The sequence below is a fragment of the Haliotis rubra genome, unplaced genomic scaffold (assembly GCF_003918875.1).
Source record: "Haliotis rubra isolate DU_JTF1 unplaced genomic scaffold, ASM391887v1 Scf83, whole genome shotgun sequence".
NCBI lineage: Eukaryota > Metazoa > Mollusca > Gastropoda > Lepetellida > Haliotidae > Haliotis > Haliotis rubra.
Genome location: NW_025767557.1, coordinates 708,219 through 852,397, shown reverse-complemented (window position 1 = coordinate 852,397; position 144,179 = coordinate 708,219). Strand labels below are relative to the sequence as shown.

The 144,179-nt window shown below is 39.6% G+C and overlaps 5 protein-coding genes and 1 long non-coding RNA gene across 7 annotated transcripts in view; 1 reads left to right on the top strand and 5 right to left on the bottom strand.

The window, feature by feature from the left end:
• Positions 1-6,742, bottom strand: part of LOC124262262 (myomodulin neuropeptides 2-like) — a 13,981-nt gene extending 7,239 nt beyond the window's left edge. Inside the window, exon 1 of the mRNA XM_046696751.1 lies at positions 6,471-6,742. Coding sequence (XP_046552707.1) covers positions 6,471-6,525 — 55 coding nt within the window. The 5' untranslated portion in view covers positions 6,526-6,742. The remainder of the gene's footprint in view (positions 1-6,470) is intronic.
• A 53,617-nt stretch (positions 6,743-60,359) lies between these two features.
• Positions 60,360-77,522, bottom strand: LOC124262298 (perakine reductase-like). Of its 2 annotated transcripts, none has more exons than XM_046696784.1 (8): positions 77,372-77,522; positions 75,496-75,643; positions 72,145-72,245; positions 71,641-71,727; positions 69,711-69,858; positions 68,284-68,457; positions 66,921-67,019; positions 60,360-60,719 (listed from the first exon to the last, which is right to left on the bottom strand). In XM_046696784.1, exons 2-8 carry the CDS (start codon positions 75,605-75,607, stop codon positions 60,421-60,423), a joined length of 1,020 nt encoding a protein of 339 aa, XP_046552740.1. In that variant the 5' UTR covers positions 75,608-75,643; positions 77,372-77,522; the 3' UTR covers positions 60,360-60,420. The 2 variants fall into 2 exon arrangements, with proteins under 2 accessions (XP_046552740.1, XP_046552741.1); XM_046696785.1 differs by lacking the exon at positions 77,372-77,522 and adding an exon at positions 76,049-76,116.
• A 214-nt stretch (positions 77,523-77,736) lies between these two features.
• On the top strand, positions 77,737-90,982 carry LOC124262269 (apoptosis inhibitor 5-like). The gene is made up of 13 exons (XM_046696754.1): positions 77,737-77,897; positions 79,577-79,738; positions 80,843-81,008; positions 82,805-82,965; positions 84,115-84,255; positions 84,566-84,631; positions 85,227-85,421; positions 85,941-86,119; positions 86,584-86,677; positions 87,881-88,000; positions 89,213-89,256; positions 90,103-90,233; positions 90,604-90,982. Exons 1-13 carry the CDS (start codon positions 77,829-77,831, stop codon positions 90,696-90,698), a joined length of 1,623 nt encoding a protein of 540 aa, XP_046552710.1. The 5' UTR covers positions 77,737-77,828; the 3' UTR covers positions 90,699-90,982.
• Positions 90,983-91,963: 981 nt separating this feature from the next.
• On the bottom strand, positions 91,964-92,151 carry LOC124262270. The gene is made up of 2 exons (XR_006894538.1): positions 92,108-92,151; positions 91,964-92,034 (listed from the first exon to the last, which is right to left on the bottom strand). It is a non-coding gene; the product is annotated as an uncharacterized LOC124262270 (long non-coding RNA).
• Positions 92,152-98,338: 6,187 nt separating this feature from the next.
• Positions 98,339-131,573, bottom strand: LOC124262271. The gene is given in 28 exon segments (XM_046696756.1): positions 98,339-98,657; positions 99,133-99,219; positions 101,305-101,498; positions 102,699-102,776; positions 103,902-103,982; positions 104,096-104,271; positions 104,797-104,955; positions 107,194-107,347; positions 109,011-109,131; positions 109,415-109,514; positions 109,991-110,101; positions 111,376-111,546; positions 111,549-111,620; positions 113,945-114,021; positions 114,318-114,444; positions 115,541-115,645; positions 116,414-116,493; positions 117,142-117,268; positions 117,956-118,045; positions 121,158-121,239; positions 123,264-123,358; positions 123,702-123,734; positions 124,754-124,888; positions 125,896-126,000; positions 127,987-128,097; positions 129,835-129,958; positions 130,697-130,933; positions 131,464-131,573. Coding segments are annotated over 27 exon segments (3,189 nt in total). The 5' UTR covers positions 130,870-130,933; positions 131,464-131,573; the 3' UTR covers positions 98,339-98,436.
• Positions 131,574-143,128: 11,555 nt separating this feature from the next.
• Positions 143,129-144,179, bottom strand: part of LOC124262272 (titin-like) — a 6,959-nt gene continuing 5,908 nt past the window's right edge. The window contains exon 2 of the mRNA XM_046696757.1: positions 143,129-144,179. This exon is cut by the window's right edge and continues 1,671 nt beyond it. Coding sequence (XP_046552713.1) covers positions 143,144-144,179 — 1,036 coding nt within the window. The 3' untranslated portion in view covers positions 143,129-143,143.

Sequence of the window (144,179 nt, the reverse complement as noted above, 5' to 3'; positions counted from 1 at the left end):
TATTAAATATTGTGTCACAAGTACTGGGAGTGGGATAAACATTGGCAAATGCTTGACGAAAGATGTAATTAGTTAACAGGTAACAATCACATAAAGAACATCGACATTGTATTGACTTTCTGTCTGTATCAATAAATGCCAATAAAAATGTCGAGAGTGAAAATCTAAGGTCAAATAGGTGCAAAACTATTAGTTTGCAAAACAAGAAAAGACGAATTATACATTGGTATCTGATATCAGTTAAAACATTCATGGTTATTGATGACTATTAGATGTCATAAATTAGTATCCCTTTAAAACATGGGGGTCGTTGTGTAGCCCAGTGGTTAAAGCGTTCGCTCGTCACACCGAAGACCCGGGTTCGATTCCACATATCAGTACAATGTGCGAAGCCCATTTCTGGTGTCATCCGCCGTGATATTGCTGGAATATTGCTACAAGCGGCGTAAAACCTCACTCGCTCACTCACTCGCCCTTTGAATGTGACGAAATGACAGATAGCTATAGGAACGCCAAAGGCTCAGCTTTGGTGATGCATCTTGCAGTGTAGGGGCATTAGGTGCTTCCTATATCTTGGTGTACAGCTCCACTGAGCATTTTCCTATCTCATGCAGTGCAGCACCGTTGAGCGTTTCCCCATATCACGCAGTAAAGCACAATTGAGCGTTTCCCCATACCACGCAGTAAAGTACCCATATCACGCAGTAAAGTACCACTGAGTGTTTCCCCATATCACGCAGTAAATCACCATTGAGTGTTTCCCCATATCACGCAGTAAAGCACCATTGAGCGTTTCCCCATACCACGCAGTAAAGTACCCATATCACGCAGTAAAGTACCCATATCACGCAGTAAAATCACCATTGAGTGTTTCCCCATATCACGCAGTAAAGCACCATTGAGTGTTTCCCCATATCACGCAGTAAAGCACCATTGAGTGTTTCCCCATATCACGCAGTAAAGTACCCATATCACGCAGTAAAGCACCATTTCCAGCAGTAAAGTACCCATATCACGCAGTAAAGCACCATTGAGTGTTTCCCCATATCACGCAGTAAAGCACCATTGAGTGTTTCCCCATATCACGCAGTAAAGTACCCATATCACGCAGTAAAGCACCATTGAGTGTTTCACGCAGTAAAGTACCCATATCACGCAGTAAAGCACCATTGAGTGTTTCCCCATATCACGCAGTAAAGTACCCATATCACGCAGTAAAGCACCATTGAGTGTTTCCCCATATCACGCAGAAAAGTACCATTGTGCGCTTCCCCATATACAGTACAGCACCATTGCAACACTGTTGAGTATTTCTTCATGTCAAGCAGTGCAGCACCATTGAATGTGTCTCCATATCGTGCAGTGCAGCACTGTTGAGTGTTTCCCCATCTCATACAGTAAAGCACCATTTCATTTATGTCAACAGAAAAACATGGACACAATAAGAAACCCTCACCTAAGAATAGGAAACGTTAATCAATACTTTAAAGATAGAGAAAAAATGTGTGAGGAAACTGGCTGAAAATAACTCCCGGTGAGCGACCTCATTTGCATATTTATCAGATCATGGTACCAATTTATCGGATTGGTTTATGAGCCTATAACACCAGCGATTATATGATAAAAGTGTTATTTGGAGTCTCAACGATATGATGCCTGATACTGCTGCCACACAGAATGGAAGGACACCCACACCAAACCTGCATAACAAAATCGTAATCACAGAATACAGACACTGTAGAATGCTACAAGCGATCCATCAAAGAATATGAAATAGCTATCTTGATTAGAAAGGTATTTACTTTTGGGCCCCATAAGGTCCAAAGTAACAAACGAGTGGTTGATAACACAAGTCACCAAGCCTTAGATTTTGCTGAGCCGGAAGTGCTATAGGCCTATTCCATTTCTCTAGGAATGTATATATTGGAAGGTTTGATGCAGAATAACGTCCTTTCAACTTCAAAAGTCGATAAGTTACGGAGGCCTTTGAGATTTGGAAAGAATCTTATCCGACATGTTCTGCTGGCTGACTGTTAGCCTTTCTTCCATCTTGCAAGGTTTTGACTTTTGTCGTGATCAAATACAGCAGAGTGACTGAAATGGGTGAATAAGTCAGATTTTTCCATCTTCAAGAGAAAATTCAACTGTGGGCAAATCACTGACCCGCGTTACATCATATATTTGTACTGGGTTCTCCCACATCTCGAAAGAAAATTAGCTGAGACTGTAGACTTGCCCGTGTTCAAATATTTAAAACAAATTCTTTCAGAAACGTTCAAAAGTTCCAAGACGCCTTTTGTAGCCTTGAGTAAAACTGTTTCTGTAGTTGTCGTCACATGCAAGTAATGACTAAAGTATGGTTAACTTTCATATGCACTATTCTTATTACGTTTATTATAAATCAGTTTGGTTTTACTTATTTCCCATGTTATAAAGACCGATGGGACTAACCAGTCACGATCCTTGTCATATGTACAGCAAATGGAACTCGAACATCTCTAAAATTAAACCTTTCTAGGTGTGACTTCGTTAGTGGCATTTAGAAGCTGGTAGGGTGGGACCGCCTCCGTGGTGTAGTGGTAAGAGCGTCCGCCCGGAGAGCGGAAGGTCGCGGGTTCGATCCCCGACTGCGTCATACCAAAAGACGTTAAAATATGGTACTTGTTGGTCCCTGCCTGGCGCTCGGCATTAATGGGTACAACAAGGACTGGTCGGCTCAGAGTCAGTATACTGTGTCTGAGTGGGGTATTCATGCTTCACTGCGGCGTGGTATCTCAGTGGGCTAGCACTATAAAACCAGCTTCAGTCTGGGCTAGTACAAGCAGCCGCACATACACATACACACACATGCACGTCGTCATATGAGCGAAACATTCTCAAGCACGACGTTAAACCCAATTTCACCTCACCTCACCTGGTAGGGCGAATAGGAACACTTTTTATGGATTAACAACTTCTATATTGCAATAGACGAGACGTTTTGGTTGGCATTTACAATAAAGAAGTTTTCAATCCAAAAAACTTGTTCCTCTTTCTGCCACGTGTGGTTTAAAGTAATACTGACTGTGCGTGTCACAAAACAAACACGATAAAGATTCACATGGTTCAATATTAAACTTATGGGAAGTTCATATTTGTGCACATGCGCATTTCATCGACTGTTTATTGCGATGTGACATGTGTTTTGCATAGTCAAAGACTAAACATTTAACACCATCTTCTGCTTTCAAAGTGATATCCGGTTTAGACGTGCATGGATTTAAAGTAATCACTGACATATATGCGTGTTGCGTCATAGTCACTGTTAAATGAAACAAACATTGTTGACGATAAAAGATTCACATGGTTACAGCAATGTATTAAACCTTATCAGGGATAAGTTTCATGCGAGGTTTGACTTTGAAAAATATCTAAAGTTAGAGTTATTATATGTACACATATTTACTGTCCTGGCGCTCAGCTCTTTTTGATAAACAAAATCTTTTGAAAAAAAAGAAAGAATGTTCCATAGTACACGGTTGCAGATGGTCATTTTAGACACGTTATCGTTGAAAACGAACGAATGTCTGTTTGTTTTCTGCACGACTATAATGATAAGGATCATCTTATTATAGTCTTCATCGAACCAGTCTATCTTTACAGACAGTTACCAAGCCACATGTATCTTTTAAAAGATTATTGCAGAAAAGTGAAGGTCAAAGAAACATAATCAAATTTATTAACAGCTATTTAATGTTTTAAATGATACAAACTTGGCTTCCTCGCGTTGACCACTGTCACGTATTTTCCCGTCTCCCATGTAATAATCGTTCTATTTGTGCCATATCGGAGAGGAAATGAATAGAAATATTCTGAAATGAGCACTAATGAACTAAGCACTTTTATATCATTTCTGAAAAGTCATTTCTGCAACAAACTCTACGTGTACGAATCAGTGCCCTCGACTTTCTCAAGCGCTTTTGAGCAGCAATTTATGAACCAGTAGTATATTCGTGTATAGTTTGATTGGTTGATTGATATGGTAGACGTCATAATGCGGAACATTCTATATGGACGCATATTTTCATACAAAACATGAATGAGGAGTATTTGGGTAGTCTTTGCTATTTGTTTTTACTATATGTTTATACTAAGGATAACAATCTTAAATATATAAACGAAAACATGATAAATAGATAGAACGGGTCAATTTTCTGAAAACGCAATGCAAAGAGGTAAAATTTCATATATGTTCCACAGGTAAATTTAGTTTTCTATTCAAACCTTTCTACGAAAATTACAAATAGCTATACATGAATTTTATATTTTGTTTGTTTGGGTTACAACATTTTAGGTCTTAAGTTTCAAAAGGTTCTTGAAAGACATCTCACCATATCTTTCCGTGTATTGTCAGGTGAACAATTTACTTGCCTTGACAAGTGTTTATGATGTGCTAATTGTAGGGCAGGATACCTCGCCCTACATGTTGTCACTAGTGTTCAATATTGATTCATAAACACATGCTTAAGAAAGAGTTGGTTTCGCATCACGGACTCTACTTTTAGCAGACATGTCTATATTTTTGGAAATACCATTTTTCGAAAATATCTCAATTCAGAATCTATTCTCGCGTTCAAGCGTCTATATGGCGAAGTAATTCACTTATCCTAAATACCAATGATCTATCTACGAAAAAACAGTAACAACGGAGGTTTAAGATTCATTACGTAGGACAGATGATCTAATATATACAGTTAGCTGTCAGAACATCCTCCCGCCGTGATGCCACGGACCAGATATTGATCTATATGTAATCAAATATACAATTTATACGAATAAACCAATCTTACCATCCTTGATGCGTGTTTAACGATTTTTCTCAAACTCAAATCTGATAACGGTTCTGCTCCACGTATATTAAACAGCAACAACGTCACTGCTTCATTCGATGACGCGATATTTGTTCCGACGTTCGTATTCATTCATCTGGTTCATTTTAGTCTGTAATTCAGAATGACATGTCGACCAGTCTGGCGTCACATGCTGTATGTTTAGACATACCAGTGTTACGGAACTGCAGACAAGGACAGACTTATTAAATTTTAAGGAAACCTTTCAAACTTGTGGAAACGTAATTATTTCCGATGATGATACGGGACTCTGACATCTATTATACTGTATATTACATCTTGGAAATGAAATTGAATATATGTATTTATTCATTTATTTCACGGCGGATCAAGATAAGAATAAAATCAATTTCTCAAAACAGTGATTTTTAAGGCTACGTCGGTGACCTATCGATATTTGGGGTTATATCAATTATTTAAAATAGAAAACAACTTAAATAATAATATTGATTGTTTTAAATCCATGAAATATATACAATAGTTAAAACACATCGTTTAATGAGGCAGTACTTTTAAATGGGATACATCAATGAAACTGAATGATTACATTATCATTCCACTGCCATCAGTATATTATTTCTTCAACCTCTTGATTGTTTTACAGACGAAGAATATTTTTATGAATACCTATATGACTGTATGTAGTCCAATTAAAAGTTGAAAGAAGTCAGTGTCAATAAACGTTTATTAAGTACCAATTAGTACCAATTATTTGTAAAAGTAACTGTTGAAAATTCTGTGTTCTCACTCATTTTTATCAGTCCATTGTTGTAGGTTTTACAGCGATTCTGCTTTAATCCAGCGGAATCTATTTCGAGGAATAATCGAGACTGGTTATCTTTTTCATATTTTGTATTTCCAGAACATCTTTAAATCAATCAGATCAGCTGCTAAACACTTTTAAAATATTGGTTTTGTAACTTGAACAAGTCTGCTTCGGGTTGGTACATCTCCATGTTGACTGACTCTCAGAATGTACATCTTGTCACTTGGTATACACGTGGTCGTCGGGTAATGAACGTGGATAATAAGCAACAATTTGGAGATAAACAAAGAGGTATGTTCCTTCAATACCGTAAATATTACAAATACTACTATCAAGAGGAATATGTTTTGTAGTAATGAATCTGCAAACCCGTCTATCTAAACAACTACTATAGGTGGGAATAGTTGGGTCTTTATTTTTTATAAACCCTCAAAACAACTATATTAATTGATATTTCGCTGAAACTAGTGTCTTCATATTTGTCTATAAAGCAATAGTATAGTATGGAAATGTGACATTAAGGCATCAATATGTAATGTGAGCTCCGAGGATACTTTTTAAGCTTAGGGCATCCTAGATCCCAGAACAGGCCATGTGTTTAAGATTATATGAACGAACATACAGCTTACCATTTACGTGCAGAAATACGCTTAGTATTGCGACAAAATAATAAAACATAAGGAATATTTAATAAATATGGGCACATGACGGTGACTGAAGAAATATTCATTCGAGAATGCAACGAGAATGCAACAGATTCCCCATGTCACCAACAAAAAAGAAGACAGCTGAGGCTATAAACCATAATCGCTTACCTGTATATATGATAACTAATAGTCCAAGCCAACACAGATGGTAGAGTTGCATCATGGTGAGGTTCACACAGCCCTGCTTCCCTTCCTCGCTACAACCGCGCTCAAAATGGACGAACCTTGAACACGAGCACTTTTAAATGTTCATCCAACTATTGCCCAAACCGCCGCCGAAACTTAGCCCCGCTATGGTGTTTTGAATATTAATACGCCTGCGTAGATTCCTCGCACCCGGGAGACGGCGCTTGTTTTCTGCCCACGCGATGAAACATTGGCGAAAACAGCAGTGCTTCTGCGGTGGCTATTATTTATCAGTCGTTAAGCGAATAGTCTTTCTGGCCCGGCCCAGAGCACCGCTCTCAACGGGTGGAGATCTTGCCTCCCGCGGGCGGGGGATTAAGCGCACCAATCAATGATTAACCATTCACTTGGTGCACATGGAGAAGGTTTGATGTTGGACGGGCTATCAGTCTTTCAGTTTTTTTACTTTAGGGTATGTCCCGATAGAAGTACCTGGATGAATGGTTTAACTCTTGACGTAACGCATGTATTTCTTTGATCATGTCGATTAGCCTAAGTGATTTGTTTAAGTTCTAGAAAGCACGCTCGTCATGTTTCCATGGCCAGTGATGCTGTCCAACACAGATTCATACATGGGGCTACGTGGATGCTATTTTTGCATGGGATAAATGGTACTCTTTGCATCAATTGACAAAACTGAGAGGGGTAATATCATGTCATCTTTTACAGATATGATCGGTTATTGATTCTTCATCATTGATCGCAATTATTTGGTCAGATCGATATTCTAAAATCGTTTTCAAGTCACCGCAGGTGCAGGTATATACGTGGACAGAAACGATAAATATTTTGAAACCACAAACGTCTACATCCCACTCCGACTGCTGATAAATCTTTTTCTATTTTGGATGTTTTTTCCTCTCTGGTGAGGGTGGGTTCCATTAAGCCTTCCGGTTCAACAGACGGTTTGTTGTAGGCGTGGAAGAAGACTTTTATTGGCAAGAATTATTTTATCTCACAGACAAAACTTCATCGTTAGGGGCGGGTTTGGTCAGTTGGTGTTATGCGTGGGGTGGAGTGTAAATGGATATGGACGTGCTTGGAATCGGGTATGCATTTCTTGCATTACAAAGTTCATGGCATTTATTAAACACACTTTGCATAGTTTCCTGATTCTGCAGTACTGAACTATCTCCGTCTCTTCTGACAGAATGTTCACCACTACCCAAGGGTGCTTCGTGGACAACAGATTTATGGTTCAACATCGGCCAATCCCGTTCACCAATGTGTCTGTATTTTGAGTACTTCGTACCAGAAAATGACATATTTATAAAGGTCTTGTGAATGGTTGCGGGGAGAAAGCGCGTATGTCATAGAGCAGTTATATAGTGTGCTGACCGTAGATGGGAGTATCATTGTTACAGTTGCATGTTTTATGATGACGCCTCGGTGTAGTCCTTGCAGGTGATTCTGAACGGGAAATCCAATGCTTACTCTAAAACTGTAGTTTAAGAAGTAAAAGGTATAAGTCATTATGCAAATCTGTAGAAAGATAATATAAGCCATAATATAATACACTCGAAATCGCCTATTCCGAATGTAGATTCTACTTCAGAAAGAAATAGATTCTCATGATTGTAGTGCTGTTTACAGAAACAGTCAAGTGCAATAATGTGTTTCGGTTACTAAACCTGGAAGTGAAGATGGCCCGAAAATTTGAAAGTCGGGCAAGTCAGAAACAACAAAGCGACGTCAAGAACTCATTTTAAGTGCAAAGTCCTTGTGGACAGTATGACCAGGCTCCCGTTGCATATAGCCATCTCGGCGCCTGGAACGTGGTAACTCCCATGCCTAAGTTTTAACGCACGCTTTAGAGCAATGTGGGGCCAAGATCGCTCTGTGGAAAAGGGCCCTTGATCATAAGCCGGAAGAACGAGTTAGGTTAAGGGCCATCTTTGCCAAATGGAAATAGAAAAGTGTGGAAATATGGAATATTGGTATGAAAAATTCCAGATATGTTTTAGATGCGAGTTAGATAGCAGTTGAATGTGTGTCAAAAATGACAAGTTGTGGGATTATTACACCATCAAGTTTGTAAGTATGACTGTACCAGTTGAAACTATTTCGTACTTCGTGTAGAACTCTATATATGAGCAAATCTGTGGCCGAAAAGTGCTTTTTGCAATACGTTGGTGCTGTTTTATCTATTGGTCTCAAGAAATCGTCTTCGGTAAAGACTTGCTTGTGTTCCTTTATTAGATAAAGGCTCATGAAAATTTCATAAATCAAGACTTTTCACACATTGTAGCATTAAGCGTTATGTCCCAAATTTGCAACGGTTGAAATAAACAAAGTTAAATTCTTATTTTTATGAACGCATATGGTAGTGTTGAAACCTGGGGGTTGGTGTGCCCCTACCAGCGTGTCAGCCTCCGCGCATAGATTGTTTTACGACGAAGGGCATTGCACCAAACTGATGGCTTCTGCGACAGGTAATCTGGTGGACGATAACAAAACCAACGTCCCAGTCTGTCTGGTTACGACAATACACAACCAACCATGTAGCAAAGCCTCGCCTGCCGATCTCCATTATAATACTACTCAAAACAAGTCAAGGAACACCCGGTGGTCGTGGTGATATATAATCGGTAATCGCTGGTGGGTATTGGAACACACAACCTTCCACATGTGACCCATGATGAACCTGGTTAGAATTGGTCTTCAACAACCCATGCTCGTCGTAAGAGGCAACTAACAGGATCTTATTCGACAAACAGTGAAAACCAAGGGAGGGTTATAATGGGCACAAACAATGAGTAAGGGGAGGGATACCACTAAATTTTCTGTCCATAGATCAACTGGAGCACCCGTGCGTCCTTGTGTTTTAGATATTTTGTAAAAAAGCAAAACCTTCAGATCTGTGTAGATGTATCTCGAAAACGGAGATGTATCTCGAAAACGGACTTATTCTTTAGGTTAATGTTATAAGGATTTGCAATAATATTATATTGTAGCTGATATATTCCGTCATTCACCTGACGAAGGGGCAGGAAGTAGCCCAGAAACGTTGTGTTGTAAATATTAAAGAACTTGTAAATCCATACCATACGTTGTTGTGTTACCTCCCAACTTCTGAATGTCCATCAAGCATCTGCAGCTGATAAGGTACCCGTGAAGGTCCGGGTTAGAATGAACCTTCAGTAACCCATACTTGTCGTAAGAGGCGACTAACGGGATCGGGTGGTCAGGCTCTCTGGCTTGGTTGACACATGTCATCTGTTCCCAATTGCGCAGATCGATGCTCATGCTGTTGATCACTGGGTTGTCTGGTCCAGACTCGATTATTTACAGACCGTCGCCATATAGCTGGAATATTGCTGGGTGCGGCGTAAAACTAAACTCACTCACTCACTCACTCACTCACTTAGCTGAAATGGTACCATCAAAGAAACAGTGTTCTGTGTGCTTTTCTATCGTTGACATCAGAAGGTGGAAAGGAAATGAAGCTGAGGAGTTTCTGAAAGCCGGCATGTGAATGTTCAAGAACGGACAGTTCCTTCAGTTAGTTTGGTGAGGATTCACTAGACGCCATTTCTGGTCCTCAGACATTTCACACACAGAGGAATCGTTAGGGAGTAAATATTTGATTTTAATGAAATTAAACGTTTTTCGGAAATGATACCTCCGTGGACAAAAGAAGTCCCAATAGTCACATGCCCTTGTCGCACTGTTTCTTCGAGACGTAAAAACAAGACGTCTGTCAGAGAAAAAGGACCAGACAAACGTCAACTTGGGACTGTGGAGCAGAATGTGAGGTGTGAGAAAGTGGACAGTGTTTTCGTCATGAGTCAAAAGGACGATAAAAAGATTTAGTAAGTTGGACCTGAATCAGTTGTGTCACCCTGAGGCAGTGGAAACTTGCGAGTGTGTTAGTTTGTGTAGTGCGACTTTCTTTGCAATATTGCAGCAATACCACGGCGGAGGCACCCGAAATGTATTTCACACCAATGTTCGGAATCGAACCCAGGGCTTCTGTGTGGCGAGAGAACGATTTAACCACTAGACTAAACCATTAACCTGTTAGGTTGGGAGAAATCATGATGCGACGCAGACGTTAAATGAAGTATAGGCAAACCGACACTGAGATTCGAACTCACGATCCAGCAGTTTCTTGACTGGAATCTCTGTCATGACAATTAAATCAGTAGTTAGTTGTCGGGCAAAATGTTATCACTTGTGAAATGAAAAAAAAAACACAGCCCAAAACAAACAAGCAAAACATTGACGTCAAATAGAGAAGCTAGAAGATGAAATGAGAATTAGTCAATGACGACAGTGAGATGTCAGATAGTGAGATGAGAGTGAGACGCAAGAGATATCAATAATGACAATTCAGGTAGTTAGGAAGTGAGAAGCATGACAGGGTAAAATCAGATAGTGAAGTGTCAGCAAGTGTGATATCAGTAAGTGAGGTGTTAGCGAGTGTGACATCAGTAAGTGAGGTGTTAGCAAGTGTGATATCAGTTAATGAGGTGTTAGCGAGTGTGATATCAGTTAGTTGTCAGCGAGTGTGATATCAGTTAGTGAGTTGTTAGCGAGTGTGATATCAGTTAGTTGTCAGCGAGTGTGATATCAGTTAGTGAGGTGTTAGCAAGTGTGATATCAGTTAGTGAGGTGTTAGCAAGTGTGATATCTGTTAGTGAGGTACTAGCAAATGTGATATCTGTTAGTGAGGTGTTAGCGAGTGTGATATCTGTTAGTGAGGTGTTAGCGAGTGTGATATCAGTTAGTGAGGTGTTGGCGAGTCTGATATCAGTTAGTGGGGTGTTAGCGAGTGTGATATCAGTTAGTTGTCAGCGAGTGTGATATCAGTTAGTTGTCAGCGAGAGTGATATCAGTTAGTGAGGTGTTAACGAGTGTGATATCAGTTAGTGAGGTGTTAGCGAGTGTGATATCTGTTAGTGAGGTGTTAGCGAGTGTGATATCAGTTAGTGAGGTGTTAGCGAGTGTGATATCAGTTAGTGAGGTGTTAGCGAGTGTGATATCAGTTAGTGAGGTGTTAGCGAGAGTGATATCAGTTAGTTGTCAGCGAGTGTGATATCAGTTAGTGAGGCGTTGGCATGTGCAATATCTGTTATCTGTGACGTGTTACCAAGTGAGATATCAGTCACCGATGTGTCACCAAGTGTGATATCACATAGCGATGCGTTGGCATGTGCGATATCTGTTATCTGTGACGTGTTAGCAAGTGAGATATCAGTTAGTGATGTGTCGCCAAGTGTGATATCACACAGTGATGCGTTGGCATTTGCGATATCTGTTAGTGAGGTGTTAGCGAGAGTGATATCAGTTAGTGATATGTCACCAAGTGTGATATCACACAGCGATGTGTTGGCATGTGCGATATCTGTTATCTGTGACGTGTTAGTAAGTGAGATATCAGTTAGTTTCCATCGAGTTATATGTCACTGAGGTGTTTGCAATATCAGGTGGTGAAGTGTCACGAAGTTAGAAGTCAGAACGTGACATATCAGGTGGTAACATGTTAGAGTATAAAATGAAAGACAGACAGAGAGAGATAAGAGATAAAGATATGTGAATGAACGATGTAGAGCTGCATTTCATCAACGGACTTCTCGAACATCAACATTCAGGAAGTCAGTCCATTAAAGAATCATCTCCAAACGTCTATTTCGATTGAGAGGAGAGTATTATCTCCAAGACTCACTCGCCAACACGTAGACTATCAGAATACACCCTCAGCCTAAGTCGACCCTACCCAATTTGTGAGACTTTATTTAGCCTCGGTAGCGAGCCACTGGTCTGCCGGGGCTATTTCCTATAAGCAATATGCTCCAACTTAATGCATCAGTTACGGTTTCATGCCGACACAGACATTTCTTCCACTGCCACACGAGTCGCGATCAATCATAACAGTGGACCCACTTAGTGGTTAAGTGAATCAAGATTTCTTATCTTTCCTCTGAAGAACTTTATATATAGACTGAAGATTGGAGTAAATAAATATGCTTTCAGGGCCTCTGTTTCCGTGATGCCGACACAGCACTTTCAGTTATATGATTATGTTTATAACGGTTAGTGAGTGAATTCTGTTTCTGGTTGTTTGGACCTCTATGTTTGTATTGGGAGAGTAGACTGAAGTGGCGCCGGCCTTGTATGATTACCTCTGGTGAAACCAACGAGTGAGTGAGTGAATTTAGTTTTACGCTGCTTTTAGCAATATTCCAGCAATATCACGGCGGTTGACACCAGAAATGGGCTTCACTCATTGTACCCATGTGGATAATTGAACCCGGGTGTTCGGCGTGAAGAGCGAACGCTTTAACCACTAGGCTACCCCACCGCCCAGAAACTAAGAAACACCAGAATGGTGCTGCCAAAGCTGAAACCATAACCAGTGAGAACCGGGGTTCGGTGATGCACAGGCAAATTGTAGCGCAAATAGCGTTTTAAGCGCCACTCGTGGCATGTCAAATCGTTCTTCGCCTCCATTACCCCTGCCAGCTTCCGGTTCAACGGAGTGAAGGAACAGGGGAATTTAAATATGCTTTCATTTACCCGTTACGCCAGAAGTGTTCTGTAGAATAAATGTTACGAAAATTCTAATAATAACGACGGCAGATGAGAAAAATAATCCCCAACAGTTTAACGGTCAAATGATACAATATGATATTTGTGTTTAATTTCTTCTTATTCTAGTTCCTTCACTCCGTTCAACCGGAAGCTGGCAGGGGTAATAGAGGCGAAGAACGGTTTGACATGCCGTAATTTGCGCTTAAAATGTTGAATTAAATATATTGTACGTGAGACATTATTAAATATGAGGTTGGAAATCTGAGAGCACAACTCTATGAGGGCATGGGTTTCTACCTTTGATGATGGCGATATTATATTTTGATATTAAAAATATTTTTCGAACCGAAGCGAGGGAAGCACGTTGCCAACATTTGTTCCCTTTGCTCGCATATGGGAAGACTGGTAATTTACTCTTTGTTGCGCAACCCTATTTGCGCTACAATTTGCTTGTGGATGATGCCAGGTTTCTGACAGGCCTCAGAGAAGAAGCTGAATAATCACGAGCAATTGCACTGGGTTGGTCATGTTTGCAGCCATAGTGGACAACGAATACACACAATCGGGTCTCATTCATGAACTTTATTACTAAATGGTCGCCCAAAGCTATTGCGGTCACTCTATCAACATTATAGTGTTGGTGAGGTCTTGTGATCATTTGATTACCTGCAATGGCAGAAAGCAGTTATATCTATGGACCAGCGTTTTTGTCAAATGTTTCAGGGCTTGTATGTGTATTGTAAAACTAGACACGTCATTTTCAGCAGAAGAACACACATGCTTTTTCCGTTGTCATTTTAAAAAAAACACCAGACCGCCCCCTTTAGCCAGTATATTTCTGAGAGCATCGTTACACAACAAACAAACAAATGAAGTTCTTGAAGGACATTTAGAAATGATGTCTTCAAACAAACAAACACATTTAGTTACCTCTTATGACAAGAATATTCTCATCCGTCCTGAGATCCACATACGAAAATCTACTACTTAATTGGCAGCATTCTATATATTTAAACATGATGCTTTAGGGATGCTCTTTGATTAAGTCGAGCGAGTATTTTTCATGTCTCTGGCGTGCAGATTCCGCTCCTGGGGTGTCTGTGGTCTCGCATTTTCTTTCACTGTGCATACTTCATCTTATCGCTTTCCTTATCATAATGACATTTCCAAGAAATCCATGATCCAAACAATTCTCCCCGAATAGTGTTGGTAAACGAAATCGACTTTCCATGAAGACGTGATCAATGTCTACCATTATGTTGACTCAAACAGATGCTGTGTTTAGACGTAAACAAAGTCAGGATATAAGGAGAGTATAGGTGGCCGTGTTGTGTGTGGTCAGTGTGTGTATGGAATGCTGGATGGTGTTGTGATTATCTCCCCTGATCGAGTGATCAGATTCCCGATACGGTTCCTGGTTTGCCGGCATCATGAACCTCTTTGCAGGTTTCAACATGCATCTGAGACATCGCTTTGAGATTTAACAACCACAATCTGACACACCATGTTACATATACTGAGACCCGTACCGATCCGGGTCCAAGGCTTGTCGTAAGAGGCGACTAACAGGATCGAGTGGTCAGGCTCGCTGACTTGGTTGACACATGTCATCGTATCCCAGTTATTAGATCGTTGATAAGTGGATTGTCTGTTCCAGACTCGATTATTTACAGACCGCTGCCATATGGCTGGAATATTGCTGAGCGCGGCGTTAAACAAAAACCAAACCAGGGCCCTTATTCTCGAAACGTTCGTAGCTCTACGAACTTCTTAAGCCAATTCTTAACACATTGGCTACGATCAAAGTTAAGAATTCTTAGGACTACGAAGGTTTCGAGAATAAGGGCCCAGCAAGCTACATGTCATCAATCTGCCATTTTCCAATCTACCATTCATCTATCCATGTACTATTGACCCATCTACCATCCAGCCAAATATCACCAATGGCTGTGGTTGATGGATGGAACATGTATGACAGATGGTTATGTATAGACATAAACATATAATGTGAGTTATATTAAAGCTTTGAAGTTGTGTCGAACGTTTATAGTCTGTTTGCAGTGAAAACTTTCCGATGAATGTCACTTTAAACAAAGAAGTAAATCAAATACAGTGAAATTAAGATGGCGAATCCTCATAATTTTACCTTGCCAATTGAACATTGAAATCTCAGAATATTATTCAACTTAGGATAAAAGTTGTTTAACAAACGATCATAGATTCAAATCGGTATTATTGGTTTGTATTACAAGGGGGTAAGCGCAGTAGTTAAACAAATGCACGTGCGGTACGCGATGAGCGTTAACTTTGACCAACCCTACTTGTTCTCGGTGTTTCATTTAATGTTCTTGTAATACAAACAAATAAAGCGATTTGAAACTATGATCGTTTGTTAAACAACTTTTATCCTAAGTTGAATAAAATTCCGATATTTAAATGTTCAATTGGCAAGGTAAAATTATGAGGATTCGCAATCTTAATTTCACTTTATTCGATATACTTTTTGTTTAAAGTGAAATTCATCGGTACGTTTTCACTGTAAACAGACTATAATTGGTCTGATAATGAAGCTGAGGCGGTGTTTTTCGGTTAGTCCCACATAATACTACTGCAGTACTCATGACAAAATTAATATGGATCCTTACATTGACAGACGTCTGGAACAACACGTCTTCGTAACTTTGTCACCGGCATACCTAGCAGGTAAAAATCAAAGAAAACCATCTTGCTGTGCCAACAAGGTGCCTGGGACCTGAGTCAACATAATACTTCAAAGCAATAACTGTACTTGTAGTGATGCGATTATAAGAAATATTCCGTTGCAACAGAAAATAGTTTCCGTGTGAAGTAACCAAAGCTTTGCTTACAACAAGGAATTAGCTAAATAAACCATCAGGTCTGACCACAGACAGCTAGTTAACTCAGACTGGAGGAAGGAGAACGTTGTTTTAGAAGGGAGATAACAAACAGATGGATTTCACTTTGAGGTAAATTTAGCCACATAATTAAATTATGCAGATTGATTACACAAAGTTGGTAGAATATAAGGCCAGATTGCGTGTACTGCTTTCCTTTCGTAAATATTCATTAAGCAATTATCAATCGTTTCGGAGATAATAGCTTGTTGCCTGGGATACTGTTTCGCCATTTCTTCAATGGTTACTGAGATCGTTGCATCAGAAATATTACTTACGCACCCATTAGGATACGAATAACGGATAAAGCTCATCTGTGTTGTCGGTTGTGTTGTAATTGATGAACTATTGTTATGGATCGTAATGGTGATAAAATCATCGGGATTGTTTATCATAAGCTTATATCGGGCACAAATATTGTGCTATATTTAAATACATAGTTTGGACGTTATATCTTGTTCTGGATAAATTAGGAATTATTCACAAGCAGTTTAGAGCGGGAGATTTGATCATTCCTTAGGGTTCACATAGGCGGATCCAGAGAAGGGGGTTGGGGTGCAGGGGTGCGCATCCCCTCTTTTGTCCTGAAAGTTTATTAAATGACCATTGAAAACGGGTGAAAATGAAGTGTGCACCGACACAACCCCCACCCCACCCCCTTTCTCAAGAGTGTGCACCCCCTTTCTCAAAAGCTGTATTCGCCCCTGGTTCGAACATACCTGAAAAAGTGTGTGCGTGTGTTAATGCGTACGTGTATGTGTGCGAGATGTGCGTGTGTGTGCGTGCTTTAGTGCGTGCGTGCTTGCTGGCGTGCGTGTAAGGATCGTGTAGCTGTGGAGAGTCTTGATGCGTGACCATTATGTTAAATTATATTGTCTTATAACATACGTCGCCACAGTGAATCATCATGACGAGATATATCTACGATATGAACCAAAGCGGGGCCCCATACCGTACTAGGCAGACCATTACTTAATTTGAACTTAAACAGCGACAAACCCTTCTATTCAAAACATCTTCCTGCATTGAATAGTGAATAGATTTTCCTTAATAACGCTTTTAGCAGTACTGAAGCAATAGCAAGTCTTGCAGAAATGGGCCATTGTGCCAGTGTTAGGAATCAAACAAATCCATGAACTAAAATATCCTACAGCTTGCTTCACCTGCATACGTAGATATACACTACCCATCAAAGGTTTAGACTCGCTTAAAACACTCACTATATGTTATGGATACACATGTGGTCACATCGAAGATGAATTTCTCCACTAACTAGGGGGAACCAACTGCAAACCTTATGCAGATGAATTGCACGAGGATCTTGCATCAACTTGCTGAAAAGTATGTGCAAATATCGTGCATGTGAACAGCTGCGTTTTGGTGTAAAGTTTTGTTAAGAATTCGCCAATTTTCACTGAGTTTCATCATTTATTGAATTCATGACAATAAACTTTTCAACGTTACGAATTTGTTTTACAATACATCAGTTCATGTGTAAACAGTACCCTTAAACTGTATAGAATATTTTGCAAAATCTAGTTTAAATCAGTTGACTGAAGTAAGTGGCTACATTTACACTAGTGAGTCTAAACTTTTGATGGGGAGTATACATACATCTGAGTATGGACATTGCGCGCGCCATCCAAGGGTCAATGTATGCGGTCATTCACTGAACCAAAAAAAACCTAACACTTGGAGAAGTTAATTATATTGAAAATGGGTAGTACAAGGTAGTTATTACGGACGAATACCATAATGGCCAGGTTTAACCTGACGTTTCAATTGCCTTGATCGATGCTCATGATGTTGATCACTGGAATGTCTGGTTCAACTACGTACATATCATCCATCTGTCATTCTCCAATCTAGCTTTCAGATATCCACTAGTATGCGGCGTTAAACAACAAACAAACATAAAGTAACACGTGTGAAGTTTCTATTTTTGTTGAGTATATATCACGGCTTGTCATTATGGTATTGGAGGAAAGTCCGACGTGACGTTTGTCATGTGTGTTGACTAAGCTGAGAGTCACGAACACTGATATTGCGTCGATAAACCACAGATATAGAACAGACCAAAATATTCATAAAGCCGTCATCTTTGTCATTAGGCAGTATCTACTTTCATGTATGTGATAATGTTCAAATTTGGTTCCACAGATATCCAACGATGTAAAGTGTAAATGGCGTCAGTGGGCTCAGAACTGAGGTTAAAATCATCTCTTACATTTGTACATCATGTTCATATGAAAGAATTATTTTTGACCTACAACGACATGTTCAAGTATTGGTGCCAAATAAGGTTTTCCTGATTTCATATGAATCTTTGTCAGCACCATGAACATTCTCCTGGGTTTCATCGCATTACTTCGGACGTTTCTCCCACAAGAAGCAGACACACCCTAATGTAGCCTAAATACTGGCGTTAAACAAAACTCACTCAACAAAGTTGGAAATGCATCAAAAGGAGAACGTAGGTGCAACAGAATACCTAGTTATAACTATCCCCAGGTGTAAAGGGGAAAATAGCTGTAACAATTATATGAATGAATCACTGAAAATCAGTGATGACACCAGGTGTTCACGAACATTGTAAGCATATGCTGCTCTACAAAGCTACACTATCACGAGCAACAGAAGGGTAATGGTCTGTCTGTAACGCTTAGGGTTCACATTATGGAAACAATTCCTCATGAAGTTAAATGCAATGATCCAAACAAGAAAAACTGACAATAAGCTGCATGTGTTACAATACCTGTAACTGTATTCAATATAATTTACTTCAGGTCAGCAGGTTGAAAATATCGAAAGGGTTCGCAAAGAATGTATGGGAACCGAGAAGAGGAGTCTCCCTTCCACATCCACACAGATTGCCCCCAATAACACATACAAGAACAATGTATCATAAAACATTCCAGTATGTCTATCATCACTGCCTGATTGTCTGGTTGACCCCTTAAAAAGGAATTGCAGCTTGACCTATAGCTTATCACGAGTCCCCGATGGAAAGGATCCCAAATGTGTCCCATAATCCATCGCCCATAACCTTTTTCCCTTCATCCTTTTGGTAAGGATTCTGAATGTGACCCATAACCAATGACATATCACCCTGATGGTAAGGATTCAGAATCTGACCCAAATCCATCACCCATCATCCTTCATCCTCATGGTAAAAATTCAAAATGTGACCCATATCCCATCACCAATCATACTTCATCATCATTGTGAGGATTCAAAATGTGACACGCATCCCCTCACCTAAATCCTTCATCCTCTTAGTAAGGATTCAAAATGTAACCCATATCTCATCACCTACATCCTTCATCCTCGTGGTATGGATTCAAAATGTAACCCATATCTCATCACCAATCATACTTCATCATCATTGTGAGGATTCAAAATGTGACACGTATCCCATCACCTAAATCCTTCATCCTGGCGGTAAGGATTCGAAATGTGACCCATATCCCATCACCTACATCCTTCATCCTCGTGGTAAGGATTCAAAATGTGACCCATATCTCATCACCTACATCCTTTATCCTCGTGGTAAGGATTCAAAATGTGACCAATAGCCCATCACCAACATCCTTCATCCTCGTGGTAAGGATTCAAAATGTGACCAATAGCCCATCACCTAGATCCTTCATCCTCATGGTAAGGATTCAAAATGTGACCAATAGCCCATCACCAATCATCCTTCATCCTCGTGGTAAGGATTCAAAATGTGACCAATAGCCCATCACCAATCATCCTTCATCCTCGTGGTAAGGATTCAAAATGTGACCAATAGCCCATCACCAATAATCCTTCATCCTTGTGGTAAGGTTTCAAAATGTGACCAATAGCCCATCACCCACATCCTTCATATTCGTGGTGGGTGGTGGGGTAGTCTAGTGGTTAAAGCGTTGGCTCGTCACGCCGAAGACCCGGGTTCGAATCCCCACAGGGGTACAATGTATGAAGCCCATTTCTGGTGTCCCCCGCCGTGATGTTACTGGAATATTGCTAAAAGAGGCGTAAAACCAAATTCAGTCAGTCAGTCAGTCATATTCGTGGTAAGGATTCAAAATGTGACCAATAGCCCATCACCCACATCCTTCATCCTCGTGGTAAGGATTCAAAATGTGACCAATAGCCCATCACCCACATCCTTCATCCTCGTGGTAAGGATTTAAAATGTGACCAATAGCCCATCACCTAGGACTAATCATTCTTATGGTAAGCATTCAAATTGTGACGCATAACAGCGATCGCTTATCACCCTTCATCCTTATGGTAAGGATAAAAAATGTAACCAATCTCCCATCAACGATCACCCATCACCCTTCATTCTTATAGTAAAGATTCAAAATGTCCATGAAAAACACACAATTTGATAAGACAAATAAGGCAAATGTGAAAATATAAAACAAATCTAATATCATTAGATGCCAATATACGTTTAAGTCAAATCGAGGTGTGTTATTAGATGTTAATTACAACACGTGACCGTTACAGTAAAACAACATGTTAACCAATAATTAACCCAATCTATCTGTAACTGCGTGTCTAACAGATGGCATGGAGAACACAGAAAATACAACCTTCACCATTCATCGACTTTTTGTGATTTTTGGACAATTTCGCAAACACTGATTATCCCTGATTGATACAGAAATTAAATGTCAAACGCATCGAAGTTAATCGGGGCAGAACTAGCATGATTACAAGGGGTGACTGGTCCTATTTCCTCCTGTAAAGAATTAGGGAAATCGATAAAAATGGGGTGGCTATCCCAGACAAAGAAATCGATGTGTTATTGGCTTAAAGCATGTACTGCTTATAAATGGCCGTTGAGAGTGCTGAATGATCGGGTTTACTGGCTATTAACACACATACATTTTTCTGGTTTGATGCCCGTCCTTTGCAGGGGAGCATTTCAAAGCGCAAATGTCTGTAATGTATTGCTTGATTACATTAATAGATGGTTCATGTTGGGTGTTACACTTGACAAATATTTTTGTCACCTCCGGGCAAATGGTTGACATAATGGACTGAGTGTCATGATAGTGACCGCCGAACAAATATCTCTCGAGTGCAAAGTGTGACCTCATGTCAGATATTGTCACGCTGTTGGTGCGTCATTTATGTAAGATATATTGTCGTCGTTAGTGTTTAATATCACCAAGCATCAGGTGTAACGATGTCGGTTAAGGATTTCTGGTCCGATATCGCCGTATCGCTGGTGCAAATTGGTATTGTATATAAGGCCTATTTACGTCGTTGGTTCAAGGCATGTCATCAGATATCGGCATGTCGCTTAAAGAGCGATCTTTGGTACGATATCGCCATGTCGTTAGTGTAAAGTAAACCCGTGGAGATCTCGGGTTAGAATTGGTCTTCAGCATGACAGCAACCCATGGTTGTCGTAAGAGGTGACTTACGGGATTGGGTGTTCAGACTCGCTGACTTGGTTGACACTGTCATCGTATCCCAATGGCGTATATCGACGTTCATGCTGTTGATCATTGGATGTTCTGGTCCAGACTCGATTATTTACAGACCGCCACCAGATAGCTGGAATATTGCTTAGTTATATCGACGTCATTTGTGAAAGATATGATTCGATCATCATCAGACGTAACTATGCAATCGTTTAGGACATATCCCCCAGGTCTTTAGTGCAAGGGTCAATTAATACAGGATCATCATCATCATCATCATCATCATCATCATCATCATCATCATCATCATCACCACCACCACCACCACCACCACCACCACCACCACCACCACCACCATCATCATCATCATCATCATCATCATCATCATCATCATCATATCCACCTTCATTTACTTATTAATAATCTTTTTCTGTTTCTGATCTGCTTGTCTGGGAACTCATGAAGGTAAAATGTGTCTGTTACCAACCGTAGTGCTATATTTAGGGGAGGACAATCCTTCACTTGAAGACGTGGAATAGAGGAATTTCTTCATCTGTTCAACCCACGACCATAACGTCTGTGGACGTGTTCCCCCTCAAATCTAACGTTATTGTCAATAAACCCTTATCAAATACCTCCTTCATCCCCCGTATAGCGCCGACGTCACCTGATTTCGTTGTCATATTCCAATAAAAGGCTCGCCAGCAAACATATGAGGAGGTCCTATTTTCCAAGTGATTAGTCACTTGTCGTACCCAGGCATCACAACCCACTAAAGGTCAACCCATCGAAATCCAGTACAAACAATTGATTATGGTTCGAGTAAATAGCCATGCACTGTTGGATGCCTTCCTTTCAACCCAATCAGTCAATCGTTACTGGATATCGGATGTTAGGGGTGGTTAATGCGCCAAGTCTATTAAAAGCTGTGTAGCTACATTATTAAATAAAGCATGAGAAATGCCATTCTGGGTGTATTGTCTATTAATACACTACGTATAGAACCCTCGATAGGTCGACGCTGTTATATTTGTGGTCCAGGGCTTGTAGTATTACAAGACTGTTAGCATAGCTCTCCAGAATGGTATTTACAAGTATGGGATTATTATATCGACACACTCACTTTGATCCATCATATGGAAATCTCTGTCTGTAATCTTGTTCATACTTCAAGTTAATTATTTAATATTTTTAGAGTGACTGAGGATCGATAGGGGTGGGTTTGGAATATAGTTTCTTCGAGTACCCTTTTACATACAATATGGTTCTTTTGTCTGACCTAAGACAAATCATTTTAATAAAATATTTCAAAGGCTTCTTTGCTTCATTTATTTACATATTAATTTTGATTTTTTTCATTATTGTTTTTATGATTTTTCCTATCTTATCTTGTGGCTATTTGTTTTCAGGAATGCTTGCTGCAACGAATTAAATACAAAATTCTCTTCGGCTTCAATTCGTCGGGACTGTCGGAAATGCATGTACATAGATGGTATTTAATGAAGGCAGCAGGTTTGCAGTTTATCTCAGTGAATAAGATTGTACAAATGTCGTAAATATCCGTAGTTCGAGAAAAGCGTTGTGACTATGTTTTCGATACCCTAAGATTAAATCGTCTTTAACGATGTATTGAATTGAAGGAATGGACTACGTCAGGATACCCAATCAGAAATAGTATACGGGTCCAAGCCGACCAGTCATTGTTCCATCCCCATCGTGCCGAGCACCAGGCAAGGTAACAACAAATACCATTTATATTTAAACATCTCTTTGTAGGTAAGGCGCCTGGGATCGCATCTGCGACCTTACGCTCTCAGGCAAACGCTCTATCCATTAAACCAAGAGGACTTTGAATTAATTCATCTATAGTTACCTTCAAAAGGATTACAAGACAGTATCAACCTTGGTTTGAACTATGTGAGACCAAAGGTCACAGAGTGGGATGATAATGAGTTTATAGTGTTGACGGATTTAGACTGAACCCAGTTTCTAGATAGGTTAGGTGTAACTTGGACGAAATTGAAGACCTGGCCACATCGATTAGTAAAACATATGTGAAACATCAACAGACTAATATCTATTCCAAGACAGTACCTTCATGAAATATGCATGAACCTCAGCTAAACACAAATTGTCAATTGCAGAGCATAATCTCGATTAGAATTGGCATAAAAATGTTAAACGCATTCATTTACCTTTCTTAACTGGTATTCATCATGAAAGAAAACCTAGTTCTATGGATAGTCATTAACACCGTTATCAAGCAAACTTGAATGATAACGGTGTTAGTACCTACACCGAAACGTCGCACTCATTGCAATAAAGAAGTTGACTATCCATAGAACTTGGTTTTCCTTCATCTATACAACTTCTAAAATATCTCTCAAAGATGGTATTTCATCATGTCCTGAAAATCCTGGATGATCTTCTATATTTCTTCCATGACAAGAATATTATAGTACGTGTAATATGTATAGTTGCAATATCGCAATATCTAATTTAGGATAGTGGAAATACAGATTCATTACCAGTGTTTTCTTATATGGGAAATATCAACCGAGTCTCAAGTCTCCTTCATATGGACAAAATATACCCATGCTTGTAAATTCTCTCTCTCTCGCACACACATGCACGCGTGGCCGAAAGTAAAGGTATTATATAATCATAAAACAAGGATTTGTAATCATCTGAGACAATGTCGCTGAGAAGGCTGAGACTTTCGATACATTTTGAGTGTGGGACTGATCATTGGATTAAGTCATTCTGGGAGAGAATGATGTCAGCACTGGTGCAACGAAATTCCAGAAAGAGAGAGGTTCAGTTCTTACAGTTGTTCATCAATATGGAGTCTCACACGAGCCACATTATCACGCATCACGGACACATAATGCATAGGGGGTGGTGTGGTGGTGTGTGTGTGTGTGTGTGCGTGCGTGCGTGCGTGCGTGCGTGCGTGCGTGCGTGAGTACGCCCCCCCCCCCTTTTTGGTCCTGAAAGTTTATTAACTTACTATTGAAACTCTCGTAAAAACGGGTGAAAACTCCCCTTTCTCAAAAAGCTGTATCCGCCCCTGCAATGAGTGAGTGAGTGAGTATGGTTTTGCGCCGCTTTTAGCCATATTCCAGCATTATCACGGCGGGGGACACCAGAAATGGGCTTCACACATTGTACCCATATGGGGAATCGAACCCGGGCCTTCAGCGTGACGAGCGAACGCTTTAACCACTAGGCTACCCCATCGCCCCGCCCCTGTAATGCATGATTTTACAAGTGAGTGAGTGGATGAGTTGCTTTTAACAATATTCCAGCAATATCACAACGGGGGGACACCAGAAATAGGCTTCACGCATTGTACCTGGAGATGTGGAGAGTCGAACCCGGGTCTTCAGCGTGACGAGCAAACGCTTTAACCATTAGGCTACCCATCGCCACAATGCCTTTACCAGCAAATCACTGTGCAAAGGTTGTTTATTCTTAAAAGTTACTTGTCTGTAGGTTCACACCACAATGGCCATGAAAGGTTTAAGTAAGAGGTCCCATGGTCATGTACAAATTAGCTTACACGTTTATAAAGGTCATTTAAGATCACATTGTGATTATGTTAAATGTGTATATAATCATTGTGAGACCGACCGTCCTATACCAATTGAGCACACATCCTTAAGGACTTATTGTTGACATTTCAAGTCATTGTAATGAATGTAACAAAATGCCATCATGGCTACAAATATCATCGAAACAACTACCGTTAACCAGCATAAGTCGGCCTAAGCTGTGCACTGCCATGCCGTCTTGCCACCACAGAAATCATTACATCGACGGATCGTAGAAACGTTCTGTTCTCCGAAGTTCCCAAGTTCACGAAGACAAGAGGTCAGATATGCCAATTACGTCCCGCCTACACCTAGTGGGGAAAGGCAAGCGATCTGATGAGTGGCAATAACGGGTGATGACCTCATCCATCTTGGCAGAAGGAGTGGAGTAGCACTTTGCTGCATAGTATGAACACCGTCTTCGCTCAAACCTTGTAAGATTAATAAGGAAGGGTCTTCGTTGAAGGACATGTTGGGCACGTATCACACGTGGAAGTTATTCATCTTTATTCCCATTTCAACTATAAAACACGTTTTGATTTAGAAGATCGCACCATGCTGCCGCTTGTTCGCAACTCAAACCCATAACCCCATTCAACGCTCCTTGTAAACCACGTTAAGGTTCAGGCAGTCAATTACAGACTGTAACTTATATTTCGGGGAGGCTTTTGCTTCATAGGATCGGTGTATATTATCTATTATTATGAATTGACATTTTCACACGTGGTTCATCCACTGTTTACTTTTGGGAAATGGATGGCCTGTAAGTAAATGGACCCTTGAAGACGAAGAACGTGTCTTCACTAGCCCATGCTTGTCGTAAGAGTTGACTAACGAGAATCGAGCCGGTTTTCGGCGTGACGAGCGAACGCTTTAACTATTAGGCTAACCCACTGCCCCTACTTTTATGAATAGAGTTGAACAATAGACTAGCATCGTGCCTTGTGATAACACGTGACAGGTAGCATCTCAAAACGTGGTCCGTAGTGTCGTTGGTGACTGATTCAGCCTCACTCATGCTATCACAATCACGTCACATTAGCCATCCTCTGCCTTCTTCAGGGATTTGTCTAGCAAAGGAGGCATGGACCAACTCCTTTATGTCAGTTAATGCTGCATTATTGCAGCCTCGCAGTTGCACTATATGACCTTGAACAGCTTCCTGATTGTCAATTTTGCATTGATTGCTTTTCGTGGCGTCCTAACATCCCCATGAGTAGTGCCTCGGTGCCAGAAAATATTGCATCTGTTCCTAAATCTGGCCAAGTGATCAATATTTCAACTTTAACAGGACAGTAAGTCAATAACGGACACAAGACACGGACAAATTCTGGTTGATATGGGCGAAGTCCAATCTCGACGTCGCCTTGTACAATGACATATAATGGCCTACGTCACTAAGAACGACTACCCGATCCACTTTAACAACACGTGTGGAATACCGGTGCCCAATTCAACACCGGCACGATAGGGGACTGTTTTATTTGGACTTGAGTTTTGTTGCGCAGACCATGCGATTGTGTGAGTGAGTGAGTTAGTGTGGTTTTACGCCTCTTTTAGCAATATTCCAGCAATATCACGACGGGGGACACCAGAATTGGCTCCACACATTGTGCTCATGGTGGGAACTCGAGCGAACGCTTTAACCACTAGGCTAATTGGCTCCACACATTGTGCTCATGGTGGGAACTCGAGCGAACGCTTTAACCACTAGGCTACCCCGAACACACACACCCCACCCCACCATGCGATTGTGTCCATCTGATAGATGTTTTAACACTTACGACAATTTTACGACGGGTGAAAGGCTGTTATCGACACACGAGGATTGTATGACGAGTGTGTCGTTATTTCCAATACTGTTGAGAATCAAATGACAGATTTCAATTACAGGACAAGTGCGTCGTTATTTCCAACATTATTGATAATTGTATGATAGTATTTGACGGGTTAAACGCTACATTCAACATTTATGACAACTGTTTGACAGCTCTAACACTAATGGCAATTCCTTGACGGGTATAATATGACAACTGTATTGTAAGTGGTTGTAACTAGATTTTCAACATTTTTTTATAGCCATAAAACAGGTGTAATGCTTTTCCAAACACGTATGACAATTATGTGCCGGTTGTAACGCTGTATTTAGCACTTACTGCAACTGGAGGATAGTTGACGGCTCTTATCCTGTTTTCAATATTTATGACAACTGTATGACGGCTCTTATCCTGTTTTCAACATTTATGGCAACTGTATGACGGCTCTTATTCTGTTTTCAACATTTCTGACAACTGTATGACGGCTCTTATCCTGTTTTCAACATTTATGACAACTGTATGACGGCTCTTATCCTGTTTTCAACATTTATTCCTGTTTTCAACATTTATGACAACTGCATAACGGCTCTTATCCTGTTTTCAACATTTATGACAACTGCATGACGGCTCGTATCCTAATTTCAACATTCATGACAACTGTATGACGGCTCTTACCCTGTTTTCAACCACTTACAATACAACTGCATTGCAGCTCTTAACCTGTTTTCAACATGTATGATAACTTCTTGACGGCTCTTATACCGTTTTAAAAAGTTATAACAAGTACATGACGGTTCTTATCCTGTTTTCAAAATTTTGACAATTGCATGACGATTCTTATTCTGTTTTCAACCATTTCTGACAACTGTATGACGGCTCTTATCCTGTTTTCAACATGTATGATTTATGACAACTGTATGACGGCTCTTATCCTGTTTTCAACATTTATGACAACTGCATAACGGCTCTTATCCTGTTTTCAACATTTATGACAACTGCATGACGGCTCGTATCCTAATTTCAACATTCATGACAACTGTATGACGGCTCTTACCCTGTTTTCAACCACTTACAATACAACTGCATTGCAGCTCTTAACCTGTTTTCAACATGTATGATAACTTCTTGACGGCTCTTATACCGTTTTAAAAAGTTATAACAAGTACATGACGGTTCTTATCCTGTTTTCAAAATTTTGACAATTGCATGACGATTCTTATTCTGTTTTCAACCAGATTAACACCACGGCTAATGAGGTGATTGAGTATAGTTTTACGCCGCGTTTAGCAATATACCAGCAATATCACGGCTGGGGGCACCAGAAATGAGCTTCACGCATTGAGGAATCGAACCCGGGTCTTCAGCGTGAAGAGCGAACGCTTTAACCACTAGACTACCCCACCGCCCCCCACGGCTAATGAACGCAAGCTTGCGGACTGTGGAACCTTCGACCCTCGCCTCCCCCGCGACTACAGATTCACGGCAAGCAGTCTGACAGAAGGTTTCAATACCCCAAATTACCACGATCGAAGATCACGTCGGAAATCAAACGATCAGTGGATGGCTCGTCAAAATGTCCGACACGCGTTGTACGCCTATAATCTGCCGGTATTAACAGTAAGTGTGCTACATAAATAGCTGTTATATTCCCGTCTCCTAGTGATAGCATCAAAGGATGACACATGTGCTGACTCCCTCGACTCCCCCTCCACTCCCCCTCCCTCCCCATCTCAAAGCATCCCCATCCTCCCCACTACAAGCCGCTGACGTTGCTCATGTCAAGATGGGAGATAGCGGCTGACGGTTAACGGTAAACGTCAAGAGGCCATGTCTGACGCGTCCCGGGTATTAAAGGTGCAACGTCATTGTATTTTGGTATCCATGGCCGTGCTTGCATGCTGCGTCGGTGGATAGGGGGTGAAAGTTGTTTGAACCGACTGTTCTGATCATGCGATATCGCTAAGTGATATACATGAGCTAAGCTTGAGATAAAAAGATTAGGTACATGTTGCCCCCAAAGCGGATCATGTAATTTCAACATTTGTGCAATATCACAATGATTTTACACGTGAATAGACATAGGTAAGAGGAATTAAGGAATCTGTCTAAGAATAGATAGCTTAATGTACTTTTTTAAAATTTAGTCAAACTTCTAACCTAATTTGAGTTGGCGGTAGATCAGAGAATGTATTTATTTATTTTTATTCATGTTCCTACTTTGTTAAAACATGGAGATTCGTTTAACGTTTACCAAACGTATTTTCCGCGGGGATCATAACCAGATGAATCATAGATTTGAACCCCAAACCAGCAGATCCTGCCACGGCCAAGGGCTACAAGCCTGTGCAAGCATATGCTTGTGTTATTTTATGTATTTGATAACAGCTGAAATTCAATTTCTATGAAGCTCATAACACGAATTGACTAGCGTTATTAATCTCGACATAGATGTTGTGTGTGCAGCTACCACAGGCTCGAAACGAAAGATGTCGCACCTTGCACATCCTTTGTGTTGTGCCATATAAATGTTGTTGGCAATGCAACATGTGCTACATTGAAGCTTGCAGAACATTTGTGTTGTGCCTTCCAAATCATGCTCACGATCTTTTATGCTCTCATTGAAGATTGCAGTGTGTTGGATTTGTGCCACACTGCGCTGTGTTGAAACTTTGATACCGTTTGTGCTGTGTCCACTGTATTATGTGTTAACAATCTATCAATATTGAACCTGTATTGTGTCTGTGTTGTGTCATCTAAATCATGCTGACAATCCATTGAAATTTGCACAACGTCTGTGCTGTACCATCTAGTATGCGTTGGTTGTATTGATGCGCTGCATTGAAATTTGCACAACGTCTGTGCTGTTACATCTAGTATGCGTTGGTTGTATTGATGCGCTGCATTGAAACTTGCACAACGCTTGTGCTGTACTTTCTAGTATATGTGTTGGTTGTATTGATGCGCTGCATTGAAACTTGCACAACGTTTGTGCTGTACCATCTAGTATATGTGTTGGTTTTATTGATGGGCTGCATTGAAACTTGCACAACGTTTGTGTTGCGTTGTAGAAATCCACACCAGTCAATGTATGACTTGGATTTTCCAGGCCAAATAACATTTGCGTTGTTCCCTTAGTGTATGAATCTTGTACAACGTTTGTGTTGTTTCATTAGTGTATGAATCTTGCACGTCGTTTGTGTTGTTCCATCTAGTGTATGAAACTTGTACAACGTTTGTGTTGTTCCATCTAGAGTATGAAACTTGTACAACGTTTGTGCTGTTCTATCTAGTATATGAAACTTGCATAACGTTTGTGTTGTTCCATCTAGTGTATGAATCTTGCACAACGTTTGTGTTGTTCTATCTAGTATATGAATCTTGCTCGTCGTTGTGTTGTTCTATCTACTATATGAATCTTGCACAACGTTTGTGTTGTTCTATCTAGCATATGAATCTTGCACGTCGTTTGTGTTGTTCTATCTAGTATATGAATCTTGCACGTTGTTTGTGCTGTACTATCTAGTATATGAAACTTGCACAACGTTTGTGTTGTTTTATCTAGTATATGAGTCTTGCACGTCGTTTGTGTTGTTCTATCTAGTATATGAATCTTGCACAACGTTTGTGTTGTTCAATCTAGTATATGAATCTTGCACGTCGTTTGAGTTGTTCCATCGAGTTTATGAAACTATCACAAAGTTTGTGTTGTTCCATCTAGAGTATGAAACTTGTACAACGTTTGTGTTGTTCCATCTAGTATATGAATCTTGCACAACGTTTGTGTTGTTCTATCCAGTATATGAATCTTGCACGTCGTTTGTGTTGTTCTATCTAGTATATGAATCTTGTACAACGTTTGTGTTGTTCTATCTAATATATGAATCTTGTACAACGTTTGTGTTGTTCTATCTAGTATATGAATCTTGCACGTCGTTTGTGTTGTTCCATCCAGTGTATGAAACTTGTACAACGTTTGTGTTGTTCCATCGAGTGTATGAAACTATCAAAAAGTTTGTGTTGTTCCATCTAGAGTATGAAACTTGTACAACGTTTGTGATGATCTATCTAGTATATGAATCTTGCTCGTCGTTTGTGTTGTTCTATCTAGTATATGAATCTTGTACAACGTTTGTGTTGTTCTATCTAGTATATGAATCTTGCACAACGTTTGTGTTGTTCTATCTAGTATATGAATCTTGCACAACGTTTGTGTTGTTCTATCTAGTATATGAATCTTGCACGTTGTTCGTGTTGTTTTATCTAGTATATGAATCTTGCACGTTGTTTGTGTTGTTCAATCTAGTATATGAATCTTGCACGTCGTTTGTGTTGTTCTATCTAGTATGTGAATCTTGCACGTCGTTTGAGTTGTTCCATCTAGTGTATGAAACTATCACAAAGTTTGTGTTGTTCCATCTAGAGTATGAAACTTGTACAACATTTGTGTTCTTCCACCTAGTATATGAATCTTGCACAACATTTGTGTTGTTCTATCTAGTATATGAATCTTGCACGTCGTTTGTGTTGTTCAATCTAGTATATGAATCTTGTACAACGTTTGTGTTGTTCTATCTAGTATATGAATCTTGCACGTCGTTCGTGTTGTTCCATCTAGTATATGAATCTTGTACAACGTTTGTGTTGTTCTATCTAGTATATGAATCTTGCACGTCGTTTGTGTTGTTCTATCTAGTATATGAATCTTGCACAACGTTTGTGTTGTTCAATCTAGCATATGAATCTTGCACGTCGTTTGTGTTGTTCTATCCAGTATATGAATCTTGCACGTCGTTTGTGTTGTTCTATCTAGTATATGAATCTCTCACGTCGTTTGTGTTGTTCTATCTAGTATATGAATCTTGCACGTCGTTTGTGTTGTTCTATCTAGTATATGAATCTTGCACAACATTTGTGTTGTTCAATCTAGTATATGAATCTTGCACGTCGTTTGTGTTGTTCTATCCAGTATATGAATCTTGCACGTCGTTTGTGTTCTTCCCTTAGTGTATGAAACTTGCACAACGTTTGTGTTGTGCCATCCATTATCTGATAACTCTATAGCATGCGTGGCGTCCCAATCATGTTCACAATCTAGTATATGCTGCATTGCATACGTTTGTGTTGTGCCATCTAAATCATGTTCACAATCTAGTATATGCTGTAGTGGTGGTCCGATTAATTGAAATAATCGAAGATTGGTCGCAATGACTAAACGACCAAGCAATCGATCATGTTTTCTCATAATCGAACACAAACAATTCTGGAACACTTGTTTGCATTAACAATATTTTTCATAAGGTTGGTTTTGTCTGTTGCATTTCATAAACATTACAAGCTCGTTCCAAGTCAGGACTGAATTTATCTTAAAGAATCCAGGAAATTTATGTTCCTAACATACTAGTCATCCTTTAAAGATGTTAAATTTGCACGTGCATTTTGTGGAATTTGCAAAAAGACTCATGTTTTTTCTTTGTTTTTTTTGTGCAGTAACAAACATAACCAGAAAAATTTGATAAATGATGCTGAACAATTATTTTCGATGATTGATCGGTTGTAATGAACAAATCATCAATTATGAGATTTTATCCAATTCCCAACACTAATATGCTGTATAACAGCTTATACAGCGCTGTGTCATCGAGTTCTATTTCGGGAAGTCCACATTAGGAGACAGACGGCTTGTGTTTGTCCCGTCTGTCTAAAATCCGACATCTTGAGATTTTGCATCAAAATACAATTTGCATTTTGCCTTTTCAAAGAGGCCATACAGTGAAAAGGTCTTGTAAACAGGTTTTTAAACGTGATAGATTTTTTAAGGTTTTACTCCCACGTTGTGAGGCTGAAGGTCGAGGAGAACCCAAGGTGTAATTACAACAGACACAGTGAATATGATAAATAGCGACTCAAATCGTCTGAAATATATACAGTGCTATGTCGTGATCAGTTACCATTTGAAAGTGAGTGAGTATGGTTTTACGACACGTTTAACAATAATTCTAGCAATATAACGGCGAGGGACACCGGAAGTGGACTCCACGCGAACACATGTTGGGAATCGAACCCGGGTCTACGGTGTGACGAGAGAACGCTTTAACCTCTAGGTTACCTCACCGAAATTACCTTATGATATAGTGACACAATTGTATTACTGACTGGAGTACAACCTATAATTAATAATGACATTATAATTAACAACGTCAAAATTTATTTTTATCAAAAGTTATTATTTAAAATGAAATCGGATGCAGCGAAAATAAATTCTATTCTAAAATGACAATTTTACAAATAAGAATCAAAGTATATACAATTTCCCAGGGTAACGAGTATCTGTTAAATAAATGACTATATCACGTATTGTCATGAAATCAAACGTACTGACATTTGAGAGCACGTATTTGTACACATAAATGCAATCAGAAGATGTCGGCGCTAATTGATTGAAACCGGGCAATTTAACACATGTGCAAATATACAAGGCTTGCGTGGTTCCCGACGCACAAATGCCTCTCTAACACACAGTAACACGTGATAAATCAATGTTGTCACTGCCGATAATTGCCTGTGGAATATGTTTAAATGCTTCATTGTCCACACAGGGCTCTACCTTCACGGCTACTAATGGCGTTAAGTGAGGCATGGGGTCGAAAGGTTTCATTTTCTTCCAATAATGTCTAACTAAGCTAGGCCTGTTAATACCAAGTAGTCCTAAGGAGTCAGGTGTGTGTGGGGGGACCCCACCGTGATGACCGTCAGTCAATCTAACACCACGGGGAATCGGATATTACCCTCCCGATTTGCCGCCATCCAGGAATCCCCAATCCTCCTCGTCTTAGTCCCCCATTGTGCTCATGCGTGAGGCTATTTAACGGATTAAAGAAATGAATTGAAACTTTCACCCTCTTAATTGAAGATTTCCATGTGATCTCCGGCTTGTATATATGGCGACTTTCTTTCAGCTGAGAACTACAGTTTTGATGGTATGTCGATGGCAGTCAACACTTTGAGAAGAAGTTCAAGAATTGTTTGACATTTTAGGAAAACGGCTTGAGGTTTAATTTTTTTAGAAAAAAAAGTTTCATACTGATTTGTCAAAGTTTATAGGTGAGGTTGGAATCTGACGGGAAAATGCATTTTTAACTTTGAAGGGCCTGTCATGAAGTTCATAGGTGTTCAAGGTGCGTTTTCGTCAGTGAATGTTTTCGGTGAATTTAGCTTTTAGTCTATAAGTGGTTTTGAGTTTAACATGGCATTTGTCGATGATTTTATGCGTAAATTGTGTTGTTGTCAGTGCCGGTTATAGAACAAACAAATATTGTAGTGCTTTTGAAATAATTATAAGAAATTTTTATTTTAAGGATTGATATTTGATTTCATTCGCAGTTTGTCTGCAGAACTCAGGAAACATATGAAATTAAATATGGGGATTGTCATTCGTTAGATTATTATGATTATTATTTTTAAGTTCATACAACATAAGTCAGCATGTACTACACAGTAAAATGTCCACTATACTTGCGCTGTATTAATTACACATGAACTTAAATTAGAAAACCAAACGGCACGTCCTCATCCAAGAGGTATCATTTGACAGTTGCAATATTATTTGTTGAAGGTGAGACACATATTTCGCATCAAGATACTACTACAGCATGTTTAGTGATCAAGAACAAAGCCGGTTAACCTAAACTTACATGTTAGTGTTTAGGTGCATTGTATTTTAACGTTAATAGCACCAGTCAATGAATAGAAATAATACATGGGTACTAGTCCACTATTCCAAATTGCTATTTTATGCCACGTTTCTGGTGTCAATAGTGGAGACGTACTCAGATGTTCCTTGCTTGGTAATGGTCAGAAGGATGCCAGTTTGACTGAACTGACTTAAGGAGCCTGTCTTAGATGAGACATTCTGAAAGCTCCTGGTATATATCACATGTGAAAATCGATAGTGAGTGATTTCCTGATATACAGTTTTGATACTAGATCAGATACTGGTGAAAAAAAGCCAATTGATTTTGAAAGTCAGGTTCAAAAGTCATAATTTTGCTTCGACTATATATGGCAACAAACTATATATTGCCTGAATCTGCTTGTCCTGTACCTTTGGGGGATATTGAAAAGGGAAATAATCGGGATTCCAAGACATTTCGCTGCTATATCCTGTCAATGTAATTGGTATAAATAGGTCTTTTTCAAGATTTTTCTCCGTTCTGTCGAGGAATTGAATTGGCAAAATGTGGAATCTTCAAGATGTTACTTTGCACTGTTCCAAATAGGAATAAACGGGACCGTTTAAAGATATTTCTCTGTTCTGTTTAGTAATCAAAATAGGAATACAACGTATGTTTTTTAACTTATTTCTCTGCATGGTCCTGTCACCGAAGCGGGAAAAAACGGAGCCTGCTGAAGATAATTTGTTTGTACTGTTCCGTCCTTGAAATGGAAATAAAATTGGATATTTTTTCTCTTCAATGACTGCCGTCGAAATGGGATTAAGGGATTCTTTTAAAGATATTTCTTTGTATTGTACTGCCATTGAAAATGGAAATATACGGCACTTTTTGAAGACGTTTCTCTGTAATGTCCTGTCGAAGTACGGGAATATATGGAGTCGTTTAATGCATTGTCCTGCGTCGAATATCCAACACGTAACATCCTTGGATTATATCAGCGAGATCATTTATTTTTTTAAAAACGTATTTGATTGCTTTAATCTGCCGATTTAGACATCATCTCACACCATGCACATCATCACAATTGAACTATGTCAAGATAAAAAACATTAACATCACTTAATGCATGGTTTAGGAATTCAAGAAATAAATATCCATGTGTGCTGATAATGGATTACAGGACAGTTGAACATTAGCGGATTATATTTTCGCGAATATATTTTCCGGTTTTAGTGAAATATTATTTATGTCCAGCTTTACGTGACTATTATATAAACGCAAACCATTCACTCTTATCTTCGAACTGAATCTTCCTTTTTGGTTTGAAGATGAAACATACTTGACAACTGTCAATCAAAACTGTCTAGGCAGAAAGTACTTCCGGTTGGTACTGAACGTGCATCACGCACTAGTCAAAAGGTAATTAGTACATTCGTCAGTACTCGATCTTTTATGTATTCTGTGGGTATCTTCTCTGTGATAATCTATTGTTTACAAATAGTCTTTCAATGATGTGATGAAAGAATTCTGGTTGTTTCTCTGGAACCGACCTTTCGGTATTCGCCAAGAGGCGCGTAGCAAGCCATTTTTTTGTGTGTAAGCCCGATAGGTTGCAAAGCTTCTAAATTACATATTATTGAGCGCTTCCCCAACCTTATTAACAACAATCCAGTGTAAGCCAGATCTTTTTTATAATGGTAGCTACGCCCCTGAGAGACGATATTTTTTAAGGACAACAATGAGCCTAAATACATAAAAATAAAAATAAATTGGTTCGTTGAAGAATTTTAAAAAACAACATTTCTTGAACGATCCAAAGCTTATTTATCTTACTTACATTTTTTTAGCATTTGTCTTGGACAATGTGTTTTTTGTAGATAACATCCTTGCCCTCGTGTTTCCCCATATTTGGTTTTCTTTTGTGGTGGGCAAACACTTTCCATTTAGCAAAAGACATTATACAACTGACTGACTGAGTTTAGTTTTACGCCGCTTTTAGCAATATTCCAGCAATATCACGGCGGGGGACACCAGAAATACATTATACAAAGCCTACTGTTCAATTATGCATTGTCAGAAGTCATTCCGTACATCAGGTACATCACGTCCTAAATCTCGAGGTACCGCTTTACAGCGAATTTATCTTATCGGCTTAATGTTCGACGTTAATGCCCTCATCATGAAAGCTAGCCGTTTCACGAACATCTTGCCGGCTAGCAGACGACCTTAACAATGAGTTATCGCCCTTGTTTTACAATCAGATTTACTCGGTTAAGTTCGTTAAACTGCACTCAAAATGTATTCGATGCATATGCATACACCTGCATTTGAACGGATAAGAAGGTGAACATTTCCTAGTGGCGTAAATGGAATTTGTAGTTTATCTGTTAGCAGGTAAAGGGGTAAACAGAAGCGACAAAATCCTTTCCACACCCTTAAGACGTTTCTGCTAAAAGCAGAGTCGAGTGTACAAGTCTGACTGTATCATGGGTATGTATTTGTTTGAGCAGTATTACAGCTGTACGATGTTGCTTGTAAACAATCGAGTCTGGACCTGACAATCCAGTGATTGTGACGATGAGATACCATGGCAGAGCATGTGTTTATGAATCACTATGAAATAGTGATGACACGAGGTGTTGGCGAAAAGGTGAGTGTATCCGGTTCCACCGGTGGCGCCCGTGATAAACACATGCTAAGTCTAGTCAATTGTTCACTTGAAATAATTCGGGAACGGATGGTACAAGCCAACATAGAGAATTTGCATCGGACATATTTTTTGTCGCTGATGCATCGAATGACCACACTGATTAACAAATCAAAAAGGAATATCTAAAGGAAAGACAAGAAGGGGCTCAGAACAGATTTATATTTCAGTGCTGATGCACTATAGGCCTGACCCGTCATTCTAGATTTCAGTTGGACTTCCATTTAATTAATTCTCCAGGGTCTTTGAAAAAGACTACAAACATTTGTACTCCTTTAAAATTTAATAGCCTCAAGACATTGTATTCCCTACACGTGGAAATACAATCAACATCTGTGGTCGTTACTGTAGTTTACCATGACGAGGAATACATGTAACCCATGCTTGTGTTTAGTCATTAATGGTGTTTATTGACATGTCCTCGTGCTATTTCTACAGTCTGGAGAGTAAGAGACACGCCATGTATATTAGAAGAAGTAGGTTCATAGTGTACAGGTGAGAATACATTTGTAACAGAACTTGTCAGCTGATCGATCTTCAAGTACCTGGCTTTGATCTGTTCTGAAATTAGGATCAAAGACCCGCCTTGTGCATGTGATGATAATAGTCGATGATGATTGAAGTTGGAAAAGATGTGGGTGGTTAATGTTGCGTTTTATAATATCACATCGAACTTCCATTTCCTATAAGGTATTTCATGAAACATCAACAGAGCGCACTTTTGAGACCAATTCATTCAACTGGATATATAGATATTAATCAGTATTATTTGATACATCTAAGCACTTGTATATTGCAACACTACGCTCCTTCTAATCCTTGCAAACACATCGTGCAGCGTGCTCTGTCGTACAGTGTGCTCTGACAAACGGAAATCTGGAAATAGTGGAAATCTCAAAACGAGGCTCTGCCGCTAGAAAACTTTGGCGGCCTGGTACGGACCTGATATTATATCAATCACATTGTGCGTTACGAAACTACACGCAATAAGCGCAAAGAACACATAACAGGTGTAACCAGTGAGCCAGATGAATTGTGAATCATTTTACGATCTCACCAAACAGGGGCAGTCTGTGACGTCTGAGTTCAGGTCATGCTGCTTAAACCTCGCCATAAAATATAGAAATACGATGATATTAAAGATTAAAATTAAAATGACCTTGTAAATACCATTTTCTTATGAAACAAGGAATTAGGAATTCAGTGTAACCAAAGTTGTTTGTGGTGTCTATTTTCACTTTCACACGAGAAAATTCGGATCGGCTGAAAAGTAGGTCATTGTCTGAATAGGTAAATGAGACTCATGTTTCGGTTTGGATTGTGTTTAGGCGTTAAGACTGTCTATAATAGCTCGTTTCATGCGGGTAGGTCCAAAACATGCGTAAACAGAAGACACCAGATGTGTATTCCATTTACGTTATAAACACATTCCTATTCAAATTTACGTCTAACGCCGAAGACCCGGGTTCGATTCCCCACATGGGTACAATGTGTGAAGCCCATTTTTGGTGTCCCCCGCCGTGATATTGCTGGAATATTGTTAAAAGCGACGTAAAACCATACTTACTCACTCATTATTTACCTCTAAACGTGCCTTATAAACACATTCACAATGTTTTGACTACATCGTCTTTGCTGTCTGTCTGCGGTATACCTAATATCGTGTTTTATCATCCAAAACTGTGTTCCACAGGAGATATCGCTTGTGTGAGATCAAACGATATCTCCTAGGAGATATCGCTTTGACAGTAGATTTTGTACAATGCCCTGACAATGCTATGACGTCATGTACTTGATGACATCACAATGCTATGACATCGCTGCACTGCAAGTGTAATGGCAGTACCATGTTCAGAGATGTACATTTTTCATTGAAAATTAATGAAGAGTGATTTTGGATGATAAATAGAATCTCACCCTCGTGTCTTCTGATATCAAATATATCAACACTCGTTGATAAAGTAAAAAATATCCTCGGCAAGCCTCGGATATTTGTAACTTTATCAACTCGTGTTGATATAATTGATATCAGAAGACACTTGGGTGAGATTCTCTATTTATTTTGACAACATGTCAATTACTACAAGCTTATTGATTTACGAAGGATGCTTTAGTTAAGAAATAAAATCTGCAGGCTGAGTCATCTGGAAAATTTAAGAGACACGCCAGAAATCTTTATAAAAGGAGCAGAGATTTTTTTTTACTTTTTAAATCTGCATTCGTTTTGAATAGAGTTGCTCAATTTAACGGTCATGTTTTTATCTGCATCATGATTGACATTATAAAACTAACACTCGTAAATAATGAGAACGTTGCTTTTATTGATGTTGATAATTATGAGTTGTAACAGTTTCATGTTTTTCCAATTGAAAAAGTTGAATGACGTCATCACTCTTAACAAGAATCTCTTGTGACAATATACCTACAAAAGATCAATATTTATTTGTGAAAGTAAACCTATTTGATCAAATTATGCGCGCGTATTGACATTACGAGCTGTTCAGCAAATGAGGGTGGTTGTAAGAAGACGTCTGATGTTGGGTTAGATTACCCATTATATTATATATCATTGATTCCTTCGCCCCCATGTTGCTGCTTCGTAATGACGTCACTAACATCGTCACTAGCAACTGGGTTAACTGATGTTAACCTGTCTGCAGCTGGATTCTTTCTTAGTTATCCAATGTTAACGGGTAGTGGGTAACCTAGTGGTTTAAGTGTTCGCTCGTCGATTTCCAACAAAAGTACAATGTGTGAAGCTCATTTCTCATGTTCCCCGCAATGATATTGCTGGCCATGGAATATTCAAGTTGCTAAAAGTGGTGTAAAACCACACTCACTCACTCACTCCAAGAATAGTATACTACCCATCAAAAGTTTAGACTCACTTAAAGCACTCACTATATGTTATGTATATATGTATGGTTACATCGAAGGTGAATTTCTCCACTATCTTAGGGCAACCAACTCAAAACCATATGATGATGAATTGCACGAGGATTATGCATCAAATTGCTGTAAAGCAAGCGCAAATATTGTGCATGTGAACAGCTACGTTTTGGTGTAAAGTTTTGTTACGAATTCGTCAATTGTGACTGAGTTTCATCCTTTATTGAACTCATGACAATAATCTTTTCAAAGTTACAAATGTGTTTGCAATACATCAGTTCATATGTAAACAGAACCTTGAAACAGTATGGAATATTTTGCAAAATCTAGTTTAGGACAGTTGACTGAAGTAAGTGGCTACATTTACACTAGTGACTCTAAACTTTTGATGGGTAGTATACATTACATGCATTTATATATATATATAATAGACAATGGCTTCCACAAACACTATTTGGAACATTACAATAAGAGTAAGAGAGTCTAAGACTTGTTTAAATACATGATAAGGGGCAATTCACATAATTTTAAGGTATTTTTTCTGAATATTTTTAATCGACCCGGAGCACAAATATAGGGCAGAATTTCTGCAGATCATAAGTTTGAAATCATCAAGCAATCAAATGACTTGCACTGAGCATTCGACACAGATTAATATGCAAACTTGCAGCCTCACACAAGCGAGCTCTCGATATATCTCGAATCTGAGGACTGTAATAAATAAATGTTGGTCTGGGAAGGATGTTTTGCTGGGTATTAAGACGCAGGAGGGATGTCCTCATGGCCCCAGATGCAGCCGGTTGTGTTAGCGACGGCACGTAACCATCCATCGAGTCGACAAGAGGCGATATCACCACTAGTTTGGTGAAAGAAAAGAATGATTTCATTGGACAGCTAAGAATATTGACGTGTCCATCGAACCGTATGTATCTCAATAGGATGAAGACATTATTCACCTGATAACTGAGGATGGTACCTCCTTGACCAATACTGCAAGTGAAACCATTCCCAGTCACATTAGGTGTCCCCCGACGTGATATTGCTGGAATATTGCTAAAAGAGGCGTAAAATTATAACTCGCTCCAGTCAAATTAGCAGTTTCCTCAGTGAAAACAAACGCAAGTGTCTCTTTGACTTTTTCACCCTTAATCGCGTTACATGTAAATGTGTAAACAGTATCCATTTTTTCATATACGCTACATTGTGGAACTGGCAACCCACACTCAGACTGATGTTGATTCCAAACATGGAGTTATTTCCACTCATGCCCACGACGACGGGGGTTACAGAAATAGGCGAGTTATAGCGAATGACGCCGAATGAAATCCCTTACAATCATTCGTGACTACTCGTCCCTTTCCGTAACCTGAAAGAAGACTCGTATGCCTCTCGTAGCCATTTTACTGAACTTGACTCTGTCTGAGCGCAAAAGCGCAGAGAGAAAGACATAGTCTAGTCGCCGAACTATTTTCAAGGGCATGTAACTCTAGTTTACTTGGAAAACAAACATGGCATCCGCGCCAAAAGAGTATGTTTAACATGCTTAAATACTTTCCTACGCCATAATGTTAATATATCATGGTTACAAATATTCAGGAAACCCAGGAGGACTATGCAATAATTAAATTATACTTGGAGTGTCTGGGAAAACATTATGCAAGCCGAAATGAAAATTATTTCAACTAACTATTTTGACCCAATTCTTCTCTACATACGCGCATTCTGGTTGGCTGGGGGGATATTTCTCCCGGACAAGGCTACGAGAGGGTACGAGTCTTCTCTCATGTTACGGAAAGGGACGAGTAGTTACGAATGCCCTTACAATCTCAACTGCAGCACCTTCAGGAATCCATACAGGAAATAGCTTCATGCACGTGACGACCACACGGCACAAAACAAGCAGGCAATAGTATTTAACCTTCAATGATGTATATATTTACGTATTTCAGAGTGTCAAATAACCAAGGTGATACTGTGACTTTAGTAATGGCTGAATGTATGTGTTTCTGGCTCAGTAGAGACACGCTGAACATAATTTGATACAAAAAAATCACAAATGCTATTCTTCAGCTTCGAGAAAATTAGAGGGAATAATTTTAAACTAACGTACCATTTCATTTTGAGGACTTTGTGGTAATTTAAATTCTAATGGAAATAGAGGAATCAGTCAGTTATGGCCTTTCAATGACATAAATAGAGAATCTCACCCGAGTGTCTGCTGATATCAAATATCTCACCACGAGTTGATAAAGATAAAAATATCCTTGCTTGCTGAGGATGTTTTTACATTTATCAACAAATGTTGATATATTTGATATCAGAAGACACGAGGGTGAGATTCTACTTTTCATCAAAAATCACTCCTCATTAGTTTTCAATGAAAAATGTACACCTCCGAACGCGGTACTGCCATGAGACTTGCAGTGCACCGATGCCATAGCATTGTGACGTCATCAAGTTTGTGACGTCATAGCATTGGGAGTCATGTAATTGATGATGTCAGGGCATTGTACAAAATCTACTGTCAAAACGATATCCCCCAGGGGATCTCCCACAAGCAATATCTCCTGTGGAATACAGTTTGGGATGATAAATAGAGATTACTAAACGAGTGTCTGTCAGATACCATTTATCTTACAACGAGTTGTTTCAAAACGTATTTAACGAGCGAAACGTTTTGAAACAACGAGTTGTAAGATAAATGGTATCTGACAGACACGAGTACAGTAATCTGTTTCTAACACACCATAAAATCGCACCATTTTACGGTCGAATAGCTTCAAATTTCATATTTTCTCATCGTAGCGGCGCAATACTACACAACACAACGTTTATGAATGAGTGACGTCACTTGGCTTCCTAATCAGTACTCATTCCCATGGTGACCCTCCACAAAAAAGTTTCTGCCACCTCTTCGCATCATCGAGGCAATAGTGATAATGAAAACTAGATAACATCACAGAAAATTGATTAAACTCTCTAAAACGATGATGTTACCGTGCTCATGTGGATGATTCTTGCAAGCAAAAAATATTTCAGCGTGTGACGTCATCGTTATCGCATGGTGGTTGTCGCCATCGGAAGATTGTTTTGGATATCTCTGCACATTGGGGATCTGTACTTGTGTACCAGTTTACGTTCAATGTTCTCCCATCGACCGGAGCCAAAACTATTGAGTGTGTGTAATTAGGTGCACCCAGTGTGCTTGAATGTGACATTGCTGAGGTTACGTTCACTGTCAATGGGGGACTACTCTTCTTCGCCACAACCTTCTCGTTTTCCCGAGCCAGAAACTGTCACTAGGATGTAGCGGAATTTACGGAGTTGTCAGTATGAAATGTGAGTTGATTACATCCTGTATGTTATCAAGACACAAACTTTGCATTTATCATGCGTCAGAGCATTGTATCTTCTAGGAGATATCGTTTGATCTCAGACAAGCAATATCTCCTGTGGAACAAAGTTTTGGATGATAAATCATCTAGAACGCATCAGACAAAATATTTTATGGGTGTGTAGGGGTACGATAAAGACCTAAACGATCATATCAGTATATCATATCAGTTAATTCCCACAGATATTGATATTTGATAACATATCCTTACAAAAAACCACGTTAAAGTCCTAAGAAATCTTTGTAACGGCATCGGTTGAAATCATTTAATGCATGTGCAGTCGTGGGAATGAACGTGTTCTGTGGCCAAGGGATTGTCGTTTATTTTTTGGATCCATTAACATTTCTTGATTCTCCGATCGGAGAATCCCATATGTTCATTCATGAGCTTGGTCAGGAATTCTAGCGTCCGTGAAGTGATATGTTTTGGGGGTATTTTTCTTCAATTCTAGCCATCTAAATTAAACAGTTTCAACATGATTCCATACCCACGGATTCATGGAGACGCTTCCTCATAAAATGGTCGTGTGTTCCAATTTGCTAACTACGTGAACTATACCAACATACGTATTTATAGATGCTTCAGTAGATGTTATGTTGATTACCGCTGACACTTCCGGTGGGAGCTCAATCGGGCAGCTCTTCAGATGACATTTCATTAACGGTGGCCATACAATTATGACCGTCAGCCAACGCTTCGCTGCTAGATAGGGCAGAACTCCATTGTCATGTGTAATATCTTATTACAGGCAATAAAGCGCCTTGAGTGTTTCATAAGTGACAAAAATCCTTTGAACACATACCAAGGTATCATCAGCCATTCAATAAGACTGGCGTCGCCTTTCATGTCACGCGGTTTCTCGCGATAACTTGCCTACAGATTGCCGCCCCGAAAGATAATATCTTAATAATTAATAGAATTATCCACCAAAATAGGCATGATATATCGATAAGAGGTATTAACTTGTACAGGTTATATTTAATATTGTGATAATAAGTTGTGATGTAATGGCAAGACATAATAACCTGACAGTTTCAATTCAGCCTCATGACCAAACAGACAAAGGCATCGCTATTGAAGAGTTGCGTTCCTTAACCTTGAAAGGATTCGAAGATCTCTGGCGGCTCAAATACCGTATTTGTTTGTAAACACCATGTTTGTGCACGCAGGTTTCACCATAAAGGTGGAGGTGCACGGTATGGTTTTCCTCCGACACACTGAACTGAAACACTGATGTAGTTGACGTTAACCTATCTCAGAATAGGTATGCTCTCCCCAAAAAGAAACGCATAGGTTTTATTGATATATGAAATTTTAAGTATTTTTCAAAGTTAGTGTTTGAATGTCATAATGTCACGATTATAAAGCTGGTTAGTGTACATGGTACGAGGGCACAGCGTAGAAACGCATCTTCGGACACTTTAATGCACGTTTACGTTCGAAAGTGTCAACTTTCATTGAGAAAAAGTGGTTCGCAATATGCACGTGCAGTTCTGAGGAATCGTAAGCAGGGACATTGCCTATATCAGGCCGTTTTGCATTTAGACGATCATTGGCGTTGTTTGGCTGAATGAAAGAATATCGTTATGCCGAGACTGACTGCTGTAAATCGAAACATTGCCGTTGGACGTCTGGAAACTGGGGAGTCTCAATCTGCCGTAGCACCTCAGTGTTCACCAGAGTACTATCAGTCGTTTGTGGGACCGATATCAACAAACCAATTCTACTAAAGATCGGCCTTGAAGTGGTAGACCTGGGATCACAGGGGCGTGTCACGCTTAGAAACAGCGTTAGAAAGACATATAGGTATATAGATCCTACCCTAGTACTATATAAAAGGAAAGGGATGTAACGACGGAACCACCCCCTCCTCAATCAAAGTTAGATTTCACCACGTAAACTATTTTTAAGGCCCCGTCGAGGCCTACGGATCTAAAGCTAGATGATTTCCCTACAAAATGAACTATAAATGGTCACAATCGGATCATTATTTCAAAAGTTATTCGCCACGACTCACCGAAAACAGCTACCTCCGCAGTTCCAAGCCAAAATCATGGATCAGTCAAGACAACGAAAACTCACCTTTTAAATTCGTTTATTAATTCCAGCCACGTTGACAGCACCTATGTAGGACTAGATTCGATCGGCTGCGGCATTCCACGGGTCTAAAAACTTACTGCAACTTCTACAAATCATTTCCTCGACAGTAAGCAGGCATTTTCTCCAAAACCATCGGCAATCATACTCACTTGTCGGCCATAGATCCGTAGGCCTCGACGGGGCCTTAAAAATACTTTACGTGGTGAAATCTAACTTTGATTGAGGAGGGGGTGGTTCCGTCGTTACATCCCTTTCCTTTTATATAGTACTAGGGTAAGGTCTATATACCTATATGTCTTTCTAACGCTGTTTCTAAGCGTGACACGCCCCTGTGCCTGGGATTACCACTGCAGGGAAGGATAGGTACATCCGGGTACATCATTTGCGGGATCTAACTGTCGCAGCAACTACAACTGCATGTGCAGTGCCTGGTTTGAGGAGAGTGCCGACACAAACCATTCGTAATCTTTTACGAGGACTTGTTCTATCCAACATCGGCTTTTATGCCACAATCATGTACGTGCATTTGGATGAACAACTTCTTTATTGCTGTGAGAGCGACGTTTCGGTGTAGGTTCTAAAACCGTTATCAAGCAAGTGATCCTTCCTTACTGCCCAAACTTCTATATTGCTCTCAAAGAAGTTACGTGCATTTGGACTAATGTTCCACAATTAAATTTTTCACTTTCTTAATAAATATTGCACGAAGAATTCAACAACCACTTTTTGAATAGTTCTGTATTTTGATTCTGATATTATTTCTGATATTACGTTATTTGGCTCACCCGACGGAAAGTCACGTAACCTTATGGCACGGACGGTGCGTGCACATTTTCTTCGAGAAAACCACTGCACCACTGAAAATGAAACATGGTAGGCATATTTCAACCAGTGATGACTCTCAATATGTAAGTATGACCTCTATCACAGGCAAAAAACATTTCCGCTGAAACCCAAAAATGTTAAAGTACTTTTCAGCAAAGTAATTACAAAAAATAATTCTTTTCAATTTAAGAAACACTCAGTTTTGATTATCACTCATCTGACATAATTAGTTAGTTCTAAGTGAAAGAGGCCTGTGGGGTAGCCCAGTGATTAAAGCGTTCGCTTCGATTCCCCACATGGGTAAAATGTGTGAAGCCGATTTATGGTGTCCCCCGCGTGATATTGCTGGAATATTGCTAAAAGCGGCGTAAAAACCCAACTCACTCACTCACTCCAAGTGAAAGAAATGAAAGACTACATTTAAAAGGAGAGCTCCAGTGCCAAGACTTTTGTTTCAGATCAAATGCTACACGGACCAAAGAAGCTGATATAAGATATACTATTCACACTTTGCTGAGGATCAAATCATTGATTCAACAGAAAACTATGATATGGGGTCAAATTTGGTTTAAATATCTAAGCCTATTGTAAGCATGGATCATAGGTTTCAATATGTCACTGCATCTTGTGGATCCCATACCTGCTAATGACAGGTGTTGTGTACTTGTCAATGACACGTTCCATGATTTACAAAATGGTTGATTGGTGCCATGAAAACCATGTTTCTGGTTACTGATGAATCAAGTGCATAAGGTTAGATTAAAGTGACTGTTTGCCCTAGAGAGGGTTACCATATCATTATTTAACCAGTTTTAAATGAATACATTTTCAAATTATAAATCTATGTTTAAGTAAAGTTGTGAAATTTTGTGATCCTTAGCAAAGTGTGAGTAGTATATATACAATGTATCCTGTATTGAGTATGTTACGAACCGTGTTTTCATTCATGGTTATTTCTTCGCTAACTCTCCGGTAGTTATGTCAGTCCAGTTACGTGAGTAGGCTGCGCCAGATATAAGCCAGGCTATAAATGGTAGATGCCAAGATCCAGTAGCTTGTAACGTTTATATAAATACCCCTGTTACCAGCACGGCGATAATAAACGCCTGTCACCGTGTAGTTATGAAACCCTTTTATTATAACACTTTTATAGAATGGTGATACCAGGCTTTGACCATGCGGGAGCACTTTGGACTATATTACATTCGCTCGTTCTTACACGCTATATCAGACACGCGTTAGGTATTTTGACAAACTGTGTTTATAAAGGTGTATAGCTACATATCTAGTGTCCTGGAAAATTAGCCATGCCTTGTTACCCATGAAGATCCGGGTTAGAATTAGCCTTCAGTAACCCATGCTTGTAGTAAGACGCGACTAACGGGATCGGGTGGTCAGGTTCGCTGACTTGGTTGTCATCGTGTCCCAATTACGTAGATTGATGCTCATGCTGTTGATCACTGGATTGCCTGATCCAGACTCGATTACTTACAGACCGCCGTCATATGGTTGGGATATTGCTGAATGGGGCTTAAACGACAAACAAAACAAAGAAATCATACCTTGTCGTCATTCTCAGTGCAGTTCATAGTACCCGGATGACGCGCATCATTGCGTATCTCTTCACTCAATGGTTTGGTCACACAGCTGGAATTTTGCTCATGGCGGCGTGAAATAAACAAACTATTATGTCAACAAGTGGTTTCGGGAATGCATGAGGCATGTGTGAAGCCCATTTTTGGCGGCCCTCGCCGTGATATAGCTGGATAATGTGAAAAAGCTTAAAACTAAACTCACTTAGGCTTTTTGCAAAGATATGTCTCAGTGAGTAAGTTTGGTTTCAACCACATTGTTTCCCAACCGCCCCCGACTTGTCCTCGTGTCCTTCCGTCGAGTTGCGTCCGGTGAGTATGCCAGAAATTGTATGCTCAAATATTCATTCATTTAAAATATAAAACCCCACAAAGAACTGTTTTCTGTAAGTAAAGGGCACGCTGTTGTTCTTCTCTTCATATTGTATGAACCAACTTTGAAAAACAGGAGCTTGATAATGTTTTAGGAAAATCACCCACTCTTTCTAAACTGGCTGTTGGGGAAATATATTGTTTGCAGATGTCTGTCCAGAACGGTAAATGGCGGCGGAGCTTTGGTTTGTTAATCACGAAGAGGCGGACTGCGTCCAAAACATAAGACTGTGCTTCCGCTGAGCTGTAAGCTCCCCACAGAGAGAGTATAAACACTTTCCCTGCAGGTGCACGGTTAAAACGATTGTGTCACGCGCTGAGGTAGAGCTTGCCAGGGTAAATGCTGGACATGGCATTTCAACAGATGTACTGTGCAACAACTTGAAGTATCATTCTTGTGTTCATTTTCTATATACTTTATGAGTGTGTATGAGATTTTTATTTTTCCCGCTTTCGGCAATATTCCAGTAACATCACCAGAAAGTTGCTTCACACATTGTATCAATGTAGGGACTCGAACCAGGGTCTTCATCGTGACGAACCAACACGCCCGGTATTTTTGATGGGAACAAAATAAATGTTGTTTGGACCGCATTGTGTTCCTGTCTGGACTTAAAACATCATGGTCCCCCACTGTAGTCCAGTGGAAAGAGCAGCAGCCCATGGTGCAGAAGGTCGGTGGTTTGATCCAATGGACCCGTCGTACCAAACGGTGTTAAAAGATGTTCTTATATCCTCCCCATTCTGGGGTTATTCTTGGCTATATCAGCGTATTGTGTCAGATTGGGATCAAGGGTACTATCTCAGAAGACTGGCACTATAAAATGACCATAAGTCCTGATTAGTGCAAACAGCCACACTTCCATGCAACCCAAAGGTCGATACAATCTACTAGTAAATCTCTAATAATAATGAAATATTTTGCTGGGGCCATAGCATGATGTCATATAAAAATATATCAATATAACATGGAATTAACTGAGCAAATTGTTTGACAAATCAGAACAATAACAAAGATCTGTGACCTTTGATAAATGGGCATACATGAGGAATCTGCAGAGACAAAGATCTGCTAAAAAAAGGGCTAAAACCTAAAGGCCGTCCAGGGAAAGACACCTCTTTCTGTTTTACCGTTAAGAGCTGGGCATTAAGGTGCAAGCGAGGTGGATACAACCTCTAGGGCGACCAGATAGGACGTCAGAAATACCAGAACTGATCCAGAGAATCCACGATAATATACTCATGCCAATAATGGTTGTCACTCCCCTTCCCTCCCCACCCCAACCCAACACACACCTCACACACCCACCCCAAACCCCCTCTCCAATTAAAAAATTGAAGGGGGTGACAACCATTATTGGCATGAGTATATTAAGGGCCGAACGGCGAATGATTATACCATATGTTGCTGGTACAGTAGGCATTTTCCAGGGGAGTACATTCCATTGTCACAGTAACTTTGGTACTGACGAAAGTATCAGGCCCTCTGGGCTCCAGATAACGCACAATCGAACTGTTTGAAGCTCAACCAGAAAGGTTTTTGCAATGCTTTGAGGCCATGGAAGACAAATCCCAAAACAACAATCATAACGGTGGAAGCATTTCCGCATCACCATCGCTGTCAGTTCCATCAGTTGGAAAAGGCATGTCCACCGTGTCAGGGTAGGTCGATAGAATCATTATGGGGTACTTTTTTCTAAAAGTCAAGACAACAAACGGCAAATATATCGTCACACATTTGAGACAATTGTTGAAGTTTGAAGACACTAAGACATCAAGGACAAAACGCCAATGCCAAATCATTTTACTGCTAATGCCACGAGCATGGTTTTGAACTGAAAAGCCGACATATTCTTCTATGAAACAGATGAAAGTCATCCAACATCACAACATACAAACCTGTATCAACCTAGAAGCGGCTTATGCCCATAATATTTCCTTTTATTTCCAAAGTTCAAGTCTTTTTATGTGTGGCTCAAGACTTCTCAATCAACCCTTTGTATCAACGAATACAAAAATGCCTGTTAGAAAGTGGTTAAACGCAGGATATGATATACTTTGGATTACACTATCTCATTGAATTACATATCCTAGTACTGTTTGGCCTTGAGTCCTATCCGGGATGCAAACCCACTCGTTCATAGTGAGGCACCTATTCGCCACCACACAAAGGAAAGGAAGCCGTGCTAATTTACACTCATCAAAAGGGAGTGAGTGATTGAGTTTAGTTTTACGCCGAACTCAGCAATATTCCAGCTATATGGCGGCGGTCTGTAAATAATCGAGTCTGGACCAGACAATCCAGTGATCAACAGCATGAGCATCGATCTGCGCAAATGGGCACCGATGACATGTGTCAACCAAGTCAGCGAACCTGACCACCCGATCCCGTTAGTCGCCTCTTACGACAAGCATGGGTTACTGAAGATCCGGACCCGGACCTTCACGGGTACTCGTCAAAAGGGTACACAAAGTACTTGATCTTCTTGATCTTGCGTTCGGAGACTCCGATTTTTACGGATGCAGGGTCCGTTAGATCGCTAGCTGTCGGTTTCTGTGGTACGGGGTTCAGATGAGACAGACAAGCAGGCCAGGTGAGCTAAACTGTAAACCATGACAACAAGCCTCTCCTAGACCATGATCTACACACGTGACAGCCTACGGCCACCACACCCGACAAACAGGAGAACATTTCCATAACACGTGCAACAAACATGCGACGCACTACGGAAGTGACGGTGATGTCTACCTGCGTGAGTCACGCTGACCAAGCTCACGGGCCCCCATGCTGGTAGTAAACACCTATAGGCGGCCTCTTTGATGTTCCTACCTGGACAACAAGGGAGGTCGGAGATCGCCTTAAGAGATTACAGTAGAGTGCTGCTCTTCATCAATTACCTGCATGTTCCGCCCAACCTGGACAGTTTACCTGGCAATTTCGTCCTTTACCTGGGATGTTTTACATGATGTGTTTACCTGGCAATTAGGGGCAGGTGGGCTGTACACTATTCATGGCGCACTTCTTTCCTTCCGAGTGGTACGCGAAGAATGTTTTGACCCTGTGTCCAATTTGACGATCGAACGCTTCAACCGTTACTTGCTCGAGGGAATGTTTTAGTACTGTTTACCATTCTAGGGACAAGTGTTGCCCAGTCGTCTAAAGTGCCGGAATTCGTTTTGCAGAGTTGCGTCCCTTGGGCGCACCAGAAACCTGTGATCTTGCGTTCGAATCTCCGTTTATGTTTCCAGCTTATTGTCAACGCCATTCACGTGCATGATGGTTCACCAAAGTGGTAGGGGGTTTGGATAGCGTAGTGGTTAAAGCGTTCGCTCGTCATGCTGAAAACTCGGTTTCGATTCCTTACATGGATAGAATGTGTGCAGCCCATTTCTGGCGTAATACCATTCTCACCCAATCACATCAAACTGGTAAACGTCAGAGACCTGTGTGTCTCCCACATCAAGCCGCCACGCCATGATGGAAAGGCGTTCAAAGGGGCGTCAGAACCTAACTCACTCACTTCATGATTAGAGCGTCCGCCCGGAGAGCGGAAGGTCGCGGGTTCGATCCCCGACCGCGTCATACCAAAAGACGTTAAAATATGGTACTTGTTGGTCCCTGCCTGGCGCTCGGCATTAATGGGTACAACAAGGACTGGTCGGCTCGGAGTCAGTATAATGTGCCTGAGTGGGGTATTCATGCTTCACTGCGGCATGGTATCTCAGTGGGCTAGCACTATAAAACCAGCTTCAGTCTGGGCTAGTACAAGCAGCCGCACATACACATACACACGCATGCACGTCGTCATATGAGCGAAATATTCTCAAGCACGACGTTAAACCCAATTTCACCTCACCTCACCACTCACTTCAACATTCTGTTGCAGAGTAATGGCATCCAGTGCACCTTAATTTTCCAGAATCTAAAAGTATTTCCTATTGATCCATCACCCGACCTCTGTAAACTGGACGGTATTATTTGTACCATATGCATGCAATTATCTGATTTAGAGTTCACTGAAGTGCATCCAATATAAATATCACCTTTAGAAATATATCAGTCACTGAGCTGAATCGTTATAATGTCCAAAAACCCTCAGTCGATTCTATCAAATGATTATTTCAAATTGAAGATATCTTAAGTTAGAGATATCATATTCAAAACACGGTGCTAAGTCACACCGCCCCTAAAAAAACAATGAATCACTGTATCGTCTTAAAGCATGCCTGGGAGACGGTAATCAACCCGACCACTATGATCTGGACATATTTGAGAGCTGAAGGTCGGTGTTTCAGCACCCGTCCTCGTTATACATTAAACTGCGTTTCTTGTCAGACATTCAAAGATGGCAATAATGTTACCCTGCCTGCCATGTAGGGCAGCATTTTTAATTTTTGTGCTTCTCATCGCCCGACCGACCCTTCTTATTTTATTGGCGACCCCCAAACAACATTCCAACAGCGCCGACTCGAACCTAAAACTCGTCATCGAATGTGTATATTTTAATCAGTCCCTGCCACAAGTCCAAAAAAATTGTAATAAGAATTGCAATAAATGAGAATCAAGAACATTATTCAGATAATTTTGTCTTTGTTAAGTTGTTTTGTTTTTGTTTTTGTTTTATTTATTTATTTTTTTATTATGTGGGGTTTTTTTTGGGGGTTGTTGTTGTTGTTGTTTTTTACCGACCGAACCCATGTTCAGAATTTGGTCACTACGTGAATCACATAAAAGAAATGATGCCCTTATAAATAAAACAGAGCGCGCGCGTGTGCGTGCGTGCGTTCGTAAACGTCGCCATATGTGTGCAGTCTACCTTCTTCTCTATAACACTGATATCAGCAAAAGTGTGAGTGAGTGAGTTAATATTTAACATCGCTTCAGCTTTATTTCAGCCTTATAGCTACGATTAGGTTGCTGTGTTGTTTAACGTGTCACTCAGCAATATGGAGGTGGACTGAAAATAATCGAGTCTGGACCAGACATTCCAGTGATCAACAGCACGAGCATCGTTCTACGCAATTGGGAAACGATGACGTGTGAGTGGGCCTGACCACCCGATCCCGATAGTCGCCTCTGACGACAAGCATGGGTTACTGAAGATCAATTCTGAAGATCAATAGGTTGCTGTGTTGTTTAACGTGTCACTCAGCAATATGGAGGTGGACTGAAAATAATCGAAGATCAATAGGTTGCTGTGTTGTTTAACGTGTCACTCAGCAATATGGAGGTGGACTGAAAATAATCGAGTCTGGACCAGACATTCCAGTGATCAACAGCACGAGCATCGTTCTACGCAATTGGGAAACGATGACGTGTGAGTGGGCCTGACCACCCGATCCCGATAGTCGCCTCTGACGACAAGCATTGGTTACTGAAGATCAATTCTAACGCAGATCTTCACGGGTCCACATAGCTCCGAGACCGACAGAACAACTTAATCCAGTTGACGACCTACAAACAACTAACTTATGAATGCCTTTAAGCAATATAGTCCAAGTAACTGGTTTTGATTAATAGGTTCTAATGAATAAATTGCCCTATTCTCCTCGACAAAGACCGGACCCGGTCTGATACTGCCATTATCATGCTCTGTAGTTGCGATGTCAGAGTACGTTTGATCTGTTTACAAGGAGACATCATCCATCCACCCACACTCAAAACAAATTGCAGTAAAACTACAAGAAATGGCAAAGAGGACCTTACATGACTGAACCCTCTTAAATTAACAGCTTCCCATATAAAATGACACATTTATATGAATACATGTTTGAACCTTTATCAGACAATCAGATATTTACTGCAAAAGGGTCCACTTGTGTTTGGAATCACGCTGAGCGTTTATCAGACAATCTGTGCATGTAATACAAAAGGTACTCTTGTACTAGAGCGTCATTCTGTCTTTATTACAAGAATTTTATGTCCATCGTGAAATGGTTTATTTTTCTGATACCCAGTTTAGTGCAGGTCAGAATGATCTTGCTAGGTTGTTCTGGGACGTAACAACTCCATTGACTCCTCTTCCTAGGAATACTAGGAGTTCTAAGGGGGCGGTGGGGTAGCCTAGTGGTTAAAGCGTTCGCTCGTCACGCCGAAGACCCGGGTTCGATTCCCCACATGGGTACAAAGTGTGAAGCCCATTTCTGGTGTCCCCCGCCGTGATATTGCTGGAATACTGCTAAAAGCGACGTAAAACCATATTCACTCACTCACTCACTCTAAGGGACACAATTCAATGTGCGGAGTTCAGTTTGGGTTTGGTTTGATTGGTGTTTAACGCCGCACTCAACAACATTCCAGCTATATGGCGGCGGTTTGTAAATAATCGAGTCTGTTCCAGACATTCAAGTGATCAACAGCATGAGCATCAATCTACGCAATTGGATACGATGACGTGTGTCAACCAAGTCCGCGAGCCTGACCACCCGATCCCGTTAGTCGCCTCTTACGACAAGCATGGGTTGCTGAAGACAAATTCTAACCCGGGTCTTCACGGGTGCGGAGTTACGTACCCTCTACTGAACCTATCTCGGTATATACTTGATCACGATTCTTGCTTAGTTTGAGCTGAGTAACCTTGTTTCGGGATTTCCCCCAGGATCGTGAACATGCACGACTGGCAACACCTTGGGTTTCCTTTACCCATTCGGTAGACACAGGTGTGTGTTTGTGTGTATGTACACGCATGCACATGCGAGTGCGTGTGAGAGAGGATGTGTGTATTGGGTGTGTGAAGTATTTTCTCGTGTTTCTCTTTAAACTTAACATTTTGACCACATTTGTTTGAACCATATTTGTACATGCCACATCATCCCGTTATAATGCAGGAGGTATGTGTGTGTGTGTTTAACCCAGTGGTTAAAGTGTTCGCTCGTCACGCCGAAGACCCGGGTTCGATTTCGCACATGGGTACAATGTTATAAGCCCATTACTGGTGTCCCCCGCCTTGATATTGCTGGAATATTGCTAAAAGCGGCGTAAAACCACGCTCACTAACTCACTCATTTCCTTATAATGCAGGACAGGGGGTACGCGACAGTAGATGCTGGTTCTGGAGGATTTGTTCCATCATGTTTCTGTTGCATTTTGCGGTTGAATCTCTAACACTTGGAAACAACTCCTTTGGGGAAGCAATGTCATGCTGTTTTATGCCGTGATAGGAAACCGTGAAAATAAATAGTTACCAAACCCTCACAGTTGGCTCGCCCGTTGATCACCAAGTCCAATATTGCACATTTGATGTAGGGGCGGTGGGGTAGCCTAGTGGTTAAAGCGTTCGATCGTTAAGCCGAAGACCTATGTTCGATTCCCCACTTGGATATAATACGTGAAGCTCGTTTCTGGTGATTCCCCGCAGTGATATTGCTAAAAGCGGCGTAAAACTAAACTCACTCACTTTGGTGTCCCCCGCCGTGGTATTACTAATGCGGCGTAAAACTTAACTCACTCTCTCACATCTGAGGTGAGGTGAGGTGACATTGGATTTAACGTCGTGCTTGAGAATATTGCGCTCATATGACGACGTGCATGCGTGTGTGTGTGTATGTGCGGCTGCTTGTACTAGCCCTGACTTAAGCTGGTTTTATAGTGCTAGCCCACTGAGATACCATGCCGCAGTGAAGCATGAATACCCCATTCAGACACATTATACTGACTCCGAGCCGACCAGTCTTTGTTGTACCCATTAATGCCGAGCGCCAGGCAGGGACCAACAAGTACCATATTTTAAGGTCTTTTGGTATGACGCGGTCGGGGATCGAACCCGCGACCATTCCGCTCTCCGGGCGGACGCCCGAACCACTAAACCACGGAGGCGGTCCTCTCACATCTGATGTCTCGGAGGTCAGTCACTGCATTGTGTGGTCAATCCTGGATTATTTACTGACCATCAATATCTACAGTCACACAGCTGTAATAATGCCTCGTGTGGAGATAAAGAACCAGAATAAAAAACTCCCGGAACATCCTGACTCACCTGGATTTCCATAAAGTTATAATATTGCGTCGTTTTCATGGTAATTCTTCAGGAAGCTTGAATCACCTCATTTTGGTGTCCCAGTCCGTTCCAAATTAGGTGTCGCGACAGGTCGATATATTACAAATGTCTTTATCCCGAAAGCACTATTTTGTGACAATTATATATCCATAGTTAATATCAATCTAACATCACACTATCGATAGCATCTGTACAGGTAATAAAGTGAAAATGTCGACGTTTTCATCTACTTTGATCCCAAACACTTCCTGCTTGTAGAGACAGGTGGTTATCAATGAAGAAAGGTTGGTTCATGGTGCTATATCGACTACCATGTGCGCGCTGTTTTCTGTCTCGTCTTCCTGGCATCGGTGGGCGTGTCCGGCTTTATTTTGAAATTGAATAATGTAGAAAAATCATATAATTTAGATAAAAATCATGGAATGCAAATTATCCTTTTGTTTTACCCACCTGAAAGAAACAGTGCGATTGATAAGCTGAATATCCTAAGGATATCCTGAGTTGTGAAGAAATAAATTGATTATGGCACCTCCTATTATACAAAAATGCGTGTCTTGAAAGCTGGAACGGGAAGTAGCGAAAATCTCAGCCCCAGAACCACATTGGGAATAATAAAGAATAATAAATGTTGAATCATATCAACGGAATCGATGTGTCGTATATGTACGTATTAACAAATCTACCCACATTGCAATAGTATGCAATATTACTGCTGTAACAAAACAGCACTTGATAGCCATAATTCATATCGGCAGTTTGTATAATGATGAGAGGAGCATACCGACTCCAAGGCACGAATTGCGTCCTTGACCTGGCAGGTCTAAACTCTTGTGATTTGTTCAAAGACGTGTATTTTACGCTCTTTCCACGTGTTCATTTTGGCCAATCAACACCAGGGCTCGGTTCAACATAGCTATCTTAGCGCTATCCTTATCGTAAACCTTCGAAAGCCTGTGTTAAGCATTGCAGTTCACCAGTAAGCGTTTAAGATCACACTGTGGAATTCAAGGCCCTGCAGCACAAAGCGGTCTTAGTTATAAGACCCCCGATCCTTAATCTGGCATACTTCAACAGACTTATGACAGAGCTGAGATAGGACACAGTTGTTCAAAGTCCTGCAGACCCGTGTGAAGATCTGGGTCTTCAGTAACCCATGCTCCTCGTAAGATGCAATCAACAGGTGTGGTCAGGCTCCCCGACTTGGTCAACACACGTATCCAAATTGAGTAGATTGGTGCTCATGCTGTTGATCACTGGATTGTCTGTTCCAGGCTCGATTATTTACAGACCGCCACCATATAGCTGGAATATTGCAGCCTTAAACAACAATCAATCAAAGTCCTGCAGACATGATCAGTGTACCATGTACCATGTACCACGTGGTCTGTGAGGTGAGGTGAGGTGAGGTGAGGTGACATTGGGTTTAACGTTGTGTTTGAGAATATTGCGCTCATATGACGATGTGCATGCGTGTGTATGTGTATGTGCGGCTGCTTGTACTAGCCCAGACTTAAGCTGGTTTTATAGTGCTAGCCCACTGAGATACCATGCAGCAGTGAAGCATGAATACCCCACTCAGACACATTATACTGACTCCCGAGCCGACCAGTCCTTGTTGTACCCATTAATGCCGAGTGCCAGGCAGGGACCAACAAGTACCATATTTTAACGTCTTTTGGTATGACGCGGTCGGGGATTGAACCCGCGACATTCAGCTCTCCGGGCGGACGCTCTACCCACTACACCACGGAGGCGGTCCGTGATCTGTGCTGATATCACAAATGTGTAGGTAGGATATCAATCACTAGATTGTCTGGTCCTGACTCCATTATTTACACACTGCTGTCATACACCTCGAAAATTTGTTGAGCAGTGATAAACAACAAACAAAGAACTGTAAATACAATATCTATGTTGTCAATAGGTTTTAATTCTTTATGGTCCAAAACTGTGTTCCACGGCAGATATTAATTCTGTGACATCAAATGATATCCCCTAGGAGATATCGGTTTGACAGTAGATTTTGTACAATTCCCTGACAATGCTTTGATGTCATGAACTTGATGACGTCACAATGCTATGACATCACTGCACTGCAAGTCTAATGGCAATACCATGTTCAGTGATGAACATTTTTCATTGAAAACTAAACTAAAGAAAACTGAAGAGTGATTTTTGATGATAAATAGAATCTCACCCTCGTATCTTCTGATATCAAATATATCAACACTCTTTGATAAAGTAAACATTTGTAACACTATCAACTCGTGGTAATATATTTTATATCAAGAGACAACTCAGGTGAGATTCTATATTTATTAAAGATGAGTTCTCCATTCCATAAATGTCAACATGTTCCTTAGCTCACCTGTGCTATGTGACAGTTATAACCTGAGTAGGTGAGTAAGTGAGTATTTGTGGCTTAACACTGCATCAGAATATTTTGCAGCTATTTGCAGTGAAGTAGGTAATAGGTTAGATACTTTAAAGTGCTGACTCTGACATTCCGTGCTATCCACCGCGATGCTCCTCCGTACATTTCTGAACTCATCCAAGAATATAAACCTGAGAGAACTCTACGTTCTTGTAACCAGTGTCTCTTGAAGCTTCCGTCAGCTCGTACATCACTTGGCGAGAGAAGTTTCGAAATCTCAGCCCCCCAGTTATGGAACTCCCTCCCACTTGAAATAAGAAGTGCCCCTGAGTTTGAATCATTCAAATCACTACTGAAAACACATTTGTTTAAAGTCTGCTGCTGTTAGACTGTGTATTCCCAGGACAGTCCATTGCTCACAAGCACTTTTGAGCAGTTGATTATACTGGAAACAAGCGCTATACAAGTGTATATTTATTATTATTATTAATAGGTACTTCAGAAACTAAGCTTTTCTTACAACGAAATATGTTTGTACTGCTTTTATTTGCCTCCATACCATACTCAGTTCATGAAACAAAAGTGTACCATGCACATATACATGTATAAATAACACTGTGCAAAAGTGACTGCAGCCACAACCACAAGTGATTCCAGCAGTTCATGAATGACTTCAAAGTAGTTATATTCTGGGTCCCGTTCTTCAACTTACCCTACAATTCACTTGTTAACATTTTAGCACTAATATCTCTTTTTGTAACTGGGTCTGATTAACTACAACATTCCGTCTTTCAGGCACATGTATCATACTTTAAGTTTCTACATATGTAAACTTTCAACCGTTACGCAACACACAGATTCTCAAATTTAGGAACAGAAGAAATAATGCCAATTTTAATTGCCATTTTGAAGTCTGGTATCCTTGAACATTCACAGGAGTCGAAGGTCTACCGAAGAGCTTTTCCAAAAAGTCATATATGCCTGGTTTGGCAAATATCCTTTTTGTTCATAAGCAGTTTTAGGATTTTAGTTTCACTGACCTTGACATTCAAAATGACCCAATCATATGGCGACCAATCACCTAACAACATGTGTATCAAGATTTGGCTGAAAAATTACTGATGTGACTTAAAATCGTAACTCACTATAGTCTGTTTGCAGTGAAAACGTACCGATGAATTTCACTTTAAACAAAAATGTAAATCAAATAAAGTGAAATTAAGATTGCGAATCCTCATAATTTACCTTGCCAATTGAACATTTGAATCTCAGAATTTTATTCATCTTAGGATAAAAGTTGTTTAACAAACGATCATAGTTTCAAATCGCTATTATTGGTTTGTATTACAAGGGGGTAAGCGCAGTAGTTGGTACACTGAAACAAATGCACGTGCGATACGTGATGTGCGTTAACTTAGACCAACCCTACTTGTTCTCGGTGTTTCATTTAATGTGCATACACCCTTGTAATACAAACCAATAATAACGATTTGAAACTATGATCGTTTGCTCATGTTTAAAGTGAACAGATCAATCATGATCAATGACATGTGACATTAGTTCCCTTTAAAGATGCGAAGGGAACTAATAACAATAAAAAAGATAATAATACGTTAATTCACATTAATCTCAGCTGTAAGAGATTCTCCAAACTTTGTACACATCATCTGTACTCGTCTCCACAGTCTCCAATAACAGACATCAGGTCACGACCTTTCTTCAACACAGAGTCAATATCAAGCTTATCTGAGTCTGTAAGGTTCACAGTGAGTGCTCGCAGGTTGTCATCAATATGTTCACAGCCTGGCACTCCTAGTCGGCATCCCAAAATGACGCCCCCGACCGCCGGCTGTGCGAGGATGTAGTTGGCGGCAATGTTGGGAATTGATACATTGTGAGTCTTAGCAATCTCATCTAGCACCTGCAGCAGCTCTTGAAATAATGGCCATCCACCCCAGGTATCTGAAAACACATCAATCTAACTTTACAGATGTATATGTGCAAGAGGGAAACAATCATAGATACAACATAATTATACAAAGACTCTTTTTCAGTTGGACCAGTTATTGTTGTAAAATCAAGTCTGTCCTAAAATTCAACAAGTGAGTGTGTGAGGTGGCCTTTACACTGGTTTGACTGACTGACTGAGTTTGGTTTTACGCCGCTTTTAGCAATATTCAAGCAACATCACGGCGGGGACACCAGAAATGGGCTTCACAAATTGTACCCGTGTGGGGATTCGAACCCGGGTTTTCGGCGTGACGAGCCAACGCTTTAACCACTAGGCTACCCCACCGCCCCTTACACAGGTTTGAACAGGATTCCAGTATAAACAAGCCATGTCTGTTTTATCTGGGAGACAAGCTGTAAGTGTTATGGGAGTTGGATGTTCACATCTTTGGTGAAAGCCAGGTGTGCTGGCATGCTAGTGACGATAACAAAATCAAGGTGAACCAGGATTAGGACCCATCATCATAGGTTCCTGGCACGCCCAGGGGATGCAACTCTCCACAGCAAACTGCAGTCAGTGTATTATATGATTGAGCCACCTGTCCAATACAGCACCCTTGCTCTCATCAACTCTAGGTCATCAGTAGCCTGGCACTCATCACCTCTAAACCATCAGTAGCCTGTCACTCATCACCTCTCGACCATCAGTAGCCTGTCACTCATCACCTCTAGGCCATCAGTAGCCTGACACTCATCACCTCTAAGCCATCAGTAACCCCATGCTCATCACCTGTAGACCATCAGTAGCCTGACTCTCATCACCTGTAGACCATCAGTAGCCTGACAATCATCACCTCTAACCATCAGTAGCCTGTCAATTATCACCTGTAGACCATCAGTAGCCTGACACTCGATCATTTACAGACTGCCATAGTAGCCTGGAATATTGCTGAGCGGCATAAAACTAAACTCACACTCACTCACCTGTAGACCATCAGTAGCCTGACACACATCAACTCTAAGGCCATCAGTAGCCTGACACTCATCATCTCTAAGCCATCAATAGTACGACAATCATCACCTCCTAGACCATCACTAGCCTGACACTCATCACCTGTAGACCATCAGTAGCCCGAGCACTCATCACCTCTAGAGCCATCAGTAACCTGACACTCATCATCTCTAGACCATCAGTAACCTGGCAGCTCATTACTTCTAAACCATCAGTAGCATGTCACTCATTATCTCTAAACCATCAGTAGCCTGGCAATCATCACCTCTAGCCATCAGTAGCATGTCACTCATCACCTATAGACCATCAGTAGCCTGACACTCATCACCTCTAGACCATCAGTAACCTGTCAATTATCACCTGTAGACCATCAGTAACCTGAAACTCATCACCTCTAGACCATCAGTAGCCCAGTCAATCATCACCTCTAGACCATCAGTAACCTGACACTCATCATCTGTAGACCATCAGTAGCCTGTCACTCATCACGTCTAAGCCATCAGTAACCTGGCACTCATCACCTCTAAACCATCAGTAGCCTGGAACAGTGTCATCTCTAAGCCATCAAGTAACCTTGCAATCATCACCTGTAGACCATCAGTAGCCTAGCACTCATCATCTGTAGACCACCAGTAGCCTGTCACTCATTACCTTTAAACCATCAGTAGCCTGTCACTCATCACCTCTAAGTCATCAGTAGCCTGGCACTCATCACCTCTAAACCATCAGTAGCCTGGAACAGTGTCATTCTCTAAACTATCAGTAGCCCGGCAATCATCACCTCTAGACCATCAGTAGCCTGGCACTCATCACCTCTAAACCATCAGTAGCCTAGCACTCATCACCTATAGACCATCAGTAGCCTGTCACTTATCACCTGTACACCATCAGTAGCCTGGCACTCATCACCTCTAGGCCATCAGTAGCCCGATGGTCATCACCTCTAAACCATCAGTAGCCTGTCAATCATCACCTATAGACCATCAGTAGACCAGCACTCATCACCTCTAAACCATCAGTAACCTGACACTCATCACCTCTAAACCATCAGTAACCTGACACTCATCACCTCTAGACCATCAGTAGCCTGGAACAGTGTCATCACCTCTAAACCATCAGTAGCCTGTCATTCATTACCTCTAAACCATCAGTAGCCTAGCACTCTAGACCACCAATCTAACGTGTGCCCACAAGAAATTCTGGGCAAAAATGGGTCTCCAGCAAACCATGTTTGTCTCGGGAAATCAGGGGTTAATCTATACCTGCTCAGAGGACCATGTGTGGTGAGGTGAGGTGAAATTGGGTTTAACGTCGTGCTGGAGAATATTTCGCTCATATGACGACGTGCATGCGTGTGTATGTCTATGTGCGGCTGCTTGTACTAGCCCAGACTGAAGCTGGTTTTATAGTGCTAGCCCACTGAGATACCATGCCGCAGTGAAGCATGAATACCCCACTCAGACACATTATACTGACTCCGAGCCGACCAGTCCTTGTTGTACCCATTAATGCCGAGCGCCAGGCAGGGACCAACAAGTACCATATTTTAACGTCTTTTGGTATGACGCGGTCGGGGATCGAACCCGCGACCTTCCGCTTTAACCACTACACCACGGAGGCGGTCAGGACCATTTGTGACGCAGCAGAAGTAAAAAGTAAAGATTCCCCAGTGCAAATGACAGGATTGTTCGCCCAGATCATATTTACTGACTGCTGTTATATAATTGAAATATTGCTGAGTGAAGCGTAATACAAAATAAAGTGTTTTTAAAAAAGAAATTGAAACCTTTATAATAAAATGCATGAAATCTTCAGAGAAAGCTTACAGAACTGTGTATGAATCAGATGTATAGAATAGTTAACAGTGTTAAAACTCAGATGAATTCCAGTCAGTCCATTTGATGTATTGCCTGCCCTGGTAAACTGTGTCCAGTCAGTTCTTTCACTGGAGGGAACACCATGTACAGAGCTACAGATAACTGTTTGGGTCAATGAGTTGTGTATTCGCTTGTGTTCATCTAAATTGGGTATCCTAATTTTCCTTTGAGTAACCAAATAAATTGTACCCATCTCACCTAAACTCAATTGGGTATTTTGCCATTTTCCATTAATTGTAAAAATATAATAAAGTTTAAATGTTCGTTTACGTGTTTGTTATCTATATTTGATCTGTAATATGAGAAGCGATAAGAAAGACTGCAAGATGCCAAGTTCATGTGCTGAAATAGAGCCTCTCAATGTACCTTTTGTTTCTTTATCTATCCACCGGTACGCAAGCTGATATTTGACACTTTTGTCTGTAGGCATGCAAGATCAAATTTACTGAGTGTTTACAAAAAATCAAGCGTACTTGTATGCAATAGACTAAATAGGAATTGAGTTTTCACATAAATATTAGCGTAATTTACGCAGATACGCAGCTTATCTGTACCTCTGCTGGGGACAAAAGACATGAACAACCTCTTTGACTATCATTCCAGACAAATATTACATATATATCTATTTCCTAAAAATTTCCTTCCAATGTGAAAAATTGCAACTATAAGACTGTAGAAAGTATATCAATGTACAATATTCATATATTTATAAACTCCAAAAGCATCACTCCAACTATCACATATACTCCAAGATTATAGTTGGATAAATATGTTGTAAACATTTATCCAAATATTAAACAATAGTTCCTAACAGATGACACTGTTGCCACCAATCCAGATTCAGATTTTGTAGTGGTATAAAACCAATAGCAGATAAGAACAATTTCTACACAGGTAAGAATAATTTCTATTTAATTAACAAATAAGTTCACACCCTTAAATGCACAAAACTAAAACTGGCAAAACAAATCAGGAAACAAATTGTTGAACAAGCTTACAGTCGGAGAAAACAGCTCATATCAAATGGTTAGTCTGACAGGCATTTGAACTATTGTGTTTAAGCATTCAATTTACTTGAAAATGTGTGAAAGACCTTATATGATTTATAGACTTAATTGAAGCCCATTTTTGGTGTCCCCCAACGTGATATTGCTGGAACTCACTAACTCAATATAGACTAAATTACATATCCCAAACCAGTTTTCATGAAGACTGTTGCTGGGATATAATGACTATGGGATAGCATTAAACCTTACAAACCGGTGAAGCCATTCAATACAAGCACTTCATCATACTTGGAGTGGGCGAGTTTAGTTTTACACCGCTTTTAGCAATATTCCAGCAATATCACAGCAGGGGACACCAGAAATGGGCTTCACACATTGTACCCATGTGGGGAATTGAACCTGCTTTAACCAATAGGCTACCTCACCGCCAGTGTTCGAAATTAATGTTGGCCCTTAGGCCCAAAGCCGACTGAAAACCACGCAGACCCACAGCTTTTGCTTTCTTCTTTCATCCCCAATAACTAAGAGTATTATTTCCATATTAAAATATAGGGCCTACACATTCTGATCAGGAACCAACACTTTTAATAGTTCAGGGCCTAGATTTTCGAAGCTCTCTTAGAGCTAAGATAGTTGTAAGTTAATGTTAATGTATGGCACTTATGACTATCTTAGCGCTAAGAGAACTTCGAAAATCTAGGCCCTGGGTCCTTAGGACCTGCAGCTTTTCAGAGTTAAGGGCTCACCGCCACTCACCATATTGAGCGGCATAAAACTATCCTCACTCATATTCCTCTAATTCATTCAAAGCAGTAAATAAAGCCAAACTCATTCACCACTTTGGAGTTTCAGGGTTTGGTCTAATTATTGACAAGATAAACATCACTAAAACTTTTACAGCAACATTTCCTGATGGAAAGGAAATGTACCAGACTGCATGACTGCACCAGTTCAACACAAGACACAATTAGCCATATCATTCAGCCCTTCATGAAAGATTTGACAGGTTAGACAAGAATGATGAACAATGTAGGATAAATTTAACCAAAGATACGTTCAGTGCCCTTTGGTCCGAAAACATAAATAACCTTAATATGAGACAATTGACACAAGCATGGAAAGCCCCCGGGCATGGAGGGAAGCAACATACACGACACAATGCCTATTATCATCGATTGTCACTAACAAAGTCATTTAAATATTTTTAATCCATATTGACTCAAATGTGTTCTGTTATTTTTAAAAATCATGTAGCAAGATATATGACTGATTCTTCCAATATCGGACAATTGCCAAAGGCTTCGTGTATCAGAGTACTGCATGATTTGCTTCGTTGGTTGGTTATGTTGTTTAATGCCGCCTTCAGCAATATTCCAGCTATATGAAGGAGGTCTGTAAAAACTAGAATCTGGACCAGACAATCCAGTGATCAACATCATGAGTATTGTTCTACTCAATTGGGATACGATGACATGTGTCAAACAAGTCACCCGATCCCGTTAGTCGCCTCATCTGACAAGCATGGGTTACTGAAGACCAATTCTAACCCGGATCTCCATGGGTAGAGTACTTAATGAACACCAAAGACAAGAATGGTACACCTACTGGCTCTGGACCCTACCTTAATGCTTTGATTTTATCCCTGAGGAGCATTTCCCCCCTAACCATTGGACTCCATGATTTATGTGCACCCCCTTCTCCAATTGGGAACCAATGACATGTGTCAACCAAGTCAGCGAACCTGACCACCCGATCCCGTTAGTCGCCTCTTACGACAATGATACTAAGTTATCATCAGGGAATATGTATGTGAGTGAGTGAGTTTAGTTTTACGCCGCACTCAGCAATATTCCAGCTATATGGCGGAATAACCCACGCTTGTCGTAAGAGGCAACTAACGGGATCGGGTGGGCAGGCTCGCTGACTTGGTTAACACATGTCCTTGGTTCCCAATTGCGCAGACCGATGCTCATGCTGTTGATCACTGGATTATTTGATCCAGACTCGGTTATTTACAGATATAGATACAATATTGCTGAGTGCAGTGTAAAACTAAACTTACTCACTCACTAATTCTGGAATCCCAATCTGTGCATGCTCAAAGCGCTGACACATTGCGTAGTGAGTTTAGTTTTACGCCGCTTTTTTGCAATATTCCAGCAGTATCATGGCAGAGGACACCAGAAATAACTTCACACGTATGTATGTGGGGAATCGATCCCGGGTTTTCAGTGTGACTAGCGAACGCTTTAACCACCAGGCTACCTGCTGCCCCTCCTGTGTGAGTGTTATACTGACAGTGTTAGGCTCAACTCACCTATCATGTTCTTGTACTTGCTGAGGGAGGCAGTGTTGAGGACAGACCGACCCTTAGGCTCCGCTTTCCCCAAGTACTTCTCACTGATCAAACCACCACCTGGAAATAAGCAAACTCTTAAAGATACTTGTTTGTTGTTTTGTGAGTGTGTGTGTGTGAGTGAGTGTGAGTGAGACAGAGTGAGTGAATGTGAGTGTGTGTGTGAGAGAGAGACACACAGACAGAGAGTGTGTGTGCGTGTTTGTGTGTGCATGCGCGTTTGTGAGTGTGTGTGAGAGAGTCAGTGTGAGTGTGTGAGAGAGAGAGCGAGAGAGACAGAGAACAGAGTGTGTGTGTGCGTGTGTGTGTGTGTGTGAGAGAGAGAGAACCATTTGGGGGGGTGGTCATCAATTTTGTACATTAAAATCATAAAATTATGCTGAAAAATTATGGGATTTTTAACTTCTTTTTGGTGGTGGTGGTGGGGGTTGGGGGATGGGGCTGGGGCTGGGGCAGTGGCAGTCACATTGTATATGCTTCTCCATAAAAATCATCATCACCCCCATAAATTATGAACAGTCCCTCAACATATTCAGTGACTCTGTATGTTTTCATTCAAACAGTCTGAGCAATCCCGTCAGACAAACTCAGCACCTTGCTTTAGATCAGCAACCGCTTTAAACGCATGTTTGCTCAACCTTCAGTGAAAGCCGGTGTCAGTTAATATGGGGGAGCATGTTGTCTAAGGTAGTAAGAGTTATGTCCCCTGTATACAACACACAGCAGGCAGATACCTGTGTAATAATCTTTGTGGTTGAATGTGGTTGTTTTCTACTAAATATCTGAAACCAGCACATTTTGTAGTAAATAGCAAGATCTCTGACAATAAAGAATGAATTAAGAGGAAATGATATACTGTCCATACATCACCAGAACAGAGCTGATGAAAGCTGAAAACAGCACTATATATAACTGTCTATCTTTGGGATAGTAAGAAACATTGTCCACATGTTGGATAGAGAATACTAAATGATGTCCTGTGTAGTACCATATTTATGAAATGAATGAATGGTTTGGTATCTAACAAACCCCTTAGTGGATGTGTACAAAATTGATGATCCCCCCTACCTCCGAAAATGGTTGACCCCCCCATAAAATCATCATCACTCCCCTAGCCATAAATTATGAACAATCCCTAAGTATACATATCAGCTCGGACACAACTTTTGTTGTCTGTTTTTAAGAACTGACTTCAATATGTCTTTGTGTTTTGGGACGGATAAAAACCTGTGTACAGACCTCCATGCCTCTATGAATGTAAACAAAGTGGAAGTCATTCCATGAGTGATACCTAGGTTTAAACCAATCTGCAATTACGTCTCACCTAACACACCATATGCCAGTATTTTGACATTGTTTGCCTCGCAGACCGGTGCCATCTTTCTTGCTGGCCGCATGTCAAGGAGGGAAAACTGGACCTGGTTGCTGGACACGGTCACTCCGTGGTCAATGATCTCTTGTAGACGAGTTGTGTCGAAGTTTGTCAGTGCCACCTCACCTGTGAGAACATTCAGTGTGTAGGTTATATTTACCTGGATGAAGTCGGTCAGTGTGCACAACTGGATGCCTATAAACACCTCAACAGTGAAGAAAATCTCACATATACCTGCAGCTGGGTACACCAGCACCGTGAACTATTGTACATATTTTCACGGGGTGCAATTTCATGCCGGAAAGTTCACATAAGACCTGTTAAGCAAATTGTTTTTCAGCATTTCAAACACCTGAGTGATGGTATCACAACCGATAGACATGCAATGATCAAAGCTAGCCGCCACAATTGAATTGTGTTACTAAAACAATCACAGAGAGGTGGTATTATACTTGTGTCAACATGACAACACACCTGTCCCATATCACGAGATCAACTGGGCGAATTCAGGAAGAGTGTATACTATAAGTACTTACGATAATTAAACATAGAAATCATAAAGTGTTTGTTGTTTATAAATTGCATCTTGTCCCTACTTGAGCATTTGTCATGAATATTTTGCTTGATATGATTATTGGCCACAATCTTTTTTGCACTAAAAGCGAAAATTAATGGGCTATGATAACAGTATGTTTATAGCGGCCACACTTAAAACTAACTGACTAATGAACTGCTTATTATCCTGTCCACTTGCTGTATGTTTCAGTTGAAATACATATAACGAATGGTGATGACAAACTAAAACTAGTGGTCCGTTTGAGATCATTACTACTATAGCTTACTGTTATCAAAATCTTTAGATATTTCAGCTGCAGAAATGTATTTAGATTACAATATTAAATTATAAAGTTGAATGAATTTATGCAACATTGCATTAAATCGACTCGCGCCTTCTACCGGCCGAACATTATTTCAAGCGAACCCCATAGAGTTACGTCCCTTAGAGCGCTCTTTACGAATATCCTATGCACAACTTGTGATAAAAACCAATTCGGCAAACACTGACAACACCACGTGCAACAGTTTTCGGAGCAGTTGTTTACATTCCATATATGGCAAGTGTTCTCAGTTTGGAAGCTGCTCGAAGTTTCAATTATCGATATGAGGGATAATAAGTCTTTTATTGCATCAACAGGAAGCTAACGTGAGTGCATATGCCCCAATATATTTAATACAGGCCAAAATATTGTAGAAAATGTGTGACATTGTGCCTTTAATGGTCGTGACCCTGCTACATATCATCCATTTGTCATGGTTCAGGGTGGGGATCGACAATGGTATGTGCAGAGACAACTTGATGTTGGTTAAATATACAGTACCTATCTTTCCCTCCATCCGGAGATCCTGCAAGTGTTTCAGTGCATCCAGGTACCTCTTGTCCGAGTAGTCCCACCAGTGAAACTGGACACAGTCCAGGTGGGAAACCTTCATCCGTTGCACTGACTGAACAATGGCCCCTTCGACCACCTGCCAACATCACCTCACAGATGACAATATTATCATAGGGGCTTAGAATGTAAAATACAATGGCATCAAGGTATACATTATCACTGATGGGGTCTTACCACTATAAAGAATGAAGTGCTAAGATTCCGGCAGCATATACCGTTATGCTGTTCTTTTGGCGTTACAAGCTGTCATAGATATTATGACGCAATGGACTTACAAATCCTTCTCAATGTATGGTCAGGCTCTCTAACTTGGCTGACACATGTCATCATAACCCAATTGCATAGATCGATGCTCATGCTGTTGATCACTGGATTGTCTGGACAAGATTCGATTATTTACAGATGACCGTCACATATGACCATAATATTGCTGAGTGTGGCGTTAAACAACAAACCAACCAATGAAATTCCTATGGCTGGCTGATATATACTATAGACATGAAAACAGAATCAAGAAAGGGTCCTTGGACTGTTGGAGATAAATATAGCTGAAACAGCAGAACAAATGAGTTCTTGGTTCATGGTAGACATAACCTCTTAAACATGCCAGCCCAAATTCAAGTCTGCAAACTCAAAGACAATCAGACAGTATGCAACTGAAGGGAGACAACTCTGTCAGCAATATTCCAGCTATGTGACTGCAGTGAGAAAACAATCAAACTGGGCCAGACAATCCAGTGATTGACAATATGAGCCAACTCAACCAGCTCTGTGAGTCTGACCACCTGATCACGTTAGTCGCCTCTTACAAACAGCACAGGATGCGGAAGACCAATTCTAATCTGGATCTTCACATGTGATACGGTTCCTCAAAACACATAATTTCAAGTTCCTTTAAATCAACATCCCAATTTAAAAACAACAACTTAAACTTGAAACTTACACAATTTGAAATGTTCATGAAATAGATTGTACATACTTTCAGAGTAGGATACTGCTTTTTACGAGGGTGCACACTTCATTTTCAAGTTTCAATGGTCATTTAACAAACTTGCAGCACAAAAGGGGGGTGCGCACCCCTGCAACCCCCCCCCTCTGGATCCGCCTGCGCTTTTAAATCTATTCCATATATAAACAGAAGCACTTAGCAGTAACAGAAAAATGAAAACATTGATTCGAAGCAACTCTGATGTTACTGATTTATGTACATATAAGATAAATGCCACATCTTGACTGTATTAGGGTATTTGTCAGTGTCAAGGAATTTCAAGGATACTTCCAAAACATTTCCTATATAAATAACAGGTTTCACTGATATTGATTCATGGCTCCAAGGTTAAACCTGTTTTAAAGCTTGGTTGCATATATATCTAAGCCAGACTAAACCGTAAAGCAAGTGGTAACAAATGTTGAGGAAAAAAAGATACCTCACATTAATTGCTTGTCATTTTGGTAGAAGAAAACATTTAAAACCCTATTTCTTACAATTAGCATTGCAAAAAATCATGCATAAGGGGCATTTTCATTTTCATTTCACCAAAGTATAAAACAGTTTTGTTAATAAAAAATATTTTTATTCATTTCAGATAGGTATACAAAGACATGGAGAACACGACTCCATGTTAGGGCTGGTTACATATTGGCAACAAAGAGTTACAAATTTTCAAAGTAAGAAAATATAAATACTAGTAAACAAAGTCAGGGTGTGCACGACTAAGTATGAAACAGTTGCTCCCCCTTCCCACACACACATCTCCCTACATAAATACTGGTATATTATTGTTCTAACAACACCTTTTCCATGTTGGTCTGAACCAAATAGTTTAAGGTAAAACATATTCAAGTAAACCATGGTTACCTGTCGTGACATTGGTCCTGGTCGGGGCACAAACTTTGTCAGGCCCTGTATCTTGGAAACAGCTTCACCACCTCGCTGGCTGGCAAGCTGGAACATATGGAAAGTACTCACGGTTTGGAAAAGGTTACATTGGCCCTTTATCAGTGAAATCAAAGTCACCTCTAATAGTGAGCAAGTATGGATTTATGCCATTTTCGATATTCTGGCAACATCACGGCAAGGGACACCAAAAATTGGCTTCATGCATTGTACGCAAGTGGGGAATTGAACCTGGGTCTTTCTCATGGTGAGTAAACACTTTAACCACTAGGCTACTTCGCCCCTTGTCATCTATACAAAACCATAACATTAGTTATACCTAAAATAGCACGCATTTGGAAATATTATATTCCAACACGTAGATTTGTAGTGACATCTGCTGCAGAACATGTCATGATAAATCAATGTATGAGATTCTTTGTGAATGAGTGATTGAAAATTCAATTTGTTTGTCAACTAATTTACCTTCTGTACAAAGGCACCATATATCTCTTCTGCTGGGCCATATATATCTGCTAGGTCAAAGGTTGTGAGGCCTGCATCATAGTACTTGAGCATTTCCTCAACTGAAATCAATACATGTACTTGTAAGTCTTTGTGAATTGATTCACATTCGATTTTTGTTGAAGACATTAAAACACACAATTGGACACTGAAAGGACCCAAACAATTTGCAAAAAGCACACATCTTTTCCAAGACAATATTTGTTTTTGTTAAAACATGAAGACAAATTGTTGATATTTCCCTGTTTGTTTTGCAACAAATTATTTGTTTTAAAAATAATCTCATTTTTATTCCAAGAGTTTTAAAATGGTCATCCCATTAACATTTTATAACAGGGGTTCACTTAAAGGGCCACTGATCCAGAGCAATTTCCGTGGACTGGTTGTTGCTTTTGTTAATGTTTTTCTCTAGTGAGTACCCAGATGATATCCCAGAATTAAAGACTGGTTCGTTACCTCTGCTGCACCACCCTCAAGAGCAATTGATAGTATAAGTATAGACTGATCAACAAAGATGAAATCTTTTTTACTCAATAATCTTATGTTGATTTTGTTGTAAAATTATGTAGACTTGGATGAATAATTTGGTTTCTTACACAAAAATATTCACTTTGATAAAAATGCTGATTTTGATGTAAAATTTTGATTTCATAGTAATGTTGACTTTATAAATATGTTAACGTAAATGGATGTAGAATTTGATTAAGACTGACTGAGTTTGGTTTTACGCCGCTTTTAGCAATATTCCAGCAATATCACGGCGGGGACACCAGAAATGGGCTTAACACATTGTGCCCATGTGGGGAATCGAACCCGGGTCTTCGCGGCGTGACGAGACAACGCTTTAACCACTAGGCTACCCCACCGCCCCAATTTGATTAAGAAATAGTTTGAATAGGGTCGTAGTCAAAAAGGCCACACATCAAAATGGCCATAAAACATCCAAGTCAAAATGGCCACAAAAAAAGTCAAAATGGCCACAAATCCCTAGTCAAAATGGCCACATCAAAAGTCAAAATGGCCATAGAAAAAGTCAAAACAGCCACACATTATTTTTTATATTTTTTTAATACTCATAACATTTTCCCATGTTGCATTATGTGATATCAAGGTGTAAAAATGACAAAAGAAGTTATATCAGACAAAACTTGATGTTTATTACACATCAACAAATCATATTTTCAACAAATAACAAGACAGATAAATGTAGGTTTTTTCTTCATGTACATGCACTTTTGTATTTGTTATATTTATATTTGTTAATATAATAATACTTCTGATAGTCGAAAATCCTCTCAAGATATATCCATTTATGTCCACACTTGCCAAATATATAACTGTTGAATATTAATTTATATATTAAGAAGCATAATGTTGACTAGGGGTTGTGGCCATTTTGACTTTTTTGTGTGGCCATTTTTGTAGTGTGGCCATTTTGACCTCTTCCCTTGAATTTGGTGAGAAGCCTGATACAATAGCATTGTTTTGAAAGTAAGGCTAACTAAGTACATGGGGAGTCTTGGGGAGAGTAGTGAGCTTGGGTTCACTACTAGTCAATCTGAATGTTGTATTAAATGGCATTATTTTGATAACAAATGAAAACATTTTCAGTTTAACCATCTGCCAGTGGTAAAAAATGTTAGGACTGAAATAACGAAGTCAATGTACGTCTTTATATTTTGTCTTTTAATCCTAATTAGTTTATTATCATATTTGTATGCATTTTGAAACTTAATAAAATGCACACGATCTGCTCATACTTAGTGAATTTATAACATGATTGTAATATCTAGACATTTTATAGATTGCCAACGTGTATCATATTTCACCTGGCAACTAATTGTATGATGTCCGTCATTCTTTAGAAAGTAATTTAGTTAGCCAATAATGAGCAATCAATCAATGTATTGGCAGTTCATCCTTTGAAGGAAGGACATTGTTTTTACAAAGAGACTTACGACAGGGTGTATTCAGTATAGATTAGTAAATCTACATACATAAACACTACCTTTTGACAAATCCGCTGTGCAGGATAAAAGCAATTAATCAATCAGCGTGTTATCGGTTAATCCTTTGATCAATGTTTGTTTTTGTAACTCAGCTGATAATTCCTCTTTCTGCACTTCCATGCACATATTACATAAGATGTAATACATTTGCCACATCAGACCTCAATTTATAATGATGAGTATTTACTCCAGACACAAGAAATGCCAAATGGGAACCTTTGTCGGGTAATCTGAGTGGTGTTATCACTAATTATACCTGTTATAAATTCATTAACTGACCATCAAGTGAATGATGACAAATAACATGTGTAGGTTTACCACCAAACAAGGGTTACAGCAAGAGAGTAGTAATCGCTGTATTGCATGCAAGTTTGATTGCCTGAAAAAAACTTATAGGCAGACACTGTTTTGAGGATACCAACTGAACTTCATTGTTACATAAGAAATATATATAAGCATTTGCAGTGTGTTTAGTTACAAACTGTATATACCTATGTACCTAAGTAAAATTTCAGATTTATTTTGCAATGGCAAAGTGGGGTTGTTTAATTTATGGATTCAAATATATCAAATGTGTGTTTTTGATATCATAACATACATAATAGACATCATATTTTTACGTGATTAAATATTGAGGTAAAAAACACAGAAATAGGATCAAATTGGATCAGTCACTATACCATCCAAACATTTGAAAATGTGAAAAAGCCTACACTGATGGGATACTTTATTACAATCAGACAAGAACTACTGGGATATTTTCAAATAATGGCATCTGATGGGCATCCACCCTTCCTAATGTCCCACTGATTAGGTTGAAGAAATTCTGCCAGGGTGGACAGTAGCCCAGTCCCGTGTTCGTCATGGTCGAGGGAGCAGAGGCTGACCAGTTTGCAGCTAGGTTTGAAATTAGACTGTTGGCTGGAAACAATAATCGCTCTGGATCAGTGGCCCTTTAACAGCTTTAGCACATGGCTAACAGAAAGAAAGAGCATGGTGCCCAGTTGGTATTGTTGCGGAAAGTAAAGAAACCAACTCACTCTTGAGGCAACAGGTATAATCACACAATCCTTTAAAAGATGTATGCTATTTTCAAAACCTCATTTCTTTCAAAATAAAAGAGTGGACAGTACAATTTATTACTATTATTGTTCATACTACTTTCCTAAAACTTCATATCTGCATATTAACTTGTAACCATGCAACTGAAGAAAGACAAATAAACTTGTTTATATTGACCTGAATGGCACAAAACATGATAAACATAACAAAGGACAAATAAGGGGAAAATTGTAATGGGTACCTGCTTTACTGGGATCTATGTTGCCATGGGCACCAGACACTTGCCACATTCCATTCAGAATCTTTGCTATCTCCAGACCACCAGAAAGTGTGGTCTTAGGAATTGATACCATCTTTAGTGATTGTTCCTCTGGAGGTCTTCCTTCTAACTGGATAAAACACACATATACAGTTAGAAGGTGGGTTACATCTGCATTTCTTTTGCTCAGTCAATTTCTTTCTTTTATGCTACCTTTCCATTTCAACATATATATTGTATATGTGTGCGTGCGTATGTACGTGCGTGCATGTGTGCGATTCAATAGGTAATCTTGAAGAAAGCTTTGAGTAAACTACAAAGCCCTTTGGCTCTAGTTTGTAACATGTTATGATTTGTTGATTTGTTAATCCTATAGCAGAAACAGTGGTACACTTTTTCCAACATGCCCGTCATTATAAATGAGTGAGTGAGCAATAGTAACCATGAAGGGGTTGTTGTTGGTAAAGGTACTACAGATATGTAGTTTCAGTATTTTGACTTTGTTTAGGGTACATTTCTGCATAAGGAAACATACCTGGGGTACACAAATGTAGTGCCTGTACTGACAGCGACCCCTTCAGCAACAGTAACCTACTCACAGTTACAACTGACAAAATAGGCTGTCATCTGTGGGACAACACACACTGCTACATTCACATGCCAAGACATGTATTGTAGCAGGGGAGAACAGAATACTGCTGTAGATTATCCCTGATTGTAGTAGCAGAGTAGTGTGATTTAACTTCCTTAAGTGGCATTTAGAAGCTGGTATGATGAAGTGGAGCACTTTTATGGATAGACAACTTTGTTTTTGCAGTAGTAGTACCGACGTTTCGGTGTAGATCCTATCACTGTTAACAAGCAAATGATGATGTGTGATTTAGCTGAAGGGATGAAATACACAATGCCATATTAGAAAGTGGTCAAATGCAACATATGTTACAAAGAAAGCGTAATCCCAAATATACACTCGCGTAACCTTGATTCGTGGATATAAGGGAAGTGCGGCGAAATTCATATTTTAAATGCATGATTTCATTTTGTATACGCGCTGATTACTTTATTCAGTGATTCAGCAAATTGAAAATGTCGAATATTCCACTCGTGAATGAAACGTTTGTTTACGGAAGCCATTTGCAATCATCACCTATTCGTGTGCCCACAAAATGTGACGTCACCTTGTTTCATGGATTACGTATTCTTTTACTTTATACTGCTATGTATGACATCCAACTGCAGTAAGCATTGACACTAAGGAAAGCAGACAACGAGAAGTGAGAATGTTGGAGCTAACGGTATCTTTTTACTTGACATTTTGTAAAAATAAAATTTGGTAATGGTGGTATTAGTGATCTGGGGCTATTTATCTCAATGCTGGACAATTATATTTAGTGTACTTGCATGTAATGCACAGATTCGGAACTTTTTTGTCAGTTGAGGCGTAGCATTGTATGTTCATCAAAAGTACAGCTTCGTGATGTCAGTTGAGACTTAATTTTCGAGCTAGCATGATTATTTCCGCGATCCACGAATCAAGGTTATCCAAGAATTTAGGTTAAGTTCTGTAACATGTTGCAGCTGAAGGGATGTTACTAACATTGTTAGTTTGATCAAGTGAACAGATTAATATATTTGAGAATCAACGACTTAATAAAACAATTTAATCAAAGACCATTTGAACAAAATTCAAGTACAACTGATTTTGAGTAAAGAACAATCTCTAAGTGAAAATTTCTAAGTGAATGTCGTTGGTGGTGTCCCTTTGTTTATGTTGAAGGCTTGGGTGTAGCCTAGAACTGTGCAAAGTAGATAAACAACAGTCAACAAAAATAAGCAATAATTTTGCACATGGGCTGACCTTTATGCAAATGTATCTAATAGTCGTATTTGAGACCTGTGACAATGCAGACACATAAAGATTACGGCGATTACAGCCTGAACATGAATTGGAGTTGACCAAAAGCGCTTAGATAACTGCCGCCATGTTTTGATCATGTGACATGCTTAGGTCAGATGGTATATGTCCTCTTAGCCATAAAAATATCAAAACTGTGATAATTAGGTACGATATATGGCAGTATGACGTATAATTTAGTGCTGTATTAAAATGTCTAAGGTTTTGCAATTGTATCGGCTCCTGTCTAGTGTTATTTGTAAAGTGCATAATACGGTGCGCATATCAAAAGTGACACCGGTTAAAGCAACTGAGATCGGAAGTTGAATTTGTGACTTCCTGTGCGCATCCGGCACGCATGATTTTTTGACGCGTTGAGACAAATTCGTAGTTAAAACGTGTATTGCTTTAAGAGTTCAAAATGGTATCGGTAGAGGAATTATATAAGAATTTCGGGATATTAGCAGACGCTAAAGACAAAGCCGGAGAGGTAAATTCCTGAGTTTTAGTTATTTCTGTTCTTGTGAGTTATGGAGAAGCCACGAAAGCTTACCATGGCTTTTGTTTTCCTTTTATGTTTTTTTTTTTAAATTTATGGGAAAACAATATTTTCTCCTGTCAACATTATAGTTTCTTGTTGATGGATCTCCGGTAGAAAAAATATGATATTTTCTCTTTATAACTGACAAACCATTGTCAGTCAGAGACTCAGATGAAGCGAAATCCTGTATGAGGATCGAGTGATAAAAAATGTCATTGAATAGTTTTGTTTTCCCATCATCGTCTTACACTAATGTTGATGACATTGTAAATAGAGTACGGGAGGGGAGTACTGCACTTTACCAGGCGCACTTTTTCAGATTAATTAGCGTTGCTGGGGTTCCCTAACCCTAAGGATCGTAAAGGGTAGTACCCTTACCCTAACCCTAAGGATCGTAAAGGGTGCCTAACCCTAAGGATCGTAAAGGGTGGCATACCCTAACCCTAAGGATCGTAAAGGGAGCAGCGAGGTCTGCGCCCGGTAAAGTGCATTCTAGCCTGGAGTACTACTACTAGATTGGATGTAGATTGTTAAAATTTGATTACGACAGTTTTGTTTTCCCATCATCATCTTACACTAATGTTGATGACATCGTAAATGGAGTACAATTAGATGTTCTTCCTTCGTACACTATTTTCCAGTTTTTCAAGTGTCACTTGATTTCCAATATTTTTGATCTAAGTTATCAGGTGCTAATATTGATCAAACAGTTAAACCAACACCATGATAGTACATGGGGTTCAGGCTAAATCGGAACACCAGCAAAATGGCACGTACCATTGCACGTACCATTTGGACACAACAGAACTTCTTCTTGCCAAATGTTTAGATAATATATACATCTACCGTGCCAACAGTGATTGGAAGGGGCATTTCAATTTAGCGTGAAAACACTGCAACCTTTGATGTTTTAAGTACATTTACTCAACTGAAATCGCCCAAACTCACTGTCAGAATGAAACTGTATTTAAAACGCACAAATGTACCCATTACATATCATTCTTCACAATGCTCACCACTGTGTTGTATGAGAGAAGACCGTCAGAAAGAACCAACATGCTGTATCTAGTGACGACTGTGAATTATGTTTGTGGTACCGGCCTTTCTGTATCACAGAAATATCACGACGCGGACACCAGAAATGTTAATGAAATGTACTAAAAATTAAATCTCAGCGTCATATTTTGTTTTGTATATGTTATAATCTTGCTAATGTTATAATGAAATGAAATAAAACATTAAAGTTAACGTCATACTTTGTTTTATATATGGTGCCGTTTTAGCTCAGAAATCAGTAGCCGTTTTCACCAAGATGGTGCCATTTTCGCCAAACAAATTTGGTACTGTTTTAGCTATAACCCATGTACATGTACCATGCTATTTTAAAAAAAAGAAATCACTTTGTTCAGTTCCATGTTGTCACCAGGCGTTAAGTGACAGGCATGCGTTAATACACTTGTAGCACTATGATCCACCTGAAGAAAGGGCAAGAACTGGCCCAGAAACGTCGTGAGAAACAAATAAAGAAGTTGTTATCCTTAACATTTGTCTTGTATCACTATACCAACTTCTAAATGCCTTTGAAGAATTTCACTGCACCTATTGTAGCCCTGTCATGTTATTTCCAGCACACCACAGAGTACATGTCCTTCCTGGATGCAGTCAAGGGTGCAGCTGGAGAGAAAAGATTAGCATCACAGTTCATTGCAAGATTCTTCAAATATTTCCCAAGTCTTTCTCCAAAAGCAATCAATGCACTGTTTGATTTGTGTGAAGATAGTGATGTCAATGTAAGTATATATTTCCAGGGTAGATTACTGAACACTAGTTAGGTTAATGTCAACACTAGCCATTCATCATGTACATGCTTTTGTACTTTCATTATCAATTTATGGCATTGAATGCCAGTTGGGTACAGTGGATAGAGTTTCTTCCCCAGAATGTGAATTGGTGAAAGATGTTAAAATACTGTACCTCTTTATGCCATGTCTGGCCCTTTGCATTGAGGTAAACGGCTGGTTTAATCTGGTTTACAGTGTCTGGATTGGGCATCAATGGTAAACTGGTATCTCAGTGGTAGCCTTTTTATTACCATCTTAAGCCCAAACTGGTACAATCAGCTACACACTGCATATGTCAGTGTAGGAAAGATAGCCCGTCCCAACGTCCGAGACGGGTGAATTTTGTGGAGGACGGGTTAAAAAAATATCTAGTCCGTCCTCATGTCGGGTCAATTTTAGCAAACCAATGACATATATTATATAATGATTATAACCTTTTTAAATATTTACTGCCGAAGGTGTTTTATTTATATTTGGAGGACAGGCTAGATTTTGGCAGGACTGGTAAAAAATTTGACCTGCCAGTCCTGTGGACAGGCTAGATTTTCTACATCTTTCCTACACTGCATATGTATTGTATTGCTTTTTAAGTACAATAATCTTAAGTGCAAATGTTAAAAACCATGTCACCCTGCATCACATACATAGACATCACAAATGATGTTTTAAATATTTTTAGGGATGGCGAGCATCTTTACTATTTACTAAGGCTGTTACAATTCACTCGCATATTCGGTGAATTGAACTGTAGCCCTTCATGAGTTCAATTCGTTATTCGTGGTCACCAGAACCGAATATTAACGAATATTTTAAGGGAGTGTGTTTTACTTGAACTGTTATGTCCTTTTTCAAAGTGAGATATGCAAAAATGGAAGATGTACTATCCTTGTAGTAGCGCACGTTATGTCAAGTTTGCCAAGGTCGCACATGGTCTATTTACTTTACTTATCTTTAGTATTTACTTTGTTTATCATTTTCTAAAATTACTGCTAATTGCAGTATCACCTACACCATTTGGGCCTGTTTTAAATTCGGTTTCTCATGGTTTCTCAGATCAGAAAGCAGGCCATCAAAGATTTGCCGTCCCTGTGTAAAGTAAGCCCTGAGCATGTGCCGAAGATAGCGGAGGCTCTCACTCAGCTATTGGCATGTGAAGATTCAGCTGAGCTGAGCAATGTACAGACATCCCTCTACTCCCTCTTCTCCATCAATACCAAAGGTTTGTAATGCATACATTGTTCATCCCAACGATCTTGTCATAAGTTTAGGGACACATTCATCCAATGCTGTGGATAGATTATTGTATGGATGAAAACTAGTCGTATACATACTGTCTTAAATTAAAACTTATCAAGTTTACAGGCAAACAAAACTCTTGTCTGGTTCTCATCAGTTAAGATACTGACTAGTATTGCACTCAAATGGTTCATAATAGCACTATTTATTTAGGTACAGTAAACATGGTAAAATATGTTTCTAAAACTCAAAAGGAAATTACCAGTTTTTAGTTTGTTATAACTGTACGAAGACCGGGTTAAATGCATTCAGACTAATTGTGTGAAGCCCAGGTCTACGCCATGTAGCTAGGGAACATACAGTTTGTTAGAAGTGTGTTATTATAAACACAGCTTACTGTATGGTTTTCAGTTTGTTGATATAAGTGAAATGCATTCAAGTCTAAAATATTTTTTACATTAGCTAGGACCAAACATACAGTTTGTTAGAAGTGTGTTATTATAAACACAGCTTACTGTGTGGTTTTCGACACATTGATATAAGAACCCATGTAGTTTCAAGTCCATCCCAATTTTTTTTAGCCTCATGAACTGTATTGTACATTATTTTCATGTATGTTGTTCAAATTCTTGTTGAATATCTCATGAACTGTTGTACCCAATGTTTTCAAATTTGGTGAAAGACTGCATTGGGGGATTACACATACACCAGTTGATTTTGGTGACCTTGACCTTGACCTTATTTTCAAGATCACCCTGACACTTTGACCACTTTGGAAACTCTTGTTTCAAAAATAAAAAGTAGATATTCCATTCTTTAGTGGTGGGGACATTGCCATATCGTGAACTTTGTTCTGTTAGTGAAATGACATAAGCCGATATGAAAGTCTTTTGGGAGCACTTTGACACAGGTTTCAAAATGGAGATTACCCATTCCGGACTATGCTGTTTTGACAAAGTTCTAGATTTAAAATTTTGAATATTCTGCAATATCTAATAACTGGTTTAGATTATGTGGCAGTACTGCCAACAGGCTACAGAAATTCACTTCTGTCTGAATGATAATCTCACTGAAGCGAGAGAGAGGGCTATGATTTTCACAATTTTGGTGGAATTGTCGAACTTAAGATGTTTGTTCAGAATACTTCAAGTTGCATGATTAAGAAACACTTTCCCACTGTCACTTCCAGATTTGATAGGCAGTGTGTCCGATTAGTCAGATGAAAGGTTGATCTGATGTGATCTGTTGTGGGATATTTTTCAGATCATTGTTTAGCTCTAGCGAGTATTAAGGATACTGTGATTACACAATGCCATTTAGAAAGTGGTCAAATGTAACATATGTTATATTTGGGATTACACTTTCTTAGTAAAGTACAAATTCTAGTACTTTTTTGAGTTGAGCCCCATCCGGGATTCGGCCTTGGGAACCGTGCCAATTAACACCTATCAGAGGGGTACACAAAGCCCACAGTCTAGACTACCAGTTGTCCGACTTCCATTTTTGTGGAAGTTGCAGTAGCTGAGCGGGTTAGGCAGCTGACTTTGTGTGCTGGCGATTAGGTGCCTGACTCTGAGGGTGTGAGTTCAAATCCCGGATGGGGCTCAACTATAAAAAGTACTAGAATTTGTACTTTACTAAGAAAGTGTAATCCCAAATATAACATATGTTATATTAAGGATACTGATGGCTAACAATATAGGAAGCCTTAACTATAATATTGACGTTTAAACATGTTGGACTCTGCTAATCATGCTGATGGGTTTTGTGACTGTGCAGGTGCCTTGGAGGGAATATTCAGTCAAATTCTAGCCGACCATGAGGAGGACGATGTTGTGAGAGACCGAGCAATCAAGTTCCTGGTGCTGAAACTGAAGACGCTGGGAGAAGAAGCGATGGACAAACATGCAGAGGAGTTTATCATGACACAGGCAAAGAAGGTAGGTGTTGTCTGGTGGACAGGGTAGTGTCAGGAGGTGTCAACTTGTTACAGCCAGGACTGACCAGGGATGTAGTGGGACAGGAAATACTAGGTCCCTTTACCATGTTTACCTTGTGCTAGTGGTTTGGTTTGGTTGTTGTTTAACGCCACATTCAGCAATATTCCAGCTATATGGTGGTCAGTCTGTAAATAATGAGTCTGGACCTGACAATCCAGTGATCAACAGCATGAGCATCGATCTACGCATTTGGATACGATGACATGTGTCTACCCAGTCAGTGAGCCTGACCACCCGATCCCGTTAGTTGCCTCTTACGACAAGCATGGGTTACTGAAGATCAATTCTAACCTGGATCTTCACAGGTGAAAGCCATGGTCATATACCAGGGGTAACATTTACTGACACATTCCCTACTTTTGGTCATTGTGGACTTAACATGCAATGAATATAGAATGTATGGAAGTGCTGTTGGGATTCAAGTTAAAGAGGCACCTAGCAACTTATGTTGGTCGTAACTGAATGTATCAGGGCAGTCTCAATGACTTGGTTAAAGGTTTGTCATTGTAGCCTGATGACTTGGATCGTTGTACACTGTAATAGTCACAGGATTGTCTGGTCCAAACTCAATTATCTTCATGTAGTTATCATGTAGGTGAAATATTGCTGAGTGCTGCTTCAGATAGCACATCCGTATTATTGAAGGTTATTATTACTGTGTCCAGTTCGCTGGAAATCACCTCTCCCACAAGAAGAGACTTGTGTGGCATGTGGTCCTGTGCATATAGCTCTGGTCACAAATCAGGTGAAGTTAGGCAATGTTGGGCGGGGAGTCCTTGGATGGGTGACCGTGAGAGTTTCTAGGACTTAGTCCTGCCCCACAACGAAGCACACATATTGTGATCTCACTTAAGGCAAGTGAGTTTGTTCGAAATTGCCTCTGTTCACCCAGCAGAAAATGGGTACCCGGTGGTCATGTAACCACTAACCTTCACATGCAGCCTGGGTTATCTGGGGTAATAATAATCAGATTGTTTGGGCACTTGTGCATGTGGAAATGCGCATGCTGTTTGTGTGTCTTCTAAGTTGTGATTGAATCAGTCCTGATAAGTTTCCCGAGTAAGTCAGTGTTTGCTGTTTCTCCTGCAGGTGCTGGATGATGTTACGAAGGATGAGTTCATTGCTGTGATGGACATCCTGCGGAACCTGCGAGTGATGAGCACTGTCCAGGGTAGGCAGCAGCTGGTGGACATCGTCACTGAGCAGGCCGAGCTTGGACAAGCATTGGAGGTAGGCAGAACGTCATGCATATGACGATATGCAACCTTTATGGCTCATGACTTCGAGTGGCATGTTAGTTGCGATGTAAAATATTGAGCAAACTTGATTAATAATTATTTATTGATAACAAAATAAAAGGAGTTGTTATCCATAAAGTTTGTTCAATATTTTAAAGCTCATGACTTAACAATGCTTTTTATTTGTAACTTGGTATTGAGATTGTCCCTGTGTTGGAATTGGACATTCAAGTGTGTGTGTCATTTTTCTTGGAATGCTATTATATTGCTCATGTTTGTTCAATGTGCACTTTGACTTGCAGGTTACAGATACAGATTGTGTAGACAGACTGATGCAGTGTGTCCGAACTGCCATCCCCTTGTTCTCTGTAAGTACAGTGCCTCATTATTAACTGTAGACTTCTTTTGTGGGGCATGCCGGCTGTTTAGGTTCTGTATTAATTATTACCTTATACACATATAATAAATACCTCAATCGGACAATTTTGTAAAAGGTCAATTTGGGGTCAGTGTAGGGATATCCTTGTTGAACTTGACCCAGACTCCCACATAATACAAGTTCAATAATCTTCAACACAATGGCCCTATTTTAACAACTCTCAGGATGGAGGTTGGGGTAGTATATTAGAACTTCAACTCATAGCCAGGCAATTACATTATGAGAGAGATATGAAGAATGAAGGCTAGATTTAGAAACGACAGACTGTTTTGTTGAAGTAATAACAGAGGCAACATGTTTATCAGTTGGATTTGTATGTTTTGAAAAAAAAGTAAAACAAACTGATGTGAGCGTGAAGTATTTCCTTGACCATGGTATTGTGTACATGAATCCTCAAGACTTGGAGATAATGGCTTTACCATGCATGAGATATTCCTTCATCATCACAATGTGGGACTCCAGTAATGGGCTCATGGGCTTCCCACATTAAGTGCACTGAGATGGGTATGTTTTTGATTTTACAGAAAAATGTTCATTCCAAGGCATTTGTTGGTTACATCTGTGACAACGTGCTTCCCTCCCTGTCCAGCCTGGCCAGTCCTGAGCAAGACGTCAACATTCAGCTGGAGATGCTCAAACTCTTTGCAGAAATCTCAGAGTTCAGTGGGGACATAGAAAAAACTGATGAACGACTAGAAAAGGTGTTTGACAGGTTACTGGTGAGTGTTATCTAAGACTCTGAATCAAGTAGCCTTAGCAGCCGTATTGGTGACCAAATGTTTTCTTGAATGAACAGTAATGTACAGTTATGGTTTATAGACTCTTCCTCAATGTTGGTCATGTTACCGGTGTAAAACGTCCTGTGAAGATCCAGGGTCTTCAGTAACCCATACTTATTGTAAGAAGCTACTAATGGGATCGAGTGGTCAGGCTGGCTGACTTGGTTGACACATGTCATCATATCCCAATCATGTAGATCAATGCTCATGCTGTTGATCACTGTATTGCCTGGTCCAGACTCGATTGTTTACAGACTGCCTCCATATAGCTGGAATATTGCTGTGTGCTGGGTTAAACAATAAATCAATCAACCAGCCACATGGCAGATCCAGACTTTTGGAGAGAGGGGGGTAGGGGGTGCACATAAATCATGAAGTCCAATGGTAAGGGGAAATGTTCCTCGGGGAAAGTGGGGTTGTGCACAATGTGATTGTGTATTTGTCAAATGTCTTTTCCAGGAATATATGCCATTGCCACCATCAGAAGAAAACGACGAGTTGTCATCAAATGAGGAACCCAAGCTCAAGTTCTCTTTTGTGGAATGTTTAATGTTTGCTTTCCATCAACTGGCCAGGAAGAGTCCCGAGTTCCTGACAGATGAAGGCAATGCAGAGAGGCTGAAAGATTTCAAGATCAGGTAGAAACATGTTTAACTGTGGCATGGAAATCAGTGCATTGAGAAGCCATTAGAGAATAGCTAGAGTTCCGAGGAATTGTGGATTGGCTGTCCAGAGTCAATAAATGGTGTTAATCCTGAGGATTTGGCAAGGGACTTACTGTATTTGTTCATGGTAGGCAGATAATTTGTAATTTTGATGTTTACCTGGTTTCACTGGAGGTTCTTCCTCATAACATCTCTTCCAGTAGTGACATAGTATATCCCATCACTGTATGATGTGGATGTCTGCCTAAAGTATTATCCTGCCAGGATTTAAGTCTATTGTCTGGCATGGAAAGACCTCCACATACTGTGTTTATGATAACATAGCCAGCACCTGAAACTGCTTTGTGAGTATGGTACATGTCTTCTGATCTGTATATGTGGTGATCATGGCTGACTCGATGTGACAAGTTTTCACTGAGCCTGGTGTTGTGCTGTAGGTTGCAGTACTTCGCCCGGGGTGTGCAGGTGTACATCAAGCAGCTGAAAGCAGCACTGCAGGGCAAGACTGGAGAGACGCTCAAGACAGAAGAGGTGAGTAGAGTCACAAGCTGCACATGCCTGGGTGTTTCTAAGTTTGTCAACGTCAGACCTGCTGGCTTGTGGGTTACGCTGCAGTGGTAAATGTCTGAAATCTGATTCCCTTCAGGATGTCCTCCCACAAGCTGACATACTGTGGTATAGGTGAAATATTTTCGAAATGACAATAAACAGAACTTCAGTATGCTCTCGTTAATGCTGATGGACAACTTCCACATCCCTTGGAAGACTTATTAGGATCAGTGTAGTGTGTGTGCAAATCCCATATTCACCCCAGTTTTCGACTGGGGACTTTGGGTGGTGCTATGTTTTAATGAGTCTCAATTTGCTGTGAATGTGTGTTTCAACCGCAGTTAACATTGATTTAGTTATGGGTTTATCAGCCAGCGTTAAACGTTCCTGCCTGCCCGACTGTCCGGAACGGTCTATTTTCATCTCGGACAGTCAAATTTCAAAAGTAGCCTGTCCGGTGGTCTGGTAGATGTTTTTTACCCCTAACAGTAAATATTTCATAATATCAGACAGGTTCCCTTGTCATCAGTTTGAGATGTTTAAGGTATTGTGATAATTATGTTAAACTATTTACGATTGGACAATTCATTTTACAATAACCAATCACAACACATGTACTTTCAGTTTACCTAAACTCTGTGCATTGCCTGTTAGTGCTATGTTGTTCATTGCGATGCCTACACACAGTAAAGTATTCAGAAACCTGTTTTTTATTTTTTTTATTCTTTTATTATTATTTTTTCAGGTTTTCAACAATGAAAAACGGAAAAAAATAATAAAAGAATAAAAAAAAATAAAAAACAGGCAAGTTTATATCCGGACTGGTAATTTTTTAAAGTTACCAGTCCGGCTGTCTGGCTTGGAATTTTGGGAGTTTTAAAAACTGTATCAGCACTGTACCTGTACTGGTTGTTTTACTTAACTAGTAAACATCTGAAACATGCATCACTTTAGGCCTTCCTTCCTCATTGAGTTGCAGTGATATAACTGGAATACTGTTCAATGCAGTGTTAAACTTAACACACTGCTCTCCTGAACTGACAGCTTAATAGTACCTTAACAGTGATCAAATTAAACAGCATTAAGCCAACTTGACCACACTGCTTGATTATTTCTGATGTGTATTTAACATGTATTGACTTTGTTGTGTCTTGATTTCCCTACCTTGCTGTATGGTGTTTCCAGAACAAAATCAAGGTTGTGGCACTGAAGATTACCTCCAACATCAACACACTGATCAAGGATCTGTTCCACAACCCACCATCTTACAAAGCTACCATCACCCTCTCCTGGAGACCCATCACAGTAAGATCCTTAAATTGTAGCTCTGTAGCATCTATGGTGAAGGAGATGTGGTGGTTTAGCCTAGTCGTTAAAGTGTCGCTCGTCACTCTGAAGACCAGGGATCGATTCCCCACTTCGGTACAATTTGTGAAGTCCATTTCTGGTGTCCCCTGACGAGATATTGCTTGAATATTGCTAAAAGCGGCGTGAAACCAAACTTACACATTCTATGGTGAAGGCCTACTTTTGTTAATCATACCAATGTTAGGAATATAAGTAGAATTCTCTGGATGAGCAAATCATGATCTTAGTGAAATTAAATGTTATATATGTTGGGATTTGAGTTCTTATGATGGGGACCGCCTCCGTGGTGTAGTGGTTAGAGCGTCCGCCCGGAGAGCGGAAGGTCGCGGGTTGATCCCCGGCCGCGTCATACCAAAAGACGTTAAAATATGGTACTTGTTGGTACCTGCCTGGCGCTCGGCATTAATGGGTACAACAAGGACTGGTCGGCTCGGAGTCAGTATTATGTGTCTGAGTGGGATATTCATGCTTCACTGCGGCATGGTATCTCAGTGGGCTAGCACTGTAGAAAAACCAGCTTCAGTCTGGGCTAGTACAAGCAGCCGCACATACACATACACACGCATGCACGTCGTCATATGAGGAGCGAAATATTCTCAAGCACAACGTTAAACCCAATTTCACCGCACCTCTTATGATGGTAACTTGTCCAGAATGTCGTTCCTCAAAGCAATATTAGCACTAAGATGAACGTAACTCCCATAGACATATGATATTCATAGTGCTAAGCTTGTTTTGTGCAACGACACCCAAGACTAAGGTTTGAAATCCAACTTACAAAAGAATTCAAGCATCCTATGCTGGTCATAAGTGTCAAGGGGTAGTAGGGTAGACTTGTGGTTAAAGCGTTCACTCATCACGCCAAAGACGCAAGCATATAGCTGGAAAGCACAGCCCATCTCTTGTGTCCCGGGTCCCCGGTGTTGCTGGACTATTGCCAGAAGCAACATAAAATCATGATCACTCTAAGAGATGACCTCATGCATTGAGTGCCACAACTCTGTGACTTGTGACTGTCACTTGTTGATTTTAATTCATCAAATTATATACACTTGCCACTTGCTTGAGCACTTTTCACATTGAATAAAACCAAGATATCATTGGTGTTTGTATTTGTTTGTGTGACAGAAATTGTTTTTTGGTCAACAGAAAACAGCTCCTGCATCTACAAACGCTGCCAATGGAGCTGCTAGGTAAGTCATTCAGTACAACTGCCAGAAAGTAGACTGCTAAGAATCAACAACCCCTTGTTGTTTTGTTTTTCTCTGATTCCTTCTACTGTCAAAGATTCATCTGTGGCAACACTATAACATTAGACCGCCTCCGTGGTGTAGTGGTTAGAGCGTCCGCTTTGAGAGCGGAAGGTCGCGGGTTCGATCCCCGACCGCATCATACCAAAAGACGTTAAAATATGGTACTTGTTGGTGGGGTATTCATGCTTCACTGCGGCATGGTATCTCAGTGGGCTAGCACTATAAAACCAGCTTCAGTCTGGGCTAGTACAAGCAGCCGCACATACACATACACACGCATGCACATTGTCATATGAGCTAAATATTCTCAAGCATGACGTTAAACCCAATTTCACCTCACCTCACTATAACATTAGGTAGCTGCATCAATTGATGGCTTTAGTCTGAGCGGTGTGCCAATGTTTTCGCTTCTTGAATCACCTCTCTGATTGTTTTTCTCTAAAACTTTCAGTTGTGAAAGTTTCTTCTTTGAAAACACTGTATCATCAGCAGCTGCATCAGCTGATGGTTTCTGTTTCCATGGAAATACAACATGGTATCAGCATAAGACTGTCAATTCCTGAAATTGTAGATTGAGTGGAAAGAATTGTATCACTTGAATTATTTAATCATTTAAGGAGGCAAAGGTGATGCTGATGTAAATCACTGCAGTTTGATAGGAGCTATGGTGAATCACATTAAGTGAGAGAAGTTTGTGATCCAAGAGATAGTTCCCGAATTTGCTCCCTGATGTAGCTCCCAGACTTTATTCAATGGTATGAGAATGTGTATCCTTTGATGTTACAGCCAGAAGAGAATCACTCCAATCACATTTGACTCGGATGGGTCTGGAGGAAAGAAAGTAAACAAACAAGGGAGACAACTCTACTCTCCTCCGGGTGGAAAGTTCAGTGAAAAAGCAGGTACCTACCCTCAAGGTAATTGTGACTGATAGTTAATTGTAAAATGATTGTATGGTTCACTCAGTTGCAGTCTAAGTAAACTTAGGCTCAGTATTATTCATTACACTGCTATACTGAGTCTAACAAAACCTTGTGGAAGGTCGCGTAAGGTAACCTTTGAGTGACCTATGACCATCCAATCAAACGCAAGATGACCGAACGGATTTAACCAATCAGACAACGGCTACTATTTAGGGTTCGGCGGGACTTACAAAATGGATTTTCTCTTCCCCGGTCACCAACACTGATCTCAAAACAAATGAAAACCTGCATAAAACACAGATATATGACCTGCAGAATAATGGCCATATGTGATTGGAACTAATTCTCTCTCTCATTACATTAGGTCAAGGTCAAGGAGGCCAGGGCGGTCGAGGTCGTGGACGAGGATCATACAGAGGCTTTAACCGAGGTCGGGGTCGTGCTTACAGACGGTGGTGAGAAGATGATGGATGTGTGATGGAGAAGACAGACGTGTAGTCATGACAACCGGCCACACCGATCTTCCCCTCCTCACTTACATACTACATGACAACATTGTAGTGAATCTACACAGTTAAAGTGTCAACGGGAACTTCACAGCCATTGCCCAGTACATTAGAGCTTCGATATCAAGGCAGCAGGGTGGCTTGGAAGGCGCGCAAATTTTCTAATGTTTGTCTTATGTCCATTTAAACAGTATTGACAGAATAATCTTGTTTAAATTCTTCATACAGAAAAGAATGGAAAGAATGTTTTAGCAAGTTGTCACTGCATGTCCAGTTAGAAATGAAGGAATTATACCTGTCATACTGATTATTGGTAATTTGAAGAAATTAGAATTACCATAGGTCTTGCATTTTTAATAAATATATCATACTATTTCCTCAAGAAATTGAACACATTCAAGCAGTTATGTCTGTAACTATGAAAGATGTGTTGTGAGAATCCTGATGGGAATTTTGGTTTGACTTAACACTTATTAATGTATCATAGACTGTGAGGGCTACATTTCTCTTTGAAAGCCACTTGATGGTCTTGTCAGATTGAGATGTTCTCAAGTGTAGTCAGGTTCATTACGATAATTTCCCAAAAGGGGAAAATTGTCATTTTGATGATAGTTGTCCAAGAACAGACTTTTACATGTAAACCTTCATTACATTTATAGTGTTACCTTGGCAACAGGTCTTGTTGCCTTGGAGATAGATCCAGTATCCAGATGCATCCAGGATGGGACAATACCTGATTGTTCTATAATCACAGACTGTTTTGTCCATTGATAAATTGATTAACCCAGTTGTGTGTTGAGAATGCTTGTTGAGATTGTTACCAAATTTTGTCAAATCCAGTCACTTTTTTGTACAGATTGTATGATCCTTTCACAATGATTCTAACATCTCACTATTGAATGATTGTCATGGTTACGGCTGATCTTTGTTGCATTGAGATTTTGTCATGGCACTGAAGAGTAGGTTTTGATGAAGTAGTGAGTTCTTTGTGATTAGGTTACATAGGCTGATGCAGCATCTCTGAGATGTAGCTGTGCAGAATCATTTTCTTCATGTACTTATGTGTCACATCGGTGACCGGTGAATGTGTCCAGATGGGAGCTTTTACGGACCCTGACCAACATTGAACAACAGGGCCCTTGTTTTGCCTGTCTCCACTCACTAACGCTGGACCCCCAGGTGCCGAGGAACCGCGTCGACATGGTCAGCTGGAAGGTAGGGAGGGAAATCTACAGTCACTCAGTAGCCTGTCACAGGGTCCTAGGGGTATTAGTCTTGATAACTGAAAACTGAACACTTGTTTGTCAGCAGTATCTCAGCTATGTTATGGTGGCCGGTTAATTTCACCCAGGACCAAGGGACCATTCATAATTTATGGCAAGAGGGGGGTGATGATGATTTTTATGGAGAAGCATGTACAATGTGAGTGGAACCCCCAAAAAAAAAAAAAAAAAAAATAAAATATGTACAAGTCAGTGACACCCCAGCCCCCTGCATGTCATGTACAAAATCAATGACCCCCCTCCCTCTTCCCATATTTTTTAAGCATAATTTTTATATATTTTTGTGTGCAAAATTGCTGACCCCTAGTTATATGTACAAAATTGATGACCTCCCCATAAATAAATGGGTGACACCCCCTACCCCACCCTTAAAGTCACCATATCCATTCTAGTGGGTTTCTTAGACGTGCATCATCTCCGATCTTTCTCCTCCATCAATCAGATATGCTGTGATACAACGGAAATACTGTTCAAAACAGTGATTACCATAACCAAGCTTGCAGCCGTGAATCGGGTAACCCCACATTTTCAATATGTTATGAAACAAATTCCTGGTATTATATTGACATCTGGCACACACAGCTTGTGTAGAATGTGGTGAGGGTCGGGAGAGTGTATTTCATGGCAAGACGTGGTAGTGTGACTCTGTGATGGGACTATTCAGTGACTGGAGTCTAATCTTGTGACGGTGTAATCCAACACCGTGAGACCTGGTTAGCACTACATCAGGGTATGTAATCTTCACGGTCCAGTGACAGCGCTGAGGTCTCCTATCAGAACCCTTGTCTCAAACTGCAGATAGCTGGATATATCTGAGGGTGTCTGATTCGTGAGTTAACATGGTCTCACTGAACACATGTAAATGTCTCCGATTAACACTGCCGATTGTTCCATAAGAACTAAGAGTAAGTATGTACCTTTTCATCTTTATACTTCCTGTGTCTCAGTTGCTCTGTGTTGTTGAGGAGGCACAGAGCTCCAGGTAGGACATGGTTTATTCTCACGATGATGGTGTGTATTTATTACCCTGAATTTAAGTACCAACTACTCAAAAGTGTCAGTTCATTTTGGTCACGATCTTGTACCAGACAATGAAGGTAGGTATGGTTCAAGGCAAGAAGATGGAGGACCGCAGGTGATGCGAGGATGAGAAATTAGGTTTATCATTTGTCTCAATTTTAATAATTCCAGAATATTTAGACATTTTCAAAAGTATCCCTTATTTAACTGTTTGACAATTCTACAGTTTCACACAATGTACATACAAAATATCCCTTAATGAAAAACTATGTACGCATGTGTTCAACCCTGTCATAAGAAAGTCAGTTCTGATGAAGCAACTGCCATTGTCGTTTTGTAAGACTGAGGTAAGAACTTCTGTATAATTTGCTAACATGCTTATGTTCTCTTGATACAATTCCTGTCTTCAAATGGACTGAATACCAGAATTCTTCAGTCAGAGCATAAGTCTGATTACTAATCATTGCAGTAATGAGAACAATGAAAATGCAAATCTTGTCTTTACCAAAGAGAAGACATTTTTGTGTTTTCACTGTTAGCTCAGTTGTCTTTTGACTACAAGAGTTGCCATGCTGTTGTTCCCAACTCCTGCTTCCAGCAGTTTACCTTCTTTCTGTGGACGGATTCAAGAATAACCAGGTATTGCAAAATTGTACTAGATCAGCAGAGTAATATATAAGATTGACTTTCAAGGACGGCACTGTTTCCAAGCCTGGCACCTCTCAACAGGGATGATGAGCCCAGTGTGAGACTGTTTAGACAAGGTAATGCTTATAGTGTCTACATCAGGACCAATTGGAGGATGAACAGCAGCTAATGGTTTGTGTTGAGGGTGGCCGATTATTTCTCACCGTGCATGTCATTTGATGCAGTTTTCTATTTAATGGTCATTTCTTAAACTCAAGATGAAGCAAAGCCTTGGTGTCTATTGTAATTAGTAAATTTTGTCAGTTTGTCATGGGAATTGTAGAACTTTGTTAGTTTCCAAGGTGACTCGTCACTCCAACACCAGCTTGACCAAATATTCTTGGAAGCCGGATTCAGCAAGACAAGGACAGGGAATGCCATCATAGATGTGGATGTTTTTCCAGCAGACGGCTTCATGCTTTACAACAAATCCTGCTGCTGCTTTGAGGGATGCGATGTTGACTTTGTTTCTGTCGTTATGCTGACTCAGCAAGAACATGACCGTGGCCTTTTAATGGCCTTGACCAACACAAACATGGCACTTTTCATTCATATTGCTGCCTCTGAAATGCACTTTTATTGTGGGAATGCACTTTGTTTACATGGGTACAAGGGATGTTGAATGCTTTGCTTCATCAGATTTTAGGAAGTGACTTTTTTAACCTTCATTTTTCCATTGTATATTAGAACATTGTCAATGTTACATGTGTAAATCGTTTTAGAAATATGCATATCTTTTGTATTTTGTTATGTTTCCCTTTTGCTTGTAGTCATTGTTTGCTCTGTACAAAAGTCATCTCTTGATCATAAAATATTAAAAATAAAGATCAGTGTTTTGGTTTTTACTGCAGGCACTTTGTATAGTAGTCTCAACAGAGGCCCAGATAAGCTGCGTATCCTGGTAAAATACGCATAGAATTACGCATTGAAAAATAATTGTTGCGTACCAATTACGCATTTAAAATGTTAGATACGCAGAAAGTTTACAACAAATGCGTACGGAATATATTTATAAAAATCGCTTGCGTAATGAAAAAGACATCGATTGTTAGTATAGGGCAAGTGTTGTACTGTCAGTATAGGATGAGTGATTTTTTTATGAAATCATTTCCATTATATTTAAGTTGGTTTTGATTAGGTATGACATAAGGCAGAACATACCTGCTTAGTAAACTTACTCAATGACATATACTTAGTTGAGTAAAATGACTGAAATACCCACATACTTGAAAGCAGTGGGTAACGGAAAATGAAATACCCACTTAACATTCATAATACCCACTCCAAAAAATACAGTGGGTACAGTACCAACATGAGCTAAATCTTATCTGGAGCTCTGGTCTCAAAATGTGCTTCCAGAAATCTTTGGATTCCTCTAGTATGTTGTAGTGGTCATAAGAAGAATCTAGGATTGGAATCTTGTGGTGGGGCCTCTGTCACTTTGCTTGTTGAATGTAAGGGTGAGATCCTTGTGACTTATCTCCTTGGTTGTGTGTACAACTCACAAATCAGGCAAAAATATAATAACCTTGTTGTTGAATGGGTGACTTTGTTTCTAGTCCTAATTGGCAGCTTGGGTTGTATACTCCCAAAGGAGCTGAGAATGAAATTTGAGTAGAATCGGATCAGTTGGCTAGCGTAATTATGTAGTTGCTGTACTGTGTGGACTTGGCACTTACTGTGTTATTGTGTCAAGGTTGCCTGCACACTAATTCAAAATTAAGTGTGAAGTCTCCGAGGCAGGTCATTTTCAGAGTAAAACCTAAATGTATTGCAGTGTAATAGTCCAATTCTGCAGATGAACAAATAAAAAAGATGCTCTTGGCAAAAGACCGAGTTTATTACTAAGAGGAAGATTGAGGGTGCGTTTAAGGCACTCTTGGAAAGGTATAACAGATATGAACTCAAGGAAGAGGAGACATCAGTTCAACCATTTACAAATCTTTATGGTGGATGATGTGCATCAGGGCAATTCAGTTTTCCACTCGTCACAGACAGTTGTGTGATGAACAGGACATTTCTAAGAAAATCCACTCACATAATATCGACTTCTACGTCACACCAGCTAGGAACAACAGTGGTTATAGGGAAGAGAGGGGTAAGCTGTGTAAAGGTAAGTTGTAGCTGTTGTAGATATTCACTCTGAACAAATTATCAATTACACAGGATAATTAATTTTTGTCAAAGTATTTAATTATAATTCATGCTTCAATTTAAAAAAATTGTTTTTGAAGACACATTATACAGATTCAGTGGACTTCATGGAAATATTGAAATCCTGGTTATGGTAAAATATTTTGGCATCTGATGGACCAATAACATAAGTGTAGGTATGAAAATGTTACCAGTGCTTGGTATTGTTTTAGATTACACTCCAACCAAGTGTCTCTGTAATCTTCACATACTGCACCTGTTTCACCCTGTGTTCAGTCAAATGCCATCGAAGGTCTAGAAATAGTTTTTGATAGACTTTAATATTTTTAGGTTAGCAGGCATTTTGTGGAAAGTCCAGGTCAGTTATAGAATAATACTAGAAACCGATCAAGAAACAATCCAAGAAAATACTATTACTAACGCTTATTTTAAAACTGAACATTACATTATTTTAGTCAGAATACAACCTTCTAAAAACATGCATAATCTTTGGTATAGAAGTAATACATAACTCAAAATTTGGCAAGAAGGAATGATGTATGTATTTGAGCTTGTATACACTGCCCTGTTTCAATATATAATTAAAATATGTATAATATCAATACTATTTCATCGTAATAAATATATTCTATATATCACAATAAATATGTCTATAATTTATCAAATATTCAAAGATTATTTATATATATTCACACACACATTGAGCAAAGCATGAGTTTACATATTAATAATATACAGGTGCTTACAAAACATACAGGCATTGGGTAAACTACTCAATATTTGATGAGGATCACACCTATGACTAAAGATGACTTGATCCTTAGCAAAAATTGAGTTGCATATAAACAATGCTGGATATATGCGTCAAGCACACCGATGAAGAGATCTCGTACAGAATCCAGAGATGTTGGCAGTGGGATACATACATAGTGCCTGACATACCCTGTCATAGTATTGACTTTGGACAAAACTTAACATGAAGTACAGGGCCTTGTTCCACAAAGTGAGGGCGGTGGGGTAGTCTAGTGGTTAAAGCGTTGGCTCGTCACGCTGAAGACCTGGGTTCGAATCCCCACATGGGTACAATGAGTGAAGCCCATTTCTGGTGTCCCCCACCGTGATATTGCTGGAATAGTGCTAAAAGCGGCGTAAAACCAAACACAGTCAGTCAGTCAGTCCACAAAGTGATCTTAGTGCTAATGTGATGGTAACTCCCATCCTTTAACATTGGCCTACATTACTCATAGTACTAAGGTTGATTTGTTGAACAGGTCCCACGGCCCCACTCCAGCTTGTCTTTAAAGGAACTATGTCACACCACACTTCTTTAAAAATATATACATTTCTCTCAATACTAACTATCAACCCTCAGGGAAGCTACCACATAATTTATTCGAATTTGTTGGAATGAATTAATGCACCATGGCATCAAATCGTCTCAGCCCTCTACCGGCTGAACATTATTTCAAGCGAACCCCACAGAGTTATGTCCCTTGGAGCGCTCTTTACAGATATCCTACGCACAACTTGTGATTGAAACTAGTTCGGCAAACACCGACAACACAGCGTGTGACAGTTTTCGATGTATGGAGCAATTGTTTACACTCCATATTGCAAGTGTTCTCTGTTTGGAAGCTGTTCGCCTGGAAGTTTCAATTATCGATTTCAGGCAAGTCATAAGGGATAATAAGTCTTTTATTGCATCAATAGGAAGCTAAAGTGAGTGCATATGCCTCAAAATATATGATATAGGCCAAAATATTGTCAAAAATGTGTGACATTATGCCTTTAATCTAAGACTGTCACAAGTCGGTGCTAAACTATGGGACAGCCACAGCTCTGTGTTGGTTGTGTGGAACAGGGCCTTAGACATATCAAATCAGTCCATCAGTCCATCAGTCCAATATGGTAGTGCTGGTAGAATTATATAAACAAGCATATGATTATATAAACAAATGATTTCAGCTGTATAATACATGAGACATGTCGCCATATTGAGCAGAATAACCTGGTTGAGCCCTAAGCAGCCATTACTATGTAGATAGGGTAAAGCATTGTCAGCTGACCTGCTGTAACTTAACCGTTTCATACAACTATTCACAAAGGCCAATACTCTACTGTGAGAATATTTGAGAGACATTCATTCTTATTTCCAAACAGTCAAAATTTACAATATTTCCTAGGTGCCAGGTTTACATACACCATTTATTCCTGAGGACACTGGTGTGAAACTAGTTTCTCTGATTGTTTTGGATGGCAGGGTAGCATGGTATTGCCTCATCCTATGCAGGTTGTTTCGATTAACATGACAATAAAGGGTACATTAGGTGAAGTCCTTTCTGAAGAAGTGAGTTTTCTAAGAATTAAACCCCTGTCATGATATGCTAAAATATTCATATTCCCTCACCATGTCGTTTGTGATTTATGACAACTGTAACTATAGACCGCTCATGAACTGTAACTATAAGCTCATGAACACAGCCTCCTCGTCAGTCATTGATGCTTAAGTCTTGTAACCATGGTAACAGTATGAACCCCACATATCGTCTAGAAGGTGATGGCAGGCGTGATGGGAGGGAGAAGACTCCTCTGGGACCCGGCTGACGGGATGGAGACTTGGGACCGTGTCCAGGCTATGGGACTGCTGGACACTTGGGACATCAATGCTGCTGACCGGGCTAGGTCCTGGCGGGCCATCATGACTGGATTGGGTTTCACGCGTTTGGAGATCGCTCGGATCAGGTCCCTCGCATGTTTCAGACTGAAGGCTGCAAAAACATGATTGTGTAATTGACATTTGACATAGGAGAACAACTTCTTGATTCATCTTTCACAGGAGGGGTTGCATGGAAAAACTATCAAGCCATAGTTATACTGAATTTTTTTAACATCCCTTGCATTACAAGAAGTCTCCATTTCCGTTGTATTTAAGTGGCGAAACAATACACTTCATTATATTAATTTCTTACAAAAATAGTAATATACAGAAAAAATAGAGCTCTTAGAGCTTGGAAAAGAGTATGATCTCAAAACCAAGAACCATTTCCCAATGAAAATCAAACTGTGTTTCACTGAAGTGTCCGATAACCATTAATATTATAACCACTAAGTGTCCCACTTCACAGGATAATTACGTTTCTGTAACCGAGCACTGAATTGTTAACATGAGTTTTCTTCATACCAAAACTAGTGCGAAACATGAGAAATATGATGGACAATCAGACTTGAAAGCTCATGTCGTACCTTGAAGCCTTGCTCTGATATCGTCAGTGAAGTAGCCTGACTCGATCCACTCCTCAAAGTCTACAATGTTGTCAAATGCAGACAGACCTTCAACAGAAATAGCAGACAAATGTATATTAGACACATCAAGGAGATATTAAATATTAAAATATAGACTGTGCTAACATGGACAAACTGATGAAGTGGAGTGCAGATAAAGTCGCAGAAAAAGTTGAGATCATTTATATTCAAAGGTGGTGATTAAAGGTGTTAAAAATTGGATTTAAACTAAGTTCATTCTTTATCTAAATGCCATGATAAAATATTCTTCATTTTGTTCATGTCAAAAGGTACAGCTGACAGGATAACACTCCATTCCTGCTTGGGCATTCAATCTTATTATTATTATTATTATAGGATATTTATATAGCGCACATATCCACGCACTAGTGCATGCTCAAGGCGCTGATATTTTTCCCCTCGATCATTGGATGTCAATCTCAACGGCACATCGCATTATCAATCTCAACTCCCTGGGGAGTATACAACTCTTGCAGCCACTAGGCGCACCGAGTTATTGTGGCTTTCTCATCCTAATGAGGTACCCATACTCAATCTTGGTGAGGTCTCGTCCTAAATACAGTGAAAGGAGAAGTTTGAGATGTAAATAACCCAACCTAAATGACCAAGTCTGAAGGTTTTTGTTAATTGTTTCTATCAAAACAGTCGGTGCTGAAAGGTTAGAATCTGCTGCCGAAAACTGTACAAGCTTGATGGTCATTTAGATGTTGGAAGGTAACATAAAAATGTACCGTTTATTACTCTAGATAAGCCAAATTGTGGGGACCAAAATAGTAGTCTGTAGAAGCAGTCTAAGTAAACTTAGGCTCAGTATTATTCGTTCCACTGCTATACTGAGTCTAACAAAACCTTGTGGAAGGTCGCGTCAGCTGACCTTTTCAATGGACCAATCATTCGCGAAAGCACAAATTGCTTAAAGGTGACATTTGACATACTTTTTAAACTTTACCTCGAGGCGATTCTGAATGCTTTTTCTTCAATACGATATCGCTTCCGAGTGAGTAAACTGTTGCTGAGAATAGCATTTTGTCAGTATTCAAGGATGTCAGCTTGCAGATATATTAGCTAATGATAGCCATGTCAACAGAAACCCAAAAGCATATATTCTACAGGTCATATATCTGTGTTTTATGCTGGTTTTCATTTGTTATGAGATCAGTGTTGGCGACGGGGAAGAGAAAATCCATTTTGTAAGTCCCCAAACCCTAAACAGTAGCCGGGTTTGTTTGCCATCTTTACGCTTGACTGGACAGTATAGCAAATGGACGCAACGACCTTCAAGGTTTTGAACAATACAAACTAAGTTGAACCTAAGACATCTGTAGAAGGGTCGGCTTATCTATGGGTTACACTTTGTCAAACTTTTTTCAGGGTAAGAAAACGACATGGTATCGCAGCATGAACAAACAAACAAACAAGAGAGACGACTTTGTCAGTTTGTCTTATCTATGAGATGCGGCTTATCTACGGTAGCTTATGGTATGGATTTACAACTTATTTATATTTACAACTTGATGTTCCTGGGCTACTTTTGCCTCTTTATCACGTGAATGAGGCAAGAAGTAGACCAGAAATGTGTTGTAAATATAAAGTAAAGTTGTAAATCCATACCATACGTTGTTAAATTGTACAAGCCTTTTGAAAAAGTGACTTAGCTGAAGGCAGAGTTGACAAGAAGGTGAAAAAATGAGGATCTGCCAGTGTTTCTATAATGAGCTTTCTAGACTGACAGTACTCTCACAACACTTCAGATTTGAGGCTAAAGCTAAGTCTGAAGACAGTTTATTTTTTAATTCAAAATTAGAAGTGGTGTTGCTCTCATGTCATGACAACAGTATTCCAGCTGAAGAAAGATCTCATTTGAAACTGCTGAAGTAGGGATATCATTTTTTTGATTTCACAATTCATACTAAATGTGTTAATAATGGTCTTCTATAAAAAATGAAGGGATGTCAGGTTTCCATTTGATTTCCAACAAGGGTCCTGTATGTGAAGCTAATTTCTGATGTCCCCCACCATTATATAGCTGGAATATTACCAAAACACCCACTCCTGACAGTTTGTGATGTGCAACCATAAGTGTCTGTAGGTCTTGGGGACAGGAAGACATACCTTGTATATTTTTCTGCCTGACGTTGGCTCCCTGGCCAATGAGAACACAGGCAGCAAACTGGTTGTTGCCTTGTGTTGCAAAGAACAGCGGCGTACTGCCTTCATAGTTGGTGTTGTCAACATCAGCACCGAATGACAGCAACATCTCGAGGACATCAGTTGGACCAGACAGACTCGCAGCGTAGTGCAGCGCACTGGGGTGAGAAGATGAATAGAGGTTATTCGCCATGAATGTTTTAATGTAGTAAATATCATGTATTGCTGTTATGCATGCCTTTGTCACTCTTGAAATAATAAAAGTTTAAGACATATTGCTATTCACTATAGTAACATTAAACACTGCGTAGGAATACAAAGTGAACTGCCCCATTTATGATATGGTGCCAAACATTTTGCATCCACATGCTTCCACATCAGGAAACCAACATCTAATCATGTAAGGAACTTCATGTAATACTCGGCGCTGTGGGGTAGCCCAGTGGTTAAAGCGTTCGCTTGTCATGCCGAAGGCCCGGGTTTGAATCCCCACATGGGTACAATGTGTGAAGCCCATTTCTGGTGTCCCCCGCTGTGATATTGCTGGAAGATTGCTAAAAGTGGCGTAAAACCATACGCAGTCAGTCAGTCTTGTAATACTCTCTGAAGATCTAAACACACATCTAAGTACAGAGGTTACAAAAAGTAGTTCCTGCAAGACCTGACTGCGCACAAACTAACACTGCAACATGCAACACCAATTCCCTAAAAGTTTTGCTTGACTGACTGACTGACTGACTGAGTTTGGTTTTACGCTTTTAGCAATATTCCAGCAACATCATGGCGGGGACACCAGAAATGGGCTTCACACATAGTACCCATGTGGGGATTCAAACCGGGTCTTGAGATGGCGTGCCAACGCTTTTAACCACTAGGCTAACCACTTGGCTGCCCACCGCCCCAGTTTTGCTTGAAGTAAAGGGTGTTTGAATGAACAAAACAAGAAAAAACCTTTAAGGGAAATAATCAGTTGAATGAATAGATCCTATCTGAAACATTGTCTTATACATCACTTAAACAGAGAATATTGTTTTGTTTTTATCTCATCTCAAAAGCTATGATTCCACCAACAATCCATTTTGTCCAAACAATTTTTTAGTCTACTGGCATGACCTTGGCTCAAAGCATAATTTTTTTCTGTAGATTTTAGATTGATCATATTACCAGACATCTTATGTAATGAATACATGACACGTTTTATGGAAAACAACTTCTTATCTATTCTTATTCTGTAAAGAATAAAAAGTTGTTATCCATGTCATGTATTCATGTTCATCCAACTTCTAAATGCCTTCCAAAAGCTTCATCTTATGTCATGTATATTTCCTGTATTATGTTTCATGTTTGACCCCCCTCACCTGTTGCCCCCCGGATATCGAGGGTTGGGATCAGCACCACACTCCAGGAGAAACTTGACAGCATCAGCTCGGCTGTTACTGCAACAGAGGGATAAGTCTGTGTCACTATACAATATAGACAGACTTTATGGATAACAACTTCTTTATTTCGTGAGTGTGACGTTTCAATACAGATTCTTGTACCGTTGTCAAGTAGGTAGTTGTTTAACTATAGGAGCAGTGTTTATAGAATGCACTGTTATAATCATTGAGGTCATCATCAACAAGTAACTCCAAACTTCCTGACACACAGTATCACATGACACAATCAAAATATTATCACATTTATCATTATAATTTTAAACAATTTGGTTTTATACAGCTTTCAGTATAATTTTATGAAATCAACAGAATTTGGAATTGTATTATTTTATCAGCTAAAAGTGGAATTGAAACCCATGATCAGTGTATCCTTGCATGACCAGGGGACACAACTCCAAGGACTCATTTGGCCTCCTGATAAGTATTACCAGACTATAATTTACAGCCTTTATAAAACAAAAATTGTATGGGTGTTACATCAGTATTCCCTGAAAAAAACCACATAAGTCAATTGATCTATTAAGTTATGAAAGGGTATGCCAGTGGCTGTGGTTGTCCATCAGTCACAGAAATCTGGGATTCATTAATGATCTGGGTGCTGTTGTATAAAACAACCTTAGCGCTAAGGCTACCTTAAGCCTATGTTAAGGTATGGGAGTTACGGTCACCTTAGTGCTAAGATCGCTTTGTACAACGGCACTCTGGGTGCTGTTGTATAAAACAACCTTAGTGCTACAACAACCGTAAGTCTATGTTAAGGTATGGGAGTTACGATGACCTTAGCCCTAAGATCGCTTTGTATAATGAAAACAAGTAGAGGACAAATTGTGTCTACCTCGAAATGATGTGCAGAAGGGCAAGAAATGAGGAAAAAATACCAGAGCCTTGAGCAAGCACTAGTTGCCTGGATATGTGCGCTATATAAATATCCTATAATAATAATAATAATAATAATAATAATATTATTAATAATAATAATAATAATAAATGACCTGGGCTATGATCTGGACTTACATGACAACCTCCGTGGCTGGGATAATCAATATTACTGCAGCTAATTAAATCAATGGGGAGACACTCTCAACATTGAGTTAGAATGACCTTCCCCTTCAACTGACTCACATTTTGATCTGTTCTGTCAAGATCCTCCTCATCAAGATGTCTGTCTCCTTTGCCTTGAACACGAAGCCACTTTCCAACAGCCTGAGGAAAACACATCACACAGTCAACAAAGGACTACAAGACAAGAAGGAACCAAACTTCTTAAATTCCTGATAGAACACTACTGCAATACCAGCACTCACTCACTCACTCACCAGTGAGCACACTCCACAAAGTCGTTGGCGATGGCAAGATGGAGGAGACTGGGGGGCTGCCTGTCCTCTTCACTGTTGAGAGTGTTGGTGATCTGTCCCGAGATGTCAAACTGAAGCAGCATCTGCATGGCATCGACACGTCCTTGCATAGCACAGCAGTGGATCGGCAGTAGACCCTGACCATAAAACACAAAATGTAACTAACGTTCTGTGATTGGAAGCACAAACAAACAAACAAACAAATAAATAAACGTTGTCATAAGTGAGTGGTGATTACACAATGCCATTTAGAAAGTGGTCAAATGTAACATATGTTATGTGGAAGTCACGGTGGCTGACTTTGTGTGTTGGCGATTAGGTGCCTGACTCAAATAAACAAAGTACTAGAATCTGTACTTTACTAAGAAAGTGTAATCCCGAATATAACACATATTACATAAGTGAGTGAGTTTAGCTTTACGCAGCTTTTAGCAATATTCCAGCAATATCACAGCATAGGGCATAAGAAATGGGCTTCACACATTGTACCCATGTGGGGAATCAAACCCGGGTCTTCAGCATGATGAGCAAATGCTTTAACCACTAGGCTACACCACCGCCCCTTTGTAGTAAGACACACGGGGCAATATGGTAGTATTAAAATTATCAACACTCTTGAAGACAAACCAGTGGTTCAGACAGAGAGTGTTCCATCAACTCACCCTGTTGTTTCTTTTGATCTGATTGGCTTCCTTGGTGAGCAGAGTCTCAATACAGCCGAGCTCCGTGGGCTTCTCGGACTCTCCATAACACTTGACATGCAGCGGCGTGTTGCCCTCCGCATCCTCGGCGTTAATGATAGCTCCGTGCTCCAGCAGCAGCTGCAAGATACCATGACAGGATCACACATCCTCCTCTCTACCATTCTACCCTATACCCTCATTGTGTGTCACAGAGATCATTATAAAACAAGTGTTTGCCACTGATATGGCAATGTCCCCCACCACTAAAGAATGGAATATCTATATTTACTACTTTTTATTTTTTGGTCACATACAAGATGCCTGAAATGACTGGTGTCTGCATAATCACCCAATGTAGGCTGTCAACATACTTGAAAACATTGGGTGCAATGTTTTATGAGATATCGCCTTTAAAAAGTGGTCAAAGTATCGTGGTGACCTTGAAGATAAGGTCAAGGTCACCCAAATAAAGTGGTGTCTGTGTAATACCCCAATGTAAACTGTCACCAAATTTGAAGACATTGGGTACAACAGTTCATGAGATATCGCGTTAACAAGAGTTAAGTGTGAAAAGTGTCGTGGGGACCTTGAAGATAAGGTCAAGGTCACCCAAAATCAACTGGTGTCTGCGTAATCCCCCAATGTATGCTGTCACCAACTTTGAAGACATTGGGTACAACAGTCCATGAGATGCTGTGTTAAGAAGAGTTTGAAAAGTGTACGGACGTACGGACGCCGCTGAATACATAGTCCCCCGTTCCGCGTTTCAGCTGGGAAAAAACAAACCTTTCTCACAATTTAATTGTCATATGGTTTGAAACACATTATCAAATTATAACATAGAGCAACTATTTTTCTGAAAATGAATGAGTGAGTTCGGTTTCGACAGTGTTCCAGTTATGTCATGGCATGTCAGCATGAGTGAGTGAGTGAGTTTAGCTATACACAGCTTTAGCAATATTCCTGCAACATCACGGCAGGGGACACCAGAAATGGGCTTCACACATTGTACCCATGTGGGGAATCTAACCCAGGTCTTTGGCGTGACGAGCAAACGCCTTAACCACTAGGCTACCTCACTGCCCCTACAGGAAAGCGTGACGCAGACACCACTGAGCACAGGTGGGTGCTGGCAAACCTGGGACCATAATTAGTGTGAGCTGGGATTCAAACCCACAATCATGAGTTGGCATGACCAAGGGATGTCTGTACATCACCTGATTCCAATTGCCTCCTTTTTTTCGAAAGAGTTATACTTCTTATGTAGTGGAGATATGTTTGTAGTGAGTTAAGGATGCTTATGTCATATACCATCTCTACCATGTGGATCTGATAATAGTCAAAGGCTGACTGCAGTGATAATGACAAATAAGTTCAGCCCGTGAAGGTCTGGGTTAGAATGTGCCTTCAGTAACCCATGCTTGTTGTAAGAGGTGACTAACAGGATCGATATGTCATGAGTTCCCAATTGCGCAGATCGATGGTCTGGTCCAGACTTGATTATTTGCAGACCACCGCCACATAGCGGGAATATTGCTGAGTGCTGCGTAAAACTAAACTCACTCAGTCACTCAAACAAGTTCATATATAATCCTCAATTTAGTTGACATATACAAGAACCATGGGTGCTTTGTCTTTTCTGCTGCATTTAGAAGATGAATATCAGAAACTCCATAATACTTTTTTATTAATTACTATCTTCTCTAGGAACGATCAACAACTAAACACAATAGAAATTAATGACAGCAACTGGTTTATGTTTAAAACATTTGCTACTCAGCCCCTGTTTCACGTTCAACAGTTAGTAACCATGGTAACACTGGTCCTGTAGTACTGATAGGGCTGGGACGGGTAGGAAAAAATGGAATCGAGTACCCGCATGTACTTACCCAAATCGGAATTGAGTACCCGGAAATGTAAGGAAAACAGCTCTTCTGTCAACTTTCTGAATATTCAATCACGATTTGACAGAGGTTATTATAGAAAACTTATATGGGTGGCAATAAGACATTAAAAATAATCTCAAGCTATATCATTTATGTCTGTTTGACCAATATAAAGAGTAACACCATTGCTTACATTGCTCGTTAAAATACACTTTTCGTTCCTACTGTTACTGTAACTTGACTACTCACTGCACATGCGCAGATAAATTACAGTCGTTAATAATAACCTCCATTAATCGGACAATACCAATGATGTAAATGTGTGTTACGTCGATAATGAAAAAGACAAGTTATTATCTGCCCTTGTCATTACAGAGTTCTCTCCTTTCCGGGTACACAATTCCTAGAAATAGGACTCGATTCCAGCTGTACCCGACCCGGATTCGAGTACCTGAGTACCCGTTCCAGCCCTAAGTACTGATGGACTCACCTGTATGGTGTCCTGGTCCTTGGCACGGTGGAGGGGCGTGGCACCCTTGTAGTCATGGAGATTGATGTCCACACGTTGCTGCAGCAGCTCCTTCACTGCAACCAGATGGCCGTAGTATGCAGCGGTGTGCAGCAGTGTGCTGCCATTGATGCACCTGAACAGGAAGTGACATCATCAAACAATCTATGTTGATACAGTGCATCACACTTGTCTCACATCAAGCCATGGAGACATCTATCAAAGAAAAGTTACTGATTATTTCACAGTATGAGCGTACACCATGTGGGAATGAGGCAGTTCGTATTCCCCATTTATAAAATAAACGATAAGTCATAAGAATTATGTCTGAACATTTAATACACCAAAACTGAAACAAAAGAATAAACCCAAGGACAAATCCCCACACTGCACATTCACCGATAGTGTGAATGATAAGTAAACGTCTGTATAAATGTCTTCCAGATAATGGAAGCAATCTAATTAGCAATTTGTATCTCCAGGCTGGAGCTCTATATGGACGACACTGTCCCTCAGCAATATGTCTAACAATACCGCCGATGTTCAACTGATTAACGCTGTTGTCAGCTATGACCACGAAAATGCACGAGATTTTAAAACGAAAATGCGGCACGCTATTTAAGCTAAAAATGAGATTTTAAAATCCCCGTGCATTGAGCATAGCTATATGGGTACCGGGTGAGATGGTTGTGATGTGGTTATATGACCCAAGCTAAAAATGAAAACATCTATTTCCTTCTGTTCACCATGTGTGTTCTGAATATGTTATATCAGACAGCCGGATGAGATGTTTTCTATATGGGCACCGGGCGATGAGATATTGTGATGTGGGCTATATGGGTACCCGGCAGATGAGATGGCCTATCAGGGGATGAGATGGTTGTGATGAGATGGTTATATGGGTACCCCCAGGCGGATGAGATGGTTGTGATGTGGTTATATGGGTACCCGGGCGGATGAGATGGAAAGGTGACATTTAACATTCTAGTTCCTCGCAAGCAGCATGTTGTATGTTCCCCAGGAAGCAGAAAATGTGCACATGGATCCACTGCCCATCACTTGTCACGCCAAAGACCCGGGTTCGATTCCCCACATGGTACAATGTGTGAAAATCCGTTTCTGGTATCCCCCACCGCGATATTGCTGGAATATTACTAAAGGTGGCGTAATACTAAACTCACTCACTCACTCATTACCCAGGGTAATAATAACGCAGTGCACAACACAAGCAGACTACAAATGTTTAATTCTGAGGACCTAAATATTTGCTGGCATAAAATCATTTGGGTTAGTAAGGATAAAACAATTACATAAAATGTGAAGGTGGTGGGTCATAGGGGGGTCAGATATTAAAAATATGATACAGTCCTAAGCCCGAGGTCTCCATCAAATGCCGCCCACATCTCCCATTACCATCACTGATAACTGACCGCTTAAAGGAAACAATGAGATGTTATCTTCTGATGGGGTTGACAACAAGACCTTGTCCAGAAAGTGACGATATTTGACCTTGGCCTTTGACAAGACATAGCCTGCATCATGTCAAACTATGTGAGTCCAACAACAACGCTAATATTGCAATTGTTAAGGTTAGCACCAGCAAGAAAGCCTAATGGAGTATGGTTTCCAGCAATATGTAGGTGAAAGCGACTCCACCATGACACCACTTGACAACAAAACATCATTTGCATGGTCCAATGAGGGCTGATCGGATGTAGACCCTGGCCTAATTAGAGATTACACAGCTGATGTGTCAGAGCTAAGGGGAGATACATCCACGCTATATGACCTCCACTCACCTGCTGGTGAGGCTGACAAACTCCCTCTCTCCAGTCACATGTTGTTTAATAGCCTCGTCCAGCGCCTGTACGTCCCCGTTCATGATCTTCGGAACCACGGTGGAGTAGTGGTCGTACAGTCCTGTGAATGGGGTGTGAACAGGAGTTATACTTCCAGAAACATTACTAAATGAGATGACTGTCGTGCTGGCTTTACAAGAGTCAGAGGTATGTATGTACATGTTCACGTTTTAGGATAGTTAATTGGAAGAACACCTTGAAGTATAAAACATTAACGTTTCTTGAACATGCCAATTGCAGTGATTCCCAGAGATGATGGGTCAGTTATCTCATTAAAACCAATTTCAGCCAGTTTTCATGAAGTCAGGCTTAGTAAGAGATTTCCTGGGCCTTCCTACACTCACCTATAAGGAATTTCCTGAAGTCATCATTCTTGGCACATTCCAGCGGACTCTGAGCGCGGCTGTTCTTACAGTGGACGTCACAGCCCCACTCAATCAGCAGCTGCAACATCACACACAGTGACAAGTGAGTAAGTGAGTGGGTGGGTGCACAAGTGAATGGTTTTGTTGTTCGTTTGTTTGTTCGTCGTGTATTCATTCATCCATCCATCTGTTCGTCCGTGCATTTCATTCATTCATCCATCCATCTGTTCGTCATCCATCCATTCATTCGTTCGCCTGTTCATTCATTCATTCATCTGTTCGTCCATGCATTTATTCATTAGTGAGTCAGTTCATGAGTGAGTTTGTAAGTTCGTTCATTCTTGATTGAGTTTGTGAGTGGCCATGTGAGGCATTATTCCTGATACTTGACTCACAGAGCAGAAACAGAAAACAATATTTTCACAATTACCTGTTCTACTGTCAGACGTGACAAGACATTCTGTTGAGCCTTTAACCAGATTCTAATTCAGAATCCTAATTTCTGTCTCAAAACCTAGTATATGCCCCCTGTGAAACCTCCTAGAAAACACTTACATTGGAGATTTTCCTGTGCAAGCCCTCGATGGCCGAGTTGAGGGGTGTGCAGCGGAAGTTGTTCTTGGCATCGATATTGGCGCCACTCTCCAGGAGGAGATACACAATGTCCTGAAACAGGTGGATACACTTGTAGTAATAAATCTCACCTCAACATGGCAGGGTTCTCTTGCACCAAGTGGTCTTAGCACTAGAACAGTCATAACTCTGTTACTTTAACACACACTTATAATAATCTCAGGGCGTGGGGTAGCCTAATGGTTAAAGCGTCGGTTCGTCACGCTGACGACCTGGGTTCGAATCCCACATGGGCACAATGTGTGAAGCCCATTTAAGGTGTCCCCTGCCTTGACATTGCTGGAATATTGCTAAAAGCTGCATAAAACCCAACTCACTCACTCACTCACTATAATTATCACAATGCTAAGACCACTTTGTCAGGAGTATGTCACAAGAAATTGTAAGGTGTATCATAATGTTTAGTTCTATTGTTGTATTAAGTATTCAGTACTCAAAGTTAAAATTCTCAAATTTATTAAATACTAGAACTACACTTTGTTCATTTGAAATCTGTTATCTTGACATTCTGTCATAGTTTAAGGGCCCTGTTCTGCAAAGCATTCTGTGTGCAACAATAATCGCAAGTTAATGTTAAAGTATGGGGTTGCAAATAACTTAGCACATCTGGTCTGATGTCTGTGGTATCAGGGTCCCATTCCACAAAACGATCGTAGTGTTACGATGATCGTAACTCCCATGCTTTTAACATAGACACGACTGGTCGAGCCTGTAAGCGTTAACTCCCATACTTTAACATAGACTTACGACATGAGCATATGATCGTCTCCCATAGTTTAACATAGACATAGGTTTACGACTGTCGTGAGTGCTCACGATCGACTTCACGACTTTGAGGATGGGGACCCAGGACACTAACAATAGTAGTAACAGGACACCACAATATTGCAATGGTCCATACAGATCAAAGATACAAGGTTTCACTGTTGGTTTCCTACTGTTGGCAATGTGAATAATGAAATCTTGTTAATAACATAAAACCTTAGATTTAAACCCTACTTCTTGACCATGAAATAGGTACTTTCTACACACTCCTATTAAATTACACTTGATGCTATAAAATCCTTTTCTCTAGTGCTGATATAAAGAATCTACCTGAGCTCGTCATAACCCAATTGCATAGATTGATGCTCATGCTGTTGATCACTGGACTATCTGGTCCAGATTTGATTATTTACAGACCGTCGCCATAGAGCTGGAATATTGCTGGATGTGGCGTTAACAAACAAACCTAACCTCGATTATTTTAATATTTGACTTTGAATGTCATGGTACTGAACTAAAGATTTTGAAGTAATCATACTTACATAATGGCCATTCCGACTGGCCCAGTGAAGAGCTGTGTTCCCAGTCTTTGGTTCCCTACAGTTGATGAAGGAAGGGGTTCCCTTGAAGAACGAGATCATCTTCTCCACAATGATGTACTCATTATCCTTGGCAGCTCGGATGAACATCCTCTGCCAGGCGATGGTGTTCCCCCGGGGAACACTTGGTACAGGAACACTGTTCCCGCTTTCAGCTGCTTGTTGCGACTTGGGGCCTCCAGGTAAAACTGGAACACAGCAGACGACATCACTAAAGACTGTCACAGAGGGTGTAGTGGGGATTCTTGAACTACATACTTGGGAAATAGTTACTTGAATCATTAGAACTCAACATGCAGATCACACTTTACCAGTACTTCTGTTGTGATAAGAAATATGGTCACACTTCAGACGGTCCACATCCAATTTCTATCACTAAATTCCATTTTAAACACAGAAATTCTACAAAATTAAGCATGCCTGTTTCTATTAATGGACTTCAGTGGTTACTTGTGACACCAGTTTTCATGATGTGGGACACTAAAACCATGTGGCTCACAGTCATCACAACTAACTAGGAGGACTGACAGACTGAGTTTGGTTTTACGCCGCTTTTAGCAATATTCCAGCAATATCACGGCGGGGGACACCGTAATGGGCTTAACACAGTGTGCCCATGTGGGGAATCGAACCCGGGTCTTCGGCGTGACGAGCCAACGCTTTAACCACTAGGCTACCCCACCGCCCCTAACTAGGAGGAAAACACATGGCATCCCTGAATACCCTCTGGGAATGACAAGCATTCAACCAGCATTATAAGTATGTCTTCTGGTACATTTTCAGACTCCTCCTAAGCAGGGTTTTACATGACGCGTGATTCCTGCGTATTTGACGCAACAATTCTGTAAACGACTCTCAAAATATTACCATACGAGTCAAGCTTGATGCAAGTTTTATGGGGGCCCTCACAATTCAGTTCAATAAAATCGATTTGATAAGCAAAAAATGATATTGTTCGATGATAGTTTGACTTTTACAAAGCTGTCAGATTGTTCCAGAGAACTCAGAGGAGACAGTAATCCTGGCTGTTTGAACTGAACAATGCTGTAGTTGCATTTGGTGGTGTGACATACACAGTTACATACTGAGAATGGCTAACACAAAGATACTAAAATCTTCACGACTCCCAAATATTGAAAATGACTCCCAAAAACAAATATTGTGAGTCACCATGACTCCCATTTTAAAAAGTCTGTGTAAAACCCTGGTCCTAAGACAGATATTTTTAAAATCATGATGATTTAATCTGATGTTTTTCCCATGAAAAAGAGGGGCATAGTAAGCATTCTGTTGTGCTGGATTCACTGACTAACACCAGCACCAAATTCACACTTTACTGTAACAGCTGAAAGGTAATTCTGTGTGTGTTAACACTGAAGATTATCTGTGTATTTTGAGGGGTTCATTTAGAAGATAAAGCTACTCTGTTTTCAATTTTGCGGTCCTTTATCGTTGATTTAAGACCGCTAAATGTAATTTAAAAACCGAACATGTTAGCGTGAGGTTTTAAATTAAACATTTAGCGGTCTTAAATCAACGATAAAGGACCTAAAAATTGAAATCTTCATTCGAGCACGACTGATAAGCTTTTTAAAACCGAACTGTTTGGCATGCAAGAACACAAGGCGCGAAGGGGCCTTTTTCCTGGAAATCGCTTGGAATCTCCCCGTTGAAGGAAAGGTTGTGTAATAAACAAAATATGACATTTTCAACAACATAAATGCTATATTTCAGGAACCAGTATGCTTGTATTTGTAACAAGTAGCATACATAAATAAAAAAAATACAGTTTATACCGTGAGCAAGTACAATTATTTGATTTTTCTCAAGTGAATTATTGATCTCGCCTACTGTATGACAATTGACTCGCCCAAATTCAAGCCGTGAACTCGCTAGGTTTAGTCACCGCTAACTTTATTCATGGAAATAATTGTTGATAACCACCCTACTATTCCCAATTTGGAAAACACCTGACATGCCACGTTTTATGTGGGATACATGGACAGTGGAAGTGGAAGGACTGGGCATTATGGCCGGACGGACGGAGCGGTCAGGTTAGGACGTGTGGGGCGGATGTGTTGTCGATGTCAACACGTAGATCTGGACCCGATTTGAATATACTGGCTTTGCTGCTGACAGATTTTCCAGCTTTGTAGTTTCTTCACTGGGATTAGGGTCAAGAAATTCTTCTTCAAACCATTCGCTTTTTACTTCAAAAACACCAAAGATGCTGCCGAGATAGAAATTGCCGATGTCCGACATGTTTGTTTACAAACAATAGGGTCAACGAGTTCGTTGTATTCATTACGCGGTGAATCGGTCACTTTAATTAGCGGTCTTAAACAGACATTTAAGTACGGTTTTGATGAGCTCTCAGCCAATCAGAATCGAGTATCACACAATGTCGTGCTAGAATGAGTTATGAACTAAAACCACCAATGTGCAAATTGTAAGAGTGTGTGTAGAATCGGATCCACACTTTGGTCTTCAGACATTAAGTATGGTCTCGTACCTCATACTTGGGGTATTTGGCAGGATCAATCTCCACCACGTTGAGATCTGGAAGACGCAGGAACTTCTTGACAGACTCTGTAAAACACCATGGTGAGTCAAGGTGAGTCAAGGTAAAGGACAGGCAAGATCTGCTCAACACATGAAACTGGTCTTACCCTGTTTTCACTGGTGAAGTCCAAAATAAACTTCCAGTTGGCCATAACTGTAAATATGGTGAAACCTACCCTTCTTTCTACTGGTGAAGTCATCAATTAACTTCCCAAGTGAAGTGTTGACCCAGCCCTGTCTTTACTATTGAGTCTCGACCTACCTTTGTCTTTATTGTGAAGTCCCGACCAACCCTAGTTTTTACTGCTGAAGAATAGACCTACCCTTGTTTTTACTGGTGAAGTCATCAATAAAGTCTCCAGTCTCCTTATTTCTGAGCACCAGTCTGCGCCCCTCAGTGAGCAGCTCCTTCTGTTCAATCATGTAGAACCCAGAACCATTCGTGAGAGTCTGGGGAAACAAATACATACACTTCATAAGACAGCAACATTATTTTAATCCTTGTCCTAGATCTTACAACAAACACTTTGTGTATCGTGTATGGCAGAAAAACAGAACCCTCAAGATTATCAAATTCTGAAAAAATATATATACATACTGAAGGAGAAAAATAAGGGATCACATGAAAGCACAAGTGTTCCTTTATTTGTTTGGTTTCTTCATGTCAGATAACGCTATGTGATACAGCTATGTGATACAACGCTATGTGATACAACGCTTGTGAAGAAACCTGGAAAAAATAAAAGGAACACTTGTGCTTTCATTGATCCCTTATTTTGTTCCCTCAGTATATAATGTCCAGTTAAACAACTTCATTGGGAGAGTTCTGGTATTTATCTATACACAAACAATGTAGAGTAGCACTTTGTCTCAACACTTTAAAGTAGATGTGTACCACAAAGCATAGTAATGTTAAACACTATGCAATATTGAAGTAGTCACTGAGGAGTGTAAAGTATTCCACTGGATATTAAATGTTGTGAAATATTGGATCGAGAAACTGATGTTCATAAGCATATGACGTAACAGACTTATACATTTAAATATGTTTAGATTCGAGATGTCACTCTCCAGGAAATGGTCGAGAAAACATTCATGGGAAAACCCTTCTCATGGAATTCCTTTGCCTTCCATGTATTCTATTTATAACTTGCTTAAGTCATAGGCAAAAAGATAAAATACATGTAATCTGGTGTTATTTGCTGTCGAAAGTGTTATGGTAAGTCATCTGTAAGAAAAGCCTAGTTCTCAGACCCACAGGGCAAGGTGAGTTCTGAACTCTGGAACTCTGGATATGAGGAAACTGCCAATCAGCAGCCATCTTTGATTTACACAGAGTGAAGGTCAATTCTTTTATATAAAAGCTGTCTCAGTTATACTGTGACGATTTGATATTCTGGTAGTGGCCCTGACATTTAAAAAAAAAAAACAATCCACAAAAAACACATTATGGCACTGTATTCTGAGAGAATTTGAACATATGGTAGCTACAGAATAACTCTTGAAAACATATGAAGTAATCAGTCAGTTAGATCTGCAGTCTCACCAGGTTTATGACATAGGAGAGACAGAGGTCGTTGATGGTGATGTTGCGGGGGATGGTGAGCTTGTCAAAACGGTGCCGGATCTGTTCTCGAATCTCCTTGTGAATCTAAAATAGAAGAATATAAAGAATCAGGACAGCTACAAACAAATCACTACAGACACAGGCTCTGTAGCTCACCCGACTGGTTAAATAAAAATAATCGAGTCTGGACCAGACTATCCAGTGATCAACATCATGAGCATCGATCTACGCAATTGGGATATGATGACATGTGTCAACCTAGTCAGTGAGCCTGACAACCCGGTCTCGTTAGTCGCCTCTTTCAACAAGCATGTGTTGCTGAAGACCAATTCTAACCCGGATCTTCACAGGTAGACTGAGTCTATTACAGGAGGATAAAAAAAATATGTTTGACTAAAATTCCAAACACTAGGAAATACATGATACTAAATTTGAAGCCATACAAGCCTTATGTAAGAAATGCTAACAACATTGGAACATTAGAACAGATGGAAATAACAAACAACTTGTCCATAATAGTTTCCATGGTAACCTTACAAGACTTTGAGAGAGAATGGAACAGGCTTGCACATGAGGAAGCATTTCAGTTTTGTGGTTCAAGGATATAAAATTTCATAAACTAGATTAAAACACTTGCATGCATGGCAACTTAAACATTTAAATTTGGTATAAATTATAAACACAGATAGAATGAATCTATGTTATTCACACACTCTCAGTAAACTCAGATCTACGTTCTTGCTCCCACTGAATCAGAGAACTAAGATCTGTTTTTAATGAGATTGTTCATACACATTTCATGACATTATCCACACAAACAGATAAGACTGGAAGCAGCTTGAGTTCTGATACCTGCAGGCGGACGTCGGCCACGTGCTGCACCAGATCCTTGCAGTACTGCATGTCATAGCGCCGCAGCGTCTTCTGTACAGCTGGGGAAAACATGGAAATCGGTAAATAACAGAATCTGATCAATAGGGGTGAAACGGTACTCTCTTACCACGGTACGGTACGTATTGCGGTACAAGGTCTTTGGTTCGGTCCGTTTTGGTTCGGTACATGAGATATGATCGTAATGCAGAAAATTGACAACAAGAGCCAAACCTTACAATGTTTAATAACATTGAAAGAAAAATAACCATAATCTTTGTTATTTTAAATGAACAAAACTGTCATTCTATGACAAGATAGAAATGATTGTACGAAAAGCGAAAAGGCCGAATTTTTGGATTGCGTTACGGTATACCGAACCGAAGGCAAAATACCGCGGTTCTACTTATACCGCAGCACACCATTTCACCCCTACTGATGAAGATAACAACACACATGGTCCACATAGTAAAAGCATTCAACCTCAGACATTGTTTTTAAACAATTTAACCATATTATACCAGCTCCTGACAGGTTCCTGAAGATAAATCCTAATTCAGATCTTCATGGGTTGATTGACAGTTTAAGGGGAAATATTGTATTCTATTTTGTATCCTATTTTCACTGGTGGAATAATTCTGACAATGATGGAGTGTAGGAGACGCTGCTGCCGCTGGCCGTACAGAATCTGTCAGTGCAGTCCACCTTACCCTCCTTGTGTGCTTCGATGTTAGCCTTCATGTCCTTCCGCTTCTGCAGGTCGGCCATGTTGGTTACGGTGGCGGGGAATTTCTCCAACTCATGGTTACACTCGCGGATCAGCTGGTTGATCCAGTTCTGTGGACATCCGAAACAAAAACTTAAACTTTTCCAAACAAACACAATAATAATACATGCAAATATATCAAAGGTAATGCTGACTGCTCTATAAAAACTATCTAAAAAGCGAGGATGCTTCTTTGTGGGTGTTTTCCCACATACTTTCCCTGGCATTCACTTTGTAAAAGAACAACACAACAATAAGATAAATAATAAAAATGACAACAATAATAATAAGTTCCCTGTAAACTTTGGTCTACAACTTGTGTGTGGCACCAGAATCTTGCAAATTGAAGTGAAACTTTGTAATTAAGGGAGTTGTGCATAACACTGCTTTGAAATATTTAATGTCGGCGGAAAGTTTGTGACAGTTGTATACAGTTTGTGACACAATCAGTAACAGGTTTGACCTTTATAAGCTGCAGTGTGCAATGTATTGTGTGAAGTATTGGCTATTGCCATTAGTGGTGTCTGCACTCACTCACTCACTCAAGCACTCAAAGAAAAACATACAACATTATGTACTTACTGAAGAACATTAAGGTTTCAATCTATCTGTATAAAATTTAACATGATTATTGATTGCTTCATACAGCAACTGCAAGAAACATGAAACGTGTTAAACCAGAGCCACCACCTGTATAACAAGGACAGTGTATCCTGGTACACATATATAGGTATCATGAGGTACAATGTCCTACTCACCACTCGGTCGATCACGGCCTTGCACTGGCGGTATTTGTATGCCAGCATGAAGAACGTACAGAAATAGGAACACACAGCCATTGGCTCAGCCTGGGAACAGAAACATGGGAGCTATGAGGACTTCATAACACCCTTGAATAACTACAGCAAGGAACAAAGTAGAAATAGGACCAATTTGGTATATGTCAAATATATCACGAAAACTTTAACACCTTGTATGCAAATTATCAGAGACTTTAAAAAGTTGACAACTCACATCTTTTCAATTTCACGTTTGCTGTTTTGAACAGTAACATTTAAATAAACAATTAACACATTGCTGGTTTACTCTTTTCAAGAAAAACTACAATTCACACCAATTGTTGTTGATATTCTTTTAACTAGGGCTTCCACGAGGTACTCAGTACTCGAGGACGAAGTCGGGTCTAGCTGGACTCGAGTCCATTTTCAAGGACTCGAGGACTCGAAAAGGAAGATAACTTCGGATTATTTGACGTTGACAGACTGTCTGCCATGTGCTAAGCATGAGCGGCCGTTAACGTCTAATATTAAGATATAACTTTATTATCCCGGAGGAAACTCTTATACATCCAAACTGTCTCGAAGTGGATATATGCACAGTTCACAAAAATATACACAATGATTACATGCTCAAAACGAATGCTATTTACAAATAAAACTGACATGATATAATTCAATTAACCACATAGGTAAAGAGGCTGAATAATTCTAGTTCTAATCACATGATGGTGATTCAAAATATTTGTTGCATTCACGAATACTTGATGGTATGAAAGACTGCCTAGCTCTGTTTGTTTTGAGGGAAGGTAATCGTCAGCCGCGTCCAGAAGGAAGTAGTTCAAAATGGTGAGATCAAATATATCAACTATCAAATCTAATTTTAGCTCCCTTTTTGACAATCTGGCGCTCATTGATAAAGGGAGTATACTCGAAAGACACTCCAGAAATTTTGCAAGCAGTATTAACAATTTTGAAAAGTTTGTTTTTGTTGAGATGAGACAGATCCCCATACCAACATAGAAAATTGTAGGTCAACACACTTTGAATAAAGGTTTGATAAAAAAAACTGTCATTACGGTTTTGTCAATGCCTTGACGATAATAATGTTCAGAATCAGAAATTAGGCCAGTAACAGTGGCATCATCTGCAAATTTCACAGTAAACAAGTCATATATTGACAAGTAACAGTCATTGGTATACAAAACGAAGAGTACGGATGAAGGAACACAGCCATGTGGATCTCTAGTAGAGGTTGAGAGCAAAGAAGATTGATAGCCATTGATACTGACATACTGAGTTCTATGTACCCTGAATTCTTTAACCCATCTGATAATGTTTTTATTAACACCTAGATTAAATAGTTTACTCCTCACACGGTGTGGCTGTATGATATTAGTTGCTACAAGTCTGAAGATGAGAGTAAATATTATACATCGTTTGAGTTTTCACTTTTTTAAAATGATTAGGTAACTATCTTGGCAATTGATAAGAATGGAGAAAGATAAAAAAATCAAACGTATGGGCGTATCTTCATCTGGATAGTGTAAAGAGCAAAATAACCAAATGCCGCCTGTGCGGTATCTCACTGCGTTTTGCAGGCAGTACAAGAAGTACGAAGAAAAAAAACGTTTGTCAAGTAAACATCCAAATACTGATTCTGACCAATAGGAAATGTTAGTCACATGACGATATGTAGACGGAAAGAAGTAAGTGTTCACTTGTGTGATCGGAACACGTCATGCCGGTTGCGCAATCGTTTGTTTGAAAGGTATGAATTTCGAGTACTCGGGTCCGAGTCGAGTCTCACCCCTCGACTACTCGAGTCCAAAAAAATGGACTCGTTGAAGCCCTACCTAGAACGCAACCCTCTATTGCCCTGCCCAGGTACACACAATTTGGTGTTGATCACTGGATTGTCTGGTCCAGTCGCGATTCCTTACAGACCGCCACCATACAGCTGGAATATTGCTGAGTGCGGCGTAAACAGCAGCCAAACCAAACCAAAACCTTCCTGAATGTACAGTTTCCGGACTAAGCAGGTTTAAGTGAATGATAGGTACATACAGGTACTGGGATGGGTCCCCCCTTATTACTGAACAATACCCCAGTGCCTGCTGTAGGTTGCAAGAGTTGGGTACAAATATGTCGGATTGGGAACAGTTTTAACTGAGCCCTGGCAAAAGTTATTTAGACTCACATATAACAGAATCAAATCATGCATTCACTGAAGTTCAATTGAGACTAATCTTTTTTCCGACATACAGATTAAGTCAAAAGGAATGCATGCATATCTGGAAAGACATACATACATAATTAACTTGTAGTTGTAACCATGGCAGTTTTAGTGTTACTGTCGGTCAACATATCATGTCAAGTGTCAACAACATCTTCATCTCATGCGTAAACTGAGATCTTTTAATTTATTAACCCATCTGTGATGTCATAATTTTATGTGGCATTTATTCAGAGAATTTTAACATTTTCCTTCCATTATTGGTACGGGTCTCTCTCAGTTCATCTCAAATCTAAAATAGACAAAATTGTTAACATCACAAGTAAAATCGCTGGAGTCAGATTTGAATGTTATCATCAATATATGAGCGGCAAATTGTGAATCAAGCTGTCAAAATTATATCTGACCGTACTCACTACTTAAATTTGGAATGCAACCTCCTCCCTTCAGGCCGCCGCTACAAAGTTCCAAATGTGAAAACTAAGAGAGACCATACATCCTTTATTCCAAGTACCATATCTCTCTTAAACAAATGTGAAGATACCTAAATCAATGAATTTATGTAAATATGTCTTGTATCTCTCTGATGTGTCAGTAGCTCTGCTGATGTAACACAAATTCCTGAAAAGGCATTAAAGTATTATTCTATTCTATTCTATGTGACTACTCAGGTACTGGAATCTTGCTCAGAAGCTACCCAACCCAATTACTAGTACCTCAGATATCGGCTGCATCACTAGTAGTGTACTGAACAATATATGTGAGGATAATGAATCATTTTAGGGATATTTTCATATCCTGTGCTCAGTCTTCAATACAAAAATATATCCTGAAAATGTTTCTTGATCCTGAACTCATTTTGTTCAGTGCATCAGTATATAAATGCACAGCTAGTGATACATTACCCATATCAACTGTACAGACACAACTGTCAGAACAGATACTGACCTCTACCAAATCTTCAGAGTCAAAAGGTGTCTCAAACTTGAACATTTTCTCCCCTGCTCTTAAGGCTATGTTGATTGTCCACCTGTAGAGATAACAAAACTCGTTTGTGTCAGTAACGGGAGCAAATACTCAGAGGCAGCTGGTCAATTACAAACAACAAATTTAGGAGATGCTGAATGAAAGGTCTAGATTTATTATACAGTTTAACATAAAGCAGGAGCTCAATGTAAAGTAGCATATTTACCCTCTTCCTAAAGGTACCCCCTAACAAATTTATAGACCAATCTGTAAGAGATATTTAGAAGCACAACTTCCTTGATAAAAAAACTACATGGCAGTCTATAGCTGGTTGTGAATATTTCACATTGTTTACAGAAAATTGCAGAACCAAAGGTTCATTTGCCAAGTAACTGTCACAGAAGTGGTTTTAGTTTCATTCCTATTTGAGTTCATTCATAACTGTTTGACTTCTCAGCATTGTTTTGATAAGCACAGCTATTAGTCAATTTACAAAGTTTTCTCGATGTTTATTATGGCAAATACATTAGGGAATTCTGCGAAAATGGCCCACACTTTGGTTAAAGGTCAGTTTCTTATTCCACATGCGCCGAAGACCCGTTAATGTGTTAAGCCCATTTCTGATGTCCCCCACCGTGATATTGCAGGAATATTGCTAAAAGCAGCGTAAATCTAAACCCACTCACTCACTTGAATATCATTGAAGACATAGTAAGAAATTCTACTGCAAAAACTGAAAACACTGTTAGCAGCGTATCAGTGACAATTACCACAGTAAATCTACACAAAGATGTGAAGCTTTACCTCCCTAAATCAACCTTCACTGGCTCTGTTACACAGAATTAGTTTCAGTCCTTGGTGAAACAGGGTTCAATGTCCGGTTCAAGAATATTTATACCCCATACAGACACACATTACTCCGAGTCTAGAGAATAAAGTGTTTGTTTGAAGGTCCGGGTTCGATTGCCCACATGGTTACAATGTGTGAAGCCCATTTCTGGTGTTCCCGCCTTAATATTGCTGGAATATTGCTAAAAGCGGTGTAAAACCATCCTCAAACACTGATCCAAGGAAGCTATATCTTGGTTTATCACCAAAATGCTGGAAGTTGGTAAAATAACCAGTTCCATCTTATCGCACATTTTGGTATGACATGGCTTGAGGACTAAACCATCAACCAGAGGATCAATGTATTACAGAATAAAGGGCATCTGTCAAATCATCATAACACAGTATTGATGGAACTACAGCCAGTAAATCTTGCTATTACTTTCACAAAGGACTAATGTAATGTAATTGACAGTTTCAGTGATCATTACACACCTGGTCACTGTGTTTTAGCTTTTTATCATTTTTTGGTGAACAGAGCTAAAGAATTAATCTCAGCTATAAACGCTAGTAAGCCTTCATCATTTCCTGACACATCCATCTAAATTTCCACTGTCTTCAGCAAAGTAGTTTATTTTCATAGGTTCAAGATTTATTTAAAATTAATTTCACATGTAGGTTATAAACAAATCAACATTATTCTTTTCTCTTCATTTTTGTCATACGCACCATACTTATCAGTGGGACAGTTGAAATACATTTTCTTGTTTAAATTTGTTATGAATTTGCTTGACTTTCACTTCAAAGTGATCTTCATGCCATATTTTATATAAAATTGGGTTTATTTTCATATTTTATTCTTATTGACACAGTTAATGGTCACGTATTAAATTAATTCTAAGATTTGGTCATGAACAAATTCAAAACACATGAACATACTTCTACTGTGCGTACCAGTGGACAGTTGAAACAAGTTTTGTATTTAGAAATGTACCAGACATTCACTTCAATTTAATACAAAGAGGTTTACTTTCACATTTTTAATTAGACACAGGGGCGGTAGTAGCCTAGTGGTTAAAGCGTTTTTGTATTTAGAAATGTACGAAGACCCAGGTTCGATTCCCCACACTCAGTCAGTCAGTAATAGACACAGAGATAGGACATGCCATTTTGATGGATTATCATTTACATATTCCGAGCTCGTTCTTTGCTGCAGTTAGTGAACCTGTAGACCTTTAAACTGTACAGGTGTGTTCTCACCTGTCGTTAAGCAGCAGGTCGGTGGTGAAGGTGTTGGGTACGTAGGAGTTGATGAGGATGCAGAGCACACGGCTGTCGACTAGATCATCCACACTCTGCAGGGATACAATAGCTGGATGATTCATACTGTTCCATAACATTTTAAAAGCACCTTTCTTTCAAACTACTATAGTTAATCCATCATCAAAAATAATTCTTGGCATGACAAATAAACTGTAGTCACAAGAAAAATAAGGAGATCTTTAAAATTTCACTAGCATACACAAAACTGTGTCTACTTTGATGAAAGCAAAAACTTATTGATTATAATGTTTTATTGGAATACGTTTTGACTCAATTATTAGATAAGATATAAATTAATTTTCATGTATGTATTACATAGTATTTTTATATAGAAAATGAACATGTATTTCTTCAGGAAGCTTAAAATTCACTCACATAACAAAACAGATTGCTTCCTTCTTTACTTTTCTGAAATAAGAGTGAAAATTTAGAGTAAAAATTCAAGAATGTTGTGATTGGTAAGATTTTTCCAAATTAATTTCCAATAAAGGTCTTTTTTTTCCTGTAAATATCATCTAATGAGTTTGAAGTCTTCTTCTGATAACAATGTATTCTAGAGCATAACTAAGGGAGCAACCATTTGTCTTCTATGAGGTGGGAAAGAACTTCTTGTCTAAAAATTAATACAACCCCAGATACACTGAACTATTTCTTACATATGTCTTGTATAACATTAATTTGGTAACTTACAAATATAATTAAACATAAATAAATTTTAAAATATTTGAGTTCCCCAACATAAACATACATACATGCTGATTTCAAATGATACCTCTCTCCCTTTCCAATCAAATTTGGTTGCTCCCTAATTACCTACACGAATCCATGGAGATCTGTTCTGTAATGAGCTCATTTTGTGCAATATATTTAAATCATTAGTGTAAGATTCCTTCAAGTCGTCAGAGAACAAACAGGACATGAGACTGATCGCCTTGGTTTATCAAGCTTACTGACAAAATCATACAATTTTGCATTATTCACCACAATGACCAATATGTATTTTGTTGATAAAAATTCCTCAATTAAACAATGAAACAATTTATTTAGTCACCCCAAAACATCAGTCAGAGTGAAGACAACATTACCTTAATGTTGTCAACAAGATGTTTATCAGATCCAGAATATTTTAGGATCATGTCAATTTATCATCAAGTGTGAGCACAGAATTTCATAAAATATATTCCCCTATAAAAATACATGACCAAAAATTTTGTTGGTTCAGTATGTTAGGAATTAACAAAAGAAATTCCATGTCCCTGCTGTGTGGATAAACATATTTCTACCAGGATACCATCAGCCAGCAAACTAAATATAACGGTAACACAAACAAGCAGATGAAACAATTTTTTTAAGTGTTCCAAACATAAAGAAAATGTACTGACAAAACAACCAAGTCAACATTTCAGGATTGTCGATGCTTAACTTACTTTCAGTTGAGCATTTACAAGTTCCAGGATACATCTATCCGAGTTTGGGTATCTGCCAGCCGTCCGCTTCCTCTTGAAGTTCTTCATAAACTCTGAGTTGGGATACTTGACCCACTGTTCGTCTGGTACATCAGCCTGAGAAACAACAGTGAGTGAGCTTTTAACAAATTCCTGTTACCATGGTTACTTCACAGTAAATCAGCTTAATGTTCGAGGAAAGTCCAAAGTGATGCGTATCACAGATGTCTACCAATTTGGTGAAACTGATGAGTGTGGGTATGGGTTTGACAAACTTGGAACATGCTCAGGCAAAACAACAGTTCAATGCCAGAGTGACCTTTGAAGGTCCGGGTAAGAATAAACTTTCAGTAACCCATGCTTGTCGTAAGAGGCGACTAACTGGTTTGGGTGGTCAGACTCACTGGCTTGGTTGACACATGTCATCGGTTCCCAATTGCGCAGATCGATGCTCCTGCTGTTGATCACTGGATTGTGTGGTCCAGACTCGATTATTTACAGACCGCCGACATATAGAGGGAATATTGCTGAGTGCTGCGTAAAACTAAACTCACTCACTCACTCAAACCCAGAGTCATAGGTTTCTGATGTACCCAAGGGCCACAACTCTGCACTGCAAATTGGATCAGTTCAGGTGACTGAGTATTCTGTGCCCAGATCTATCCAAGAAGATAGATAATGTCTGAAGCTTTGTGTTGTAGTTATCAGCAAAATCACCATCACAGACAGTCAAATTCCAACAAACACTTTGAGTATGGGGCTTTTGACAGACTAGACCCATGATTTAGATACAGGTTAGAATTGATCTTCAGTAATCAATTCTTGCTGTAAGTGTTGAATAACAGGATCGAGTGGTCAGGCTTGCTAATTTGGTTGACACATGCTTTGCTAATTGCATAAATTGTATTATGTTGTTGATCACTGGATTGTCTGGTCCAGACTCTATTATTTACAGACTGCTGCCATACAGCTGGAATATTGCTGAGTGCGAGGAAAAACTAACTTCACTCACTCACTCTGACAGACTAATCTTGTATTTTGCATGCATAATATTATGCAATAAAAATTGTCAATATAATTTGTGTCCCATCAGTTTCCACGAGGGTCTCCGCCGCCAGACTCACCCCCGGTAATTTCTCCTCCACTAACGAGGCTGACCCAAAACCAGTGAGAAGAGACTTCTTCAGTTTCGTCTTCTTTTTCTTCTTTGGGGGTGGCTCTGGGGTCCACTGGAAACAGAGCATAATTACAGTACAACCAGAAATTATTGCGAATTTAAAGGTTGTAAATTTTTTATTGTTTTCACTCATTACTCACGTATTAAATGTGAATATTAGCAGAACATAACTCCAGATTCAAAGACAGGTGAACAGTTAGTATTTTGTCAAGTCACCATGGGCAGCAATGCAGGCTTCAATGCGGCGGGGCATACTACTGATCAAAGAAGTTAGAAAGTCGTGGTCCATGCTGTCCCAATATCGGACCACCTCTTCTTTCATTTCAGCAATATTTGTCAGATTTTTCTTATTGACACTTTCCTTCATAAGTCCCCAAACATTTTCTATTGGATTTAGGTCAGGGCTATAGCTTGGCCAATCTAATAATGTCATATTTTGGGTCCGAAACCAGGCCTGTGAATGCTTTGAACGATGTTTTGGGTCGTTGTCCTGCTGGAAAATCAAACATTTCCATAGAACACGTGGAGCAGATGGAAGTAAATGTCCCTCGAGAATATCTGTGTACCGCTCACTGTTCATATTCCTTCAAATACACAGAGGGGCGTTGCCCCTAACACAGATATGCCACCCCACACGTTAAATTTCGGACTGTACTTTGGGTGCTGATACAAAGGTTTTTCAGTTTGTTTGGTCCAGAATTTCAGTGTATTAGGAAACAGCCACACAGAACTTTCATCTGAGAAAATCACATTGTCCCAGTTAAAATTTCTATGCTGTAAGCACCAGTTCAACCTTCGCTCCTTTTGTTCAGGTTTCATGATCGGTGATGGAATTCCTCGACTTTTCTGCCAACCCATTGCATGCAGCTCAGTTCTAATTGTCTCCTTACAGACAGCCACAGTTCCTCTATCAATCATATCCAGCCTTAAGTTTTCTAAACTCCTTCGTTTGTTTTTAGAAACAAGAATACCAAGCCGCCTCCTGTCACCGACAGTCAATTTTCTGGGCCTACCTGCGCCTCCCTGGTGCTCAATGCCATATCCATTTGCAATATTTTTCAAAACACGATAAACAGTGGACAAAGGGATGCCTGTTCTACTTGAAATCACTTTAGCTGATCTGATGTCCTTGTTATAATACTCTAAAATCAACTTCCTCTTCTCTAAATCATCCATACTGAGGATCACTGAAAATGTCGTCTGCTAGCAAGTAAACAAAGGGGGATAACTCTTCACAAACTAATGAAAAAGGATTAACGGAGTTGTCTCTCTTGAATGAAACCAAACACTTGATAGCTGGTCAAGGTTATTTATACTAGAAATCCAATTAAACATATTCCTAAAATTCTCAATAATTTCTGGCCATACTCTACCTCTCACTCTTACATGTTAGCAGAGAACTACAGGTTATTCGAATTTACACTCGATTATTTACAGACCGCGCCCTATAGCTGCAATATTGCTGAGAGCGGCTTTAAACACCAACCAACTAACCAACCAATCTTTGTGTTTGGAAAGATGATTCCTCATAAAAAATCAGAGTTTTAAGATGAATCTGTAATTTTTCAACCCCCCATCAACCCCAAGAAGTGGTTACAATCTCTGACTTATGTTTGATACTGATTGATACAATATACAGGGGTGGAAATAACCCATTGCCCGACGTCCGAGTCCAGTGTTTTTTTCTGTCGGGCAAGCACATTTGTATATCACACTGTACAGGTGTCGAGTTGACATTCCAATGTTAATTATGTTGTTTATTTAAAAAATCACCAAGAAAATCGGCCGGTATAGCGGAAAAATTATCAGGGCAAGTGATTTTACATGTGCCGCTGTACCGGAGTACACTAGCAATTTTAAAGTTATTTCCACCCCTGAATATACCTTGGAAGGTTAATTCAAGAGCGGGCCTTAAATCAGGTAGAAGTTATAAACACATTCAATATTTAGTCAGTCATAATAAACACAGATTATAAAAGCCACAGATGTATAGTTGTGATTTAAATGTGGAAGAGTGAAGATGTTTGCAAGTACTCACTTTGAAGGGCACCTGTGTCAAGATGTCTCTGTCATCATGTTGCAGATACTCAGCTCTCTCCCAGACAAACCAGATATCATGGCTCACCAGACGCCACAACAACTCAAACACCTGATACATAGAAACGTATCTTGCTTATAATACAAGGACTTGCAAGTGCAACATGAATAAATATATAAAGCAAAATATAAAAACAAAACATGACAATATGATATTCTCATACAAGCGAGTTCAAAATGCATTTCAAATTATAATTTAAAAACTGAATTGTTTATCAGGGAGCCGTTGTACAAAACGATCTTAGCGCTAAGGTGACCGTAACTCCCATACCTTAACATAGACTTAAGGTAGCCTTAGCGCTAAGGTTGTTTTATACAACGGCACCCAGGAGTATTTATTCATAAGCTACATCTTCATGAGGCTACATTTTGTAACTTCTTTCAGAGGCATTTAGAAGTTGGAGCAGTAAGGAAGGATAACAAAATATGGATGAAAAACGTCGCTCTCACGACGTCGTTGTTCATCCATATATTGTTATCCTTCCTTACACTTTGTAACCTTGTTCATTGTCTGCCCATACGGTTTTACCTTATAAGATCTTATAAGATTCTTATAAGAATCTTATAAGATTCTTATAAGAAGATGAATTCTCATAAGATTCTTATAAGAAATAATTGGGAATAAGAAACTTATAAGAAATTATAATGGTGTTTCTTATACGAATCTTATATATTTCTTAGTGACAAAAATTTCTTATAAGAACTTTTCATCTTTTTCTTATTTTGTATGAGAAACTTATAAGAAGTTAAAATGTTCATTTTTTTACAAACTTTATTCTCTGATATGAGTGATATCTACAATAAACATAACATACATGTGGTTGTTTTCTTGCTGACAAGTTATCACAAAGTTTGACTTGGTCCTGCATATGCTCAGCTTTGGTGATATTTTTCATGTCACTCAATGACAGATCTATACGTAATATATCACTAGATCTGCTAGAAGATATCACTGTAATGGAACTGAATCTTGATACTTTGCAGACCATTGTGACATAATTAGTGTCACAATCAAATGACATCACGAACAACTCTGGCACAGAAGCTGGTTAACATTTCTATTTACAGTGACAACATTGCTTATTACTGTTTACAAATTGAATAAAAGTCAGGTGAAATATTTTGGATGATATATAGAGTCTTGCCCTCATGTCATTTGACATTTAGCCTTTGAGTTTTAAGTGAGTGAGTATGGTTTTACACCACAGGGGTGGAAATAACCCATTGCCCGACGTCCGAGTCCAGTGTTTTTTTCTGTTGGGCAAGCACATTTGTATATCACACTGTACCGGTGTCGGGTTGACATGCCAATGTTAATTATGTTGTTTATTTAAAAAATCACCAAGAAAATCGGCCGGTATTGAGGAAAAATTATCAGGGCAAGTGATTTTACATGTGCCACTGTACCGGAGTATACAAGCAATTTTAAAGTTATTTCCACCCCTGCACCACTTCCATATCACAATGGGGGACACCAGAAATGGGCTTCACATATTGTCCCCATGTGTTGAATCGAAACCAGGCCTCCAGCATGAATAGTGATTGCTTTATTCGCAAGGCTACCCCACCGAGGTGGGTAGAGAATTAAATTTTGATAAACATCAATATATTTGATATCAAGAGACACTCAGGTGAGATTCTCTCTTGGAGAGCAAAAAAGAGTGTGAGAAAGAAGATAATATATTTTCTGAAAGCAGCATAGTTACGTCATTGACATATGTATTTAATTATGGCTTTAAACCAGGACAAAACAGTGTTTAGCTTTGGTTAAAAGCAAGTTTTGACTTACATGATCTGCACTCCTCATGGCAAACATTCTGCAATCCACATAGGTATCAAATGGGATGACATTACATTTCCTCAGTTCCTCCATGACCCACTCCACTCGAGTCTGCTTTTGCTGTTGACTCAGACTGGAACAGAAAAAGTTTAGTGAGTTTAATTTTACTCCACTTTTAGCAATATTCCAGCAATATCATGGTGGTGGACACCAGAAATGGGCTTTACACATTGTACCCATGTGGGGAATTGAACCCGGGCCTTTGGCGTGACAATCAAACACTTTAACCACTAGGCTACCCCCACCAGAGATAAGTATTTGTACAATAGCTAAGAATCCCAAGATATGTAATGTGTTAAATAAATCTACACATCAGTAACAGGAAGCATAGGCTGTGCAGGTAGCTTTTGGAAAAAACACCAGACATGCTTGTTTTGGAAGCTGATTACAGTAAGTTATTCCTCCCCATTCAGTCAAAACCTTTGTACTAAACAATAATTAGATAAGGACAAACTTTATGGATGAACAACTTCTCTATTCAGGTGATGCGACATTTGGATACAGATTATTGTATCGTTCTAAAAATGCCACTCAAAGAAGTTAAAAATTAATTATTTTCAATCTTGGACCATGAATGTCTGAGGTCAAGATCTCATCTTCCAAAACCTTTCAAATATCCAATAACCCAAAATGTTTCAGATATCCTAGAAATGCTAACAAAAACCTTTATAAGCATACACACCAGACTTACAAGTTTTCAATTTTAACCAACCAGCAGTGCTAGCAAAATGGTTATTTACCTCACTTTTGAAATGTCTAGATACAAACCAGTGCATTAATCTCTAGAGCTGCAACAAAATGTGCATCCTACCCATCAAAACTCTCCAGCCTCTTGAAGTCCCTGCCAGTGATGCTCTCAATGAGGTACTTCATGTGTGTGCCGGTCAGTAAGTCCATCAGGACATTATTTAGCAGGCTGTTGTTGGACATTGTGCGAAGGTTCACCCAGGCTGTGAACCCACGGATCTTTGTACGCATCGACATCTTGAAATGTTGGTCAGTCACACTTTGAAGTCAGCCTCAATCCCGGATGTGATTCAGTTCTTTTCTGGAGAGTATATGATATTTGAAACAAATATTCAGTCTCAGGTCCTAGAACAACATTAGGAATATTATTTTTGCATGGTTACTATATGATTGTGTACATACTCTCTGAAGTGGAGTAAATTATAGGCCTACATGCATGAACAACATTCTGACTGTACGCATAGCCTATATATTTCTCTAAGTACTGAAAGAAAATAAATCTGAATTCAGAACCACATACTTAACCAATACGTCACAATAGCTGATAACCTAATTTGTCCCAACTCTAAAATTATATATTCTTAAAAGTTTAAAAATATTTATAAAATATCCTACATTTTTCAATAGTGTAGTTTTATCAAACTTGGAAGTACATTTAATAAAATCCTAATTAAAAAAATAAATCGTTCAAGAAAAAAACCCCACTTCATTAACTTCATCCCACAGGCAACTAATGGGACAAAATCAATCAACAACACATTTCGTTGGTTACGAGGTCAGATAAGGCAGAGGAATTGCCTATTTTGCGATTTCCTCAGGGAAATGACTTACGTGTCCACCTAAAATCCATCTACATCGCTGACAATGGTGTTTAATCCATATCACAGTGATAAACAAGTAAACAAATCAGTGTCCTTCCACTGATTCACCCCGTTAGTCGCCATTTGTAAACAATCCTGGAATCAAGGGAGGTCACTCTGTCAACAGGTGCTCTCAGCGAAGCGTAATCTCTTAATCGCGTGACATAATGCATTTATTCTTTACAAGGTCATGTTCCTTTCTGTCAGTGAAAGTTTGGCGTTTAGCTACACAAATTTGTAACAGACATGGAAAATGTATTTTTATAGATGTAGAAATATTTGCGTTTTGCGCTTACAGGCAGAAGCACGCTATTTAACCAGTTTTAAAATGGGCACTGACACTGTCAGTGACAGCCATATATTGTGTGCGTAGATATATGGTCTATGTTTTATCTACATAGAGATGACGGGTTGCTGTGCTGACAACGTATCGATTTGAATGGAATACCAGGTACCATTTATTTAAACAGGGAGGTGGGGTGAAATTTTGAATTTTTGTTTATATGTTTTTTCATAACCAGCAATGTATATTATATGTCATGAATAAGTGATAATTGTGTTTTATTCTGTTTGATTTTTTGGTTGCATGTGACCTTTAACGTCGTGCTTGAGAATATTTCGCTCATATGACGACGTATTTAAACAGGGAGAATAGATGGCGTAGATTATCCCTGGTTTAAATTTAGCGTGTGTAGCCAGTAGCCTACTGAGTAGGTAAACAAGTCCATAACAATAAGCATATGTACCCATACTGTAGAGATCTGCATTGTTTTTGTGAAGCAGCAGAATTTTATTAGGGGACAACTATTTTTTTTATTGTCAATTATGTCTATGTTTTATATATAATAAATTAATTGAAATCTTTATGTCTGTATGTATATATAATAAATTAATTGAAATCTTTGTCTGTATATATATATATAATAAATTAATTGAAATCTTTGTCTGTATTGTCAATTATGTCTATGTTTTATATATAATAAATTAATTGAAATCTTTATCTGTCTGTGTTGTCAATTATGTCTATGTTTTATATAAAAAAATAAATCGTAATCTTTATCCATTAGATAATTACCACCGAACCATCGTTACTGTGAATTAACCCAGGGGCCGGGTCGGGTGCAGGGCCGGTTTGGGTTAAATATCCAAGGGCCGGTTCGTGTGTACCCCCCTGCACCACCCCTCTGGATCCGCCTATGCCCATCAGTCTACGTTGATTGTAATAAGTGAGCATGTGTTTCAAGTGGTCAGGTGGACTTGGTAGGTGGCATGTCATCAAACCTAAAGCATGGATTTCGGCTCACAACATTCATCACCAGATTATCTGATGCAGACTGTTCTAAACAGGCTATTGTCATACAGCTGAAATATTGCTGATTTCAGCGTAAAACAAAACACACAGATTGGACCGAGTAGATAAATGGTTAATGTGTTTGCTCATCAAAGCAAAGATGGAGATTATATATTATATTACCATCATGACGTTTCTGAATTTCTCGTGAAAGTGTAACCAGTAGATAAGCCGACCACCCTTCTACACACTGCTGTTTTTTTCCCTCAAAATACAGCTTATCTACGGTAACATACGGTAGATTACATTAGAATATTTGAAAGCCCATTGCTAAAAGGAGTGTAAAAGACATATAACACCTTTTAATATTCGTTTTTTTAAAGTACTTTCATCTCTGGGCAACTACATAGGATGAGGAGTGAGTGAGTATGGATTAGCAATATTCCAGCAATATCACGGCAGAGGACACCAGAAATATCCAGAAACATTGTATCCATGTGGGGAATTTAACCCGGGTCTTCGACATGACGAGCAAGCACTTTAACCACTAGGCTACCCCACCGCTCCACATGAGATGAGGAAGAATTTAAATCTTACACTTTAGCAACATCAAACCCGATGTGAGCAATGGACCCCATACAATGTTTCCAAATTGGGAATAAAGTGACAAGGCTTCAACCTTTAGGCTACCCACCGAAGCCTCAATGTTCATAGTTCATGTTGTTGAGATCAATAATGATTAACAAGTATTTAATTTCCCATAGTTTTATTGTTACTAAATCTTGTACATATATTTGGATTGTAACACATAACAACTGAATGTTGTACTTTACAAAACATCAACATAGGCTCATTATAAACAAACAGTGGCTACCATAATAAACAGTCTATACACAAATCGAAATGATTCTCAAATTAGTAGTACAGTGTTGTATGTGTGTAAAATGTCAGAATTATGAAGGTGGCTTAGAGACAAAAAATGCTTTTAAGGGAAAAAAACATAACTCCATAATCCAAGACACAAGTCCCATACCTAGTTAATATCAAAATATGTCCAACATACATGCATTGAACGTTGTCCTTGTAAATTACCAATAATAATGTAAAGTCCACAATTACTTCTTAGTGGTGGTCTAATTAACTGAAATAATTGAAGATTGGTCGCAGTGACTAAACGACCAAGCAAGTCATCGTGTTTTCTCATAACCGAACACAAACAATTTGGGAACACTTGTTTGCATTACCATATTTTCACAAGGTTGGTTTTGTCTGTGTCATTAAATTTACATTTCATAAGCACTACGAGTTCCTTCCAAGTCATGATTGAATTTACCCTTATGACTCCCAAGAAATTTCTGTTCCTAACATATTAGTCAGCCTTTAAAGATGTGAAATTTGCAAATCCATTTTGTGCAATTTGAAAAATAAAACCCAAAAGAACATGTATTTTCATTAGTTTTTGTACAAACAGAACAGGAAAATTTGAGAAATAACGCCAGGCAATTATTTCGATGATTCATCGGTTGTAATGAACCAATCATCAATAATGAGATTTTAACCAATTCCCAACACTATTACTTCTTACCAAAACAGTCTTTTTGTTATAACTAGGTTTGCATATTTCATAAATGTAGATATGGTGGAATAAAATAAAAAAAGATATGAAAAGTAACAATTTTACTTCTCATAAAAAACCCATACTGTTTTGGAAAAAATGCAGCGGCAAATACAAAGTAATCAAAAAGTCTAAAGAATATTACATACTGGTCTCAGGTTGATGGCAACCTACCAAGTATAGAGAATCATATTTATATTAATCAAAGATACATTACACTTATCCAAAAGATAACTTCAAAGAAACAAGTAAAATTTGTTTGATCTCTGGTCAGTGTTTTTCTGCCCTCTTCCAAGTGATTTGAAAAAACAGCATTGGGTTATTTGTATAAAATACATGATATAAGTATGATGAATTATCAATGGCATCATTATCAGTTTTGAATAAAATATTTGGAACAGCGACCAGACAATGCGCTGGAGCATAAACCTGTCTGGAATTCTTTACATCTCGTGAGTGCTGTCGCATCCCATAACCATTCCTTACCTCTGACAATTCCTGATCTATTTAGCAGTTGTTTTTAAAAACAAACTTTTGCGTCTAGAAGATCGTTGAAAGCGATGATAAAAATGAACACCAGCTTATTTAAATACTTAAATGCATATGTGTGGCCACTAATGCTGACAGAACAAATTGCATCTTGAAAAGTAATGAAAACATTCACTGACATGACAGGTGATAATCTGAGTATCTGCATAACCATTTTGAATAACTTACTGCTTGCACTATCAACACCATGGACATTAAGTATTACTTCCCAAGTACAAATGCTGTGTATGTTTCTTATGCATATTTTAAACCACCAATATTAGATTGGAGTAAAAATTTAACAAAATATATTGACATTAATTGAAGTATTGTATCTATGTTTGACGGTTTCTGGAGCTGAATCTAAACAGAAGTTAACTAGGTCACAATTTCATAAATCTTTCAACTTGAAAAATAAGTTTGAAAAGAGTGTTTTTTATCTTTTTTTTTTTGTCTACCAGACAAGAAGGTGAGCCTTAATTATCCTGATATAGTCTGGAGTAGTAGAAAAAAGAGCAAACACTTTCAGATTTACACTTGGTTGTTGGAATCCCAAATTAATATACTGAACAGCAAAAGAAACGCAACTCTGGCTTTTTGTCAAGTTTTTAAATAGAAGACATAAACATCAACACTTACTTTTAAGAGATTTCATTTTTTTCAAACTTGCGTTTCTTTTGCTGTTCAGTATATAAACCTCTGGTGTAGCAAAATATTTTACCTTAAGTGTGACCAGACTGAACCAAGCTGAAATCAATCAATAACTGCCCTATTATCTTTAAACCACCAGTTACTTGAAGCTTGAATGTCTCCTCTGACTCTGACCTGGTAATACTGATCAGGAGACAGGCTATTATTTATTTCAGAATGAGTAAGTATGGTTTTACGCTGTTATTAGCAATATTCCAGCAATATCACGGCAGGGGACACCAGAAATGGGCTTCACACATTGCACCCATGTGGGGAATCGAATCCGGCCTTCAGCATGACGAGTTTAACAATTTAACCACTAGGCTACACCCCCATATTTATTTCAGATGAAGGTCTACTATAAAGGATAACAATTTTCAGTGTGATCATCACTTGATTGATAACGGTGTTAGAACCTACTCCGAAACGACGCTCTCACTGTAATAAAGAAGTTGTTCATTCATATATTATTACCCTTCCTGACTGCTCGAAATTCTAAATACCCCTCAAAGAAGTTGTGACGGTCTACTAAATAATTTGGTCTAAATCTATCATTACAATTACATTATTATAAAAGAAACATGAAGTCTGAACCTGGCCATGTGACCTTGACCTTAATATTGACTGTCATGGTTGAGCGATGATCAATGCTGATGATCAAACCTGGATGATTAATGTTTATCCAATATTGAATGTATTTATTCCTTAGATACATACTGATCTGAAGTTCACTTAACTATCTCCATGAAGATGGGGGCAAACAGCTGGCATTAATTAACAAAACATTAACGAAAACATTCAGTTCTGATCTGAATGTGTAACCCTTTGATCTTGAGTATTTCAAAAGGATAAACTAAGCTGCAGTGTATATTACAAAATAATTCCTTTGATATAATGAAAACTTTAATCAAAAGACCAAAAATGACACTTACAATAGTCAGTCATGGAGACAACACAAGTCAGCTTTTCAAACTTTCATATTTGAGATGAATCGAGAAACCGAATAACATTCAAATCATTATCATGATTTGTTCATTATTTTCAGAAATTTTTTTTCACATGATCTGCTAGAATATTCGTGGATAAAAAATCAATAACCAGTGGTGACCTCAAAATGTGGATTTTTAATATATTCCTGGTTCCAAAAATAAAATATGATTCATAATATAGTGCACAATGATTGAGTTTGGTTTAGTTTTACACCGCTTTTAACATTCCAGCAATATCACAGTGGGTGACACCAGAAAGCTTCACACATTGTACTCATGAGGGGAATAACCACTAGGTGACCACACCGCCTCTGCCAAAACAAAGAGGTCACCCTGACTGATAACTGTAAATCATTATTAAAAAATCATAGCATGTTAAGTTCTTCAGTGGCTTTCTGCATCTTTTCGGGTCAGCATCTATATTCCCTGAAATACTGACTGTATGATGTTAAAATGGATGACGCTTCGCTTCAGCAGTGTTAGTAGAAACTTGACTGTAAATGTGATGTGATAAATCTGATACAATATATTTACATAACTGAAAACAACATGCATATTGATAACATTGTCTGAGAAAATAGAACTCTATCATCTTAAAACAAGGCGCAGGTTATATGTTAAGTCTCAAGCCATGGATAGTTTATCTAAATCACTAAACTAAAATATACTCAACATCACATATCTGACACACACAAAAGCACTGCAACTACATGACCAGATTGACAATCCTCAAACAGGGCTCATGCTGAAAACAGCTGAAAAGTTTGAGGATAAATAATATCTCATCTGACCAGTTTAACTATCCTCAAACAGGGCCCATGCCAAAAACAGCATGGCCCAAACTGATAAACAAAATGTTTAATTATTGATTGGAGCCCATGAGTGTGATCATATCGTGGCCACAGAATCAGACTGAATATCTGATTGATTTAAGTACATTTATAACTGTTGAAAGTATTGAGCACTCAGTGAAATATCTGTCTTTACAATTTGACCCTGTACAAATACTGACATCACTGATATATAGCCTAATCCATGCCATCTTAAGTTTCCAAGAACAATTCATTCTCCAAGTATAGCAACAAGAAGCCCAATAGGACTCCCACATGAACACTGACAATATCCAAAACATTATAAGTATCAACACGCAATTCTCTTATACCACTGTATATAAACAACACCCTGCATGGACCTCACTCACTCCAGAGGAGGAGGACATGAAGATCTCACTTGATGGACGTCTGGTATCCAGGGCTGGGACGACAATGAACTATTAACGTATGCCACATAGATGCCAACTCTAATTGAAACTTGAGGTGAGTAAAAAAGAGGAGCATTAACGGTACCAGTGGATCAGTCTATACTCACAATGAAAACAAAATCATTTCACTTTCACAGAGGCAGTCAAAATAACAAAATCATTTTGACCACCTCCGTGGTGTAGTGGTTAGAGCGTCCGCCAGGAGAGCGGAAGGTCGCGGGTTTCGATCCCCCGACCGCGTCATACCAAAAGACGTTAAAATATGGTACTTGTTGGTCCCTGCCTGGCGCTCGGCATTAAAGGGTACAAGGACTGGTCGAATTGGAGTCAGTTTAATGTGTCTGAGTGGGGTATTCATGCTTCACTGCGGTATGGTATCTCAGTGGGCTAGCACTATAAAACCAGCTTCAGTCTGGGCTAGTACAAGCAGCCGCACTTACACATACACACGCATGCACGTCGCCATATGAGCTTAAATATTCTCAAGCACTACATGAAACTCCAATTTCACCTCACCTCACCAAATCATTTTGATGTATCTATCAGGAACTCATACTGAGTAATGGATGTTTTGTAACTGTGAACTGAAAGCATGACCCGAAAGTAGGCATAGGCTTGACTTCAGATTGCTTCATGTCATTCATACATTAAGAAGTTGAATTTTGAGGTGATTTTACAATAATTCATGAAACATACCAAGGACAAGCTTTATACCTTACATATAGATACATTTAGACCAATAACGGTGAGTGAGTTGGGTTTTACGCTGCTTTAGCAATATTCCAGCAATATCACAGCAGGGGACACCAGAAATGTGCTTCACACATTGTACCCATGTGGGGAATCGAACCCAGGTCTTCTCGGACTATGACGAGCTTAACACTTTAACCACTGGCTATCCCACCGGCCCATTCCCAATAATGGTTGGTATCTAAGTATCATTAGTTTCGATGCAATTACTATATTAGAGATCACATATTGATTTGAAATGAATGTACTGTTTCTAGCAGGTCTCTCTCATATGGTTGCGCTCAATGAATTTCTGTGCATCTCACTCCAAAAGTATGGGTTGCTGGACAACATTTATTTTGTTAACACTAAACTTAACATAGGATAACCATGGTACCTTAATATGTATCACATTGTGGCTTTGTCTTGTATATCATGTTTGACTTTGCATTACATATATGGATTTATGCATCGTCCCAGCCCAAGAAATTTGTTTAAGAAGGAAGCATAAATTGATGCTTAAACAATCCTTACAAACCTTACGCCTCTAAGTTAGCTCTAAATGCAACTCTTATTACACAGCTACATCACACATCAAGCAGGTCAGTGTACTGTCAATCTCCAAAAGCTACCTCTATGTACAGACAGGTCATTTGGCTCTGCCCGGCGCTGGTGACACAGGGTGACTTAACATACTGCTCTCACAGATACCTTCCTCTAAACCTTAAATACAAACTGATGTAGTCAGTGACAGCAAACATGCTTCAGAGTTAAAGTGACAGTGTTAGAAATCCACCAGCGTGTTATAAAGCCATTCTGTTAAGATAAACACTGTGGCCCCTTTCACCCCAAAAGTTTCATTTTGGATGAGACATCCTCTCCTCGTCCCTCTCATTGGATTATCTAGGAGTGGCACCTCCATATCTCTACCAACAATACACAAATACTTAACCACTGAGAAAAATACTGAATACTGATAAAAAAACGGACATCAGGCTAATGGAAGAAAACATGAGGCAGTATTAATACTTGACATATTATTTCTTGTAACACAGGCAAGAATGTTCAGTTCATTTCTTGTCTACACACTTTGTACTTTACACCAAACTGGGGGGAAAAGGTCTGTCATATTTTGGATGATGACATGAAACTGTTTAAGTCTAACATCTTTCTTGTTTGTAAAAGTTTCAGGGCCAGAGGTTGTGCTTCACTCATGTGGAACAGGCGCGTAGCAAGCCAATTTTTTCGTGTAAGCCCGATAGGTTGCAAAGCTTTATATTTAGACAGTATTGAGGGCTTGCCCAGCCTTTTTAGCAACAATCATATGTAAGCCCGTACTTTTTTTTATAATGGTAGCTACGTCCCTGTGGAATTCCTGACGAAAGCTTAAGAAGTAGCCTTGAGATACTCAACTATAATATAATAAAGCTGTTATCCAGAAATAGTTGCATGTGATCATGTTTTTCCTTCTTCTAAATACCAACTAAAGAGTTACTGCTACGTAGAACATGCTTCCAGTCCACACAACCTGTTGCATAATGAACTAAAATAGTTGAAAAAAGGAAAAAGCCATCATGATTAATATGTTGCAGTGCAATGATACAGCAAGGTTGCTATCCGATATATTTACTTAACACATGGGTGTGGTATAAATTATATCCTGATACAGTAATTTTATTTCATAATTTCATATTCTATCCCTTTTTGTAACAACGCAGAATCATTTGTTTTAACATTAGCAAAGATGGGATATTGTAGGGCGAAACATACAGGCTTTGGGGTGCTGTGGAGATTCTGCTATTCAGAAAATACTAAAGAATCTGGTTCTTGAACCGGTTCTGTTACTTATCACGTTTATACATCAATTTAACATGTACTGTAATGCGATCAATCGAAACATTGCGATGCTTGTGTTGAATATAGATGTATCGTATCGTGCACCTCGTATCTGGATGCAGTACTTTAATGCTGTATCATTACACCACTATGATACTAAGTCAATGTGCAGCTAGTAATAATGTAGAGAGACAGAGATTGGAGACTGGCACATCCTTGACACAGTTTCACCTGTCACTTCCCTTCTGCAGGTCTTCCCTTCACAACAGTATCCACATGAACACACCAACACACACTATCTGCTGTACACGAGTCCCCCATAACTGACACTAAGACTCCATTAGATTTACACCAACACACTGCAGCCATATTTAATTCATCAGTCCAAATGTTAAACAGATATTGGGGGTCTAAAGAGACCTCAAAATTAAACATAAGCTTGATAAATACTTTCAGTATTAATTGAATAATCTGTTACATTTTACAAAGGTTTCTTTTCCTGCAAAGGGATACAAATCACCCATAGAGTACCAGTGAGTTTTAACTCTTAACATGTGTTAAACAAAAAGATTACTTTAATTAGAAGACATACTTCTTTTAAAGAAAGTTTCCCCTTTACTACACTACTCAAAATTTCATAAGGTTCAAGAGTCATCTTAGAGTTGCCCTTAGCAAACATTGAGTAGTATACTCAAAAGGAAAAGTCTTTCAAAACAATAATTCACTGGCTTTTAAAAGTAAGATATATAATTTGGAAAATTAATTTCTTGCTAAAATTTCATTCTTGTGAAAATGAATTCCTAGTGTCAGTTATGGCGTGAAAAATCAGCAGTTATTTATGTCATGTTTCACTGTTCCTAAAACCCAGATGAGTTTACAAACACTTCATGATCAACTTTTCGTGTGACACTGTTGTTGCCAAAGAGGCTGTTTGATAAAGAGTCTGTTAGCACTTCTTCCTCATCGATACTCACTGCATGGATTGTCTCCCCTGACTCAAGGTCAAGGTCACTACTTAAACAGGTTTTCAGGTAGTCCTCCATGCCTTCCTGCTGAATCAGCAGGTAGGTTACCCCATTGGCCATGCTAGGCTCAAGTTGATTGATATACTGAACAGTAACTTTACTAGAGTCTGTGGATGATTCTTCGGGAAAGGTTTTCTTTGCATCAGCATCTACTTCCTGCTTGTCTATGTTGCAGCTCGTTGATACACTCGAAGCTGATTTCTCAAGACATGAAGAGCTGCCAGTTTGGCTGTCATCTGCATGATCGGCAGTGATCCGAGAGACATCCCGACTTGCACTCTTTTCTGTTACACTTTTCACAACATCTGGAAGATTGTTGTCCATGCGTTTACCATTTTCTTTGCATGGAGCCCAATAGGGCTCTTATCGATGTCACTTGAACCATGCTTCAATAACACAGATACAAGCTGTGGTAGAAGGTCCTTCTTGTCTTTCAACACTGTCTTGAGACTGTCCTCCGTGTCCTGCTGAACTCCATTCTGGTTCCGAAGAGCTGACTTCAGCAGCTTCAATCTCTGTTCCAGCTGACCCAGCATCGTCTTGACTGGGGAGGAGCTTGTCATGCCTTCGCACTGAGTAGCAGCATCGCATAGCTTTCGCTTGACACCACTGCAGCTCTCCCGCTGAATAGGACTCACAATTATTTGTCCAGATTTAGATGGTGTTAGAGACACAGTAGGCCGGATTTGATCCAAGGTTTTGCTTTTACCTACCAGAGAAATGTCTTTGTGACCTGTCGACTCAGACTGGAATGAGTTCGTTTTGCAAATATTATTCAAACTTCTAGACCTGTCATGGGTATTTGATGGAAGAAGAGATTCACAACTTTCAAACAAGTTCTTTTTACAGTTTTGAACAGGGAGGTAGGTTTCTGTGGCCATGTGTCTCTGCCCAACAGATTTACACCGATGGCTGTCTCTGCTTGGTGACACTATTGTCGTAGCAGGGGACCTGACTGGACTATCAGTACCAGTGTCATTTAAACCCATGCTCTCAGCTACGATGTCCAATATACTACTACCACGATCCTTGGCTCCTGATTCTGAGGACGCTTTTCTGGCAAGTATGTTCGGGGTCTTTTTTGGACTAGAGTTGGTACTTAGACATTTCTTTGGTGAGAGAGAACTGAGACTTGATTTGGTGGAGGAACTGACAGTCATGCTTGCACCTGCTGATGTACACAGAGCACTTACACTCAGATTGGGGGAGTTGGCATAGGGACTGATGCAGTCTTTCTTTGGTGAACTAGAACACATGGTTTGTAAGGTTTCAAACAGGTTTCTCTTTGACTGTGGAGAGATATCAGATGTGATATCAGGCATTTGTAATTTTGGACTTGACGTAGCACTTACAGCTTTCTGGGGAGAACAAGTTTTTAACGTTGATTTAAGCTGCTGAATCATATCTGGCTGCTTGGAAGACTGCACCATCCCTTCGCTGTCCATTGGTAGAACAACATCAGAGAAGTGACGATCAGGAACACCCTTAGAAGCATCATCGTCAGAAATGGGATGTTCAGAGACGAAGGAATCTAAGAAATGTCTCTCTGATTTGACAGATGGATCTTCTGAAGCTGGAACCTGACATCCATCTTCCTGATCCTCCTTCGTTCCTCCATGCTCTCCCCCCTGGCCAAGATGCACTGGTTCTAGCAATGGTGGCTCCAGCTCCCCATCCTCCTCACAGGTCAAGTCTGGTGGTTGTGAAGACTCCATCTCTCCAACATCCACTGGCTCCATCTTCTCCAGCAGTGGGGGTGAAATGTCACCAAGGATGACTTGTCAGAAATATCGTTCTCAATGCTCACAGATAAAGAGGTAGTTATCTCCACTTGGGGCAAAGGTCGGCGGAACTCTTTCAGGATGTAATCTGAACATACTAAACCAAGTTCAAAGAAAAATTGCTCCTTTTCACACAAAGATGAAACTTCAATCGTCCTGTCTGGTAAGATGATGCGTTTCTTCTTCTCATAGTGAATATTTTGTTTCCGTGGTCTTCCTCTGCCTTTTGATGATTTTCTATCCCTTTTACACGGGATCCACTGTGCCTGTATTCGGAAACCAACAGGCAACAGTTTGGGTTTCTTTGAGTCTTTATTCACAGGCTTCCTCTTGACGACTTTCTTCTCAGGAGGTCTAGGCAAGGCACGTTTTGGTCTCAAAATCTTTTGGCACAAGTTACGAGTGATTTTCACAACACATGGAACACTCTTATGCTTTTGAAGTAGTTTTACGGAATTAAACACTTTTTCACAAGCTCGACACTTCAGGGGTCTTGGAGGATGTACTTTTTTGGGTTTTCCTTCAGGTGCTGGGACAGATTCTTTCTTTGGGGGTGACTCAGCTGGTTTTGGTTTGACCTTCTGAGGCTGTGTCTTAGCTTTCAAGCTGTTTTCATTGATTTTTTTTTTCTTGGTCACCTTTTCCTTTTCTTCAACAAGTCTTCGTTTCTTTGGGGTCAGTACCAATTTGCGTGATGATGATCGGAGTTTCTTAGGTGAAGCTGGTGGTGGTCTCTTTCGGCATGGCATCTTCTTGATTGCGGTCATTTCTTTTTCAGGGCTTGTTTTAGCATGACTCTTATTTTCAGGGCTCGTACTTTCAACAGTCATTAATGCACTAATATCTATAGTAGGTTCCTCAACTTTCATCATATCTTCGGTCACTGGCTTGAAAAAGCCATCAATTTCATCTAAAAAAGTTGTATCAGTGTGTGTGTCAGAT

Excerpts from the sequence above, each read along its gene's own strand:
- LOC124262298 (XM_046696784.1), bottom strand. The coding sequence starts at position 75,607 with ATGGTATCAATTCCTAAGACCACACTTTCTGGTGGTCTGGAGATAGCA. Across the intron at positions 68,458-69,710 it reads CCGGATGGAGGGAAAGATAG|GTGAGGTGGCACTGACAAAC; the intron begins GTACTGTATATT and ends ATGTTCTCACAG. Across the intron at positions 67,020-68,283 it reads ACTGGCATATGGTGTGTTAG|GTGGTGGTTTGATCAGTGAG; the intron begins GTGAGACGTAAT and ends GCTTATTTCCAG.
- LOC124262269 (XM_046696754.1), top strand. The coding sequence starts at position 77,829 with ATGGTATCGGTAGAGGAATTATATAAGAATTTCGGGATATTAGCAGAC. Across the intron at positions 77,898-79,576 it reads CTAAAGACAAAGCCGGAGAG|CACACCACAGAGTACATGTC; the intron begins GTAAATTCCTGA and ends TGTTATTTCCAG. Across the intron at positions 86,120-86,583 it reads CTGAAAGATTTCAAGATCAG|GTTGCAGTACTTCGCCCGGG; the intron begins GTAGAAACATGT and ends GTTGTGCTGTAG.